Source organism: Crocodylus siamensis, chromosome 5 (genome assembly GCF_052110815.1).
Source record: "Crocodylus siamensis isolate JL-2025a chromosome 5, ASM5211081v1, whole genome shotgun sequence".
Taxonomy (NCBI): domain Eukaryota; kingdom Metazoa; phylum Chordata; order Crocodylia; family Crocodylidae; genus Crocodylus; species Crocodylus siamensis.
In genome coordinates, this window is record NC_143399.1 from 18,294,463 (window position 1) to 18,438,641 (window position 144,179).

The following is a 144,179-nucleotide window of genomic DNA, read 5'->3' on the forward strand; positions in this document are numbered from 1 at the left end:
AAAGGGTAATTTTAAAAATTATTATTACCATCACCATCTCTGGCGAAGAGGGATCCAATATTAAAAGTTTGCCTGGGGCCGCCAGGAGCCTAGGTATGATGCTGAGATCATCCCAAACAAGGCTTTGTCTAGCCAGGTCTTAAAAACCACCAAGGGCAGAGATTACACAAACTCTCGGGGTAAATCTGTCCCCGTGTTTTACTATCCTTCTAGTGAGAGAGTTTTTCCTAATATCTAACCTAAACTCCCCTTGCTACAATTTAAGACCATTACTCCTTGTTTTGCCACCTGCCACCACTGACAACAGTCTAGCTCAGGGGTGAGCAAAATATGGCCCGCAGGCTGGATTCAGCCCACCAACTCATTGGATCCCGCCCATGGGGGTTGCCAGTCAATTGACTGGATCCGGCCTATGGCTGCCTCCACGGCACTCGCCATGGGACTGAGTCCCGCCCAGGGCAGCCAGTGCCACACTCCTGCCTGTACCCACAGGCCTAGCCTCGGCCACCACTCGCAGCTTCTGGCAGGGCTGCTTCCAGCGCAGCTGCAGCCAGCTGTGTGCTGCTCAGTTCCCGCACGGCCAGCAGCTATTCCTCAATACGCTGAATGTGCGCCAACAGTGTGCCCTTGTTGCCAGGAAGGCTAACAGCATAGTGGGCTGCACTGGTAGAAGTGTTGCCAGTAGATCGAGGGAAGTGATTCTTCCCCTCTATTCAGCCCTGGTGATGCCACATCTGGAGTCCTGTGTTTAGTTTTGGGGCTCCCACTACAGAAAGGATATGGACAAATTGGAGAGAGTCCAGCGGAGGACGACAAAAATGGTGAGAAGGCTGGGGCACATGACTTCTGAGGAGAGGCTGAGAGAACTGGGCTTCTTTAGTTTGGAGAAGAGAAGTCTAAGGGATGTTTTAATAGCCATCCTCAACTACCTGAAGTGTGGTTTCAAAGAGGATGGAGCTGAACCAGTGGTGGGCAATTATTTTGGCCTGGGGACCACATAGGGAGTTTTGATGAGCTTATTTCTAATGAACCACCTAAATCTGCTCTCTGTCAATTTGTGGCCATTGTTCCTAGTTACTCCAGGGGGTGCCCTAGTAAATAGAGAATCTCCTATTCCCTGCTGCCCTCCCGTGATGAATTTGTAGGTGGCCACAAGATCGCCTCTCAGCCTCCTCTTGTGAAGGCTGAAGAGATCTAGGTCCCTCACTTTCTCCTCCTAGGGCTTTGCCTGCAGGCCTCTGACCACACGAGTGGCCTCCTCTGAACGCTCTCAAGATTCTCCACATCCCTCTTGAAGTGCGGTGCCCAAAACTAGATGCAGTACGCCGACTTTGGCCTGACCAGTGCCGCATAGAGGGGGAAGCATCACTTCCCTGGACCTGTTCGTCATGCATCTGCTAATGCATGATAAAGTGCGGTTAGCCTTGTTGATCACTTCATCACATTGACAACTCATGTTCATCTTGGAGTCAACTATGACTCCAAGACCCCTTTCCCACTGCTGTGCTGCTGAGAAGGTCATCTCCCAGCCTGGAAGTGTGTTGGTGGCTCTTTTTGCCCAGGCTGCAGCACTTTGCACTTGTCTTTGTTGAACTGCATCCCATTTCATTCTGCCTATTTTTCCAACCTGTCCAGATCTGCCTAGATCCATTCCCTACCCTCTGGTGTGTTAACTCTGCCCCATAATTTGATATTGTCTGCAAACCTGGACAGGATGCTGTCCACGCCCTCATCCAAGTCACTAATGAAAACATTGAATAGCACTGGTCGAAGGACTGAGCCTTGTGAGACTCCACTGCCCACATCTTTCCAGGTCAATACTGACCCATCCACCACCACTCTCTGGGTGTGACCCCTAAGCCAATTTGCCATCCACCTGACCATGTAATCATCTACATCACAGCCTGTCAGTTTACTTATGAGAACAGAATAAGATATTGTATCAAAACCCTTCTTAAAGTCTAGGTAGATGACATCTACCTCGACTACTGCATCTAAGCATTTTGTGACCTGGTCATAAAAAGAAACAAGGTTAGTCAGGCAGGATCTACCTGCAATGAATCCATGCTGATTTCCTTTCAGCATTATTTCCCCTGCTGGGCTCCCGTGGATGTGACCCTTAATGATTTTTTCCAGAGTTTTCCCAAAGATAGAGGTGAGACTAAGTGGCCTATCGTTTCCCAGTTTCTCCCTCCTCCCCTTCTTGAAAATAGGGACCAAATTGGCCCTTTTCCAGTCCTCTGGGACCTGACCGGAGCACCACGAGTGCTCGAACAGCCATGCCAGTGGCTCCACTATGACAATAGCCAATTCCTTCAGCACCCTTGGATGAAGTTCATCCAGCCCCTCCAGGTGTCCTTTCACTAAGTCTGTGTTAACAGTTGGTGGGCTGGTGTCCCTCCTGTGTCCATCTATGATCCAACTGGGAGATTTGTCTTAGTCTGTGTCATAGTTTCATAGTAGCTAGGGTCAGGAAGGACCTGAACAGATCATCTAGCCTGACCACCTGCCTAGGCAGGAATGAATGCTGGGTTCACAAGACCCCAGACAGGTGATCATCCAAACTCCTCTTGAATTTGCCCAAAGTAGGGGCGAGGACCACTTCCCCGGGAAGCTGGTTCCAGATTTTGGCCACCCTAACTGTAAAATATTGCCTTCTGATCTCTAACCTAAACCTATTCTCCATCAGCTTATTACCATTGTTCCTTGTCACCCCAGGTGGTGCTGGGGAGAAAAGGTCTCTACCTATTTGCTGTTGATCTCCCCTGATGAGTTTGTAGGCAGCCACCAGGTCCCCCCTCAGCCTCCTCTTGCTGAGGCTGAACAGGTTCAGGTCCCTCAGTCTCTCTTCGTAGGACCTGTCCTGCTTCCCTCTCACCAAGTGGGTGGCCCTCCTCTGAACCCTCTCCAGGCTGGCCACATCCCTTTTGAAGTGCGGCGCCCAGTACTGGACACAGTACTCCAACTGCGGCCTGACCAAAGTCGCATAGAGGGGGAGTATCACCTCCCTGGACCGGCTTGAGATGCATCTTTGGATGCCTGACAAGGTATGGCTGGCCCTACTGGCTGCAGTCTGACATTGGCGGCTCACGTTCATCTTGGAATCAATAACAACTCCAAGATCTCTTTCCGCCTCTGTGCTTTCAAGAGGGGAACTCCCCAGCCTGTAGGTATGCTGTGGATTCCTTCTCCCAAGGTGCAGCACCCTGCATTTGTCTACGTTGAACCCCATCCTAGTCTCGTCTGCCCACTTTTGTAGTCTGTCCAAGTCTATTTGCAGCCTCTCTCCCACTTCAAGTGTGTCCACCTCGCCCCACATCTTAGTGTCATCAGCAAACTTGGACAGTGTGCTTTTCACCCCCTCGTCCAAGTCCCTGATGAAGATGTTAAACAGTGTAGGCCCGAGGACCAAGTCCTGGGGTACCCCACTGCTCACATCTCGCCAGGTTGAGTACAACCCGTCCACCACTACTCTCTGGGTGTACCCCGTCAGCCAATTTTTTACCCATCCAACTGTACAGGCATCAATGCCACAGTTGCTTAATTTATTGTCTAGGGTCTATGTCTAAGGGCTACTTGTAGAAACCATCTTGTTACCTTTCACATTCTTTCCCAGCTGCAATTCCAACTGCGCTTTGGCCTTCCTGACTTCATCCCTGCATGCCCGAACAATACTCTTATATTCGTCTCTAGTCATTTGCCCAAGTTTCCATTTCTTGTAAGCTTCCTTTTTTGTGTTTTATCTTACTGAAGAGTTCGCCGCTAAGCCAAACTGGTCTTTTGCCTTATTTGCTAGTCTTCCTGATCATCAGGATGGTTCATTCTTGTGCCCTCAGGACCGTTTCTTTAAAATACAACCAGCTCTCCTGACCTCCTTTCCCCCTCAGACTGGCCTCCCAGGGGATCCTGCCTATCAGTTAGCTGAAGAAGCGAGAGTCTGCTTCTCTGAAGTCCAGGGTCTTTACTCTTCTGCTCTCCATCCTTCCTTTTCTCAGGATCCTGGACTCAATTTCGTGGTCACTGCTGCCCAAGCTGCCATCCACTACTGCATCCCCCACCAAGTCATCCCTTTTTGTGAGCAGCAGGTCAAGACAAGCACAGCCCCTACTTGGCCACTCCAGCACGTGTGCCAGGAAAACTTCCTGGATTCCCTGTGCATTGCTGTATTGCCCTTCCAGCAGATGTCACAGGGGTTGAAGTCCCCCATGAAAACCAGGACTTGTGATGGGAAAACTTCCACTAGCTGTTTGAAGAAAGCCTCATCTACCTCATCCTCCTGGTCTGGTGGTCTATCCCAGCACAAAAAAAAATAAAAATCACCCTTGTTGCTCTCCCCTCTAACCTTAACCCAGAGACTCTCAACAGGCCCATCTCCAGTTTCGTACTGGAGCTCTGAGCAATCATATGACTCTTTTACATAAAGTGCAGCTCCTCCTCCTCTTCTCCCCTGCCTGCCCTTCCTGGACAGTTTGTACCCATCCATGACAGTGCTCCAGTCACATGAGCTCTGTTATTCCAGTCACATCACAGTTCCTGCTTGTTCCCTGGGTTCCTGCATTCATGTACAGGCATCTGAGGTGACTAGTCAATTGCCCTACTTTTTCAGGAAGGATGAGGAGGCCTCCCTTGTTGCCCACTCCTGCTTGCGCTTCCTCCAGGTCACCCACTTGCCCACTTGCCTCAGAGCTGTGGTCTTCACCCCTTGGTGAACCTCCTCGCTAGGTTCGTGAGCCTGTCTGTGAAGATGCTCTTCCTTCTTTGTCAGGTGGATCCCATCTTTTCCCAGCAATCCTCCTTGGAACAACTTCCCAGTGTCAAAGAAGTCAAAGACCTGCTGGCAAAACCATCTGCACAGCCATACGTTGATCTGAAAGATGCGTCCGCTCCTGCCTGGGCCCTTCCCCTTGACCAGAAGGATCAAGGAGAGCACCACCTGAGCCCCTGTCCCCTTCACCCTTACACCCAGAGCCCTATAGTCACTTTTGATCTGCTCAGGGTCACCCCAGCCAGTATCATTGGTGCCCACATGGATGAGCAACATGAAATAGTAACCAGAGGGCCAGATGGCTCTTGGTGATCCTTCTGTAACATCAGACTTGGGCTCTGGGCAAACAGCAGACTTCCCAAGACAGCAGGTCAGGCCAGCAGAAAGGAGTCTGCAATCATCACCACCCATCGCTTCCTCTTAGCGGTTGTGGTTTCAATCCTCCTAACTTTGGGGATGCTTGGTCTGGCCTCCTCCATCAGCAGAACATGCTCCTCCTCCTCCTCCATTGCTAGGGCTCCATATCTGTTTTTCAGGCAAACTGCTGCACATGGAGATAAAGACTTCTGCTTGCTACCAGAGGTCACAAGCCTCCAGCTTCCACCTTTCTTGGAGTCCATCTCCTCTTCCTTCTCTAGAACTGCCACTGGCAGTCCTGGAGGTCTTCTCCAGTATCAATTCAATTAAGTCCTCTTGGTGGCCCATGCTTCAGAGCCCTGCCACCTGCTCCTGTACCCTCTTACCTGCTCCCTGAGGGACAGCACCAGGAGGCACTGCTCACATTGCAAGCACTTCCCCAGCTGGCTGTCACTGGAGATAAGCTGCAGTCTCCACGTCACCAACCCAGGCCTGGGTGGAAGCCTCGACAGTGAGCAGCCCTGCCACACCTCACAGGTGCAAGCACAGGAACAGCTAGCAGTGGCAGTGGCTTTGGCATTGCAACATCCTCCAGCCATTTCTCTGGGTCTCTTAACCTGCTGCCTCACTCTTCTTGCCCGTCTTTCCAAGAATACAAACTCCCCTGTATGCTGGCCTCTTTGCTGTTCCTTGTTCTGGAAAAGGTTCCCTGTTCCCTGCTAACCTGCTCCCTGTCCCCAAGCTTACAGTGAAAGGTGAAAAGAAGTTTCCAGGCAAAATCACTAGGAAACTCTTCCTCATATTAGAGTCTAGTTAAACAAGGTGCTTAAGTACTGGTCTAACTGCTCCGTTTTAGCTACTTACCGTAAACCTATGAGGGTTAGTTACTCTTAATTAAAGAAAAAAAAAACCCTTACTTTAAAGCCTCCCCTTCAAAGAGTGAAGGTGCAAACTGACTTTTGAACTGCTTGTGAGCTGACCTGTTCACTAGCTCCCTGGTCACTCAGGGAGTCTCACTTTACATCCTCCTGGGCCTAGACTGGCTCTGCCTCCTTAGGGCTTTTGTCAGACAGGCAGCAATCACTCAGCTAACAGCACTCCCAGCAACTCAGAGCACACACCCAAACACACAGCCCACCAAAGAAACACTTGACAAGCCAAACATACAAGCAGCTTTGGCTCACTTTTCTTCCTGGAGTGCCTGGTGCCTCTTCCTCTTTCCCGTTTTTTTCTTGCTCCTAGTGAACAGCTTGCAAACTGCCCTGTTCGCTGCCCCGATTGCACCAGTGGCGACGTGTAGGGGGTGCACGTACACCCCCCCGAGAGTGCTGGTGCATCCCCCGAGAGGCCATGCTATGCACTTTGGCAACAGGCAGGGGAGCAGGCAGGAGCACCAGTGCCCCCCGCGAGTGCTGGCCGGGGAGTGTCAGTGCCTGGGTGAAGTGCTGCGGTCGCTTCTGGGAACACTGCAACAGCTTCCCAGTTGGTGCAATCAGCTGTGGGGGGATGCCCCCCGGTCACTGACTGGTCGCTGGAGGGGGGGCATGTGCCCTTCCTGCCTAAGGTGGCTCCAGTCACCCATGCATTGCAGAATACTACATGCAAATATTTGCGGATAAATTCTTCCTTTGGACATGCGCTAGCACTAGGATTAGTTAAATCTGTGGGAGTTATGTAGATTAAGACATGAATAGCCCTTCTAACGTTTTAAAGGCTTAAATTAAAATGTCTTCCTAGAATTTCAAAGACTGGAATTTAGTGGGTTCAGATGTAATTTAAATATGGTCATTGCAATCATATGACCAAGTGTGACAAAAGAACATCGTATAAACATGGTGTAATTGTTCTGAAATGCTGTTTTTACTACTTTCAAGACCAAACTCAAGATCACCCATTCAAGACCACATCTTTTAGAGAGGTTTCATGCTCAAAACATTGGCAACACTCGAGCAGAATCTGGTATCAGTGGATATTTGTAGTAGGTGCAGGGGCTCAGCTTCTCTTGGGGGAAAAATTATCAAGCCCAAAGGCCTGTTTCAATTTCCCCCACAGTTCTCAGGTGGTTCTCAGTGTTTAGTCAAGCACTAAGGGGGTACGTCAGGATTTTTTTATTTTTGTTTTTTTATTTTCATTAAACTCACATAAAGTTGCCATTTTATGCAAGTCAGGAGGTATGTATAAAAAAAACAACATACTGATGTGCAAGAGAGAAACAACATCTCGTGATCATCCCTACTTCCTAGTTACACAAGCACGGTCAATGTAAAGTGGATGCCCTGTTGAAAATACAAAAACCCACTGATAACAATTACAAACTACAATACATCTCTAAAAACCATTTTGCTTCACAGTATTTACTTTTTGTGTTATTAGACTGGACAATGGAAGTACACTGGCTGGTTTTCTCTTTCTTTTTTAGAGCCCTTAGTCCATTTTGCTCACTGTAATAAATTCATGTGCTAAGACTACACCGCTGGTTAAACTGCAGACTGCAGTGCAACATTCAAAATCCTCACACACCAACTTTTTAATTGCAAGCTTGGTATCATCGTTCATAAATTCTGGGCACTTTATGAAACAAGCTTTTATCTTTTTTAGAAATGTAGGCTCTCACCCAAGGCCCACTGAAGTCAACAGAAAGACTCCAGTTCATCACAGTAGCCTTTGGGTCAAGCCCTGAACATAAACAATTCACTAATATACTCCTTAAAAACTAGAATGAAATGATCCATCTCCTACCTATAATAATGTATCAGCCTGTTCACCCACTCCTCAAATGCCTCTAGTCTTTACCACTGGATCAGAGAGTTAAATTGTTAGCTACCATTTCCCCCAAAATCCACAAAGATGGTTCAAAACCATTCATAAGTTTGGGGCCCAATGGTACTTAAAAAAGAAAAAGAAAAAAAGCAACATTTGTTGGCATGAGCAGTATTTGCTAATGATGGGTACTTAGCAAGATTTTGCCTTATTCTTTTCACTGATGCATTTTTTCCTTACTGAGTCGTAGACTTATCAAGAGTGCATGACTAAAAGGCCATTATGGAGAGGAAGAAGAATAATGATTAATGACACACATTCATTCAAGATAAAATTGTTAGGACTGCCAGCGGATAAACACCAGGGATGGAAGGGAGAAGAGCTATTTTAAGCTAAAAACAACAATGTTGGCATGAAAACAAATGGGTATAAATTGGCCCCCACGGATAGATTTAGGCTGGAAATTAAGGGACAGAAATTAGAAGCACAGATTGCATACCATAGTACTTGGTATAATGGCAGGCTGGATTTAGGGACTCTGTGGTCCCATCTCCCCCTTGGTCTTTATTGGCTAGTCCACCAAGGCAAAACAAACCAAACTCTTTTACCCTCCTCTCATAAGGTAGGCTTCTCCATTTACCCACACCAGCCTTCTGTTACCTGTTAGTCTGAATTTATCTTCCTTGGAAGTGGATGACCAAAACTGTACAAAACTTCCCAGTACATTAACACCACCCTCTCATGACCCAGAATATCCTGCCTGATGCATTCTAGGATCACATTGTCATTTCATGGATGCATCACACTGATGGCTCATGCTTAATCACAGGTGATTGTGTGGGAGCCACAGTGCATAAATTGAGTGGGACTCAATTTTCTCCCAGCTCCCGATTTGGAATATTTACAACTATTAGTCACTAAAAATTGCCTGAAATATGTAAAAAAAAAAAAAAAAAAAAAGAGTAACAACATACTTCTCCTGCTTTAAAACAGACAATCCCCACTCCTTAAAATTCCCTGAAAGAGCAGCTAGTGGAAATAACACAATTTTTACTGTGTCACATCTGAAGCCTGGGCAATTTAGAGTAAACAGTAGGAAAGACAAATCTTAACTCAAAAAAACCAGTAAAACAAGAGAACAAGACACCAGCAGAAGCTGCAAAAGCAGCATCACCAAGAGCATGCAAAGCTAGATTTGCAATTAAACAATGTAAGTTGGGTTGACAGTATAATCAGCTTGGCTGCATCCACCAACAGACCAGTATTTGGCATTACCTGATCTCTCTCTCTCCTCCACCTCTATTTAGCGTGACGAAGGGGACAGGCCACTGACCAAGGAATCAGGTGTGAAATATCTTACCTTAGAGTGGTGGTTTGGTCTGTATCAGGACCAAAGATAGGTAAACCTGAGCAAGTCACTTCCCCTCCATGCTTCAGGCTCTCCAGCAGTACAACAGGTATACAAGAGCTTCCTCACTTTTGTAAAGCACATTGACACTGATGGTTGAAGCGTTATACAGAGTGCAGAGCATTATTCCAATTCTTAGGGCTTATCTATATAATAAGACAAGCCAGCAGCAATTTCTGTTAATTGTCTGAAGCCTGTGGCTGACATTCCACTTGGGACATGATTAACCAATTAATCACATCTTGGAAGTGTAAGTCAGCTGCAGAGTCAGGTGATTAATGACACAATAAAATAGGAAACCAGCGACAAAGTTATTACACATGTTGTGTAATAATTTTGTGGCTGGCTGGCTTCCATCATGCCTTAAATTGAATGTGTGGCCAGTGGGGTCCCCACCAGCCAACAATCATCTTATCACCCACACATCCAGCTCTCCCCAGAGTGCTCCCAATCAGCTGATGATTGGCAGATTAGAAGCATTCTGGGGCTCAGTCACAGAGTACCTCTAATCTGCAATCATCAGCTGATTGTCAACTGGCTCCGGGGCTCAAACTGGCTCCACGGGCCCTTGGAACCAGTTAACCAACCAGCTGATTGCCAGGCACCTTGCTGGTGTAGGGGGAGCCCAGGATGATAATCCCAGGTCCCCCCTGCACTCATAAATATGGCATTATTTGGACCTGATCTCAAATTCCAAAATTGCACCTTTTACCATGGACATATGTCATGCATGGCAGGAGGCATGCTTGTTGGGATTGCGGATTAGATCCCAATTAGATCGCACCTTCAAACAAACCTTTGTCAGTGGCCTAAGGTACATAAAGGTCTAGTCTTCTAAGGCTGGGATCAGAAAAGGAGGACAGCTCAACTTAGGGTACCGAGAATGCTTCTGTCCTTACAGGCCCCTCACTGCCTTGAGGTATGAAGACAAGGCAAATTAACTATATCACAGAATTCTGTGAAAAAGAGTCTTGATGGCAAGAAAAGACAGCAAACAAACCAATTACATGCAGGAATAACTTTAATAATTAATATAACTGTAAAATGCCAGTAGCTGCATAACAGGACATATATGAAAAATTTCCTTTTATTATGAAACAAACATGTCTTTGGTAAAGAAATCTCTTTCTCCCCCAAAATGTACGTATCCAGCAGAATCATGTGTTTGTCCCCTAGCTATAAGAATCCCTAACCATGTCAGAGGTTCGTTCTGGTCAGTATATTTCTGTTTAAATATTATTTTTCCTTGAAGAGAACATATACATACTGTAGGCAAAATATGTGTTTGTTTCTGGCTAATGCATAATCTGAGAATATTTAAAAACCAACTATATGCTCACAGGGATAACAAAGATGAGTTTTGCTTCAGTACACACTCTGGCATTTTTGTTCTGTTTTGTAAACTTTTTTATTGTTGTCGCTCAAGGCCTAATGGTCAACATTTAATGCTGAGTTAAGTGTTTAAAAACAAAGAGACATGCACAAAACTTTCCTCTCAGGCCAACAGCTGGGATGTTCTGACTGAGTTTTCAGAGAAGAGCTGTAGCTGAGACACCTTCAAGACATTTGTTCTTAGATTTCTAGCAGATGCCTATGCAAATATTCATTAAAAAGAAAAGTCCATGCTCTGATGGCATCATGCAGTGATGTGAGTCCAGGGGAAGAGGGAGAAAAAAAATCAAGGCAAATCACATAAGAGAACACTTGCCTTTCAGTTTATCCTTCTTTTTCTGCTGCTTTGATCTCTTTCCGTCAACCTGAAGACTGACAGCTCTTCTCTTCTCCAGATTCAGGAGTTCTTGGAAGAGTTCCTGTACATTGTAGTTAGTTTTTGCTGAGGTCTCCATGAAGGAACACTTCCACTTGCTGGCCAAAGCTTCCCCTTCACTGGCATCCAGCTCCCTCTGGGTCTCATCGCTCTTGTTACCAACCAACATGATAGGGATCTTTTGAATATCCCCTTTGATCTGACAAATCTGATCGTATATTGGCTGAAGTTCTTCCATGGACTGTCTGCTGGTGACAGAGTACACCAAGATGAAGGCATGCCCCTTGGATATAGATAGCCTCTGCATGGCAGGGAACTGATGGCTCCCTGTGGTGTCTGTGATCTGGAGGGTGCAGATGTTTTTATCGCAGCTGATTACCTGTCGGTATGTGTCTTCGATTGTAGGAATATATGTTTCCCTGAATGTTCCCCTTACAAAACGGAGGACCAAGGAGCTTTTACCAACCCCTGCAGCCCCAAACACAACCACTCGGTAATCATTGCTCTGCTCTGGCATAGTGTATCTTTTTCAGGGAGCCAAGCAAGGATGAAGATGTGAATTACAAATGCCCGGGTTCCGTTAGTTTACATACCCCCACACAGAGATGGCCTGTAAGAGATGGAAAAAAGACAAAGCAAAAAAGACATCATTCACAGCAATTCATTAACTATACAACAGATAATTTCAACAGGCAATTAAATAAGACATTTCTTACTTTCTCTCTCTCCTGTATCAGACAGAACAAGGAGTCAGAGTCCCTTGGGCATGCCTCTCATATGCAGCAAGCATCATATTAAGAGTGAAAACTGTAATTCACCTGCAGCCACCAGCTCCAATATCCGGAGAAACGAGATTAAAATCACCCATCGGTGCAGAGATCAGGCAGCCTCACTCATTAAAGTTCTTCTGTCCCTGAGCAACAGACAGCCCCGCAGCCCTTGGCTCCCCTGCAGCTAGTGCAAAGGCTCTTTGGAGTCTGTACAGAGGCTCTGCTTAGCATTTGCTTTGGAATCGCCTCCTCCCAGCCACTGGGGAGCTCTGGCTGCCAGCACTTCCCACCTTTAGCTGGATACATATCCTGGGGTTATTCATTTTCTTTCGATATAGCTTATGTACCCACCCACAGTAGGTGTCAAGGAGCAACAGACAGCACCAACCAGCTTTCATTAACACTGTACTCTCCCTAATGTTGGATGCAAAACAATGTACCAGGCTGTAGCATTTCACTAGCTGGTATAATCAAGACTGCATACAGGCAGGAGAGTCAGGCTGCACTAGGGCTTCTACAACTGGGGCTGCTCCATCGCTCCCCTTTTAGGAGCCTGTCAATTTTTGTACCCAAGCTCCCGCCATGGCCAGCTGTGCCATCAGAACAGAAAAGAAGTCTGTCCCCTCAAAACCTGTCCTTCACCACAGACCAGCACAACAACCTCCAAGTCCAACACCTGGACTCCCTTGGATCTAGCTAGGTTTTGTCTCCTGCCTTTCAAATCCTATTGCATAAACGGAGATCAAAAGGAGAGGAGTCTGTGCACATGCACGCACACACATGCACACACATGCGCGCACACGCCTTGAGGCTCTACAAAACAACAGCTTCACCAGCACCTAGGACGATCCCTTGGCCCCAGGCCAACTTAGCCCCAACTCTGTAAGTCTCACTACCCAAGGACATCCAGCTTCCACATCTAGCAGTTTTCTCCTTGGGATTTATCCTGATGGGACTGTATTAACCTATAGACAAACTGAGCCTGTAGACCTATAGACATAGCCATTAAAAGGGAAAGTCCTACAGCTTTTACCCAGTTCCCAGTAGAGCTACAAGCCCTGCCTTTTTTATTTTATTTTTGAGAATGGGCTGGAAACTCAACCAGGAACTGAACGGGCTTTGATGCTTCAGAACAGGCTGCTGTGGAAATACTACCCATAGTTTTTAGGGAGGGGAGGCACAGAAGTACACACTGTAAGTTGGACAGATCTGTGTGACCCCTCCGATCAGAGGATCCTTTCCAACTCTCTGCTAGGCACGGCGTTAGGAGACGGGGACCAGTCGGTAGTATGGTTACGGCACCTGTCGGCGCGCCCTGGAGAACAGGGTGCTGGTCTGAGACTCAGGCTCTGCCACTGAATGGTTGAATAATTTCAGTCAAGTCTGTGCTGCTCTTTATTCCTCAGTTTTCCTATGTGTAAATTGGGTCTGATGATACCAACCTCCGTGACATACACCGAGATCCATTAGTAGAAGTGCTACATAGCAGCAGTCTTACAGATCTGCAAAACGGGCATTTCTACCTTTTTGGCCACCTTGTTGTACCAGGACAAGTAGGGATCCAGATTATTCTGGTGATGAAAAGGAGGTTGCACACCGTAAACAGTAAGATTAGGGAAACGGGCAGCTTTATGTTCTAGCATTAGCCAGAGAGAGAGGCCAAGTCAGAGGTGGGGCCAGTTTTCTTGGCCTAGGGCAGAGCAAGGGGAGGGGGAGGGGAAGGGGGTGCAGTGGTACATTTGCACCCCCCTTTGATTCCTGGTCCCCCCAAACCTTGCCCGGGACGGACAGCATCGCTTCTACTCGGGCAGCTGAGTGCCTCAGTTGATTCGTGGGTCATCACCATGTCCCCGACTCACGTCCATCGCCCTCCAGCCCACAGGTGGGAGCCCCCTCTCTCCCTGTGAACAGTCCCGACGCATCTCTATTCAAACGAGCCTTTATCCTGCAAGGCTGGCGTCCTGACTAGGACACGGACAGGAGGAGGAACAGCCCTGCAGACTGCCTGTACCTCGACCTGAGCTGGGTTGCGCCCACCCCGGGGCAGCAGTGCCTGGCGGGGTCCTGGGGGCGCTCCAGGCGGCTGAAGACGAGCCGGGCATCCAGCCCGAAGGAGCACGGCCCTCGGCTGAGGAGCGCCCGCTGCGGCCGCCCCACCGGCTGCTCTGCCCGGCTCCCGCCCGCCCCGAGCCCGGCGCGGCGCGGCGCTCTGCTCCGCTCTGCAGCGCCCCCCGCCGGCCCGGCGCCGCCGGCCCAGCCCGGCGCGGGGCGCGTTACCTGGTGCGGGCGGCGGCGGCGCGGCGCGGCGCGGGGTCGTGACAGCGCGGGCCGGGCCCCTCCCCCGTGACGCCCCCGCGCGGGGCCCGCCCCCGCCGCCCGTGTCCGTGGGCGCGTGTGGGGGCGCGCGCGTGTCTACGTGAGCGCGCACGGTGTGCGCGGAGTAGCGCTGGAGGGGCCTGGCTGCGGGGTGCCGCGCGGCGTGCGGTGACCGGCGCTGCGGCAGGCCCGGCCTGGCGGAGCCCGGGGGAGGAAAGCGCTTCAGCCTTGCGGCCCCTCCGGCCGGGGCAGCACCGCGCCTGAACCTCCACCGCAGCGCCCGAGGGATGACGCGGTCGGACGGTCACAAACTCCTGCGAGGCCGTTTCAGGCTGGACATAAGGAAGAATTTCTTTACTGTCCGAGCCCCCAGGGTCTGGAGCAGTCTGCCAGCGGAGGTGGTTCAAGCGCCTACACTGAACACCTTCAAGAGTAAATTGGATGCTTATCTTGCTGGGATCCTATGACCAGCTGACTTCCTGCCCTTTGGGCAGGGGGCTGGACTCGATGATCTCCCGAGGCCCCTTCCAGCCCTGCTGTCTATGAAATCATTTCGGAGGGTGACAAACACCACAGCGGCGAGTTCAGCAGGGCCCAGGCAGGGAGGGGAGCGAGCCCCTCCACTCCTGCTTGCCCGAATCCAAGACGACTTTGAATGTAAGGCGAACGCCCCCCCCAGTTGGAGTCTGCATAGGCAAAATGTACACATTTGTTACACATACGCTGCCTGCCACCTCCAGGGCAGGGATCCTGCCAGATCAGCTCATCAGAGAGCCGCTGGGCGCAGCTCACAAAGACACTCCGGTGGACCCAGAGGGACAGACCTCCAGCTCCAGCTCCCCCTGTGCAAAAACAAAGTTTATTTCCTACCTATGGGGACTTTTTATCATTTTGTATCATCTACACTTTTCCCAGAGCCTGACGGAGGGACTTTGATCCCAAAAGCTTGCAGAAAAGGACAGTTTTCTTGCCATTTTCCAATAAAAGGTACCATTTTGGAACCAAGGGTTCTAGTTTTTTGTCTGTACATTTGTTATAGTTTTCTAGGTATAAACCCTAATTATCAGAGGGGCTTAAATTGGTCTGCCCCACTCTACAGGAGGGAAGTGGTGGCAGAGGGGCAGGTAGCTGGTGGGGGCAGGCGGCCCCCTTTCTGTCTTCTAACAGCAGAACTCCATCTGTTTCTGATCGATCGTGCACGCGTGTTGTGACAGGCGGGGGCAGTGGTTCGCAACCTTTTTCAGCCACTTCTTCCTTGCCTGCCCCTGCAGCACCTCCCCATGGTCTGCCACTAAGAGCAAGGCTGTTGGGAGACTTGTGCTCTTGGGAAGGTCACCCATGGCTGTAAAGTTAAAGGTGAGGTGTCAGATGAAGAGCAGTCCTGACACAACACAAAGACCTCAGTGGTGAAGCAGATGGATGAAGAAGTCTTCTCGACGGCTGCAAAGGCAGATGAAGGCTGCAGTGGAAGAGTAACCCCAGTTGTCTTGGTCTTCTTGCCACTGGACACAGGTTTCTCCGCCAAGATCCATGTAGTTGTCAATGTGCAATGGCCCCTTTGTGTAAAACACGACGCACGCAGGCTTCTCCCACTGGTCCAACATCTACTACCTTGACCTGTGGGAGTGGTCATCCTTGACTGAGAGGGATCACAGACAATGATGACACTTAACCTCTTTCCCCCCTGCCAGATCCCTACAACCTCTGCCCTCTTTCCCCCTCCTCCCCTTACTGCCAGGGGCTGCTCCAGCTCTGTTCCTTCCCGGGCAGGAAGCACAACCCTGCGCAGCCGTACAGCAGTGTCCTGGGGCTGGAGCGGCAAGGCTGCTGATTGTCCAGGTAGGGAAGGGAGCTTCCACGTGCTCGGTGCTGCAGGTGGGAATGGGGCTGGAGCCGTACCTGACAGTAAGGGGCGGAGGAGGGGGCAGGGGCCAGGCACCAGCTGTGACTGGCTCCAACACAAACTCGGGGCCAGAGTCAGAGCTGCAGCAGCTGCTTGCTCCCCCTTCTGCCTTGTATATGTGAATCCAAAGTGGGTTGTTTTCTTTATGCTAAATGCAAGAGGAAGGAGAGAGGGGGGAAGCCTCATCTCGGAGCCAAGTAAACGCCCTGGAATGTAATGAGACAATTTATACCAATTTGGTATCTCCCCATCTCTTCAAAGAAAGGTCTGTTGCCCCTTTATATTCCCCTCTTCCCTTCCACCCAAGTTCCCACATGCAGCCAGTTCTTGAAAATAATACAGGCAGTTGCACTAATCTTGATTTCTTTTTTTAATCTTTTCCACTAACTACTTTACATTTGCAAGTAACAATAGAAGGAGATGTACCTACCAACCGCGTGCAGTCCCTTTTCCTTTTTTTATTTTGCTCTGACCTGTGGTTATTTATTTGTATGCAAGAAGCAGGCACGTTAATTGTATGACTTCATCTTAGCGCCATACTAGAGTCTCTGAGTATTGCACAGGCCAGGTGCATACCTGCTAAAGATTGGATCCAATGTTAGGCTCTGTTGTATCATACCTAGTAAATGGAGGTTATTTTCTAGGGCTCTTTCAGTTCACTATAATCTTTTTTCTTCATAGGTATAAAAGAAAGGAAGCTCCTAATTTTGTTTCTAGCTACATTTCTCATAGAGTTTGCATATGTAGAGTTATTAAAAGGACATATTGAAGCACTTCAGTAAACTTTAGAAAAATAAGATTTGTCTCTATCAGTGTTAATGTCAACATTTTATCTTATAACATTCAAAACTTCATCTGTTTCTGATCAATCATATGCACATGTTATGACAGTCTGGGGCAGCAGTTCTCAACCTTTTGAGGCCTAAGGCGCCCCTTGGAACATGTCAGCTCTTAGTTTTCACCTGGTTTTTGACTACAGAAAAATAATAGAGCAATTCTTCCGTTGCAAAGAACTCAGAAAGCCCACAGCAGGTCAGATTGTTTGTAACACTATGGATTCCTATTTGAAATCTCTGGGTTTATCTTGTGAATTATGTTGTACACTTAATAGTGCTAACATTGCTTGGTATCCTATGATACCCCTGAAAGGCTCTCAAGGCAGCCTGTGGCACCCTGGTTGAGAATCACTAGTCTGGGGACTAGGCCTATGTCCTGTTGTGAATTTCTCTTTGTTTTATGACGAACGTTTATAACTGTAGCTTTCAGCATGAATTAAAACTTCCATTTGTAGTAGAAAATGAGATGTCTAGGGAATTGAAAGAGCCATCATCACAGTCTCACAATACTGAATAACTCTCCCTTGGTGTAACAGTAAAGTATGCACTGAACCACACACTTGAGCAAATCCTTGCCAGCAGTCTCATACAGGATCACAGCATGGAAAACCCCAGCAGGAAGATGGGAAGAAAAAAAGGTGTCAAAAAGCTTTATAATCAACAAACTTGTAGAAAGGCAAATACATTTCACTCCCAACCACCTCCAGGAAAAGTGGAGCTGGAAGATACTGACTTCTCTTGAGCACTTGGATAAAAGGCTGAGTTGCAAAAGGAGGTGACACCTGGCTATGAGGGGATTGCATATAGGAATATGGTTCTCTTACACGATCCAAGAGGAAAGTGTATGTGTGTAAGAACTTACACAAGGCTTATACAGGCTTCCTTTGCATGCCTGTGTTCTTTTGGTCACATGTTTTCAGCATAACCAGGAGCATCCCAGAGGAGCAGACACAAAGGGAAGCATGGAGGACTCAGTAGGACTTAGGCAGTGACTTCAGGTCTAAGCAGCTGAACTGCAGGGTCCTGCCACCAAGGGAGGTATCAGCCACAGGTTCTGCAGCTAGGAAATGCTCCTGAGTGATCCAAAGCTGACTGCCAAAGAGCTTAGCAGTGTGTGGGGTCAGTACAGCGTGTTGGTGCTGGGGCTTGATGCCCATATTTCCAAAACAGTTTGCCAGTCACCCTGTGTTTTCTCTCTTCTGAGTGATGTTTCTAGGCCCTGACCTTAGCTGTACTGCTGGGGTCTGCTGACACCTTTTCTTGTATCTATCTTTGCTTCTACTCCAAAGTGGTGCCTGGCTATCTGAGTTGGTTATTGGTGCAGCTGCATTAGGAATAAAAGCTCTCCAAGTGGAATGTGTGAGAGTGGGGGGCATGTGGGCACTGAACCCCAATAGGTAGTATTGCCATTGAACCACCAGTGGAAAGTATATCTAGAGAAGATTATAGCTGGTTCTGCATATGGTATTTGCTTAATCTGCCCCAGGGAATCTCTTTAAATCAACCAAACAACATGTTTTGAAGGTCTCTGGGGAACGTTATCATTTAGCTCTGCAAGCAGTGGACCATGGCTTGGCCTTCCTTTTCTTGTCTTCTTCATGCCACATGAGTTGCCTTCACTCACTGCTCTCCAGGAGTGTCTTTTTTCCTCATTTTAACAAAATACATATGGCTACTTTTTCTGCAGCCCTCAGCAAGCTCTCCAGGAAAGAAGCTGTCTTAACATGATCTCGGTTATAGGGTGAGCCCTACCAATTGTGCTTAACCAAAAATATATGTTCCAATTGCCCTTTGGCATAACAGGTATCAAATAACCCAAAGAAAACTAGTTATGCTGTAGTCTTGCAAGGGAAATGTTATGGACTGAGCATTGAGAATATGTGACTACTAGATAGACTTCCAAGGGCGACAGCTTAAGCCTACCTCTGAATGAGTGAGAAGAAGGAAACATCTGTTGGATCACCTCCTACAGCTGTTCCTTGGTTCACTCCCACCCTGCCATGACCTATAGTGCATATTATTACATAAGATATAGGAGTCAGGAACTGAAAGATACCCATGATCAAAGTTCATTATGTGAACTGGCCAGCACAAGGGGAAGCACAACTGAAAAGGGGTATTTTTTGATAGCGATCACTGCAAAATGACCAAAAATCAGACTGGGAAACTGAGATAGTTGGCATGGAAGGAGGACACTCTGTGTGTGTGTGTGTGTGTGTGTGTGTGTGTACACGTACATGCCCCCCTTCCACACACACATACACACAGAGTTTGCATGTAATATTAACAGAATATATTAACAGTACATAATGCAGAGCTTGTTTTAATGTTGTGGAATAGGGAGATGAGTTTAATATTTTAAATTGTTTCAGTAGCTTTGGTCATTTGATTCTAGCAGTGATATTTGTTTAGCCATTCACAAGGACAAGGCAGGCTTAGATAAAAGTTATCTTTTGAGCAAAAAGAATGTGGTGGTAGCCTGTCATCTGTAGCATACCGTGTTTCAGCAGACACTGCTGGGCTCCATTTTACCAGCAGGGAATGGTAATTGAAGCACTGTGCTATGCAGGGTCAGACAAAAGGCAAACAGCATCCCTCTAAGACCAAGTCAGTCCCAATGTTTTTAATCACACTTGTTCTCTTGGCTCTTTCCCAGCAGTAATTCTCACCAGGTTGTTCACTCCTCTCCTCTGGCAGCCTATCCAACATTCACGTTACTGTTCAAAGGGCTAGCAGCCACCTGTTGGTTTTATAAACCTGTAATCAACAACACATGCAGTAGAGAAAGACAAGCCTGAACTCTCATCTTTGGAAGTTATCCTTGTAAATGTAATTATAGACAAAGATCAGAGAAGGGATAGCAGACAAACATGATGATACACATACGTGGCTGGTGCATCCTAGCCTATGAAGTGAATTATCTGGTGACCTTATAGTTCCCTGAGAGTTACTTTTGATGAATCATGAAGCAATGGGGGTGCATCCAGAGGAGCATGCACATGCCTTTCCCTGGGACAAATAAGAATGGTGCAGTTTTGCTGCTGCTACTTGTCTCCAGAGTATGTCCCTGCACATGAGCTCTGGTGTGCGGCAGATTGCCCAGGGTGCGGTAGAGGAGGCCAGGACCAGCACCTGGGCTGGCCCCAGCAGCCTTACCTGGGATCCTGGGGGCCTCCTGGGGCTCCAGCAGCAGCAATCCAGGCACGTGGAGCAGTGCATGCTCGTTTCAGGCAGTGCATGCTGCAACCACATATGCCACCCTGCATTTTTGGGATGGAGGTTTTTTTGACACCACAGGATTTCCCAGTGTCAAAAAACCTGCTGCACTGCAAATTAGCAGTGCGGTGAACACCTGCATGTGTGGCACGTGTGGTTTGCAATGCCACAAACCACATGTAGGGATGCACCCTAGGAGTTTGCCAGAAGACGCATACGAATACATATCCAGTATTCAAAATTACCATTGTCTATAAAAATGAAAGGGGGAGTTTTTGAGTTGCTCAGGAACTACTCAGGTACACAAAGTCTCACAGAAGTCAGCTTCACTCAGGATCTGAGTTCTAACCGCTGAGGATTTTGGAATAGGAGCCTCTGCACCATCCAGCAACCTGCTCCAACTAGCTCTTGCAAGAACTTCTTTAAAGTACAATTCTCTATGACTTCTTACCACATACGAGCAACCTACTAACTAGTGATGTTCAATTAGTCTCCCAGGAACCCTATGCAGTCCCATGGACCTGTAGCTCTCTACTGAGACATCATCACCATTGTTGTTAGACTGGTAAATCTGTTAGTTCCAGTTGTGTCATGTCCTGAGACTCAATGCTCTCTTATGCTGCCACTGCTATCCATAACCCCTGTTTCCTATTGTAAGTTCATACAGCGTCATTTTTATGAAGAGGTGAAAGCACCTAGGACCCTGGATCATATCCTTTTGGACAGATTTTGCTGTAACATTTTAGGAATCACCATCCTGGTACTTTTAAAAAGAATGCCTTCTCTAGTACTGAGAATATTCCTTCCACTTTCCCAGTTGTTCTCCCAGTCCCTGGGTGGCTTCTTCAGACAGGATCTTCCCTGTAAAGCCTACAGCTGCAGTGCGTGATGGGAAGTGCAACATAAGTTCCTTGTAGAGCAACATCCCAAGTCATAAGGCTGGCCTGTACTCTCCACTGAAGGGAAGGGTTCACTTGGAGACTTCAATGAGAGCAGAACAATCTCTTTTATGTTCTTGGCACACAAGGGTTCCTGGATCGGGCCAGTTGGTTGACCATTACACTGGGCTCCCAAGCAGCATCAGCTCCCATTTTATCCAGAAACTTCACTACATTTAATCTCTCCCCTGTTGTGGAGGAGATTTGGTCATCAATGCTGCCTAATTAATTCATACACATACACACACTTCCTTGCAGTTGTGAAGAATGGAGCTGATTCAGGCAGTGATTCAGAGCTGGGAGGAGCAGACGCAGCACTGCTAGCTGATCTGCCTCAGTAATTGAGCCAGTTATATGGTAGGAGGGTTGTTATTAGTGCTATGGAACATCTTTCATCTTCTGTGCAACAATGCCTGGGAACCCCCTCAACATCACACACACAGACATCCCGCCCCAGCCCCTCAGGTGCTGCTAACTGGAAAACAACAACAGTAAAGCACCAGTGAGCAAGACAGAATATGTCACTAATTAGCAGCTGGCCTAGTTGCTAGGCATCAGTCCCACATCACCATAGACATGGGAAGTGACGAGTCAAACAACTGATGTCACATCGCATCAGGCAGCCTTCAGTTCTAACAGCTGTCTTTCACTTCAGCCAATGCCAAATCTAGTCACCTGTCTACAAACATGGCAGGACCAGCTCAGGGTTGGGTTCCCCCTCATTGCCAGTTCCATTTTATTGTATTAGACAATACTAAATGCCTAGAAAATAGTGTTGCTGTTTGTAAAGTCCCTACAGCCATGCAATTGCTGGAGCACAATTTCCTGTAAGAGGATACATGAAAACAGGTGCCAAGTTCTGTCTCAGTTTATATGCAGTTTCATAATTCTACCTTCTAGAAAAGCTAGCTGTGGAAGGATGTTTGTATAAACAGATCCGCAGCTGATGGACCTGGTCTAGCCCTCTTCCGCCTCTTCTCATCAGGAGAGAACGATTTTTCCATCTCATTTTTTTTTGGTTTGAGAAAAGAAGTACCTGAAGACCCTGAAGGTTTTTTGCCAGAATCTCTTGAAAATGCCTGTTATCAGTATAGCAGATGGATGCAGGAAGAGACAAGTAGTAACGGAGAACTAGGTGAATCCCAATGCTGGGCTTTGCCCTTGACTAAACCAGGAGTACCGGCATGAGTAGCTGCAGTCACAGAGGTGATGACCCTTGAGAGTTCAATGTGAAACACAACCCTGGCAGGTATCATATGATTGGTTAACTGATGATTAAGAAATTTTGCAACAGCCCACAAGTATTTAAAGGAAGTGGTAAATGGTGCCATGTCGTATCCTTTACATACAATTAGAAGAAAGGAAATCTTCCCTCACACAAGCAGGAGCACACTTGCTCTCTAAAGGGTTCAAGGGACAACTGGTACTTACACTCATCTTACACACCATATATCCAAGAGGATGCAGTCTCTGTTGTAGGGGCATATGGCTATCACATATATATATGGATACCACTGTCTTCAGTTGTGTGCTCCATTGTGTCCTTTGGTGGGGGAGCAGGAGTATAACTATAAGGCCCAAGAGGAAGGAGCCAGAAGCCCAATCTTGTGCTCACACCAGAGAGAATCTGTAATAATGCCACTGAGATCCAGGCCAGCAGCTGGATGCTGCACACTTCTGTAAGATATGGCCTCCTTTTTGGTTACCTAGATATTGGGTGAAATTCCATAAGGAGCAGAGCACAGAACTTGCAGCACAGGATGGGAGGTTTGAGGTGACTCAGCCATCATTGCACCCTCCCAGGACGGAGCTGCCGCAAGTCTTGGAGCAGTTACTCTTTTAATTTAAATAGTGGTAGGCCCTAACCTTGCAGAAAGCATCAGGGCTGCCACCCCACCCCTGCCCATTCTTCTCCCAGGGCGTTTCGCTTGGCACTTACACAGGGACCTAAAAGGAGGAGCCTGAGACAACAGCCATATGTCTGGTATCTGTAGTACCTGTTCTGGGGGTGTCCTCCCCTAACTCGAGTCACGCAGAACTTTTTACCCAACATAGATCACCCAGGGGATGTTACTCAGTGGGTGCATCCACACATGTAATTAATGCAAAGCCGTAAACTCTAGTGCACATCACACCAGAGTTTACTGCTTCCAGGCCCTGCGTTTACATGTGCACCCAAGACAGCAGCATGTTGAGCGGGGTTGGAACAGCCCTGGCTGGCTGGCAGGGAGCCCAGGGGGTCAGCCTGCCAGTCCAGGGTTGCTCCAACCCGGTTCAACGTGCTGCAGAGGGGCTGACTGGGGCACAAGCAGACCCTGCACTGAAGCACCATTGTGCCCCAGCCAGCCTCATGAGTGTCTACACATGTGTTGCTGTGCAGTAAATAAAGCTGCCTCAGGATAGTACTCATATACCTACAGGGACATGTATTAGTTTACTGCCACCTTGGAGGGTTGCACAAGGAGACTTTACTGTGGAGCTAATTAGGCAGCTCTGCAGTAAATATCTCGGGTAGAGATGCCCAGTGAGCATTTATCCTAACTTGGGGCTCCTACTAAGTAAACTCTTGGCCCCTTCTAAGAACCATAGTCCCCTTGTTTATTAATTATATTGTGATAAACATGAAGCTTTAAAATCAGAAGCAAATGCTACAAAATTGGAAGCCAGTAAAGAATAGGGATGATGCTGATCTCAGATGTACAGTATGTCAGCTGAATACCTTGGTATTGAAAGACAGACACTTGGCATTATACATAGGGGGAATTAAGATTAGAATCCAGTCATAATGTACGAGGAACTTGGGCTGGGACTTGCAGACGAGGCTAAACCCGTACCTTTCTAACTCCCTTGGGCTGCTTAAAAAATCCCAGACCAAACGGATTAAACTGTTATGTTGAGTAGAGGGAGTAGGGAAAACCTATGTTGTAACAATAAGACAATCAGTAGTAAAACCGGATTATTGCTGCATGGTAAATGCAGAAGAATGGAAATTGGTTCTGGCAAACTGTACTTCTTTTATAATAATAAAACTTAAGTGCTATAATCACTCCAGACGAAGCAACTATTTGGAGATTTGATGTTGTTCAGGACATTTTCCTCCTGCTACTAATTAGTCATCTTTCAAAAGAAATTGTTCTCTACTCACTAGGTGCTAATATAAGGGTTTTATAGACGGGGTAACCACACAATGCGTAGGAGGTTAGCCTATGAACAAATAAGATGTCTCATGCATTGCAAATGTCAGGGGGATACTGCTTTGCTAATGAGGTTCCTGGCATAATTGTAGAGCGTAAGCAACATTAATAGCACTCCAGATGCATTGACTTCCTACTTATTCCATTCACATCTGGGACATCAGCTGAGAGTGTTTTGCATTTCACTGCCTTTTATTGCTATGAGCTGCAAAAGACGAGCTCACTGATGGGGTTGGGACAGCATCTGGCACTAAAAGGTATGCTTTAGTCAAACTGAATTTAGTTATTGGTCTAGAAGAAGAAGAATGGCTGAAATCCTAATGCCTGTGTTATGCCCAAGGTCTAACTAGATCAGGGGTGGGCAAAATGGTGGATCTGGCTGGTGGCCAGACTCCAATTCCAAGCAGCCTCTGTCTCTGTTGCTGTGACTGGTTTCCATGGAGACCCCAGGTGGGGCTGTGCCAACACAGGGCCAGGGTTTCCATGGAGCCTGCCCCAGCAGGGCTGACGGAGTGTGGCTGGGCAGGGAGCTGCCCTGGGGTCGGGGCTGGGATCTTGTGGTGGTGACAATGTGGTCTGGAGCCAGGACAGAGCCATGATCCTGCCCGGGGCACATGGTGGATTGTGGCTCTGCCCCGGCTCTGGACCACGCTGTCGCTGTGACAAGATCCCACCACTAAAGCGGCCCCCCGCCCAGCCCTGTGCCTGCTAGCACCGCTGGGGCCGGTCTCCATAGAAACCCTGGCTTCCCTACCACTGCCGGGGTCTCCATGGAAACTGTCCACAGTGACATGGGCAGGGGCTGCTGGGAAATGGAGTCTGCTGTGGGCCCAATCCAGCTTGCGAGCTGGACTTTGCCTGCCTCTGGATTAGGTCATTGGCTCTCAGGCTTGAGGCATGCCTCCATAACTTCTCTGAACTGAGTGACACCCCATCCAAAAACTAACTCAGCCATTACAGTGCTTACCTCCTTGCAGACAGGTTGGGCAATGGGATCAGGGGAGCAGCCAGGCGGGAAGGAGCCTCAGCCAGTCCTCACACCTTGGGGCACCCTTCAAAAGATCTTGGGACACCTCAGGGTGCAGTAGCACCCTGGCTGAGGCTCACTGGACTAAGTGATTGTGATGGTCTCTTCTGCCTTTACAGCCTGTAAAGCTTTTTGAGTTGCCTGTAAACAGCTCCTTCTAGATGTGTAACTGCATGAAAAGTGCTGGGGATGGAGGGGGTTTCAAACTCTGGTGTTTTATCACTAACCAGTCTTTCTTGCTCAACCCCAGGCCTTTAAAAGCAAAAACTCTCCCTCTCCAGCCCAATGAGTGCCTCTAACAGGGCCCACTTCTATCCCTATTGCAAAGAAAGAAGGGACAAGTGGGAAGGGTCCTTTAAGGATGACACCACAGATTAGGAGGCCTCAGCAGGAGAGACTAGGAAAATGCCAGCTCTTAGCTTTCACGCTGCTTGTTTCTTGGCTACAGACAAGTAAGAACCGTTCTTCTGCTGTAGAGATCTCAGAAAGCCCACAGGAGGGCAGAAGGGTTTTGACATTATAGAGCCCAACTTGAAATATCCAAGTTTATCTTGTGAATCATGTGTAGGTGTTGCAACACCCTTATAACCATCTCAGGGTGCTACGGGGAGTGTGTGCGCACAAGCACGTGTGTGACCTGCATAAAGGCTTACTTAAAAGACTTATCTTCCTCGACCAGCAGGTGGCAGCAAATATTTTCCCCAAACTAAAAATAAAGCTCCAAGCTACTCACCTTGGCAGCCTCTCTGTCTGACAGAGATGAGATGCACTTAATTTTGGTCAAGTCATTTTAAAACTACTTTGTTTTGAAAACGTGTGCACCTCACAGAGCCTAGATTTAGAAAGCACAGTCCATAGTACAGGGAGAACCAGGCCTCTATCCAGCTAAGAGCTAACAAACCTAATCCTGCAAAGACACTTGCATGCAGATGCTCAGGGAACTATTCACTGGCATAAAAGATGCATAAGTGATGCACATTGATACATAAGTGTTTGCAAGCTCAGGGCCTACAACAAACTATCAAAAGGGAGATGGTCCCTTATGTTGCCTGTCTAACCTACTGTAGCACCATCTCTTCACCGCGAGCCAGAGCCACAAAAGAAGAGTGCATTGGATGCCTTATGACCATAAGCAAGCCACTGTTTTCTCCAGGGAGCTTAAACTGAATATATTCTAAACTAAAAGGATTACAAAAAAATGAATAAAATCCAAAGGCTGCCTTGGACAATAATTATTAGTTTGGCAGATATGAGACAGACATAATTCACAAAACTTTTGCTTGATACATGTGCTATGTTTTCAGAATGGCAACATCATAATGTAACAGTATTACTTTTTTAAAAAAGAGATAGTTATTAAAAACAAAAAAATATATAGGTTCCCTGTGAGGTAACCTTGAAACGGAAATAATCCTAGTCTAGGCAATAGACCTCCGTGAGGCTGAATTTTAGCTTCTCTTCAAAATATCAATAGCTCAGGATTTAATAAGATTTTCTTTCAGTTAAGGCTTTGATAATAAACCTTCAAGTATCACCACCTGACCAGTTCCTGATGTAAAGATTAGACACAAGAATATTTAGCATCATTATTGAAATGAGTGCCAACAAGGAGGTGCTGCCTCATGCATGTTGCTTAAAGGAGGCAGCTGCTTTAAGATTTGACAACAACATTTGGTTGATTAATAGCAGAGGTTTGCTTTAATAACTACCAACAAGCTATAAAACTAAATGACAGAAAAAGACTCTTAATATTTGATACATGAGCTATTACAGTGCATGTCTTACTTTAGCTGCAAGAGGTTTTACCCAAGCAAGCAGGAAGTGGTTCTTGTCTTTACAGCTTTCACAGAGCGTGGGTCCTTCACTCGTGGGCTGGGTGCAGGATGGCTTCTTGATCTGCCCTGGCCTGCACACCTTGCTGGCAGTTCTGCCTTGCTTTTTATACTGCTTTAATTGTATAGCTCAAAGCATTTTTTTTTGATAGTTGATTGGCTGAACAAGGTACCTTTTGGGTATTTGGTTACAGAAAACTGCCTTTTGGCAGTGGTTGTTAATCAAAATTTGAACAAGTAGGAACAGAATTAACACATTACCATTTGCATCCTGTTTGTGGGTTTGCAAGCTTTTGATTTGTTTGGAATTAAATGGGATGGGGGTTTTGGGTACTACTGCCTTTTGGCAATTGTTTTGACATTGGATTTACAATAGCCTAATAAACAGTTGTATGTTTACAAAACCCGGGCAGACATTGGATGCCTGCTTTGAGAGATACGCCTTGATTAAGGGAAGATGTTACAAGGTTCTTTGGGTACATGCGATACCTTTTATTAGACCAAAGCAGGTCTGTTAAAATGTAATAAATGGAGATAGTGAAGATCAGAGGGCATTGGATACAATAGGTGTGAGTTTCAGGAGAAAACACTGATTTAGCATAATAAACATTTAGACATTTGTAAAACTTTAGATGGATATTGGATGTTTGCTTTGGGAAATATGTCTTAATCAAAGGAAGAATGTATTAACCAGGAAATATTTACAGTCATGTTTTCAGTGTACTTTGGCTCCTCGTCTCTTACAGGCTTTGCTTTGAAGTGGATATTTTAGTTCTTTTGTTTGCTTTAATGACACTTAGCTCCACTGAGATGTACATGTAGTTTGCAGTTTTCTCCCTAGGCAATTTGGGCTGAGTCTTGATATATATATGTAATGAGTGTCAGATCTCTGCCAATAGTTTTAACCATCGCTTTTATTTTTGAGGCCTGGGTACGGTAGAAGGTTGAGGACTGTTATCATGATTTATCTTATGGCGTGGGTCTGGTATTGGGTACCACATGCTCCACTTTCTCTATGCCTAATGGGTTACAACGGTTAGTGGAGTTTGATTTCTTTGTGGCAGACTTGTCACCACAACCAAGTCTTGCTCCAGCCACTGTCTTGCATTTTTGTGCAAAAGACACTGGTCTGGTGAAACGTTCACAGTCATCAGTCATACTGAAGAATGCATAGCTGTTTAACCAGCTTTTCTCCTCTGGCAGTAAGAGCGAAGGGGGGTACCTGAACTGGTGAGCTCTGCAGAGATTTTTGTGCAGCAGCTCCTCCATGGGTGGGCTGCCAGCTTTGATGCTCACGCTTCATTATGGACAAGTCCTACTCCAACCTGGCTGATACCCAAGGGTGCAGACAGAAGTGCGGTTCCCAGGTATAACTCAGAACCATTTTTACAAAGCGTTCTGAGTTATGTTACCCCAGACCAAACAGAAGTTCACCGTTGGTTTCAGGAGAGAGGGGAATCTAGTTGCCCCTGCAACCAGGTTTCCATAGTAATGACCAGGGCTCCCTGCTAGTGCTGCTGTTTTCAGAATGGGAGGGGAGAAAGGTAGCGGAGGGAGCTCTTTCTTGAGGCTCCCCAGCTGGTGCTGAAGGGTAGGGTGGGTGTACAGTATTGGAGCCCCCCTGAGGCGGGGGGCTCTAATATACCCACATCACCCTCCAATGGAGGTTGAAAACCCCCCCGACCAGGGGCAGACAATTATTTCAGGCTGAGGGCTGCTTACTGATTTTTGGCAAGCCATTGAGGGCTGCATGACAGACAGCCAGGGGCAGATATATATTAATTTTCTAAATTTTTGAGGGGCCCCATGGGGCAGATAGAAAGACCTGGTGGGCCACTTCTGGCCTGTGGACTGCATTTTGGCCACCCCTGCCCCAGACTGAACTCCCTCTGCTCCTTTGCCCCCCTCCCATTCTGAAAGCTGCGACAGGCTGGGAGCTCTGCAGACACAAGTGACAAAAGAAGCTACATTGTGAAACATCTTTATCTGATACCTCATGCAATGAGGAGTCTGATTTTCACCCAATTGGTCATTTTTGAAGCTGTCTGCAGCTGTGCACTTGTGTTTGGTCACAGCTATAAACTGTTTTCTGTGGCCAGGTTGGGTGAAAATTGTCGCTTCTGTCTGCACATTGGGGTCCAGCTATGTGCACTCTCAGTGCTCCTATTGGGATATGGGGGGATCCTACACTGCATTACCTTTTGCGGGTGTTCCCACAGGGTGAGGGTGTGACAATATGCAGAGTCCTAGCCTAAACAGAAAACTCACAGTAAGCAGAAAGCACTGTGAAGGGCCCTACTTAAAGCATAATTCTTCATGGAAAACACTGAGGAGCTGCATACCTTAGGTCAGGATTGTCTCAAAGGTGCTGGAAGAGCAGTTGTTCCTGAGTCTTCTTGCAAGCAAGTTACAAATATCTGTTGATCCCCATTACTCCTAAATGACTTACAAAACAGAAAAGTATGAGAGATTTTGATTTAAGAGTGACTTTTTTCCCCTCATGACACAAAGCTGAACAGCTTTGCAAAGAGTGCTTGTGATGAAAGCTAAGAAAAGAAAGGGTGGAAGTAATATTTCCCCTAATAGCCCAGGGATTAGGATATTCACCAAGGAAGTGGAAGACTGAATTGAAGTACGGTCTGTGCCTGAAAGAACTGGACCCACATTTCCTACCTGCCAGGAGAATGTCCTAAGAATCAGATGACAGGTTATTTGGAGTAGGATGTGCAAATCTCTCCTATTGAATCTGTTCCACTTTTTGTAAAATGCTAATTGACAGACCAAATGGAATCTGGATCCAAACCTACACGCAAACTGTAGCTAGATGAATTGTAGGTAAAAAATAGCCATGACCCTTTCTTTCAGGAGATGTATGCTCTTTTTCTGTATATACACTGACTCCTCCATTCCCTATACCACTCCTAAAATAATGTTGGGAAAATCTTGGGTCTTTCAAGGCTGTATGTGTAGAAATTGTTCCAGAAAGATGAAAGGGATTATATTTCCAGAGTCATTCTCAAGAATAAACATTCAAGAAGCAGCTAGTACTTGATTTCTATAATCCTTGATGAAAACACAGGGCATTTAACAAACTTTTTGTATATTCTTCCTCTTTCTTCCAGATTGAGGTTGGTTATATCCAAGACTTGGCTAAACCATCCATACAGAGTTTCCATACAGAGTTCTTCCAGCATGCTCCCCTGGCTGACAATGATAGTGATGAAGAAAGATCAGTTATATCTTTTTTTGGATCAATTATATGGTTGGGAGAAAAGTTAGACAACCTTTCAGGCACAAAATACTCTTCCTCAGGTGTCCTATCTGTACACACTAACATGGCCACCATCTAGAATTGAAACCAGGCTCAGCCAACAGTCAGGCTCAACCACTGTGCACAGACAGCAATGAGCGCACTAAAACGAAATACTTAGTTGTGTCACATGCCTCTATTCTTGTTGCAGTCTATTATCAGACAGTTTTCTCTATTACCTCATGTCTGAATTCCTCCCAAATACACTGAGAGGTCATTTAAGAGCCCAAGATCACTACAGCTCCATATTACATCAGCTTTTATGAAATCACACAGGAATGGGTAAGGGTAAATGTCTAAATGCATGCAAAAGGAGGCAGTTCAGCTAAATCAAAAGACTTCATTTAAACAGTGGCAAATTTGCCAGTCTTGCTAAGACTTTGCTTCCATGCTAACATGGTCCTACTCAGCTCCTACTCATAGTCAAAATGTCTCTGCAAGGTGGCAGGCAGACTGATTGCACTGCTGAGGGAGAGACAGTGCCAGCTAGCCTGCCCTTAGCACCCTTGGATGTGGTTACATTGCTACTGGCACAGGGGCTGCCTTCACAGAGCACTACAGCATCACTGTGAGATTCAGTAAGTATACAGCCTGGGCACGGCCTCAGCATGCCTCCATTGTTTGTAGTCATGCTAGAGTCATATTTTCTCACATCCATCATGCCCTGCAATATAATACATACTTTGTTTTGGAAAAGCGGGATAAAGAAATAAAAAGATTTTTTTAGAGCCCTGGCTGCACAGAGCAGGGACAGAGCTTGTCTTCAGCTAACTCCTTTTCCTACTTATCTAAAGCTGCTGCTGAAGACTTGTCTCCATGGATGGAGCTGTGATTTTGAAAAAAAAGTCTGCAAGGCTGTGAAATAGAAGGATAGAGCAGCTAGAAGTCCACAAAGTCACCTTAAGAAAAGTTAGCTTGATTTGTGGAACATCAAGACCATTACAAAGGAGATGACTGTTAACACCTGTGGAGTGAAGAACAATGAGCCTTTAAGTCAATTCACCCCAACAGCTGCTGCACTGTGGAGCAGGAATCAAAGCAGGTGCTTCAAAATCAGCTTCCCCACTTAATACATGTACCCTTATTTTGGGAGGCTGATTTTGGGGGAAGGTGCATTTTGTATGTGATAAAATATGGTATGGACCGACATCACTGTAATGGGTATTGGTAAACAAACCCTCATATGCACAAGGTTGCTGATCTGATAATCTCATCTGTAGCTGAAAGGTTGGATTGCTTTCAATGGCTTGAAACACTTTCAATACTATGAAACAGAAACAAGAGGCAGAGGGCAGAGCTGATACATTGCAGTTATAGGAAACACCTACCAGACAGAATGATATTTAAAAGAAGCATCAAATGATATTTAAAAGAAGCATCACCTAGGTCAGTACTCTGCCTTGAATTACAGCCCCTCTCCATGCTTCCAGTGTGCATTAAAATGGAAGCTCTTGACTGTTTGATGCCACCTGAGAGTGTACCATCAATGGCCCCTTCCCTAGTGCTGATGCTGTGTTGTTCCCCCAAGCACTTGACATGGTATTAATAGGAATAAAATATTAAAACTCCTGCAGGCTAAAAAGGGTAAGCTGGAATTGTCACTTCTGCTCCACTGTTGCAAAGGCTTGGCTGAGATGTGGAGAAGTAATCAACCAATGTGCCATCTTAGGAAGGACTCTGCACAAGGACTGCGATGCAGGGGAAGCAGAACTAATCACATTAGCTTATCTCAGCCTAGTAATAAAAATTAATGGCAGTTGAAAGCACTTCCAACATGACCAGGCAGCTTTAAAAAGCAATTCATATAAATGCTTTAGAAACATGTTCTCAAGGATCAGCAGTGAAATGAGCTACCTCAGAGAAAAACCTGTCACAGCTCAGAGCAGGAGAAGAAACCATAAAAAGTCCAGAGAGAAGAGCATTTGCTCCAGGATTGCTGTAATAACACCCAAATCCTGATGCCAAAAGTCCTGTTTTCCAGATTTCCTACACCTCACAGCTCAAGCTAATAGTTTGATTACTCCCTTCTCTTAATATTGGTCTTTGAATTCACCCTTGCCCTAAAATCTTCCTGCTGTACTAATGAGGGTCCTCCGAGGAAGCCACAGAACTGCTGATTCAGAGGATACTCAGATTCTCCACTAATATTAGAGCCATTTGGAACTGGCTTCCAGTGTTTCAAACCGAACAGGCTTTTCAGCAAGGTCAGCAAATACTTAGGAAAAGCAATTTTTGTAGTTATTAAAATGTCTTTCCCAGTCCTAACAAAAACGAATGAGTGATACACCATAGAAACAGATGGAAGGATACAGCCAGCTCTGTGCCAACATCTGTTGTCCAGATACAGTAGAAGGGATTTTTTATTTGTAGCCTTCTAGAAACAAGAGACTCGAGAGCAATTGCCAGAACAGTCCACAAAGTTGACTCAAATGGTGCATGTTCTTAAACATTTTTTGCAGCTTGGGAAAACCTGAACAATGTGAAGGGAGGGATGTCATAAGTGGAAAGAAGGAAAGCAGGACATGACTTAGAAACAGCAACATATTTACAAAGTTATGACACATAGTAGGCTGATAACCTGTGGGACACTGCCCAGGATCAGTTGACACAGACATGGTCAAGCTTACTTTGGTAGTTACTTGCATGATTGTGCTCTGCCATATATTGATTTCTGACATGCCACCAAACTGGTACTAAACCCCAAGGGTTTGGAGAAAACAAAACCCCAAGAGAATTATGTGTAAGGTATAGTTTTGAGTATTTCCCAGTAAGAAAAAGTGAGATTTTAGCTTATACGTTGCATTTGTTACACAGCTCCTTTCTTCATCAGTTTTGCTAGGAGCTGGATTGGAAGGTTGCACTAGAAACACCATTGTTTAATTTTTTCTGTATGAGTTTCAAAGTGTCTCCAGATTAAATAATAGAATATAGGGATGGAAAGGACCCCAGAAAATGATCTAAACCAACTCTCTGCTTAAGGCAGGATCACTTATCCAAGCCAGGGTTTCTCAACTGGTGGGATGTGTCCCACTGGTGGGACACAAAGCTCCTCCAGGTGGGACTTGGGTCATGGCAGTGAAATTGGAAGTGCCACAGTGAGACTTCAAACAGCCACTGGAGGACCCCCTGCTCTTCGACTGGCCTCTGGCGGCCTCTCCCCCCACACTCATCGGCCGGTGGGACCAGGATTCTTTGACCTGAAGTAGGTGGGATGTAAGGTGCAAAAGGTTGAGAACCGCTGATTTAAGCCTTCCCACCAAGTATTTGTCTGACCTGCTCTTAATCTTTCAGTGATGCAAATTCCACAATCTCTCTAGGTAACCTGTTCTAGTGTTTAATACCGCCACAGTAGAAATAATATCCTAATATCCAACCTCAATTTCCGTGGTTGCCATTTAAGGCTGTTACTTCTTGTCACATCCACTGTAGAGATGGAAAACAGTCCAATCACCATCTCATTAACAACCTTTTGTATTTGAAGGCTCATCAAATTCCCTCTTTAGCTTTCTCTTCTCCAAACTAAATAGTCCCAGTTTTTCCAGCCTTTCCTTGCCTATTATGTTTTTAGACTTTTAAATATTTCTGTTGCTCTCCTCTAACTTTTGCCAATTTGTCTCTACCTTTCTTATCGCGCAGTACTCAAAACTGGACACAGTACTTTAGCTGAATGAAGTAGGGTGGTCTGATCCTTTAAGTGGGGCAACCAGTCCTTGGGTAGGAGCCCAGCTGTAAATGATTAGCTAGCAGTTAAAAGTCCAGGCAGGTAGAAAACAAGGAACTTGATCTGGGGAAGGAACAGTTTACAGCCTAGCGGTGGACTGAAACCCAGAGGAGCTGCCTTCTAGGAAGATCCAGAGCTAAAAGGGCCCTCTCTTGCTACCTGGACAGAGGCTGAAGATTTGCCTTGCTCATTTTTCTGTTTGGGTTAAGAATTACTGTTCGTGTTATGGACTGTTGTTTGTTCTAACTGAGGAGCTCCTAAAGCGACAAAGCCTGCCTATGCAAGCAGACATATCTAGTACCCACTTACCACAGGGCAGAATTATTTCCCACGACTCGCAACACTCTTGCTAATACATCCTAATGGGCCATCTGCTTGGTGGTTGTTGTTGCAATAACAGCACATTATTGATTCTCATTTAACTTGCAGTCCGCTAGAGCCTCTAGGTCCTTTTCATTACTACTGTAGTCCAGTCAATAGTTCCTCAATTTGTATGTGTGTGCTTGATTGTACCATCCTAAATAAGATATTTTGCTTTTATCCATATCAAATTTCATGCTCTTAAGTTCATACCATTCCTTCAATTTATCAAAGCCATTTAAATTCTAATCCCAGCCTCCAAGGTGTTGTCTACCTCGCCTAGCTGGGTGTCATGTACAGTTTTACTAAATGTAGTATGTATACACTAAATTCCATCCTTCAGGTCATTATTGAAGCTATTGAACACTACACCCAGGATAGACCCCCTAGGAAACTCCACTTGATATCTCTCTCCCAACTAGACGCTGAGCCATTGAAGACTACACTTTGAGCACAGTGATCCATTTCAACCACCTATGCACTCCCCTTACAGTAGTTTCATCTAGACTGTATTTCTGTAGTTTACTTATGGGAACATCACAGGTGATAGTATCAGAAATCTTATCCACGTCAAGGTGCATAATACTCACTGCTCTCGCATCAGCTGTTCCTCATCACCTTGTTGTCTTCTAGGTGCCTGGTGATTCCTCAGTACCTTTATGATATGCTGCAGTATTTATTTTAGTTATCAAGGTTAGATTAAGAGGATATTGTGGGTGGGATGATTTCAGCGTGGCTGTTACAAGATGCATAGGTGTATGATTATGAATGATAGCAAAGCTTGCCTTCATAATGGCACTGTCACACCTACCATTTTATGCTCTCCAAAAAGATCATCTAGAAGGACAGGAGCATAGCACAGGAGATTGCTTGTCAAGTGTCTTCAAAAACCCAGCATCAAAGACCAATCAAATCCAATGGAAACTGCTCTAACAGGATGATTATGAACATCCCAAGAGTAAAGGAAACCCCGGAGAGTAAGAAACAGAATTAACAGAATCCCTTTGCATTTCAAATGAAACAATACAACCTACCTTGTGAAGGCGGACACAGGCATACCACAGGTCTAAACAGCACGTTCACATTTCTAGGCCAGTCACAAGCTCCTTAATTAACCCAGTAGCAGAATTTTCACTAAGTAGCCACCTGATGACATAGTTTTGTCCATCATGAAATATATTTTCCAAAACAACTTTAACCTTTATCTTTATAGCTTTATCTGTGCAAGTCTTACATACTACGTCCCTAGCAAAGCTCAGTTCAATCTGTACCCTCTCCCAGTGGAAACTGGCAACAATGAAACCAATTATTGCCAGCTAGAGTGGTGTTTTTGTAGCGGGATCCCCAACAGCTTGGTTAAAAAAAACCATTTCCCCAAAAAATAACCAGGAAAGCATTACAGCCATGAGTAGGGCTGGATGGGTAAATAAATTAAGTGCCCCTTATCATATGCATGATCTGTTGTTCTCAGAAGTACTAGTGATGTGGGGACTATCAGATTTTTCCTTTGTAAAACTCAGGTAATTCTAACATTTAATCAAAAAAAAAAAATTCTGTATTCCATATACCACAAAGTCAGTGGCTAAAATAGTTCAATGGACCAAAAGTAAGAATGAGAATATTTCATTTCTAAATTAACAAGTTACAATTTAGTACATAATGATAGTGACCAGAAGGTACCATATGGGGTTAGAGAACTGTACTCAGGCCAGCTGTGCCAGATGCTAATATGATCCTTGATGAAGTTTTCTGAAGCCCTATAAAGAATGCAGGGCGGCTCTACAATAATTAATGATTGTTTTCCAACATGTGATTAACATCATAAACATCTGAGCTATATCGCTGGAATCAGACAGTACCAAGAGCCTCACCCGCAGGTAATAAATACAGTCTCAAGACTAGTGGGAGCAGGTGGGTAAGGTGGAAGGGTAGAGCCACCCTCACTTTCCTAGATGGCTTGGCTGAATGTCTGGGCAGGAAGCAAAAGCAGCCTGCAGGAAGAAGTTTTCATGCCTGGGCCATGCAGCTGACCAGCCGAACTTCAGTGATAGAACCGCAGGGCTACAGCTGGGCTATGATAATTCTCTGGCTAGACACTTTATTCCAGAAAAAAACAACTTTACTATGGCATACGTTCCCTGTATAGCCAAACCTAAAGACACCTGTGAGCAATATGGTAATTAGGTTAGCCAGAGGGAGATGAGAAAATCAAGCAAGAAAGTTAAATTAATGATAAATGAAACTATGAAACTTATTCCTAGATATTTATGGATGTTTTGTGCATATTTTGGCACCCTGAGCTCAACCACAAATCCTTAACACCACCCACTTTAGTTCTTAAAAACACACTTCAGTTGTGCTGCCTACAGTGACTTTGGTGGACTTAGAGAGAAATCCCTGTAAATGTTTGCCTCCCTTCCAACATATTACCCATCTGTGCATAGCATACGAGCAACTGGGGAGACTTTAATGCCTGAAAAAACACTTAACATTTCATAAAAGGTGCTATAAACAAATGCAGGCGATTTTTTGGCCTACTCATTCATGAGTATTCTTGCCAGCAGATGGCAGAAATGATCTCTGGATACTGGCAATTCTGATGTACTTGTTCAAAAACGTTTGAGTCATCTCTGAATTAAAAAAAAAAAAAAAGAGGGAAGGCTTTTGGGGGCAGGGGCTGGTCTTACAGACACTCAATGAATTTGTTCACTCAGAATATTCAGAATATGCAGGGATCTTCCTTAGCCTGGCTTTAAGGAACATAGTCTCTTCTCGACTAGGAAAATAGAAGCTTTAATCAACACCGCCTCTCTCAAGGAGCAGAGGGGATCTGTGCACCCCTAACCACAAGTTCTCACTAACATGATTCCCCTCTAGCACAACTGCTTCAGAAAAAGGCCCCCCACCTCAACACAAAATGTCAAGCAGTTGAGTATTTATTTAACCCATTGCCACCATGTTTTCCATTTACTCCTGAAGCATAAGAGACACCTGTTCTTATCAGGCTACGAATACAATGATTTGTCCTTTTTCAGAGAATATTTCATAGATTTTTAGGGTCAGAAGGGACTTCAGTACATTGTAGAGTCTGACCCCCTGCCCTGGGCAGGAAAAAGCACTGGGGTCAGATGACCCCAGCTAGGCGTTTGTCCAATCTGCTCTTGAAGACCGCCAAGGTAGGAGTAGGCTCCCGTGGAAGCCGATTCCAGACTCTGGTAACCATTGCTGTAAATAAGTTCTTTCTAATGGCCAGTCTAACTCTGCTCTCTGTCATTTCTCATTTTTTGTCAGCATATATAGGGAACAGCATTTGTTAGGTGCAAGGTGGACACTGGCTTAATGCCATTCACATCACTAAAGCACCAGTATTGCACCAGAAGCAGGGTTTGATTAAAGGCTTCCAGAAGCATTGGGGCATTTTCACACTCCATCACAGATCACAGTGCAAAGAGGAGTGCAATTCAACACTCCGAGTACCCAGCAGTCTGAGACGAGCCAATGGCGGGTTGGATGCACAAGGAAAGAAAAGCTACTGATCACCGTCACTGGAGTTCTTCTAGTTGACTGCATGCATATTCCACTGTGGACGTACAGGCACTTCTGCCCCCAGGGCTTTAGGGTCTTGCTGGTGGTAAAATGCATTCTTTCTTGCTCCTTTTGCTCAGCTGGTCCCTCAGCTCCCATTTGTCAGCCGCTTCCTCAATTCCTGCCCCTGGGTCATCACTGACTTGCCTCCTGCCTTTAGTCTGTTGCTCCTGAGATGCTCAGCTGTTTCCGTAGCTCCTGGCTGCAGCTTTCAGCTTGCCTACTGACTCCAGCTTTCAGACCTGTGTGTTATAGGTAGCCCCTAGACTTAGCTGTCCTCCTTGTCAGCCTTTGGCTCACTTCTGATTCCAAAACTTCACCGTAAGCAGTAAGCCAGGCTGCTCATCTCCCAATCCTGTTACTGACATCAAAGAACTCCTGTTATGGGTAAGTTTCTTCTTCAGATAAGTTGTGTCTGTTCACATCCCTAAACCCAGAGGGGTCTCAATTTTACCTGGAGGTGGCCTTGGAACCGCAAACAGCAACTGCAGAATCACTTTACCAAAAAGGCCTAGGAGACTTCCATGGCAGAGTAGTGCCTGGCGAAGGCGAGTCTAGAGCTCCAGGTGACCACTTTGCAGGTGTCAGACATGCAGATGTTCCTTGGTCACTAGGAGTCAACTTGGGCTTTAGTTGGAATGAGCTGACGGCCAACAGTGGGTGGACCTTAGCACTCTTATAGATATTAGACTCTGATGCATGCAACTGGACAGTGCCAAAGTTGCTGAACAACTTCTGGCAGAAACCTGGGGCAGTTCTCAACGAGTTATTATTTCCGCAAAGACCAGTATTGGACAGTATTGGAGGGGTCAGATCAATACTTGGTTCCCACCAAGATGGTGGCCACAGTAAAGTCACAAAGGGGAGGATGCAAACAGGTTGCCATAAGTTGCAACAACAATTCCAACTTGATTATGAAAACTAGGTTCAGAGCATCTCGAGGAAAATCCAGCCTGAAAAGTCAGAGATGAAAGACCGGCCTTCCACAAGGACATGGTGAGCCAGCACAGCAGCGAGCTATACCTTACCTGAGCTGAAAGGTCTTCATGCTTCAGCTCTAGGATACAGTTCAGTGCAACTGGGATGGTGGCATCACAGAATATTCAACACCAGGCAAAAAGCTTAGATAAGCCTGTCTAAGCTATCTAAGCTAGATAAGCCTGTCTAGTCAAGTCTTTCCTGCTGGAGGTGACAATGTCTTTGACATGGGATGAGAAAATGCATGCTATTGCAGAGGATCTTCTAGTAGCTATGCTGAGAGGTGCAAATGTGAGCAAACTGGAGTGGAGTGTCCTCCTTCTGTACTGGATGAACTGGCCTAGGAACAGGGAGTGTTTTGGGAGTGCGTATTGACATCTAAAGAGATCTTGGAATGAGAACAATCTCAGTCAGGCTGGGTGCAACAAGATCAATGACACCAAGTCCTGCCTCATCTGGTAGGCAACAGAGATGAAGTCCCCCTCTGGAACAGAACTGGCTCCTTTTGTTGATGTCTGAGACAAAGAGGTCAGTCTCAGGGTTTTCTCAGTCCACACATGACCTGAAGAATTAGGTCCTAAATTCGTCACTTGTGTGCCATGGTCACAAGAACATTAGTGAAGACTCCTTGGCTGTTAAGAGGCCAAATGGGAAGAACTTCAGTGGTTAATTCTCCTGGCTCATCATGAAGCAGAGATTTATTTTGGGAAGTTTTGGAAGCAATAAGAAAAATCACATCTTGAAAATCTAGAGTTGCAAACAAGTAAAGATAGTGGTGAATCTTCCTATCTTGAACTTGAAAAAGTTCTACTTTTTCATCCACAAGCTGAAGTCCAAGATCGTAAATCCCCCAGAGGAAGGAAGAATGAGACTCTGGAAGTGAAATGCATCTTTCAACTGTCCCATCAATGATTTTTCCTGGTCACTAAGGAATGCTGTAGAACGCCCCAACTCCCCCGAGTTCTTGTGGGGAATATGCAGAGGAGCAGCAGAAGAATGACAAGATTGTCACTTCCCTGAATAGGGCTGTAAGGTCTTTTTAGGTGCAGCTCTGAGGACCCCAAGGGAGGAAAGGGTGGCTCAGCAGTCCTTGATAGTATGCCAGGCCTCAGTCTTGGAGCTGAAGTGCTTTGCTCCTTCAAAAGGAAGGTTCCTTCACTGTGTTCTGCACCTCCCTCGGCAACCTAGAGGCTGGAGCCAAGACTAGAATCACAAGACTGCAGGCACAGCCATGGGACGTGATCCACTGCACCCAAGGCAGCCTGAAATGGCATTTTAGCCACCAACTTACCTTCAAAAAGCAGCAGCATAAACATATCCCTTGTGGCATTTACCAACTACTTCTAGACTCCAGGTGATTTTATACATTATAGAATATGGAAGTTGCATTACACCAAGAGACACTGGTAATTAGCCAGGTTGAAACACTGCCTAGTTTAGGAATAAGACTTCTTCTTTATTCCTAGGAAGAAGGTGGCACACAGCCTTTTGGACTCTATTTTGATGTATTGCAGAGCATTTTGCTTATTCATTGTCCTCTCTAGCAAAAGAGGAGGGGGTAGGGTCAATCTCAGGGTTTGGCAACCTTCTGCCTCTTGCATCATGGTGGACAACTTTATTGGGAACAGACTGCTGCTATTGCTATCTACCAGTCTGTGAAGGCTAAACCACTTCCTCCCAAGGAATTTGCAGCGTCTGAGTAAACACCTCCCAAGGTCTTGGAAACCTCTGAAGTCATCCGCCTAGAATGCGGGAGGGAAGACGGCAGTTGCATCCAAAGAAAAAGGCTAAATAAAATGGGTTAGTATCAAACAAACTGCTCAATCTGGAACCCAGACATGGAGTATTCACTTAGCTTGCAGACTGTTTTGTGTTGGACACCAATGATGCTGAGGTAAAGAAATGGCAGCCTAATCTCTACAATCTGCTACTGGAGTCGTCTGGTAAGAAGCCTAATGTAACAAGGGCCACGCTAGGATGGCCAAGAGAGATTTTTGGAGCTATTGGGGGTCCGTGGAGCAGGGGGTCCGTGGAGAAGGTTCAGAAACTCTGGTAGGACTGTATTCTTCACCAAGCGAAGCATCAGAGACAGCTGCTAGCAATGCCAATGGACACTACAGCAGGTATAATTCTTGTAAGAGGGGCTGGTGTCTCCAGGCTTGATGGATCTGCAGTCTGTGCTAGAGGAGGCAGTCGAAGGAAGAGATTCCAATTCTGCTGACATCGAAGTTACTCAGAACCACGTAGCCCCATGCCACTGCTGGAAATGTCAATACAGGGCAATGGCCAGAGGAGGTTGGGCTCTTAACAGGACAATTTCTACGTAACCAGAAGGGTCTACTTGAGGCTACCAGGTCTTGGAACAGGCAGGACAAAGAGAAGATGGTTAAGCAGTTTCCTTAAGCGTGGGAACCTTGTTTTTGAAATCATGTTTGAGTTCATGCTCAAAGTCTTCTCAGGTACAGAAGGGAATCAAAGGCCTCTTTGATTGGGAAGTAGCGCCTTTGACACAGCCCCCTACGGACTCCTATACTCTGGAATTAGAGGCTGGCTTCATGGACTTGCCCAGCAGCTAATACAGAGCCTGATCCTGCAGCTCTCCCCTAGCCTGGGAAGTTAACAAAAGGTTTAGAACGGAGCACTTCTAGAAGTATGGAGCACCCCCCAAGGCATACCGGCATAAAACTTGCTCATCTATCACAGACAGCACCACTGCTAAATCAGAAGTCTTAAAACTCAGGTATCCGGAAGAAACTATGATAACTGGCCAAAAGAGACTTTAAGACTTAAATCTTATTTTTAAAATTACAGTAAGGTGAAAAAGTAGGCCTTGCCAAACTGAAGTGCCATGAAGCAGAGATTCAGAAAAACAGCCCTGGGAAAGACAGAGAATGAGAGGGAGGGAAAACAGCAAGGCCAGTGAGAGCAATAAGGGAAGTGGAAGGGAAAAGGTGGGGGAGGAGAGGAGATCCATCTAGAGCTGATGTGGTTGGAAGGAGCTGGGAAGCAGGAATTATGTGCTGTCCTTTGAAGCTCTGGTGGCTGATTTCCTTTTTATACCTCATCATAAAAAATTATATGCATGACTGAAGTCACAGCCGACTCTCTCAATACCACACATCTAAATTCCAAAATGCCCACTGCATAACATCTGCAAGCCCCCCCCCTCCCCCAAGTAAAATCAACGATGACCTCTGTTGGTACAAAGCAAGCTTGGGATATTTGGGGAAAATAAAGGTAAACTGAATGACGCACCCTAAAGCCTGAGCAGAGGCAAGTTTCATATTTAGTTTTGAGCGCTCAGACTTAATCTAAAGAGACTGCCTTTTTGAGACAGTTTCCTTGTTCTCAAAATAAGCGTTGTATCATGTGATACTATACCCAATAGTTCAAGCAGGGGTAAGTCTCCCATGAATGTTATTGTCTTCGTTCAAATTATTTCAAACTGGGCACATTTACATGAGATATTTACTGCGGAGCGGCCTAATTAGCTCTGCAGTAAAGTCTAGGCGTCTACACATGCTGCCTATTAGGCTGCAGGAAACTAACACAGTGCTGTAAGTTACTGCTTGTGAAATACAAGCACTGTTCTGCGGCAGCATTATTTACTGTGCAGCAGCAACATGTAGACATTGGCTGGGGTATGAGCGTGCTTCAGTGTGGGTCTGCCTGATGGCTAGTCCTGCACTGAAGTACCCTTGTGCCCCAGCCAGGCCCTCCGCAGTATGTTAAGCCAGGTTAGAGCACTCCTGGGCAGCAGGCTGACTCCCCGGGTCCCCTGCCAGCTGGAGCTGCTCTGACCCAGTTCAATGTGCGGTGATCACAGGTACACGTGTAAACACAGCACCCAGAGGAAATAACCTCCAGTGTGACATGCACTGGAGTTTATTGTTTTGCAGAACTGCATGTATAGCTGCACTCACAGACTACTTATCTTTCTCTTTACATGGTCACCCCACCTGTATGTACATGCTAACTTAACTAGCAGAATCAGTCTGAAGTAAAAAGGTAAGAGGGATTTCAATTAGCTACTCTATTTTCATAAGCTGGACCCACCAATCCAGCTTCAGTTTTCACTGATTTCATAAAAATTGGATCAGGCCTTATGTTAATGAGACAGACTTTAATGAGACAGAAGTTAACTACTTCTGAAGTGCTGAGTTTAAAGAGAGGAGACCAGCCAGTGGAACGGTGCTTTTCTGCATCTTAAAACATTTAAAAAATGCACCATGATGAAGTTGCTCATTAACCATCTCCCACCAAAATCAGAGTTGCAGAAGAGAGAATTTTGTTTCCCAAAAATCAACTTTGTACTTTCATAAACACCAAACACAAAAGTCAGATCATCAAGAGCAAAACTTCACAATATGATAGCCAGAAAAAGGTTACAATTTTTCCTTTTAGTCAATGAGCCAAGCCAAACAACAAAAATCACAACATTGTATATTTTATTTAAATTAACGAATCTACATTTTTCCAGGTTGCTTAAAGCATTTTGTAAAAAGTGAACACATCCTAAACGAAACCAAACACAAAAAGAAAACACATTTTAATAAGACCCATGGACTGGTTCTGGGACATATAAGTAGGGATAAGTAGTTATGCAAACAGAAAAAGATATCTACATCGTAACAGACTTGTGAGAGACGCACAAGATTTGGTTTTAAAGCTGCAATGCCCCTTTTTGTAAAGAACCTTTACAAAATACAAATGTTACACTAAGCTATAAAAGAATTCATGAAGGCATTTATTCAAAGTACATAAATATTACATACAAATCTGTTAAAAAGAATGTTCAAGTGGCAAAGTCAAACATTCAAAAATTACAAAAAGTTACATGTACAGTTGCCTGGGTAACCTTAATTTGGTGTCCTTTTGCATATGCATAATGATACTAATCAATTACATTGCTGAACACTACTTTTCTCTACAGGAACCTTACTTCTTAATATGTTATCATCCTCCTTTGAAAGTGTAGTCCTTCCTGGAGACAAACGAACCTAGCACTAGGTGAAAATTAATTTGTTTCTGGGTGTTCCTATACTGTTAGCCATAGAAGCCAACAAAAACAACACTGCAACTATAGATAAACTTCACCTCCATTTTACAGATGGGAGACTGAGGCACAGAAGTTATGGCTACAACTGTCAAAAGCCTTTGATAATTCTGGATGCCCAAACTGAGTTCTAAAGCCTGATTAAGATTATTTAGCATTTTTGTACTAGCCCTTGTGCCTAAAGCACAGCCATGTTTGACTTCAGTTGGAGCTGTTCAGTGCAGAACACGTTTGCAAATACGGTCCCAGCTGGAACCAGGGCCATCACGAATGACAGCGGTTCTATACACAAGGACATTCTTCATTACACATCCTCGATTCATCCACAGAGCATGTACTGTCCTATGCTTCACTGAGGCAAGGCTCCTGCAGGAAAACAATTACACTGATCACACAGTTGAAGACACTATTCTAATAAGACAGCATCTAAAGAGAGTGCTGCATTAAGGTTACACAGGCAACCTTCATCACCGCATTTCCTAGCTTCCGAGTGCTTGACTTGGTAACCTCAGTGTTCTCCTAACAGGATGCACATGCATGCGCACGCCTGCACTTTCCCAGAATTCAAAAATAATTGGGCGGGGGGGAGAGTTTTACATGACGAACTTTCTACAAAAGTTATCAGCAAATTTGGAACCTTTATACACGGGCTGTGGGAGGGCAGGGGGTGCTTTAATAAAAGTGGCTCCAACCGCTGCACTAATTAAAGCACCTAGAGCATCTCATGCATCAACATCCCTGCCCTTAAAAATCATGGCGGAGGTGCTTTAACTAAAGGTCATTCAATGAGCTTTAGTTAAAAGTGCCCCCACTGCCCTTTTTAAGCATGGGGACGCAAATACATGAGATGCTGGAGTCTGCTGGAGTGTGGTAATTACCACACTCCAGCAGACCTGATTAGTCGAGTCTGCTCTAACATATTATAAATTACAGTGTGTTGGAGCAGCCTCGCTGCTTGTGTATAGGCACCCTTTAATTTCAAAATGCAAATCTCTGCCATTTGAGGAAGTGACAGCAGTAGTAGATGGTCATCGAGGTGGCCCAAGCCTGAGGGGTGAGTGAGCATTATTAGCCAGAGGATCTGGTAGCTGCTTCCTGACAGCAGAGGAATGCAACACTCCAGGTTGAGGGTCATGTGCCCCAGCAGGCACAGACCTGTCCACGACCTGTCCACCCAACCCCGATTCTTATCCCCTGCTGCACCGACCCCATTTCATCTTTGCATCCCTCTGCTTCAGACACTTTTGCCCAGTCCCCTCCTCCCAGCCATCTTTTCCCCACTTACTGCTCCCATAAGTTCTGAAAAAACAGAGCTCTTGTATGGACACTAGTTGAAATGGGAACGCTAGATCCTCCAAAGAACACACCTCCGCCCCTGGAGCTGCACGGGCTAAAGAGGACCTTGCTGCGTTATTCCTCCCAGCTTCTACAGGTGGCTCTGAGGTCAGGTCTAGGAGCAGAGAGACTGTCACCCTTTCACTCCCTGCTGGCACCTAGACATCACAGAAGTGAATGAGCCACACTGGAATATAGCAGCAAGAAGCCAGTTGGGGAAACCAGAAAGGGTTAGGGTTAAAGGAGCCAGAAAAGGTTGGGAAAGTGCAGTGAAAAGGATGGGAGTGAGGGGGCAGTTACTGGCAAAGCTTCCTAGTAGCCAGTCCACATACAGAACAACAACCTACTCCCCCGTTGCCAAACGCTCTTAGCTCAAAGTCACACAAATCTAAAGCCCTGAATGTGGCTGATGATTCAATTCTGAGGGTCAACATGCCTACATAACAATGTAACTTAATGTATGTCATCGTTTTCAGTTTGAGATTATTCAAGTAAGACATTGCACAAAGAATAATACTCTGTGCATGGATTTGGCAGGGGCTGGGCTGAGGTGTAGAAGGGTGGGAGCAATATGTGACCACATCGTGATGCATACACACAGGGGGGCCAAATTAAGGCTGCACAGACCAGCTGAGCTCTGGTACCTCTTAACTTTTGAACGTCGACTTTGTAACCTTAGAGTTTTTCTAGCATAGCTGCGTGTGCAGTAGAGAATACATATCCCTCCCCTCAGTATAACTACACCATATTAAAAGAAAGTTTACAAATGTTCTATTGAGTGCCACTGCTCCATGAAAATATGCTATAAATACTGGGCATTTTTACAGTGAGTTATTTCAGACATGGTTCGTCAAGAGAGATGCCGCATCATTCTGGGTACTTGTACTTCACTTCGTCTGCAAGCTGAGGTGTTCTTGGAGTTATTCCTGGGCCTCCTTCCGAGCCAGTTTGTAAACTTCTGTTGGTCCATCAACATGGGTGATGGTGGTGGTGAGCTGCAGCTCTTCCCCACTGTTCACTCCCAGGTCACCTGAAAGACAAAGATGTGTTTTAGACCAATGTGCAGAAAAAAGGCTGGACGCTTAAACCACAAGTCAGCTCCCACTGCCCCCAAGCTTTGAATTTGGAAGCAATAAAGCTTTTCTGAAGTTAAGGACATTAGTGCTTTAAGCAGTTTAAAACAGGGTGGACAAAAATCGACTATTAAAAAATATGTGATTTATTTATTTTTGTTAAGATACTTCAAAAAAGCAACCTATATAAAGATACTTTTAAGATATATTAATGGTCAAAGGGATTAAAACTTCTAATGATATACTACTTGAGAAGATATTACTCGATGAAGTGTCTGAGAAAGAACTTGAAGAGTGTGCAGAGTCTAGAGAGGAAAATTGTAAACCTGAGTCCACAATGATCCAGTAATATGTGCTTGTGTGATACCAGAAGGGACTGTCTCTACGTTACAGAAACAACTGATACATTAGGAAATGCACACAGCAGAATACTTACAGGAAGTAGCAGTAAAAGCTATAACAAACAGAAAAAATTCAAATGTCTAGTATGCAGCTTTGTTGCGGACAATGCTACAAATACATCAAAGATGAGAAGAAAGTGAAGAAAGCCTTAAGCTACGGCTGCAGTGCTCATTTGATACAACTCCTAGCCAAAGACTTCAATACTCCAGAAATAAAAGATAATGTTGTTGAAATTGCAAAATGCTTTCGTAACAGCCATGTTGCAGCAGCTGCTCTGAAGAAAGCAAGAGATACCAAACTAACTCTCCCACAAGACGTGCGATGGACCTCTGAAGTGTGATAAGGAGCCTGACAGCCAGGCAGCATCCCATAGCACATTGCCTCCTGACTTGCCTTCCTCTACAATTCATCCTCTGAGATTCACTCCCAACTTGACTGTCTTGGGGTCACAGGCCCTGCTTGTCACCTGAGCTTAAGTGCTAGAGCAAAGGCACGCCATTCTTTTGGACCATGGCCCTGGACATTTGGCTTCTAGATCCTTGCCGGGCACAAATTCACCAAGTCCTACTCCATTGCAAACTCTGGGATGGATTGAGGGTCATCCAATGCAGACTAAGACCACTATGAGAAAGCACCAGCCAAAGCCCTAGACTACAAGCAATCCCAGTAAAGCCCTGAGGAGTACCTCCTTTTATTCAGGACTGCTGAGCAGATGTACAAGCCATTGGGACTGGACAGCTCAGATGACACCAATACCCAGGAAAGACAAGCTGACCATTCTGCTACTTCTCACCAATCTAACTTCTTGATCTTTCAGTATCTAGGGCCCAGCTGCCTAAAGGGAGCATCTCCTGGACAGGTTGCTTCAGCCTCAGTCTGATCCATCTTCCTTTATGCCAATCACTGGCCTGCTAGACCCTCCCAGTCTCTAAAGACTGTCTTTCCTATCACCTGCTATAGGATGCCCCTCCACAGGGAGATCATGCTGGCCATAAGAATGCAAAAACTGTTGGGAGTTCACAATGGACCAAATAAGACACATTTTACAAACTCCCTGATCTGTTTATTCTCTTTTCAGGGTCAACACCAGCAGCTACTGCTGCTGCTATTGAGGTTCAAGGTTACAACTTAAAACTGGAGCTCAGCAAGTATCCAGGCTGAGGAGAAACAGGAGCAAGGAGATGTTTGCAGACCTAGTTGCATTAGAAGGGAGAGCAGTGGCTGCAGAGGGCTAATGTGCTCAGATGGAGTATCACCAAGACTGCTGTGCTGACCTGGTCGGGAGAGGGATGTGCCAGCCCAAGCACAACAATGTTGAGAACACCAGGGAGGATACAGACATGGTGAGGCAGACTATGGAGATGCAAATGGAACAAATCAAAGGGCAAACACAACAGTCCCTCATATCACCCTCAACTGGCACACACAGTGTGTCCAAGTGCCCCTATATTTTCTTCCATGGGCTCAGGCTTATCCCTCCATGTCCAAGGACAGCCCTTCATGCTCTAAGACTTCCATACCCCCATTGAAGATATCTTCAGGATACACATAGTTTCTCCCACCTGTACTGTCAGCAGGCTCTGACTCTTCCTCTTCAATAAAAATCCTCAGCCCACCCCTGCCTTGGGCCAGCCCTACTACATCCTCATGCCAACCTTCTCTACTTGGGTAGAAGCCCTGGGACCTGTCCTTCCAGGAAGCCTTGGGGAAGTACAAGCTGGGACACCACCCCTCAACCTTTCAGGGTCTCTGCCACTACTCATTGAGAAAAAGCAGCATGATAAAGAACTCCAGTCCCTTTGATCCCTTGTCTGTGGGGGATGTGGTAAACCTGGGCTTCCCTTATCTTCAAGGTGCCTTCCCCCTTTTACAGTTGACAAATTGCTCCTACCATAATGTACCCTGGCCTCCAGAGATTATGCAGCAAGCTGCCCAAAATGATCATCCTGCAAGTACAACCCGCTGGTGTCCGGTGTACCATCCACCATGCCTTGAGATGCCCCAAAAGCACACTCTGCAGTTCTCCACACCTGCTTGACTGCAATAAAGATTTTCTGCCTGGCATCCAGCATAAATTTTATGAGCCACAGAAAAGGCTGGTACAATCAGGACCAGAAATCACAGGTAGTGAGGCATCTTCTATATCCCTATGCTAGTGGTGCTGCAGACAAACTTTCCCCATCTCATCAGGGGACCAGGGGCACCAGGCTGGAGTTCCTCAAGGACCAGACATTGCAGACCTTGCCTTACCCAGTTCAGTCCATATATGTGAAAGCAGTAATCACATGTATGGAGTGAACCCAGTGGTCTGTGATGCCTTGCAGTCCAATAGAGAAGTACTCCAGTCGCGACGTGTAGGAGATGCATTGTGCACCCCCGAGAGCGCTGGTGCAGCCCAACAGGCAGTTCTCTCCACTTAGGTGGCGGGCAGAGGAGGCAGGAGCGGTGTTCCCCTGCAAGCACTCGCTCGGGAATGGGGGCACCGGGTGAAGCACCACTGACACTTCTGGGAGCGCCACTAGCACTTCCCAGCCGGCGTGGTGGCCACAGGGGAACCCCTCTCCCCCAGTCGCTGACTAGCTGCTGGGGAGGGGAGGGACATCCCCTTCCCTGCTCCCCTCCCCACTCAGGTGGCACCAGTTGCCCATAAAGGAAGGACTCCCTGCTATTTACATAGTTCAAGCCATATGATACTTGACACAAGATAGCAACGTGCATGATATTGATGGTCCTGGGGCAGTTTGGAAACTCCATGTAGGTAAATCCAGTTACTTCTCGTAGGTTAGCGAGCCAGACAGTACTACCTTCTGGAGGATGTGGTTCACCCACCATGGGTACGTGAGCCATGGGTTTGCCCACTGAAGTGACTGGAAACAGACTGGGAGCTGTCAGGCGTTTCCAGCTTCGAGAGGGCAATTACCACCTACTTCTCCCTGTTCACAAGTATTCTCAGTATGGTGCTTTGCCTCTAGTGACCTAAGGAAGGGAGCACTGGTCCACCCTTCTGCTTCTACTGCTTCTCATCCCAGGTCCACTTCAACCAGTCACTGACTCTCCGACTCAGAAGCAAGTTGTAAGCAGTCTGCAAATAGCCCTAGAAAAGGCCATCCCACACTGTGTTCTTTAGTTCTTCTTCTGGGGCTAGTTTTCTCAGACTCATACAGGCCAGAAAACAGCTTGAGGAAGCATTTTTCCAGTGCCTGGGTCATTGGGGCTGCCCTGCCATGCTACGACACACCAGCTGGCAGAGCCATTCAAAGAGGATAGAACGGAGCTGGCAATTATTTTGGGCAGAGGGCCACTTACCGAGTTTTGGCCAGCTGTTGAGGGCTGCATGGGTAGCCCTGCCCCCTGACAGGTGCCCATTCCCTCCCCCCAGTCTTGCCATCTTGGGACCGGAAGTCCTGCCCCTAACCTCTGACTTTTGCCACCAGAAGCGGCATCCTTTGGGGAAGAGGGATTGCCATCTTAGAAGAGGAAAAAACCCAAATTCTATACTAAAAATCAAATACTCATAATAATATATTTTAATTTAATTTGTCTGGATGTGTATGTGTTTGTGCTGTATGTGTAGAAGAGATTTCATAATAGCTGAAAATGCAGTCTTACTCTTGTATGTTGTGTGCAGGGGTGTTGGGGGGTATGGGTACGTATTTGTGGGGTGTGTGATTATGTGTGGGGGTGGGCTTTGCTGCTTCTGGGTCCTGCTGTGGCTTCCCCTAGGGTTCTACTGCCCCTGGCTCCTGTCATATTTGGGAGCCAGGGGAAGATATATATTAATTTTCTAATTTTTTTAGGGGCCCCGCAGGCTGGACAGAATGGCCTGGTGGGCCGGATCCACCCAGTGGGCCATAATTTGCCCACCCTTGGGATAGAAAGAATAGCCAGGTAGACACAGGCTCTTTGCTGTGTGTTGAAGATTGGAGCCAGTACCCTCACCGTGCTGCTCAAAGACTAACGGCTAAAGAGATAATAGCTACCCATCCATGCTTTGCACCTGCACTAGGAATGTAACCGAGGTAAAACTGACCAGCCCTGCAACTGCAGGAAGCACAAACCAAGAGCCTGAAGGTCAAATGTCCAGAAGCTTTGCAATTTCTCCTGGAAATCTTCACAGGCAGCCAAAGGATCATGGTCACGAGCTGCTGGGCTCTGCTCACCAGTTCCATGGCAGCAGAGCAGCACGACACCAGCACCAGCTCCAGCAGCGTGACACTTCAGCTGGGAGCAGGGGTGTACGTCTATACACTACTGATGTGCTCAGAATTAAAAGAGTTTCAAATAAAGGTTGAATTTGAAGCAATTTACATACATGTTTGTCCATACCTTTAAAAGGATCTCCACAAAACCTAGCATTCAAATCCATTTAAAAACCAGAATCCCTTGCAATGGCCTCAGTTTACTGTTAGGCAAAGCTAAAGTCAGAGAACTACTTTGATACTGAAGGATAATTAAAGGTGAAATCAAAAGTAAAAATGAAACTGATAATTCAAGTCTCAAAACATTTATTTCCATTTCTCCTTGCTTCATTCCTCTACCCCTTTCAAGCAGAAGTGTCCCTCAAACACTAAACCACTAAAGTTGGTCAAAAAAGCTCTGATTTCTGAACACGTCCTCAAACTGAAAAAACGGTTTTCAAAAATCAGCAAATTGAAATAACTAGTTTTGACAAACTGTTTTATTCGATTTCTCTTTATCACCTTAACATATAATACAATTTAAGGAAATTCTGTAATAAGACATTTCAAACATAATAAAAATGGGAAAAAGGTCTCAAAAGGTTCGCTCTCTGAAAGTCAGAACTCTGATTTTCCCTCCACAAAATTAAAATGATGGCAAAAAAAAAAAAGCATGTACTTGTTACATGTTGTTTTCCACCAAATCTGTATGTTCTGCGGGGAAAACATGTGAGATCTCTGACCCAGGCTTATGCCCAATATTCTCCCCTGCCATTTTGCTTTTTTTTGTACATGCAACTATTTCAAAATAACCAGACAGTCCAGTTTTACCATTTGATTGATCTTCACCATAATTCTTGTGTGACGGAGCGTATAGGAACATAAGAGCAAAGACGTAAAGGTTCCACATCCCATAGATGCCTGTGAAGAAAGCACTGTTCGCTTGTATTGTGAGGTCCCCCCATTTCCAGTGGCCTTCTGTCACCTGTCCATAAGAAAGCAAAAATTCAGTAGGGACAAGTAAGGGGAATTCTCTTATGTGGAAGCTCCAAGGAGACAAACAAAAAGGCTTTGAACAGAAAATACAAACAGACACTAAGTACACACTGGATACACACAAGTATATAAGTGAAGCCCATGCTATGGGCCTCTCTCTTGCCCCCAGCTACAACATCATTTATTAGAAATCTCCCTTAGTCTAAATTTGCTTCATAAGAAATGACAGATGTTATCTTAAGAACAATAGATCACTACAGTCACTGATGTTTTTAGGAAGAAGATACTTATCAGGATACTACTTGGCAGACATCTAGTCATGTCTGAAACTTTACATGTTCATAAACCTTTATAGAAAGGATAAACAGCACAGACAATGTGAGAGCTAAGGAGTTGTCTATCTTATGATGGGGACCTATTCCTAATAACATCCACCCACAGATAGAGATGAGAGGTTCCAATGAGTTAAGAAACATTAAAAAATTATTATTTAATTTTCAAAAAGGTAATTCCAAAAATCAGTATTTTGAGCACATCAAGCTGTGCACCTTTTATTGCTGCCCTCCACTTCTAAAATGAAGTTAACAAAAATGCTTAAGGGTCACAACAACTTTTAAGCACAACTCCCCCCTCAAAAAGAGCGGGGGAGCCTTGCTTTCTAGGAAAGCCATGGTAGAGCAACAGTCTTTACGCAAGCAAAAATACCAAACTTGATAACAGTTGCTGGACAAAACTGTTTAATGCCCATACACACTGAAGTAAAACTAAGTATGGGCTGGATGGTGAAGCTAAGGTGGAATTAAGTCACTTGCTCTAGGTTTTTAGACCAGAATCATATGCTGCCATGTTCTCTTCCAGGACTTTTCATATAATGTAATCAGTGCAGTATGTTGGAGGATACTTTGCTACGTGCAACTCACTAGAACAGTTCACAAGCATCAAAATAACCAGACTCATTTGGAGTTTGCAAGAACACACCCATTGTAACCAAAGTCTTCAGTGCACACGTATATTTGGGCTTGCTACCTATGTAAAGGCAGATAGTGATCTTAACACAGGACCTGTCATTTTGAAAGCCTAAGAATCAGTCAGAGCAAGTGGAGTTATTCTCATATGGATACTCTGGGAAACCAAGAAGCCAAAGTGTTTTACTTGTGTGTCAGGCTAGGTAATGGGCATGGCACAATAACTATTTTTAAAGTGATGAATCTATATAATGTAAATTATACATGCGTTGGTTATATCCCAGCTTGGAGAGCAAAGGCATGCATGCACATTGCAGGAACCCAAACTAGGTTAAAATCATTATGGCTACAAAAGTCAAGCACACAACATTTTAAAAAAGCTTGTGTTAATGCTGCCTATACTTTATATTCCATATGCATTTTTAGTCTTTAGTTGCATGATCTTACATTATCTGGTGGGGTGGGGTGGGGAAAAGGGAACCCACTAACTAGAGTTACTAGGTAAGCTTATTTTCCTCCTTCTCCGCCCCACCCATTAGTTTTTAAAAAGTGCAGGCAAAAGCCGTACCTCTTTTCACACCATTTTTAGCTGAAGTTATCCAAAATTATTCATCCCAGGCAGGCATGAAAAAGTTAGCCTCCAAGTTGTAAACAATTAAAAACAGGTTCTCATAATGGGAAATGCAGGCCAGGGTAACCTTAAGAGGCTGCCAGCCCTGCCTAAAATGCAGGCCTGTTCTCTCAAAATTAGGATAACCACACTGCCAGGCAAGCTAGGAATCTGAAAGCGCACTCACCTGACTGACAATGAAGAAGATGACTGTCATTGCTGCACAAGCCAAAGTGATGAGCATCAGAAACTTAAACCTAAAAATCAGCCCCTATTTAAAGAGAAGTGCGCTTGGTCACAGGAACAAAACCCACACAATTACATTTTTGTAAATGGCCGAAATAAAGAAAAAAGCCCCAAATCAGAAAACCCACAACCAATCCCCACCCCACCCCTCTCCTATCTTGCACTGATACAACTAATATTTTTACTTTTCAAAGAACTTCAGCTGTGACCCCAGCAGACCCCAAATATATGGACATTGATATCTTTGGGCCATTATTTGTGTGCCCAGGGACCTCTGAGTTCCTAATACTGATGGCTAAGGGCACTTTTTGAACATCTTTCCTCTGTGAGAATAATAGTCCGTGCTGTCTTCACATTCACAGAATACATCAGTCTCTCCATGTGAGGAATGAGGGTTCGCGAGAGCTAAGCAGCAAGTTAATCTGCTTCCCTTAGTGTAAGTTCACAACAACCTTGGGATGAGTTCTCCAAAATACTTTGCTGGATAAAAGGTAGTGTGTGTAGGGACAGGCAGAAATGGGGGATATCCAGCTGTACCACAAAATGCTTGGATTTCTCCCATTGGCCTTGCTGATGTACTTACTACCAAGATAGCCATTTTCAAAGAAAACAGGAGAAAGCTCATCGCCATAGGTTTAAATTGCTCTCGTCACGACTGTGAAGACCAGATTTAAGTCTCAGTTAGATGGGGTCCTTTAACTGAGGGAAAACCCAAGATTAGCCCCTAAGGGACTTCAGGGCTGTCAGATGACAACACACGCTGTCAGGTGGAAAGCAGCTGCTGCCAGATGCACCTTCAGAGTTGATGGAAGGTCACTGTGTGTCAGGTCAGGAGTGTCAACCTCGCGCTCTGCCCCAGGCTGGGTCCAGACTGCAGGACTGACAGCAGAGGTAGCAACTATGGTGGGGCAGATGGCCATGAGCCAGGGGGTCACTGCTGAGGTGAAGGCAATGCAAGCAGCGGTAGCCCAAGTAGCAGCAAGACAAGTGGGGCTATGTTGGCCCCCTGCCACCAAGGGGCATAACCACTGGGGCCCCAGGATCCACAGTGGCAGGCTATGCCCACCACTAGCCATGCCGCTAACTTCCACAGCCCACCAGCAGCTTGGCATGCCTGATAGAGCAGCACCACGTGGCTCACAGGTCATGTTTAACCCACTTTAAGCCTCAACAGAAAGGTCTCTCTGCTCTCTCTGGAACAGATCACCTCGCAGAGGTCATATTTCTTGCCCAGAGCCAAGGCAAGAACCTGCTCCATTTTCCTCCTGGTGTGTACACCTATTGAATCTTTCTCACTATGGCAAAGACATCTTCAATCTGGGCAGAACATTTTTGCTCCATCTGCAAGAGCCATCTAGCATCCAAGCTGTGAGATGGAGACAGAGATCTGGGTGGAATGGATACCAATTCACAAAAGAGCAAAAAAAAAAAAAAAAAAGTTAGGATGGCTTTGACAGCATGAGACCGCTAGCAAAATAGAAAGTCTTTAAAAATGTAAGGGAAAAGAAAAGCAATACATTATTTTGCAGATACATTATTAGTAAAAATGAGAAATCAGCATACTGAACACAAATATAATACACAGCATTTATCCAAATAGTGGTGTCTAACCTCATAATGAAGCCTGCGAGCCTTGCTCATTGCTGGGAGGCTGGATTGTTTCCCACTGATGTTTCTGAATACTTGAAAGACCATGAAACACAAGAACAGAAAGTAGAGGCAAAGGCAGATTCCTGCAACTATAATAAATGCCATCTGAGTGGTAGAGTTAAAGGAAACTGTTACAGGACAGAGTGGGAGACTGAAGAACACAATATGTTTTTCAAGCACAATTATTCTAATTCAGGCTTCTAACATATTAAACAAATTTCAAGTTAAAGCTTCCACCTGAGTGACAATGTTTTCTTACCAGTCCCCAGTGCCAGGAATGATGCTCTGTTGTTCCCAAGCACTTGACATAATATTAATGAGGGATAAAATATTAAAACTCCTGCAGGCTAAAAAGGCTAAGCTGGAATTGTCACTTCTGCTCCAGTGCTACAAAGACATGGTGCTTGACTGAGATCCAGAGAAGTAATCACCAAACAAAATGCCATCTTAAGAAGGACTTTGCACAAGGACTGCGATGCAGGGGAAGCAGAACTAATCACATTAGCTTGTCTCAGCCTGGTAATAAAAATTAATGGCAGTTGAAAGCACTTCCAACATGACCAAGTGATTTCAAAAAGCAATTCATATAAATGCTGTAGGAACATATTCTCAAGAATCAGCAGTGAAATGACTTGCTCCAGAGAAAAACCTGCCAGGACAGGAAGGGTTTTCAGAGCAGGAGGGGAAACCATAAAGGGTACAGAGAACCGCATTTGCTCCAGGATTGCTGTGTAATAACACCCATATCTTGATGCCTGATGTGCGGTTTTCCAGATTCCTGGTACCTTGCAGCTCAGGCTAATCATTTAAATTTAGTGGTTCTCAACAGGGGATCTGCGAGAGCCTGTCAGGGGCTTTGTGCTGCTACAGAGTGGAATTGTCCCATGTGCCCTCGTTTTCAAAAGGCACGTGGAGCCAAACCAAGGAGCTGCAGCAGAAGCACTACATTATGAAGACAGGCACACCACTTCTGCTTTTGCTCTTCCTGGCCTGGCTTATGCCGAGAAGCAGGGAGCAGCTAAAAGCAGAAGCAGCACAGCTGCCTCGATAATGTAACACTGCTGCAGTTTCTTCTCAGTTAGACTCCAAATGAATCCTGGAAACAGATGCCAGTGCCACCAGGTAGAACCGACCTGCGTGCAGTGAGAGGTGCTCGGGACAGTACAATCTGTCCCACACCCTTCTTTCTGGGAGGCACCACATAGGGTCAGACCAGGAAGGACTGCAGCAAGAGCACACACTCCTGCTACAGACACTTCCCAAGCTGACCCTGCGGGAGGTGCACAGCACAGTTCCACCTGGCTACCGTGACAGTGGTATATGATTATAAGGATTTAATCAGTAATGAATTAATAATTAGCAATGCAATTCTGTTTACAGTATAATGTTCATAATATTCGCTTTTTTTTTTTCCCCAGTGGGGTGCTGAAAAATGTTGAAAAGGTGTGGAGGGGTGCCTCAAGTCTCAAAAGGTTGAGAATCACTAGTTTAATTACTTCCCCTCTCTTGAGACTAGTCTTTGAATTCATCTTTGCCCTGAGATCTTCCTGCTGTACTAATAAGCACCCTCCTAGAAAGCCACAGAACTGCTGATCCAAAGTATATTCAGATCTTCCACTAACATTAAAGTAATTTAGAACTGATTTACTGCTCTTCAGGTGTTTTCAGCAGTTCAGAGTACTTGGGAAAATCATTTTTTTTTTATTTTAGTTACTAAAATGTCTTTCCCAGTCTTAAGTGAGCAATACTCCTCAGAAATAAATGGAAGGATACAGCCAGCTCCGTGCCAACATCTGTTGTCCAGATACTGTAGAATGGGTTTTTCAGTTGTACCCCTCTAGAAACAAGAGAATTTAAAAGCAATCAAAGATACCATCCAAAAGCCAACACGTGCAATAAAATATGAAGTTGTACAGATTTTACTTTGTAGTTTGGAAACTTCTGAGGGATGTTCTGTGATTTGGGTGTGTGTATATGGAAGAGATCAGGAAAACTTTACAGTTTACCTTGCTTTAGTGGACACACAAAAGTTGTTCTAATACTTCAATATCAATGAAGTCTGTCTCTGTTAACTCTTAGCAAGGTCAACCAAAAAGTCTGAACAGCTGCCACATTGTGGGATGGACTGTGTCTAGTTTGTTCAAATAACTTTTAACTGCTATGTAATGCATGGTACCAAAAACTCCCTTTCACATCACGTTTGAGATCCATGGTAATTCAGAAAGCTACTTGCTGGAAATGGGGATGAATATTATATGTCCACCCCATCCATATAAGGCAGAAAGAGAAGGTGACATTTTAGTATAACGTAACATAAGCAAGCAATACTGCAACAAAAAGAAAGGGATGGCATTGCTTCTCAAGCCTAGTAGCTCACAATGGGTAAACCAGATTAAAGCTTCATCAAAAGAAAGAGAAGGACTATTTCCAGGGCCTTGTTATCCTAGGGTGATTTCCGAGGAAGACTTTTGAATGTATACTCTTTGAACTGTGAGCCAAGAGATTTTACTGTCCTGTCATAAAGTTACTATACTTTATTAACTTATACCTATGCTGCTAAGCAGGCAAACACACACTTTATCTTTTACCCTCAATTTCAGTCATTTTCTCATAAAGCCAAGTGTGAAGTAATGCATTATGAGTTGGAAGGGGGGAGTTAAATTGGGTTCATCTCAGAAACTGAATTTTGTGCTTAGAGAAAATTGGGTTAAAAGTGAAATACAGGCAACCCCCACTTAACGCTATTTCGATATAACACTCATTTTAAAATTGATATCTGATTCTACCTAGCACTCAGTCAGTTTCGTTATACCGCTCGTGGTCTCCATCTTGGGTCATTAAAAACACTGCAGTCACCACCTTGGGTCATTAAAAACTTTTGGTTTTGCTTAACCCTCGTTTCACTAAATATTCGTTTTTTCAGGAACCAATTAAGAGTGCTAAGCCGGGGTTGCCTCGCTTAGCACTCTTGTTAATGACTTAACTGGCCAGCAAAGCCACTCCCTTCTGACACACAGAAAAGAGAATGGGGGAGACAGAGTTTATATATGGGCATCAAAAAGGCACGTGATACTGAAATGTTAAATTATATTATAGTCCTTATGACCTCAAAGCTATTTAAAAGGAGACTCCAGGGTAGAGGTCACCCATGTCTAAGGCCTAAGACAGGCACGCATGTCTAGCTGTAAGTCTTGCTCTGAAATTAAAATTCTTCCTGGCAAAAAACAGCCTGGGAGCAGAGTATGTAGGTCTCCAGCCCAGGGGCCAAGACAGGGCTGCTCCCTGGACCACCCCTACCCTTATTGGAGCCCACTGATTGACAGCCTGCCTTCTCCCCTGCCTGGAAAGAGACTGGTTGTCAGCTACCAGCAGCTGATGAAAAGTCGCAGCTGCCACATACAACCCTGGAAGAGGGCCCTACACCCTCCAGCAAAATCAGCTAATTAGCAGTTTGGGGTGTGTGGGGGGTGACAGAAAGACTGGAGGTGGCATTTCATCTTAGCAGCAACCCTCCTGGAGGTTTGGGAGGGTTTGCACCACAGGAGAACATTTCCTACTCCTGCCAATGATAGGAGGAGCAATATTGGGTATCCTGAGCACTTAAAAGAAACGTACAACTGCTCAAGTTACACTGAGAAGAGGGAGATCTTTCAGGCAGGTATCAGATTTGACTTCCTTGTGGAAAACCCAGTTCTTTTCCCCAAAAAATCCCCTGAATGGCTGCATGTTCTCTTTTTGTGCAGGGAGTAAGGTTTTTCTTTTGACACACATGTAATGCCCGTTTATGGCCTATGTAATTTTTATTTTAAGCACAGCTTAGCACAGCACTGCAGACCACAATCTCATCAGCACAAAATAAAAAGAAAGCATCTTCATTACCTCTCACACATGTCAAAGATGAAAAGGCAGAAGGAACCAACAGCTATGGGTCCAACCTGTTTCCAGTACCCAGAGAGACGATTCCGCTCATTTTGATCCTACTCGAGCAGAAATGGAGAAAGGTTAATTTATGAAAGATGGATACTATCTGACTGCTGCATCACTAAGACTGCAGCAGAGAATACCAAAGCAAGAAGAGGTTCTTTACCAAAAGCTGTTTTGAAAGTCAACTTTCAATAATCCCTCTTGTGATTCAGTGCCCTTTGGTGTCAAGCTGAAGTACAGGAAACCCTCGCTATTCGCAGGTTTGGCGTTCACTGTTTCAAATATTCATGAATGCCGAACCCACATCTTAAAATGCACTTACAGGAGCTCCTCGGGAGCTCTGCACTTGCTGCCACCAGGCTCCCGCTGCCGCCAGCGCAGCCAAGCACCTCTCCCCCGAGCTGCCAGAGGTGCTGCGTTCATGAACGCAGTGCCGTATTCACGGATTTTGCCATTCGCAGGGATCTCGAGACTGTATCCCCTGCAAATGGCAAGGATCTCCTGTACTGCCATATCCACTGGGAGATGCTCAAGTGCACTTATACAAGGAAAACCTCACTGCCCTCATCTAGGTACAGAAGAGCCTTTCCTGCCTGAACTGCCTCAAGTCCTTCTCCTTAACCCATATTTCTAAGGTTAGTGAGAACTGAGGTGGAAGGGAAAGTAGCAGATAATGTAAAAGTTGCAACTCCTGAAGAGCAATCACTGGCAAATAATTTCTCCCCTTTTAGGCCCCAAGTTTATTCCCACTCACAGAAATTAAACAGTATCTTCCTTGGTGGAAAGTGAACAAGGAGTTCTATTTAAACATATGCTGTTGCACCTATTCCTTAATTGTGCATCGATGTGCAATACCACAGTCGTGCATTGTGCAATGCCATGTTACATTGGTACAGGCTGAGGACTGACTGGCTAAGCAGCAGCTCTGCAGAAAAGGACTTGGGGGTGTATTGACAGTGGACAATAAATGCAATATGAACCAAGTGTGCCCTTGTTGCTAAGAAGGCTAACAGCATACTAGGCTGCATTAGTAGGAGCTTTGGCAGCAGATCAAGGGAAGTGATTAGACCCCCTCTATTCAGCACCATTGAGGCCGCATCTGGAATACTGTGTCCATTTTTGGCCCCCTGCACACCAGAAAGGATGCGGACAAATTAGAGGGAGTCCAGCAGAGGGCAACAAAAATGGCTGGGGAACATGACTTCTGAGGAGAGGCTGAGATAACTGGACTTATTTAGTTTGGAGAATAGAAGACTGAGTAAGGGGGACTTTCAACTAGGGGTGATAAGGTTGAATGGTCACAAACTCCTCCATGACCATTTCAGGCTGGACATAAGGAAGAACTTCTTTACTGTCCGAGCCCCCAACACTGCCGCTGGAGGTGGTTCAAGCACCTACTTTGAATGCCTTCAAGAGAAATTTGGACGTTTATCTTGCTGGGATCCTATGACCCTGACTTCCTGCCCCTGGGGCAGGGGGCTGGACTTGAAGATCTTCCAAAGTCCCTTCCAGCCTTAACATCTATGAATCTATGAAAACTACCTGAAGGGTGGTCCCACAGAGGATGGAGCTAGAGCAGGGGTTCTCAATCCCTGGGCCGTGGCCAGTGCCAGGCCACACAGCGGGTTGGCTGCCAGACCGGAAGCGGCTGTGGACAGGCAAACCACAGCTTCCTATAGCCTGGCAGAGAGGCTGTGACTCCTTTTGCAGGGTTTGGCCCACGCCGCCTCCCAGGGGGTGAGGGCACCCTTACTTGTCTGCCAGCTGGAAATTCTGGCCACAGTCAGCTGTGACTGTGGTTTGTCGGGCCAGGCATAAAAACTTTGGGAACCCCTCAGCTAGAGTGTTCTCAGTGGTGGCAGATAACAGAACAAGGAGCAACGGTCTCAAGTTGGAGCACGAGAAGCTGAGGTTAGATATTAGGAAGAATTTTCTCATAAGGACAGTAGTAAAACACTGGAATGGGTTACGCAGAGAGATGGTGGAATCTCCATACTTGGAGGTTAAGACCTGGCTAGACAAAGCCTTGAGTGGGATGATCTAGTTAGGGATGGTCCTGCTTTAAGCAGGGGGTTGGACTAGATGACCTCATGAGGCCCCTTCTAACCCCAAATTTTCTGATTCAAAGACCAACCAATGCACAGTGAAAACCATGCACCTAACTCAGCTGCTGCTGTGCAATTATCCACCAAGAAACCTGCACTACGTATGGTAACTCACTCAGATCCCACAACATACGAATTATTTCTAGCCAAAAATGTAGCAATGTTTTATACATCTTCTAAACCAATGTGAAAGCCCATTTAGTACTCCTTGACATCCCCTCCTATGCACTACAAAGAACTAAAAGATTTCTGAAGGACAGGAAATTACTCTGCCACACCTACCATCATATGCTCTCCACAAAAGATGATCCAAAATGACAGAAGCATGGCATAGAAGATTCCTTGTCGTATATCTCCAAAGAGCAACATCCAAGTCCAGTCAAATCCAATGGAAAACCATTCTACTGGGATGTTTATGAACGTCATAGAGATCCCAAGAGCAAAGATAACCCTGCAGAGAGACAAACAAAGCAAGTCCATTTTAATTTCAAGAAAGGATAAAGACTAAGCCGGTGAAGCTCAGAAACTTGATGAAGAAAGTGAAGCTGATGGTGAGGACAGGTAGCATTTGGAATTCAGGGAGAGGGGAAGGAGTTTGCTGCCTTTAGCCCAGCACCATTTCCCTGTGCTGGGTTACACTAGTAAGTGGTAACTAAACGTATCCATTGTTGAAAGCAGCATTATGGCCAGTTGATTCAGGTTTTGCATAAGCAACTCTATCTGTACTGAACTCTGTGGATTAAAGATTTTCCTCTACTCACTTTTCCAGCAAGACAGGAGCACGTGTCATCATTTTGATCCGCCTCCAATACCAGATCATGATAATTAAAATGCTGGGCGTGAGGAAGGTTTTCATGGCAAACCAGACCTTTGTGAAACCTCCATTTTGATGGATACCCTAAAAAAGAAAAAACAAGTTCAAATGTAAAATGTCCAAGGTGTTTAAACCCTTTCCTTGCAATCAGGATCAGTTTGCATTATCCCACAGGGAAGTTATAATGCTGCAAATTATAGCTTTTAGCATTTAACAGCAAGTAATGCTGTAAAATACATTTCTGATCTGCTTAAAGTGGGGGAAGGGAGGCAGAAGTGTTAACAGCTATTTGTTTAGTATCCTGCTAACTGGTCTAGGCAATGCTGTAGCAAAGAGGGGGGGGAGAGGGGTGCGACTGGGACGACCGCCCTGGGCACCAAAGTGAAGGGGTGCCAACACACTGCCCAGCTGGGGCAGGATGCAGGAAGGAGCCACAAGCAGCTCATTTGGGGAGGGTGCGTGCACTCCTGGGCAAGCACGGGGGTCGTGTGCTCCCTGGAGCCGTGCACAGGGTGAGCATGGGTTGCCACTGAGAGCTTTCCCCTGGCTGCCAAACTTCGCTGCTATGACACTGACTCTAAGCAGACTTCTAAAAATTCCTGATAATGAATGCGAAAGTAGACAACACTTCTTTCACCAGTTCCTCATTATTATTAAACCAGACTCATCCAGCAGGGTGTTTTATGGACACATTCTAGATATACATAATTTATATCAGTATAAAATTGCCACTCATTTGACATCCAGATAAAGCTTTAATAAATTAATCTTGAAATAGGTCAGCTTAATATTAGATACAAAGTGGGAAAGGATAGGAACATAAAATGAAGCTAACTGCAGTAACAACCAAGAAAGCTAACGGGCACATTGATTAGTTCTCCAGAACTATCCAGTCTCCAGACAGCACAATAAGTCTGAGCAATTAGCTCTAGAACAGGGGTCATCAACCAGGGGTACGTATATCCCAGGGGTACTGAAAAAGGTCTTAGTGGATACGCAGACCTAATGTGGCCAATAAATACCATGTGCATGTGTGCAGCTGCAGTGTAGCACACAGGCGGCCAGGAGAGCAGCCAGGTCTGGCTGGTAAGTGTGTTGTGAGGGAAGAGGCACGGGGGCGGGGGGCAGCAGATCAAGGTCCCACTGGTGGGGGAGGGGGTGGAGCTGGGGCTTCCCGGCTGGGACGGGGACGGCTTCCACAGCTATGCGCACCCGGGAGGACATGGGGGGCATGTGCCCCTGGATCTGCACGCAGGGCGAGGGCAGGCTGGGGCCAGGGCTGCACCAGGCTCTTCCTGGTGGGGGCTAGGCTGTGCTATGCTTGGGGCAGGCGGCAGCAGTGCTGGGAGCAGGGCTACGAGAGGGCCTGAACCACCCCAGAATTCACAGCCCTCCCCACCATAGCCCTCTCCAGGGCCACCACTACCTGCTCCAAGCACAGCCCAGCCTGGCCAAGCCCCCACCAGGAAGAATCTGGTGCTGGCCCCAGCCTGCCCCGCGTCCAGATCCAGGGCCACACATCCCCTCCCCACCCCATTGCACTCTGCCACCCCAGGGTGTGGCGGTGGTGAGAACTGCCCCTCCTCTCCCTGCGCCCCCTGGATGAGCTGCTAGCAGCCTCAATTGAGGCCCCGCGGTGAGGGAGAGAGCGGGACTGGGGCAGGCACTGCACAGCCGGGGCACAGCACGGGACGGAGCCACGAGCAGCTCGTCCACAGGATGCGAGACGACTCCCGCAGCTGGGCCAGCCCGCCCTCACCCCATACACAGATCTAGGGCCACACTCCCCAGGGTGTATGCTCTGGGGCTTCCCATGCCCCCCAGATGAGCTGCTCGCAGCTCCGTCCCATGCTCTGCCCTGACTGGCAGTCCCAACCCCATTCCCTCCCTCACCACGGGGGCCTCGATCTGCCCCCCTGCCCCCTCCCTTAAAAACAAGAAAAAAAAGAATATACAGGGGTGCATGAGCTGGAACTTTGAGAAAGAAGAGGTACGCTTGTTAAAAAACACTGAAGTCCCCTGCTCTAAAGCATTAAAATGCTGGTAGTCCAGTACTCAACACTTTTCCATACATCATCAGGAATTTTACCCTATGGTCAGATAGGAAGGCAAATCCCCTTCAGTCTACCTCTGTAACAGGAGAGGGCCCTTTACCTGGGACGTCTTGAGCATATATTGACAACGTTTCACAGAAGCAGGACATTGGCCGTCATGATTCCCCTGCTTTACTTGTGACAGGTTAGGGCGTTAGGTCTGTGTTGTGTTAAGGTTGACAATAGTCTTATGTAGAGTTTAGATAAGAGTTTGTTTGTATGGGATGATTTGAATAGTTATGATCCTGACACTGACAGGGGGCAGGACTAAATGATCTCTGGAGGCCCCTTCCAGCCCTACTCCTCTATGCATCTACGATCATTTAATACTGCATCAAGGCACACACACAAGCGTTTATCACTAGTAGAAATATCCATTAAAGAAAGGTGACATGAGTTAATATTTTTCCCCTTTAAGTCTTATTCCTATTCCCCCTCATTCTTTTTCTTTTGTGCAGGGAGGCATATTCTCCAGTGGAATTAAACCTGAAACTAAAGGAAAACTTCAGGAAGCTAAAAAAAAGGGAGCGAGTTGAGCAGAATAGAATTGCTTGCTTCTAGAAAGAGTGGTCAACAGCTGAACATTAACAGCAGTGGGGAAAGTCTGTTAATCAAAAGGGGTGAGGAAGGATTATTACTAACAAGTAACCAAAGAAAAAGATCTATTGGAAAAAAAAGGGGGGGGGGCTGTTTCAGGCTAAATCAGGGGTGTTATACAAGTTTATGGACTTAGAAAATAAACCATCATGCATTTACTGGGAAATAGAAGGTTTGATGTGGTTTTGAATAGACATAAAGGAAATGGGGAAAAGACTGATACACTCACAAGCTACTCATACCAAAACAAAACAATTAGGCCAATGAGGCCAACAGCTGGATTCAAACACATACCTTCAAGCATACATCACTGTAAAGAGTATGGCAACCAGCAACAGTTTAAAGGAAGAGAAGAATACCAAAGCAGATCTAGAAAGGAGACATATGCAAACTTACCACCAAACGAATATCCTTTATTTCTCCAATTCCTAAATTAATTTTTTTCCTTTCATTCACAGGGAGGCGAATATTGATGAGGTAGAACTTGTGAGCCACGCTTCCAATCTCCATGAAAGGAAGCAAATCACAGTCGTAGTAACGGCCTTCAGATTCTGGCGTCTTAATGAAACAACACAATGAAAACATGGGGGTCAGCTTTGTTCATCTGCTGGGACTTTGTAGTCATTTTAAAAAACTTTAGTGAGTTAATTTGAGGGATCTAAACTTAGACAAATAAGGTATATATACTTCATCTTGACCTTTACTCAAAGGGCTAGAAAGTCAGCGTTGGCCACCTTAATATCTACTAGTCATTTTGTTAAGTCTACAAGGTGGTGTTGAACCATTTTAGCGAATTTTAAATTTTAGAGGTGATGAAAGCATGAGACTTGTTTCTTAGCAAATGGACATCATTTGCTTTTCCAGCAATTGAATCAGAGCTTTTAATACTGTCATAATTTTAATCAACTGCCAGCTAGAACTTTATGGTTACTGCCATGTTGCACATGGCAATTTAGATCTTTATGGTGCTGAAATAAAGATCTTCTTGGTCTGGCACTTGATGAGTTTTCAGAAAGATAAATCTGAAGCAGAGTTGAGCACCTCCAGCTCTCTCCAGTCTTCAAGGTGCCAAATCACTGCCCATTAATTAGTAACATAGACACCATTAAATAATTTAGGCTGCTTCATGGAGCAAGTCAGAATTACCCAATCAAATATATTTAGACATTCATTTTTAAAAGTTACTTCACTGTGCAAGTGTTTTACAGCCTAAGTCACATAAAATAAACTTCAGACATAAATGCAAGTCATTCGAAACAAAATCAGCCAGCCTTGCAAAATAAATACAGGCAGCAAACACAGCTTTTAAGACAAATTGCTTTGATCCCTAGACTTAAAATCTGTAATCGATATTGATGCCATTAAGCACTTAAGAGATTAAAAACAAACAAACCAAAAACAACCCAGTAAAACCTGCACAGCATCTAACAGCCAAATATCAGATGTTAAGAAGAGACAGTTAACAGATCTATGATCCATTTATCTTTATGCCAAATGACCAGCAACAAATCTATGAACAGATTCATTGCTGACTATTATCTAGCACTTGCTTGACTAAATTGGTTACCTTAACTTTACATTACTTCTTATAGATGCAAGAGAACAATTTAAAAACAGGAGCTAAATAGAGCCCAGAAATATCCACAGGTGCACACCACTCACCCGTAACCTCCTTCAGTTCTCTCCCTCTCCCCACAATACAAACATGCTTTAGTCTAGCCCATCTTAAAATCAAATCAGATCCATATTTGACCCCTCTCTAACTTCATCTACCCCACACAGGAATAGTAGACCGCATGAAGTCCTCTACGCCAGTTCCTTTTTAGGCTACTTTCAAACTGGCTTCTAACACTTCCCTCCTCCCTTTTAGTCTCAAAGCCTTCAATCTCTTCCTAGCTCAACTCAAAGCCATTTTCTCCACCTTTGTCCTTCCAACTCCTTCAATATAGTCAGCCAGATTCCTTTTCAAATGTTATCCCACCATGATTTTCATAACTCAGCCCTTTCTAGATTCTCTTCTCCTACAGCTTCATCAATGCTTAATTCCTAAAGGAACGTCTTCACCCTTGCTTTTCTTTGCAGGGTCTCTGAAGGCTTTTGTCTCCCTCTTCCTCCTCTACACCTAGTCTCTGGGCAAGTCTCATTTCACAAATACAAGCTACTCAAAGTGAAATTGGACATCTCAGATACCAAGAGCAGGCACAAGGACTGCAGTCAATTATCTTCCAAATATTAAGATTAGAAAATAGTAGTTATTTCCTTCTCTTCCTTTCTTTGCTACTATCTCTACTGAACTTCAGGTACCCCCTTCAACAACCTAGTCCAACTCACAATAAGTAGAGTATTGGTGCATCTCTCACTGCACACAAACTTTATTAACAGTTTTGTTTTTCTTTTTTGTCCACAACCTCTTTCACCCTTCCAGATGATTAAATCCATTTTTAAAGTAAATTTGCACCACCTTTTTATATTTAAAATTGTTGTCTCTGTTCTACTGATCCTAATTTCATCTCTTAGAGCAGGGGTTTTCAACCGGGGATACAGGTACTCCTGGGGTTATTTTGGAAGGCTCCAAGGGGTACGGGGCAGCGATATGGAGAAGCCACTGGCACTTCCGGTTTTGCAGCTGTATGGCACATGGGGGGATGATCATCCTGCTTGTCAACCAGCCACCAAGGGACACCCCCCTGCTTCAACCAGCTGCTGGGGGTACCTCAACCAAAGAAGGTTGAAAACCTCTGCCTTTGAAAGATCTATTTAAAGTCAAAACAAATGAAAAAGCCCCTCAGACACGTGCCTTTGTTTGGAGCTTTTAATGTCCCATTCATTGGCAGCATTCCCTTCTGCACCTCGTACTTATTTACTGCATACACACAACAGTCAACAGAAAGTCAGGGTGTTACTTTGTATTCAACTATAATACTAAAAGTTGACTTTGAAACAAGATAGCAAGGCACAGACTAAAAAGATACAATAGCTAGAAATGATCCGCCATAACTGATTCAGAATTATAAATCACCCTCAGAATTATGCATTCCTCCCGTTTAAAACCACATCAATCATTAACAGGAATATTGTAAGTAAGTGAGACTTAAGTGGAGCTATAAAGCACTTCAACTGTCATTAAAAAGAAAGTTCCTGTTGTTACAGTAAATGTCACTAAAATAAAGGCAGTAGCTCAAATTAGATGTTCCTTTTTATACCCATTTCTGCTCCCCACTCCTAAACTCAAATAGCTTGAATATGTTACTAAAATAAGTCGTTTACTTAAACTCCTGTAACCCCCTTTCAAGCATTTCTGAGTGCCATAGTCACTGATGAGTTGAGATGCATGTGACAGAGGCTGGGTTCTCTCCCATCCCTGACTATTTACAGAGGCATGAAAAAGATAAAGGCTACATTTTCAGAGCAGCAACATGCAGCTTTGGGTGCACAATATTCAATTATGCTGAGCTCCTGCAGCTGGGTTAGAAATTAGACAGACTTTGAGAAATCCAACTGCCGCTTTGAGGGTATGGCTGGATAGTTCAAACAAAAAACCTTGCGGGGATCACCAGGACTTACTTTTGGAGAATGAAAGGCGCATTTTAGTTTTCGTGTCTCTATTGCATGTGCCATTTCTTTCCATTCACTGGACATGTCATCACGATATGCCAAGGACACATCAAGCGTAATCTCTGCATTATCTTCTGCAAAAGTAAAGAAACAGTTGAACTTGTTATGAAAGGAAGGAGCATCAGACACTTGGAGCAGAATCTAAATATTTAAAGCCACTGGAAGAAGAGATGCTGATGTACCTATGGTGACAGAAATCCCTGCATTGTAACTCATATGTCAGAAATATCCTACTCGAGACATTTACCCGCTTTCCAACAGAGTTGTAGAAGTCAGAGATGCCAAATCTTCACTGGTGTACTTGGTTTCCTTTTGTATGATTGCTACCTCAATGTGGGCTGTAAGGCACATATATATGCCCAGCATCCTGTATTAAGGCTCCAGGTAGCCAAGGAAATCAAGATTTAGTAACAACTTAGAGCCACATTAGTCAGATATGGCCACAGGGGATCAAGAATAGGACCTGAGAGGAACTCTCCTCAACAAATTAGTAGAAGTTTTAAGTATAAAATAGCTAGAGTGAATGAATAGAAGCCTTGAAAAAGGCTACTCCCATAGTCCTAATTTTGACAAAGGAACCAGAATCTAGTCAACACTTGTTGACTTGGCAGACACCACCAAAACCACAAAATATATCACGCAGAGAAGGACTGGAATCATGCCACTGGTGGGAGCTTTGTGAGTTGGTACACAAGCTTACACCTGATGTCCCCCACCCCCCCACCAGGCTCTCCTGTTCCTAAGCATGTCATACAGCAGAATGAAGAACTGGCCAAACATTAGAAAACAGCTTTGACAAGTTTTTCACAAACGTCCATTGCTGAATATGAAAAAAAATGTTCATGAGATTTTTCTCAATTAAAACGAGAAAAATCAAAGTAATTCACAGGAAGAAAAATAATTTCTTCATCAGCTCTAATCAAACGCCTCTGACTTCAAAGACAAAATGGTCCCTTGGACTACTGCTAATTAGTACTAGACAAGATAACCTGCAAATTACTTATCATAAAACAGCACAGGCTATATGAGCCTTGATGGATGAAGTTGTTTTTTTTAATAAAGTCAGGAGGACATCTTTTGTGAAGTCTTGCATACATAATACTAATCCCATGCAGACTGACTGCAATCAGACTTTGAGAGGGTTTTTTTTTTGTGTGTCTTTTTTTTTTTTTTTTTTTTAAGAACTGCACGAGAGCAGTTAGTTATTCCAGTTTCAGCTAGTTTTAACTTTATGGACACACCTAACTATACGTATTGCATACTAGTAAGAAGGGAGCTTTCATACCCCGACTACTAATTTGACTATCCAAATGAAGAAAATAGATGTCCTTTGGCTGCTCATACTTGTGAAGATTAATGAATTTTAGAACTTTCTCCCTCCTACAGGTTTAGTAGTTAGAGGGGCAACATGGAGCAATGCCTTTATTCAGTTTTAGACCTGCCACCAGCTCACTACTGTAATACCAAGCATCACAGAACCAGGAGGGATGACAGACACCAGTATGACAACCTGGGGTTCCAGCATAGTCATATGTAGTTTCAATGTTCTCCAAAGACCACGTCCCTTGTAGGGCAGTCCGGATATACACCTCATCCGATTCTGAATACGTCTGCAACTAGTAAATGGTGACTATTTCACATTGCATTTTTCTGGAGATTGTCAGGGTATAGTCAGAGATGAAATTAGACAAATCAGATTTGCTGAGATGGCATTCCCTGGGCATGCAAACCATAGCGAGCTGTAAGAGCTTTGGGAGTCTGGCAAGCAACAACACATAAGCACCTCCATACATAGTCTAATAATGTGAGGCAAACCTGTATCGCTGAGGCCAGGCATGCAATTTTCCTCATTTACCAGGGATCAAAAAAAGGCTGAAAGGGACTTCAACAACACATTCACAAAGCCCAGGAAGAATGAATCAGGCTGATTAAGCACGACTTACTTTCAACAAATTTATGTTGGCTTTTCTTTAGGTGCTTAGAAACAGATTGCTTAAGATACTCTAGTATCTTTCCAAGTACTGATAGTAAATTAACCAGTTTGCAGTTTTCCAGGTTCTCCTTTGGCCAGCTTTTGGAAGGATGAGCTTTATATATATACTCCTTTTTTTTAAGTTTCTGCCTGTCCTTTTTTCCTGGGACCAGACCTCACGTCTGTACTATTCTTAAGAGATAACAGCCAACAGCTTTGCAAATACTTCAGCCAGTTCTTCGAGTACTCTAGAACAGTGTTTCTCAACCTGTAGGTCACAACCCAAAAGTGGGTTGCAAGAAAATATCAAACGGTTGCAAACAAACTTTAAAGACGGATTCTCCTTTAAAGCAGAAAAACGTGGGAAACCGTGGCTTTCCCTTGCAGACTGTTAGAGTTCCAGCCTGCGAGGGACTACTTGGTGCCTCCCTTGCTCCCATGTCCCACACACACTGGGAGGCTGCAGCCTGGGGGCAGTGGGTTGGGAGTGAGGGGCACTGGGTGGGGACTGGCCGTTCACATTTACAAATTTGTCCTGGTATAAAAGAAAGTTGAGAACCACTGCTCTAGAACGACTCTCATCAGACCCTGCTGGTCTGAAAACATTCAGCTTACACAAATAATTTCCAAATCTGTTCCTTCTCTTCTCTAGGCTGAGTATCTGCCTCTTCCTCACCTTTGCTGCTAACTATACTTTTCATGTGACAGTTGTCCTTTCTGTGAAGGCTGAAGCAAAAGTCATTTAACATTTCAGCCATCCCTGCATAGTCTACCTTCTTCCTCCCATATGGTTCAGTTGAAAACACAGCAAAAATATAGGTCCCTTTCTAGTTTCTGACACAGTGTTGTTTTGTTGTCTTTTATACCCCATTGCTACCCACATTTCAATTTGTGCCTTAGCCTTCTTGATTTTGTTTCCTTTCTCAGGGGAAATCAGGGTAACTAAAGCTCCCAAGGGCCTGCACTTTGGATGTTTCAGTAGTTGTTAAAAAGCGTGATTCTTTCCTGTTTGGTTATCTATAATAGACATCAAACATCCATCATAACATCACCTCTGATGTTTTCCCTAACACAAAAGGGTCTTATGTTCATCTCCCATACTATTCCGTATCTCAGAATAAGTGCATTTATCTTTAATATACATATCAAGATCTCATTTTTCCCTGCCGGTCCTTCCTGAACAGACTATACCCTCCACAGCAATATTCCAGTTGCATGAACTATTCCACCCAGTTATACTTTTTCTAGTTAGATCATTTTGTGCGTCTACTAGAACTTCCACAACATCCCGGATAACTGGCTGACTGCCCCACTAATTACTCTCATGATATTGTTAAGACACACCATATTGCCTATTCTTCCTAAGCCTTTGTGTAGGTCATCCTCCTCCTTACTGGTCCTGTGGAGCTTTTGTCTCCATTCCCTTTTCGGCTCAATTGAAAGATCTCCTCACAAGGCCGGTGAGTCTATGTGCAAAGACAAACCCTTTCCTTGCCCAGTTGGCCTTTGTTTGGGAAGATGACCCTCCCATGGCCAAAGCCAAAGCCAAAGCCCTGCATGCAGCACTATTTGCAGGACCATATTTTGATCTCTAGGATGCATCCATCTGTGCCAGGGCCTCTATCCTTGTCTGGAAAGCTAGATAAACAACTTGAATCTCTGTCCTTCATCTTGATGCCTGCAGCCCCGTAGTCATCATTCTTGATCTACTCAGGACTACACCTGGCAGCATCAGTAGTGCCCACAAGGGCTGGCAGCATAGGGTAGTAATCAAAGGACAAAATGAGTCTCAGAAGGCAGGGTAGAGATGCATCTTATAGACTAACTAAATGAGTGAAAATGCTTGTGATGGGTTTCTGGTCTGGTAAATGGCTACTATGTCTGGGTAGTTCTCAAGGCTGTTTGTTAGTTATGTAAGCCTGCTGTTGATCTGTTCCTGTTTGCTGTATACAACACTGATAATGCAGTTCCTCAATTTCTTGGAGAGAATAAAAACCAGCTTGTCATAATAGGCAATATGGTATAGAGAACAGAATCCCTTGGGTATGATATTAATTTGCTTGCATCTGATCAGAAAGAAGATATCTAAGCATATCTGAGTGAATTTCTAGTGTAGGTGGACTGCAGCCCATCTCATTCAGCTGAGTGTGGCGATATCCATGAATAGAGAGGGGTAGTTAGCCAGGTTAATTTTAAGTTAGACAGGAGGCAGGGCAGGGTGGTACTTTATAGACTGACTTAATATTCAATTATCCACCTTCTGCCCAACTTATGACTAACCTGGCTAACTATATCTCTGTTCACAGATGATGAGTCTCAGTAACATTTTCATAATTCCTTGGACTTGGGCTTCCAGCAGGCAGACCTCAGTCTTGCACAGAACAAAGGAACTGTGGATCATCACCACCACCACCAGAAGATGCCCAGTGGCAAGTGTGTCCATGCAACAAGGCTTATTTTGGCTCCAATGAACTCTATCATGCCCGTTTTTACCATCTGCCAGCACCAGTTCTGAACAACTGTAATAGGCCTATCTGTTTTTCGTTGCACTGACATCCAAGTACAGGTTACTACACAAACTATCTACTTTGACCTTTCCTAGAAACAGAAGTTGGCATAGCTGCAAACAAACTGATCAGAAATTTCACCATGTGACAAGTTACCTGTCTATCTAGTCTGCTGCAAAGATATAAAAAGGCCTATAATTTATATATTCAACACCCAATGACCACATCTTGTCAGAACCCTTTTGCATAGATAATATTCACCTACTACCCCAATAATATTACATAGTAGCAGCAAAGTGCCAAGGAATACAGCAACCAGCATACTCAGTTCTGAAATTCTGGGCATAATATACAGTAGAAAGCTTTGCTCTTTTGAAAATTTTGGCCTCTAAGTCGCAAAGAGATGCAGGTTTGAAGTCTACAAGCGAGTAATAACGCATTCTTGAAACTCTGCTCGGCTTACATATTTGTCATCGCTTTCAGAGTTATATTTTTGTTAGGAGCATGTGGTGGCATGCTCATCCAGAATGCTGGGAAGGGGTGTGGATGGTCTCTGTGGTTTGGACTTGCTATTTATATAGTGTTTGGAGGTGGTTCTCTTAAGCTTTAATGTGGATTCAACAAGGTTTCTCAGAGCTGTTTTTGTATCATGTGTGATCTGTGCTTCCCAGATTGACACCAAGTTCTTACACTCAACAGTCATCTTTACAATAATTAGTTTTCCATGAATATATGGACCCAGGTCCATTATTTAGAGAACCAAAACATAATGCATAAGTGAAAAATTGGGTCAAGCTTGGCTCAGAAGAAACACACGCACACATGCACGCACACATACACCCTCTTCCCCCCAGTCAACTGGAATGTTGGCAACTTGAATTGTAAATGAGAATCTTTTTTTTTTTTTTTAATAGTTTCATTTTCACAATACAAACACTATTCCTCTGTGACTAAGCATGAAAACCAAAAATGCAAAATATACACTAGTGCCTCTTTTAAGCCAAGAGAAAGATATTTTAAAGTTTTCAAATTTATTAATCTATTGTGGGAGTATCCCTTTAGAAAAGAAAAGCAATTTAATCATAGCTATCATTTCAATTGTAAGGACAGAAAGATTTTTTTTTCACCCCAGAGCATGAAGTAAGTGAAAAACAGCAATTGTTTCAAGGGAGAAAAAAAAAATAAAGGAAAAATGAGTCTCTGCCAAATATTTTGACTACGAAAGTTCGTAACAATTACACACATTCCATTAAGTCCTCTAAACCAGTAGTTTTCAAACTGTGGGGGGACCCCCCCACCCCGAGCAGGAAGGAACAATGTGGGGGCCGTAGCGGGGCATGGGCAAGAAGCTTGCAAGCAGCCAGCACTGCTGCGGTCTTGCAGCGTGATGCATGGGCGGGGAGCCCTGGGCGGGCTCCACCAGCAGGTTGCTACGCTCAACCTAGAGCCACAGCAAGACCAAGGCAGGAGGTGCTGGAGATGTGGCGGATGTGGCTCGCCCCACTGAGACAAGCCACGACAGCTGCTAGGATGAGGATTGAGTGCCCTGTGCCTGGCTGCACTGATCCTCTGGGGTGAAGGGGGCCTGCACAAAATTCTAACTCAAATGTGGGGGCTCAGCTCAAAAAGTTTGAAACCCTGCTAAACCACTAAAACCCTAGAGTTCTTCCACACTTAGGACACAATCTGTTTCACTGACATACCTAAGAGCATTTTAGCATGACACAGAACCACAAAAACATTGGTAGCCAGAGTGGAGTGGCTGTCTCCAAAATATGGTAAGGATTTTAAATCTAGATTTAAGCTTCAGATCTGGAGAACCAACTGGACAGGTTAGTTGCAAGCCAGGCTGAAGGCAGGGTAGACTTATAGACTCACTAAATCAACCAGCGATGCATACATTTTCAAAAGCCAGAACTCCCTTCCTTGAATGCTTCTTGTAATAAGCAGAACACAACAGGCACTTTCCAGACAGTAGTATGGCACAAATGTGCCCCAAGGAGCTGACAGTTAAGGCTAGTTGAACAGAAGTAGGGAATAACATACAATTAGAAGAGTCAAAGTTGTGCTTACCTACCTCTTTTCTGGCTGGTATAAAGACAGCTGCCTACAAGGAACCTAGCATGGCACAATCAAGGCTTCAAGAGGAACTTAAGTACACAGTAGGAATATTACAAGAGTATCAGCCTATATTCATAATGATAATGGACTTGATGATTGATGATGATCCTAAAGATGCACACAACATGTGTGGGTCTTGAGCAGGATTTAAAAGAGATCGTCTTAGGACCATGTTTTGTCCTTTCTACTCTTGGTTTTCAGGTGACCCTAACTCCAGATCTACATGGAGCAACCCCAGGCTCCCAAGCAGCTAGCTTCAGAATGGGAACATAGAGCATCTAAGATAGCACCATGTTGCCGGGTTTTCGGTTGTAGCCATGTTGGTCTAAGGACATAGGCAGGCAAGGTTCTTAGCAAGCTTTCAGGTGCAATCACCCTTCTTTAGGTGACTAAGCCTGAAAGGTTGCCAAGAACTTTTTCCCAACTACTCAGTTGGTGCAATAAAAGATATCACATCTACTCAAAGAACCTTTTCTGCCAAGATAGCACCAGGCATTTTTGGAAAAGAAAAGGATCACTCTGTCTAAAAATAATCAGAATCAAAAGTAGCAAGCAACATTGAAGGCACTGGAGAGGCAGCCAGATATCTTTTCCAGGAAATAAATTAAAACAAAACCTATTGTGCAGGGCAAAGTAGAGAGCAGCACGGAGAAAGGACAACACATTTTCTATGCTGAATACCCAGAACGAGCAGATTTTTTTTTTTCTTCCTTCAAAAAGACAGGGGAGGGAGAAAAGGTAGCACAGCACAGAAAAAGACTGTTGAAGAACCATAAATATATTCAGCTTGCTAAATACAAATGTTTAGGGAATTTCATGTAGGTTGCCTAAGTTTTTCCAGCTTTCAGAGTAGTCCAACTACAAAAAAAGCCAAAGTAGGTGGATGGGGCTATGCCCAAGCAAAATCTCTTTTACTGACAAAAGGGAAGATGATTTGTGATCATGTTGACACAGTAGGTCACAGTCCCTAGGTAAGATTCATTCCCTTGTAAAGGGTTTTCTTCTTGCCTCCTTACTGCATATTTCAGACTAAACAAACCTCCCATAGTCCCACCGCATGTTACAAAAAGGTGATTATGCAATTCAGAAGTAATCACAACAGGATTCTCTGCATGTAAACCAGGGGCGGGTGATTATTTCGCACAGAGGGCCGCTTACTGAGTTTTGCCAAGCCATCAAGGGCCGCATGACAGGCAGCCAGGGGCAGATAAATATTAATTTTCTAAATTTGTTAGGGGTCCTGTGGGCCAGACAGAATGGCCTGGCAGGCTGTATTCAGCCCCTGGGCCACATTTTGCCCATCCCTGATGCGAACACATGTTTTCTCCCAGGAGAGAGTCTTTTGTCCTGGGATCCTACAGAGCCACAAGCCCATCATCCCACTTTCGGTACCTGTGAAGTTACTGAACAAAGTCAGATAAAATGTGACCAAAAAAAGTGCCAACACCTTCCCTTCCCTTCCCCTCCCCCTCTCCCAAACTACCTGGGTGACGTTCAAATTAACTGCCAGTCATTTTGGGGACAAGCCTGTCAGAGGGATGGCAATACACCTCGGAAGGCCCACCCGTGTAAAGAGCTGTGCCCCCCTTGTCCCAAGTTTTGACTTGGATCAATCAAAAAATGCCTCAAGTGAGATGTGTTGACAGCCTCTATGGCTACTAAAAAAAAACTAGAGAGCCAGTCCCAAGTTTCTTATCTTTGCTAGGCACCTCTGTTTTCAATACCATTGGGAAGTACATAAATCTTACCATCTTCACTGAATTATACTGAAACTAAAAAATGGAGCAAGTAACCTTGTTTAAAATGAGCAGCAATTCAAGGTTGACCAGGTACCAAGAGAGATGCTCCTCCAGGGCAAGAGTGCAATCTGTAGCTTGCAAGCTGGATCTAGCTGGTGGCAGCAGAAGCCCTGGACATGGACTTAAATGGTAGCTGACTTAGAGGGCGAGTGACAGCTGCAGAAGAGGAGTGCAAGAAGTTTCCTACACAAGGGTACTGCTCCATTAACCCCCTTGCTACGCTGACATCCCCCCCTCCCAGTAAAAAGCCCAAGAACTTGTTTTAGGGCTTCCTGGATTCAGGCATAAGCCATGTATCTGGTCCCAACTACAAAAGGCTTTTAAAAAAGGGGCCATTTAGTTCCCTTCACATTCCAGACATTACGCATCAAGAATATTGATATTCAGAGACTACAGTAAGCATCTGAATGCTTTTACCCAATTCACTTTAAAAATGCTATTAAGCACAGATATCTTTACTCACATTACAATAGTCTAAAAATAGAAAAGTTATTCCACAAAATGACAGCTCTTTGCCAGCTGCATACTAATACAGCAATGTGGAAAGAAATGCATACAATCAGGAAAAAGTGATGCTGGTTTATGCGTTATTTGACAGCTAGCAAAGCTTAGAAGCGTAATCCAAATCTATCTAGAAGGGGAAAAAACAAAAAAAGAAAACCCATGCAAATCTGAGCAGAAGCATACAGTGCTCAATTGAGCCTGGGGGATATCATCATCCCCACTTCCTTTCCCCCTCCCTCCCATTAAATTTTTTGTTCCATGATGGCATTAAAAACAGAAGCCATGCACATTTATTAGGATTTTTAAAATTGCTAATAAAAAGCAAAACAAAATAAAAAATCCCTTTCAAGTCAAATAAACTATATCCTTAAGCCTCTTACAGATTGATACAGAATGTAGTAAGTGCATCAGTGGCACTGGTTTACTATTTAAGGGCACTACTGTCACTTCATACTTAGGAGGAACGTTTCCTTTATAGATGTCAAAGCAATATAAGAAATTTGGACAAATCTCATTCTCAATTTACAGGTGAGGAAACTCAGGCTGAAGACAAGTTCACAAAGCAAAAAGACTGATTTCAAGTCTCTTCTTCCTTTATCAGCAAGGGTAACAGAAATAAACATCAGCTGTACGTGGTTATATGGTGAAGCCTCCCAAGGAGGGTGGTTAATGTTCACTATTACCGACCTGGAAGATTGAAGTCTGGTGTCCTGGTGCTGGACAATGCAAAGCTTGGCAAACAACGGTTTCACATCCAAGGAGGCAGAACAGCAACAAAGAAGTTGCATGCCACTGTGCAGCATATTCTTCTCTTCTCTAAAGCATTTCGTTATTAGGAGGCAAAGTTTGCCAGTAATTATTTATGTTACGTAAGACTACAAAGAATTAAAATTAAACCTCAAGAATCTAAAAATTATAACAACACAATCCAACTCCAATCTACTAAACAAAGGAAAGAAAACTTCACACATCCCTGGAACCAGTCGAACTCGATCTCCTGAGTTCCCTTCTGACCCTAAAAAAAACCAAACTATGAAATCTATGAACTCAGCGCGTTACCTGCCGACAGAAAAAGCGATTCTTCCCCTTCTGTGGCAGCAAGACACTGGGATGCATGAAAGTTTAGAAGAGCAGAAGTATAGACAATGGTGACAGCTGAGCCAAATATACCGTGGGTAATTCAGAACAGCCAGTTTGAAACCAGGTGGTAGGTAGAGAGTGAGCAATGATGAGCTGAATAGCATTTATTATTCCTCCCAAAAAAACTTTCTATAGTGTTTAATTCAATGACAGGAATAAGATCTAATTGCACGGTAACAGAGTAACACTTCAGGTTTCAAAAGAAGTCTTTGTGCGGGCCCTAAACAAGGGATTTCTTATGGTCAGAAACCAGATTATCACCACTGCTCTCCCACTAATTCTACTCCACTTTCAAGGCTGCTGCCAGCCAGCTAAATGTCAGATCACTGCATACAAACATTCCCTCACAGAGCTGCATCCATTGCCCTGGTGACTAAGCTCTTTCAACAGCTGTGTTATTGCTGGAGACCGGCCAATGTTATTCACACAGAGCATTTGTTTCATACAGCTTGTGTGAACGAGAGACTTTTTTGCATGGAGATAAGGCTGGAGCTCCATTTGCAGATATTATACCTTCTTGATCACAGTTGTATCACGGGTCTCATTCTCAGACTAAGACATTTTTAACCATTTTGACAGGTCTGAGATTTCTCCTTTTGCCAGATATAGGCCAAACTGAAAAGGCATCTATTTTCAGTATTTAACTAAAACATTGGATTAAAAACAAACAAACAAACAAAAAAAACACCTGATAGTCTGGTTAGACCCAGAATGTCATCCTTAGAGACAAAGCCAGGTCTGAAATGGCTTTTCCAGTGGGACAGCAGACTGATGGGAGAGAAAGTAGTTTTAGTTTAACTGCCTGAATCCTAATTGCCAAGGTTTTCAAAGTGAACAAAATAAAAACCTTCCTTTCTTCTGAAGCGTAGAAATATTATTCAACATTTCTGATGGTGTAATTGAAGGCTAACCTGGCAATGCCTCCTGGAGTAAAATAAACTATCTTGCGGTCCACCTGAGGCGCTCCGTCAGGCTTGGCATTTAGAACGGGCCACAGGAAAATCCTTGCTCAGTTGATGACCAAGTGTTGAAGTTGCAGAAGTGACATACACGCCTGGGTTTTGGCTTTCCACGCACCTGGTGATGCATAGTAGTGCTCTGCTTATGTGCCAATTAAACTGTGGTAAGACTATGACTCTGCTTCATGGCTCAAGCAGTAAATTTTAGGAGTGAAACTGGTCAGTTGAAGAGTCTGCGTCAAACTTCACATGAGTCAGTGCAAACATTTCAATGTTGCCGGAGCTCCCCACCACCACCATAAAAATACCACATCCACAACCCATCTGGGAACTCTGTCACAGTCTGAACATAAATCACCACAGCTGAAAAAGCCACAGAGGGCGTTGTGATGAAAACATACTTTGTTTCACTGGCCTTTAGCTCTGTTCAAATGGCTTAGAGATCCTTATAAAAGAGGATCCGGATTTTGCAGCAAAAGAGCTGGACAAGTGATGCTCACTGCAAAAAGTCAAGAATTTGCAGGAACGCCATTCTTCTCATCTTTCAGTGTGCCAACAAGTTTCGGTACCCAATGAAAAAATGAATTTATAAGCACAAAGAATATATCAGAGAAATTAATAGCTCTTTGCTTAGAATGGGTCTCCAACCTTTTTGGGTAGGAGATCACCTTCTGAATTAAAAAGCAGCCCAAGACTTACCCTGCACCGCCCCCCTACAGGTCAGTCTGTGGGCAGGAAGAGGGGAAGGCAGATCAAGAAAAAAATCTTTGGGGGCTCAGCCCCCCCAGCAAGTAAGTCTGTGGGGGAAGGGGCCATGGGGGGCGGGAGAGAGGGCAGACTGAGGCCCCAACTGTGAGGAAAGGAGCAGGACACAGGCAGGAGCAGGGGCTGCAGGGAGTTGCCCTGGCTGGGTTGGGTAGTGGGACAAGCAGACCCCCCAGGCCTCCGCTTGTCCCCCACTCCCCTCAGCCCCTGCCCCTGCCTGTGCCCTGCTCCCTCCCTCACAGCTGGGGGCTCAGTCTGCCCTCCCCCATGGCAGTGAGCGAGGGAGGGGAGCAGGGGCAGGCCCTGCATGGGTGGGGTGGGAGCAGGATGGAGCCACGAATGGCTCATCCGTGGGGTGCAGGGAGGGGAGGAGGCACACAGCCTGGAAGGGCACGGTGTCAGGGCACATGCCCCTGGATCTGCACACAGGCTGGAGCACCTCCGGGCTCTTTGGCCATGTGGCTCTCGGCAGCAGTGGGACTATAGCAAATATTCGGGTGCCTGCAGCTGCGCTCCGAGTGCCGCCACCACCCGGCCCGAGAGCTACACTGGGCGGAAAGAAAGCTTAAGCTAGTGGCTCCTGCTCCAGCGTGCAGGGCTCCCGCTCATGTCCAAATGCCTCCCACCAACGCCAACTGCCCACAGGGCAGGCAGAGTGGGTGGAAGGACGCCGGGAGTTAGCGCTGAAGCTGGTGCCTCGTGTGCCAAGACAAGAGCTGCCTGACTGGAGCTTTCTCCCAGCCCACAGCGGTACAGCGGGAGAGGGCGGAGGAGCCTCCGTAGCTGGAGGCGAGGGGACCTGAGCAGCACCCGGACAGCTGCAGCCACACCGGGAGCAACCCTGCCAGTAAGCCGCATGTGCTGGTTGGGCCCGGGCTGGCAGGCGCGGGCCACAGTGTGGTGCAGACTGCCCCAGGTGGGGCTTGGCACCATGCAGAGTGCTGTGGGGGCAGTCACACAGCACCGCCGGGATGAGCTATGCTGCACACACCCTCTGCCCCCTCCCTTCTCCCTGGCCAGCTCCTGGGACCTAGCACCCAGGCAGCCTCCCCTCCCCCCCACACATGCCCCCACCCCACATAGGGCAGGGGCCACCCTGTGACCCCGTGACCCCAGCCTCGTCCACCTGTCTTGCTCCTGAACACCACTCCCCCATCCCACCCCATGGCCCCATCCCATCTAGGGAGTTTTGAGGAGTTGAGGGGGAGCGGGAGGTTCTTATGCAGCCCTCAGCAACTCTTCAAAACTCCCTACATGCCCCCTGGGCCCAAATAATTGTCCACCCCTGGCTTAGAAGCTAACTGTCAGTTTTGGCAAGAGTGGAAAAAGTTAACGCAACATTGATTTGTGGCTTTAAATGGTACCTTTGACTGCTTAATGGAGGTTAACATTAGAGAAACTTTTAGCCAGTGATATATTACAAGCAGTGCCATGGAATTTCTCTCCTGTCAGCTCTGTTTAAGCTTCACTCCCCAAAATCTCCCCCAACAGCAAAATATTTTGATCTCATATTTATTCCATATTGGAAGAGGACTACTGCACACCTTTTCTACTAGTTCTAGAGACTTTAAGGCCAACGTATGAACACTAAACCTTTTGGTTCTAGCTTTAATGTACTTGGTGAATAAATGAAACAAATTTCATTCTTCAAGCCATCACAATACTTCAAAAATGCAATTTTATCTTAGCACTCAGCTGCGAACTGTTACTTGGTGGCATTGCCAAATTGAATTTAAAATGTGAAGGAACAAAGCACTGCAAATAAGCAAATGAATTCGAGTATTTTTCCAATTCTACAAGTTTGCAAAAATATTAGTATTAAAAAACCCCCAATAATACAGTACTACAAACAACTCTTGCAAAACATCTGATAGAGATGTGCTATGTATTTTTACTATGACCGCATGTGGAGCTCATCTCTGTAGATACAGATATTTTTAACTGAGTGGCTTGTTTACAATTTAAGCGATATCAGGGTATGAAGGTAAAGAGTTGAAAGACACACCGCGGACAATGCTGAGCACTATTAGAGCATTTTGGAAAAGACAGCAAGTTACTTACGTATGACATTATGCATCTTAAAAGCAATATCCAGCTGCAAGATGAAGAGCATGAACTGGAACCAGGGACTCATCTCATTGGGGGGGAGGGGAATATGGACAGCAAACACAATATCATTGGCCTCTATTTGCCTGCTCACTGCCTCATCAAAGTCTTTGATCTTCTCACACTGGTTGGGTCCCCACGGCACTAGCCATTTGGTTTTGTGGTGGTTTTTTCGTACATCAATGCATTTGATCGACACGTATGGCACAGCTGAAGTGGGACTTGGAGCTGAAAAATTAAACAAAACCACGTTATCAGATGAATTCCATGTTACAGCAAGGAATTCCCCAAACTCAGACCCCCATCCCCATGTTCAAATGTCAGATTAACAAATTGCACAAAAGGTTTCTAGTCAAACAGATGTTTCTGCTTGATCTTGTAGTGAAACTTAAGAAAGCCGAATTTATTACATTAGCAGATGGACATATGGCTGACTTCAGTGGAATCAAGATAAGATTAGCTTCTAGACAGAAAAAACTAATACAGAGAAAATTATTAGCAGCAATTTTCTTTGCACATATATCTTTTCAGTGTGTCCAAATGGGCTATCTAAAATACATACTCAGATTTTAACTTTGCTAAACAAACTGATCACAAACTTCATAATAGATAGATCGGGTAATGACTTAGATGACTGAGGCAGAGCCAAGAATAGTCTTGCACTTTTGCTATAACAAAAGACTAGGGGTGCACTGATATATCAGTCGGCTATAAGATTGGCACTGATAAAAGAAGATATTACATTAATCAGCTATCAGCTTATTTTTTGGTTGTTGTAACTGATAATTATGGCTTCATGCCCAGAGCACCCTGGCAAGCATAGTCATTATTATAGCAGCAGACAACAGGTCCCAGTGGGCAGCAGGAGGGGGCACTGGGAAGCGGTCACAGGACAGCACACTCAGCAACAAAGGGACCGTTACCAGCTCCTGCTGCTGCTGCTACGGCCATGCTGCATGCACAAGAGGGAGCTGAGCACTGGGACGGCTGTGGAGATGTTGGGCTGTGCGCAGGCAGGTAAGGCACCACACATGGGATGCTCCGCTCTGCCTGGCACCAGACACCTTCGCAAAAGTAGCTTTTCCACAGTGGCTATGGCACCTTGGCTGCACAGGGTCTGCTGGCACAGAGGCAGCAGTGTGCTCTGGGGCTCCAAATGTGCTCAGTGCCACCATCTACAAGACAGTCTGCCTCGCCTGCCCAGGACAGCAACACAGGCTATGCGGGAGTGGACCTGCAGGTAGAAGCCGTGGGCAATGGGGTGACGGGCATGGGAATAAGGTAGTCAGTGCCTTCATCAAGGGCCAGAGCAGGCAGGAAGGGGGTGGGTGTGCGTGCGTGTGCAATAAATACGAAACAAACAAAAAAGTTTTATTTATGTTGGTAGTTTAAAATGCCTTGCACTATTATTAATATTGGTTATAGGACTGGCATTGGTCAATATGGTTGGTTAATCATCAGCTATTGGTATTGGCCAAGAAAACCTTTGTGGGTGCACACCTACAAAGGACTATTGTTGCTGCAGCTTGATTATGTTCTTTTTAAAAGCAGGCTGGAGTGCTATCTGTAGCTACCATATCACCTGGAAATTGTCTAAGAGGAGGGCCACCCGCATGATCTGGGGACTGCGGGGCAGACCCTACATTGAAAGACTGCGGGACCTAAACCTGTTCAGCCTTCACAAGAGAAGGCTGACGGGGGACCTGGTGACCATCTATAAACTCACTAGGGGGGACCAGAAGGGTTTAGGGGAGACACTGTTTCCCCTAGAGCCCCCTGGCATGACAAGGAGTAATGGACACAAATTATTGGAGAGTAGGTTTAGATTAGACATCCGCAAGAACTACTTCACTGTCAGGGCGGCTAGGAGCTGGAACCAACTTCCAAGGGAAGTGGGGTCTTTAAGAAGAGGCTTGATGCCTACCTGGCTAGACTCATTTGAGTCCAGTCTTTTCTACCGCCCAGGCCGGGGGTTGGACTTGAAGATCTACAAGGTCCCTTCCAACCCTACTTCTATGATTCTATGATAAAATAACATCTTCAAGCACTGAAAAAAACTCAGTGTTGCAGCATTCATTTTCTTTCCTCACTCTGTCCCAAAAACTGATCTGATTTACAGGGTTTAAAATGAGAAGCAAATACTCTACTACTATTATCAACCAAAGAGGAGAGTGTTACACAGTTGATTTAATATGCTACCCTTCCCAACAACAGCTCAGGACTGCTTACAATAAGAGACAAAATAACTTATTTTAATATTTATCTGCTTTTATGCATTCTGTCACAAAAACCTCACTATACACCCCAACTTCGCCTTGCTTGCCAAATGCCTGCCAAATAAGGCCTTACAGTGTTTCCAGATGATATTCAGCTATAGTAAAGAACCCATTGGAAATCTATATTCTTTTCACTCGTGGAACATGAGCTCAGGCATTTGTCTAAATAAATCTAAACAGCAGAATGATCAGGTATTTGAATTGCTTTAGGCTGTGATGAGAATACCTGCATGGATAAACTTCTACAGCTGACATGAAAGCTAGTATTGCCCACTAGCTTCTCACAGGAAAAAGGAAGATGCAGTAATGGACTATGCTTATCTACAGCAGTGATGGAGTTTAGGAATGGACCATGAAACTAAACAATTTGCATTTTAGTCTCATCTCATGTAAACTGGTTGTGCACAAATAAATCTTCCCTATAAAAATCAACAGCAACTCCAATGGAAAACAGCTGGAGCCATTTTTAGCTTTAAAATAAATACGCTAAAACAAACAAACAAAAAACAAAAAGGAAGGGGAAAAAATAGATAAGTCTAAACTTATCCTTCAGTACAAGATATAGGGATAGCAAGACCTGGTTATGTTTGAGGTTTAAAAGCTCTTCCTCTTTAAACCAAAAGTATACATTTCTAATATAGCTCAGCTATGGAAACAATCATTCTTGTGTTCAAAGAGCTGTACCATCTTGGTATCACCTGAAAAATAAATATTTTAATACTACATAAATGCATCACAGAACTTATAAAACCCTAGAGCCAGACGGACCTGGAATCATTTTCTGGGCACTGACAGACGTGAAAATAAAACAAAAACCAGACTTTACTGGAAGAGGCATCATGGTAGTTTGACCTGGCTCCTCAGCGTCTGTATACGTTGGGCACTTCAGCAGGGCTTTTTGGCATTTGTATCAAACAGCTATTAGATTGAATCAGCTATTAGAAACAAGCGCCAAAAAGCCCCGATCTATAAACATGTTGGGCGAGTTGGGTCAAACTAACATGATGCCTCTTTTTGTGGGTGTGCCAAGCTGAAAGTAAATGCTGGTTTTTTTTCTTTCACATCTGTAAGCAGCCTGGTTCTAAATCTAAAAATCATGGCAGAAAACCCAAGTCCTCTCACCCCTGGGAAGGCATTTAAAGGGGATAGGACATGGGGAAAGAGCACCATTTCCAACTCCACAGCTTAAAAGAAGTACAGCAACAAAAGCTGTTAATCATCATTTTGTATTATGAGTCAGTCAATGTAGCAATTTTGCATTTTCTCCTACCATTTCTACACCTACATGTTAGATGGCACAATAAAGCAAAGTCAACATGAGATGTCTTTTTAAAATGAAAATTTTAAAATAAACAAACAAAACATTATATACCCCCACTCCCACCACAAAGGAGAAGAAAAAGCCCAGATCTAAGAGGATTTGGGACAAGACATCAGAATTTCCCCCAAGAATGCAAACCGCAACAAAACTGACTCCAGACTCTGGAAACACTTAAGTTTTTGCCAGTAGAGCATTATAGGTAGATATTCTGCTTCTACACATATCCAACTGTCTCAATACTCTTAGGAATGAGCTGCTTGACAAGACCTGGATAAGACTCATTTCAGTAAAAATGAGCATTAGCTATAAATTGTGGGACCCAAAACATGTGTGTGTGTGCAGGTTTTTCCTTGCATACTAAAGAAAGCACATATGAAATGTGATTGTTTTGCATGTCTGGACCCAAGACCTAAGTTTTTGGTGCATTGTTAGCAAGATAGCGTTGATACAAGATATTCTGAGCAGAGCAACATGCCAAGATGTGCATGAGCAAGCAATAAAACCCACATACATCACATTACAGCAATTTCAATTAGAACAGGAAGGAGTTCAGAACAAAAATCCTGTTCAGATTTCTGAGACGCAGCCTAGTTAGCGAGACCCAAGGAGCAGATAAGAATCCTAGACACCACATTACATCTGCCTAAAGTTTAAATTCTCCCTTCAGTGCATTTGAGCTGCTTAGTGATACTAAGATATAGATTTTAAAAACAGAATTTTTCTAATTGACAAGATCAAGTTACTCCTCGGACTAGACATTTAGGTTATCCCCCAAGAGCAAGATAGAGATTTGGAATTTAAAAAATTTTGTCTGGCTGTGGAAACGGACTACTAAATATATACAATATCTACCCAAATTCAAAGCCACTTTGAATTTAAGACAGTCCCCCAATAATCAGATTCTAAACATGGAGAAATTATGTTATAGTTTTCTATGTCTAGAATCTAATTTTGGAGGGCCATCTTAAATCCACCCCCCCACCAGCCCCACTGCAGTGGAGAAAACAACATGCAGGGGGAAGAGGGGTGCCATAGGGAATCAAGTGGCCTGAGTCCTGCTGACTGTGCACCCCCCAATCCCCAATCACTTTATCAGATACTGGCTTTGAAATACCAATTAATTTTGCTTAAAAAGATGTAGGTTCCTAAAGTTAGGTACCTCAATCTATATTTAGGCATCCACTTAGGTGGGGTGCCGTTTGGAAGTGATGTGCATCTTACATTGTTAAGTCCCCAAGTACAAAGAACAGAGATTACAGGCTGGATAATTACATGACAAATATGAAGCTGTAACCATCTAGGTCAGGGGTGGGCAAAATACGGCCCTGAGAGGGTGTTTGTCCAGCCCACAGTGGGTCCCTCTCGTCTGCCCTGGACTAGGCACTATCCAGCCATGGCGCGTCCTGCTGCCCCCTGGGTGCACAGTGGGGCTGGGGTTGCTCCCTGGCCAGACTGCCCTTCTAGGCAACAACGGCTCCTTCCACCTGCTGCTACCACTGGCCCCAGCCCCACAGTACTGGTGGGCACCTGTGCACAAACCCCTGACCTAGCCTGCTCTGGACTTGCCTGCACTGAGCAGCAGTAGTGGCCAGGCAGAAACTGTTGTTCAGCACGGGGGAAAAGCAGCCCCTCCCCCTTGCCACTGCCAGAAGCTTCCTGCTGCAGCTGCATGGAGCCTGCGCCAGACTGCCCTGTGTCTCCGCCACTGTCACTGCTCTCTCCGGCCTACCCAGCGAGGCAGCGATGGCAGCACAGAGCAGCCACAGGGCAGCCCAGCACAGGCTGTGTGTGGCTGCAGCGGAAAGAACCCAAGAGCAGTTGGGGGGGGGGGGGGGGCAGCCACTTTTCCCACTGCTCCAATAAATAGTTTCTGCTCAACCACTGCCACTGCTGAACTTGGACTGGCGAGTCCAGAGCAGAAGGGTGGGCTGGGTCAGGGCTCCACACAGGTCCCCACTGGTACTGCAGGGCTGGGGCCAGTAGTGGTGACAGCCAGAAGGAGCTGACACAGCCTGTGCTGCTTTGATAGGCAGTCCAGCGGTGGCACCACCCCAACCCTGCTGCATGCCCAGGTGGCAGCAGGACGTGCCACATGCAGGCAGTGCAGAGCCGGCCAGGGTTGGGGCAGTGCATGTGGGTTCCTACTGATCCACTCCTGCCGGGGCATGTCCAGAGTGGGTGTGGGGCAGGACTGGGGCTGTGCACTGTTGGTGACGGTGGGGAAGTACCACAGGGCATGCGGGCTGTTGCTAGGTGGGAGCAGATGCTGACTAGTTCAGGGTCGTGCATGTGGGGGGCTCCCATGCACACCCTACCATACCCATAAACCCTCCCCCTGGAAACCCCACAAACACAGCACCCCCCACACCACCACCTCTGGAGAAGCCCTGCTCACTGCTACGCACACCCCCCCACCACATACACACACAGCCACCCCCTCCATGAACACCCCACACCCAGTCCCCCACATACTCCCAGCCACCCTCCCCCCTCCACACAACCCACAAACCCCTTACCCACCCACCCACACCCCTGTAATATACGAAAGACAGACTTCAGTTTGAACTATTATGCAATCACCTTTATATACACATACCACACACACACAAATCAGGACAAAAATATATTTTTTAAATAAAATTAAAATACATTATTGTCGTTGTTTGATTTTTTTAGTATACAACTTGTTTCTTTTCCAGTTCCAAGATGGCAAACCCCTTCCCAAAATAAGTACTTCTTGGGCCAAAGGGAAGGGGCGAGACTTCTGGGTGACCAGGGGGCAGGGTACTTGTCAAGGGGCGGGGCTAGCCTTGAGGCTCTCAACAGCTCACCAAAACTCTGTTAAGCAGCTCTCTAGCCGAAATCACTGCCCACCCCTGATTTATATCAGAGGCATCAAAGATGCAATCCACAGGCCAGGGCGAGGGGCAGGAGGGAGTCAAGTGGCCTGACCTCCGCCCCTTGCCACCTCTCTCCCACTGCAGAGAGAACAGCTCTGGCCCCAGCCTCTTTGCCAGCCCCAGCTACTGCCCTGGCTGCTGTGTGGCTGGGCAGGAGCCAGTGCCAGCACCTGCTCTGTGCTCCCTGTCCCCGGCCAAAGCAGGGTCCCAATCAGAGCCAAAGGAACAATGGGAAGGTAAGCAGCAGTGGTAGGGAAGAGGGTGTGGGGCAGAAGTGGTGGTGGCAGGGCAGAGTGTGTTGGACAATACCTGTGTCTCCAACCAAGCCAGGGGTCAAAGTCAGAACCGCAGCCACTGCCCCTCCCCAGCTTGTACTGGAAGCCAATACAAGCTTCCTCCCCTTCCACCCCCATGTCTGGCCAGAAACAGTTGTTAAAAGCAGTTGCCTATGGATAGACCACACCATTTTTTATCTGTTTGTAATAGTAATAACTTCCTGCCCCCCTCCCCCAGCACAGACGTTCTTGGCTCCAACTGTACTTTGCCCTGTGCTGTTTTATGCTTCTGTAGCACCATTACGAGTTCTAAAAAAGTGGCCTTCCTCTGTGGGGAAATATGGGCAGATCTTCAGTCCTGCCCTAGAAAAACCATGGTGTAGGTCTGCTGAGGGGAGTGCAGGGGGAAAGGGTAGAAAAATTACAGCATGATGCATTTTGGCTTTCCACCAAATCAAAGTGCTTGGGGTGGGTGTAGGGTTGGGGGGGGGGGGGAGGGGGATTGCATGAAAAGCAAATAAAAAAAAAAATTTACCAGAGCCCAAGCGAAAACTAGTCACCAAATTCCTGGTTTTCTTAGAGATCTATAAAAAAAAAAAAATCCAAACCTTTTTAAAAATTCCTCTTAAGGTCTACTATAGTGGGAGAGGTTTTATTTATTTCACCTGCCCTTTTACAAGTCACTCAATTTAAATGAACAGTGTAAAATGCCTTTAATCTCATAACAGGATACAGCAACTAGCACTGATAACTAACAAAAAGTCTTGCACAAATGGTTTAAATTCAAAGGTATACTGCTAAAAATAAAATAAAGTCAGGCATTCCAGCAAGCTCTCCTAGACCTTTGCAAGAATGAGCACGCTCTGGAGGTCTTTATGTTTGATTTAGAGCAGGCATTTGTGAATTAAGAGGCATCATGATTTCTATGGAGAAGACTTTAATGTTCCTTGCTTTGATGCAACTCATTATGGCTTTAAATATATGTTTTCATCGCTGGCTGATTATGATTTTAAATGCTTGGCACGCAACCTCAGATCTCTCCCCAGCCAAAGTCATAGCTTTGAAGAGCAAGAGACAATTACTATATATATTTCTTGTCAGGAACCGAGCACAAAACAAGCATCACCACTTGGCTTACATTACTTGTTTGGCTCTGTTCCCATTAAATTGGAGCAAGTGTTGAACCAAGAGGGAAAAAAATGCTTTTTGGAACTGCAGCCAAGTCAACTAACAGTATTACAAAGTGCTATGCAAAACAAAGCTAGCATCGGGGGATTTCAGTTTAATATTAGTGCCAAGCAGGCTACTTTTAACCATTTAATTCATCAGATGGTATTTGATACAGATTTTACATATTACAGGATGCATTTCAGCACAGAAGCAATTAAACAACATTTCTCTGAGTGTAATATAAACATAGAAGTCAGCAAGTGTAGGATTTGGGCTGTTGGACTGGGATCCATTGAAGCAGTTACTAACCATTTGAATCATTTACCAGAAGTGACAGAGTGCCAGGGCTTTTGATCAGGACAGGTCTCACAGGAGTCGGATCTTTTCAGAAACCCAGCATTCACTAAAGAATTTAAGCGAAAATCCCTTCCTAAGACTAACAGTATTTCAGCTCCACCAATGTTAGCCATGTTAAGATCCCCGACACAAAAGGCTTTCTGGTTCAGCAGATAAGTGGACCTTGTGTTGAACACACATGCTGCAACTTATCAAATCAACAGTGCGCTGAATATAGTTGTTGGAACTAAATAAAATCATCCAATACTAGAAACTCTGGGAGCACTAACACTGATTGAATGTCAGTTGTGTGTGTGATGAGAGCCTTTAATTCATCAAAAAAAAGAGTCTCCTAGGCAGAGCTAAATGCCAAAGCTCAAGTGCACATACAGTATTGGTAACCAGTAAATCACGGTCACCTCCAAGAGTTTCCTACCATAAAGCAGTGTTTCTCAACCAGAGTCCCACGCTGCCCAGCCCCTCCGCGAGGAGCTTAGTGCTCTCTGTCCCCCATCTGGCACAATGAGCCTGCTCAAGTGACGCTTACAGCTGCTCCTCTGGGGACTGCTTCTGCTGCTGCCCCACTACACCTGTCCCCCCCCAGGCAAGTCCTGCACTAGACACCTCTCATTCCCAACAGCTTGCTCTGGTGCAAGTGGGTGGATACGGGGCCACAGCCATGCTTTGCATCCCAGCTCATCCCCTATGCTCCTCCAGGGCTGACAGAGGGAGCCAGGGGGATGGATGTTCCCAGCATGCAAAGACCCACAGGAGCAGTCTTGGCGATAAAGGCCACCCTTTCCCTGCCACCCAGGTACAGACTGAGGTGCAGGGAGGGGCAGGCCATGGAAAGAGGAGGGCATGGCAGGATTAGATCCCAACCACAGCTAGAGCAGTGATTCTCAGCCTTTTAAGCCTTAAACCCCACCCTGAATTTATATTTGAGCTCAGTGGTTCTCAGCTGGGGTTCTGGAGGGGTGCCCTGAGGCTAAAACAGATTGGGAACCACTGCCATAAATTTTTATTTTTTTTGAAGAGCAAGCATGCAGAAGATTGGAGGGGGCAGGGGTGGGAAGGGAAAGTAGGAGCTTGATTATCTCATTGCTTTTGAAAAAAAGTTCTAATATTTATTACCTTCTTTCAAAGCTTCTTTTATATGCAAGTTTGTCTGGAAGGGGAAGGGATCCTGTTCTCTGTGTGCAAGGGGACAGTCCAAAGAATGACAGTGCTCAGCCAGAAAGCCCCAAGAATATCCCACTGTGCAGTCTAGCCACCTCCCTAGCAATCTGCCAAGATTCACTGATCCTTTTAATATTTTTAGGCAATTGTTTTGTGCTCACCAGATTAAACAAGATTGCTTCCACCTACTCAAGCCAATAAATACTGTCAGGAGGTTTTACTGAGCTTTCAGGTTAGGTCTCATTTGCTGCTGAGGTGCTATTCCTATCTTTTGTTGTTTGTCCTTCAAATTCAAAGTTGACTATAACATCACTGGTCGGTTGCGTTTCTGTGAACACGTGAAAGGCTGAACAGGCCAAAGTGTGATTTGAACCATCTATGGCACACTGAGCAAGAGATGCCGCTCTGGGTTGCCTGATCAACAGCAGGCGTGCTGCTGTTGCAAGTTTTACACTATTTATGCTCCTGCTCTGCTTCAGTTCTTCTCTACTTGTAGACCAGGAGTGGGCAAAATGTGGCCCACAGGCCGGATGCAGCCTGCCAGACCATTCTATCCAGCCTGTGGGGCCCCTAAAAAATTAGAAAATTAACATTTATCTGCCCTGGACTGCTTGTCTTGCGGCCCTCAAGGGCTTGCCAAAACTCAGTAAGCGGCCCTCTGCCCAAAATAATTGCCCACTCCTGTCATAGACAGTAGCTTGAGTATGGATGAGGCTTTGCCGGGTGGAATGGTCATGAGGGAGATCTTCCCAAGACTTCAGGTCAACGTTGAAATGTTTCAAGGATGACTTGAGGGAGTCCTTGAAGTGTTTCTTCTGGCCTTATTGAGACCACTTTCCCTCCTTTACTTCACTGTAAAGATCTTTGGCAGTTGCTCACCTGACATCCTGGTGGCATGGCCTGCCCACCTCATCTGTGATTCCATCAACAGAGTGCGGATGCTTGGAAAGCCTGCCAGAGCAAGAGCCTCTGTCTGAGACTTGGTCTTGACATCTTATCCTCATCATTTTCCTCAGACAGCTCATGTGAAAGTGGTTCAGCTTCAAAGCATGGCATCTGTACACTGCCCAGGTTTTACACATATATATATATCAGGATTAGCAACACAGCAGTTTGTAGACCTTCAATTTTGTTTGCTGACCGATACCTCTACACTCCCACACATTTGCACATAGTCTGCCGAATGCCACTCTTGCTTTAGCTGTTCTGGCACTGGTTTAATCATTAATGTGAACTGCAAGTGACACTGTACTCCCAAGAGAGATGAATCTGTCCACTGCCTAAAGAGTTGGACCATTCACTGCGATAGTAATGCTTTCCTGGTACATCACCGCTGTCATCTTAGTGTTGATTGTGAGACCAAAGTTGCCATAAGCTGAAGAGAAATAGTCCATAATCCACTGCGTATCAGACTCAGATATAGTATTCAGGGAACAGTCAAACAGAAGATCATGAACAGTCACTTCCTGTCACTTTGCCTTTGCCTGTAGCCTCCTCAAATGGAAGAGTTTACCATCAGTCCAGTAACTGATGTCAATCCCAGTGTCACAGTCACAAAAAACATCTGTAAGCATGGCAGAGAACATCATACTGAGGAGGGTTAGGGCAAACATACAACCCTACATGACTCCATTGATGACTGAGAATGGTTCAGATAATGATGCTAGCTACTCATTCTGGTACCACCTATGGGTAGGCAAAATACAGCCCATGGGCTGGATCCGGCCTGCCAGGCCATTCTATCCAACCCATGGGGGCCTTAAAAAATTTAGTAAATTAATATTTATTTGTTCCTGGCTGCCTGTCAAAGACAACAGGAGCCAGAGGCAGGAGGACCCAGGGGGAGCTGGCAGGACTGAGCAGTCCCACCCTACCCCACCCCAAGCCATTTCCCTCCCTTCCTGCCCCCACAGCTCTTGACTGCATCGCCAGACCGGGAAGTACAGGGCCACACCACTATTTTGGATGGGTGTGTGTCCGCGCATGTGTGTGTGTGTGTGTAGGCCGAGTCCCACATGCACACCCCACCGTACAAATGCACCCATGACACTTGTACTGCTATACATGCAGACCCTATACCCACACCCCCCTCACACATCCCAGCCACCCTCCACCCTTCCCCCACACAAGGGCAAGAGTAGGGACTTCTGGTGACAAAGGTCAGGGATTGGTGGGCAGGACCTCTAGTCACAAGATGGCAACTGGGGACAGGCCACTATCAAGTCCTCAACAGCCTGCCAAAACTCAGTAAGCGGCCCTCCACCTGAAATAATTGCCTGCCCCTGACTTACACAATATAAAAATATTTTATATCTCAGAATCAATGCAAGTCATATCCATGGAAATGAGCCAACACATATTAGGGCCAGATATTTTGATTAGAGGTGGGAAAATAATACATTTGCCAAAAAATGCAGTTTCATTCATCCTGAAATTATCTGTAAGACTGGCAAATAGTTTCAGCTTGGGAGTGGTATGGAAAATCATCAAGACACAGCATCACAAAGCCACTTGGATGGGAGTGAAACTGCTTCATCTCTTAGGCAAGTGTCCTAATTTCCAGGGCCAGGGGTGTTTGGAAATGGGCTTTCAGTTAGTCCCTTCTGCAGAAGTATTCCCCTTTGTACAAAAACCTTAAATATTCATTGAGATGGAATGTTCACAGAGTGCTTAAAAAAAGGTCACAACAACAGTTAGTTAAACCTGTTTTCAGCTATATAATTTTAAAATGACACAGGCCATTTTCCCATAAGTTATGGAAGTTGATTACATGCTGATAGTTCAAATCTGCATGTTCAAGTCACTCAATAATACTGTTAACAAAAGGTATGTGGGAGCACTTGACTTTCTCTGGCACAGTATCTCTTAAACCAGTATTTCTCAGCTTGTGGGTTGTGACCCGAAAGTGGGTCATAAGAATAATTTCAAAGAGTCGCAAGCTGCAGCAGGGCAGAGGGACAGCAGGAAGGCACCTACCCCTTCCAGCAGAGGAAGGAGGAGGAGCAGAGCTGCATGCCCAGGTTGGCAGCACCAGGACCAGTGCTCATGCTTGCAGGGTAGGATGTGGGATGGCCAGAAGATGCTGCCCAAAGGAGGGGGGGGGGCGTCATGACCAGACTGCCTCGCACGACACAGCAGCACCAGCCTAGGGCAGGGGTGAGGGAATGCTACAGGCCCCTACTCCTTCTCCTTCCTCCAGTGTGTGCTGGGGCTGGACTCACTTCGCTGCCACCCGCATGAGACAGAATCGCTGCAGCCAACGCACTCTGGTCCAAGTGGGGCTCCGACCCAAGTGGCAGGTGACTGCAGGTTGGGAGTGAGGGACATCAACAAGGCCCTGATGGGCAGGAGACTAGGGGTTGGGCCCTGGCAGAGCCATGAGGGTGAAGGTTGGGACAGGAGATTTTCATAGATATTAGGGCTGGAAGGGACCTCAGAAGATCAGAGAGTCCAGCCCCCCGCCCAAAGAGCAGGAAGTCAGCTGGGGTCATAGGGTCCCAGCAAGATAAGCATCCAACTTATTCTTGAAGGTGTTCAGTGTAGGTGCTTGAACCACCACCGACGGCAGGCTGTTCCAGACCTTGGGGGCTCGGACAGTAAAGAAATTCTTCCTTATGTTCAGCCTGAAACGGTTTCGCAGTAGTTTATAACCATTTGACCTCGTCATCCCTTGGGGCGCTCTGGTGAACACACATTCCCCCAGATACTGGTGGACACCCCTGATAAATTTATAGGTGGCCATCAGATCACCCCTGAGCCTGCGCTTTTCCAGGCTAAAGAGCCCCATGGCTCATAGCCTGTTTTTGTAAGGTCTGTTTTCCTGACCTCTGATCATGCGCGTGGCTCTTCGCTGAACTCTCTCAAGCTTCTCTGCATCCTTTTTGAATTGTGGAGCCCAAAACTGGACGCAGTACTCCAGCTGCGGCCTCACCAAGGCCAAGTACAAGGGGAGAATGATGTCCTGGGATTTGCTTGAGAAGCATCTATGGATGCAAGCCAGCGTTTAGGTTGCTTTAGTAGCCGCAGCATCGCATTGCAGGCTCACGTTCATCTTGTGGTCAATGATGACCCCCAAGTCTCTTTCTTTCATAGTGCATTTTTTGGTGTTAAACATCATCAGGTTCTCGTCCGCCCATTTGCTGAGCCTGTCCAGGTCAGCCTGGATCACCCGCCTGTCTTCTGCTGTGGATGCTTTGCCCCAAAGTTTGGTGTCATTGGCCAACTTGGCCAGTCCACTTCTGACTCCAATGTCCACATCATTAATGAGGATGTTGAACAATATGGGTCCAAGGACAGAGCCTTGGGGGACCCCACTGGTCACAGGACACCATGATGAGTGACTGCCATCAATTACAACCCTCTGGGTCTGACCACGGAGCCAATTTCCCAGCCAGTGGATCATGGTGGACCCAAGGCCACAATAGGCCATTATGGCCAAGAGGTGATCATGGGATACCAGATTAAAGGCTTTTTTGAAGTCAAGATATATGATATCAATCTCTTCTCCCTTGTCCAGGTGATAGGTCACCTGGTTGTAGAAGGAAATGAGATTGGTCAAGCAAGACCTACCAGCAACAAACCCATGCTGGCTATCCCTCAGGATGTTGGCGTCGGCTGGTCCATTAAGGATGGCCTCTTTAATAAACTTTTCTAAGCTCTTCCCCAAGATAGAAGTCAGGCTGATTGGCCTGTAGTTTTCAGGATCCACTTTCCTTCCTTTCTTGAAGATAGGTACCACATTGACCTTCTTCCAGTCTTCGTGCACTACACCAGAGTGCCAGGAGTTTTCAAAGACCCGTGCCAGGGGCTGGGCTATGATGCTCGCCAGCTCCTTGAGTACCCTGGGGTGCAGATTGTCAGGGCCAGCTGACTTGAAGGTATCCAGCCTCTCAAGATGTTCCTTCACAAGGTCAGCATTAATGGAGGGCAGGGGATCTCCCTCACCTGGACCGTCCTGTCCCGTGGTGGGAATGGGCATTCCATGGGATTGATGAAAGACCAATGCAAAGTACCTATTTAATAGGTTGGCTTTTTCCTGGGCGTCAGTTGTCAGTTGCCCCATCTGGTTCAGCAGGGTCCAATGCGTTTGCTTTTCCTCCGGCTCCCCACATATTTGAAAAAGGACTTTTTATTGTCCTTGATGCTTGAAGCTACTTGGAGTTCAGTTTCAGCCTTGGCTTTCCTGGTTTGCTCCCTGCAGGACCAGACCAGTGCAGAATAATCCTCCTTGAAGGTGAATCCCATCCTCCATCCTTTGTAGGCCTTTCTTTTTAGTTCATGGATCTGGAGATGGATCTTTGCAAATGAGTCCTGGTAGAAAAAAGGCTGAGAACCACCGTAGAGTAAATAGTAGGCCTGTGCAAAATATAAAGGATTTGCTTTGGATTCGGAGGGACAATTCAGTGATTCAAATCACTGTCTTGATTCGATTCATCCTAATCCAAACATATTCGGTGCTGAATCTTATTCTACCATACTCTGTACAGGCAGGCAGTGCCGACAGGAGCAGCTGGGGAAGCAGCCGGACAAGCCTCGGCTTGAGCCAGCAGCCCTGGGAGAAGCTGCGGCTTCCCTGGCTGCTCGCCAGGCTGCTCCCCCTACCGGGGCGAGGCAGGCAGTGCTGGCAGCCCTGAGGGCTGGGGAAGCAAACTGGGAGCTAGGGAAACAAACAGGGGCTTCCCCCCAGCTCCCAATCATTCCCCACAGCCTCTGTGGGGACTGCCAGCTGAAGCCGCGGGCTTGTCCGGCTGCTCCCTTGCTGGGGTGAGGCAGGCAGGGCTGGCAGTCCCAAGAGAGGCTGTGGGAGGCTGGGAGGAATGATCAGGGCGCTGGAGGATCAAACCAGGAGCTGGGGGAAAGCCCCTGTTTGTTCCCCCAGCCCATGATCATTTTCCCCAGCCCCTGCAGCTTCCGACTGCTCCCCTGGCTGCCCCCCGTGCCGGGGCAAGGCAGGCAGTGCTGGCAGCCCCAGGAGAAGCTGTGCAGTCTGTGGCCGGACCTCCAAATCAAGTTGGAGGCTACCCGGTTAATGGGTCTCCCAGTTCAATTTGGATTCACACAGCCCTAGTAAATAGGACCAGGATAACAGAAACAGGAGTTGTCCCAGGTAGGAAGGGCCACTGGACTCTTCCAATCCTACATTAGTATGGTGCTTGTTTCTGCTCTTCTCCTTTCCCTCTGTGCCATCCCCTTATGACTTTATTCTTCCCAAGATATGAACTTGCAAGTGCAAAGGGAAGATAGGGAGCAAAACCCAGGCTCTTGAACTTTTTCTCTGTTCTTGTTGCTGCATTTTATGGAAGGCCTACAAGGAGTGGAAGGTTTCCTCTCTCCAAATTACTCTAACCTTATTTTAACATAAAACAGCAAGAGACGAAACCTTTTATTTTTAAACACACAACATTTCTATTCAGGCTAGAAAAGAGACTTAAAACCTAGAAAAATGGCGATCTCTCAGGAATGAGAATCAATGGGTCCGTCTGCTCATTAATGTGCTGTAATTATGCAGTAGACGCTGATTACAGAGCATTATTAGCACAGATTAACCTTTTTTTAGTGATATTAATGTGAATTAGACTAAATCTACTGTGCATTAGTATGGGTTGTGCCCACTACACTGATGAACTGAGTCTTCGGCACAAAACAATGTGAAGGTACACCCAATCAACAGTAGCAATCCCATTTCCTTTTGACTTGTTCTGCTCAGATTTAACCACTGATCTAGAAATTTAGAAATGTTGAAAACCTCTGTTGGAAAATAAACTTGGCTTACAGCTGAAAAATATCAACTTCTGCTTCTAAGCTGAGGGGTTTGTACTGTTTTTGTAATAAACAATTTATAAAAAAAAAAAACCACAAAAACACCACCACGCCTTAATTTCATCCTTTCCTGAGGAATAAATTCCATAAAGTTTTCATTGCATTTCAAACTGAAAAGTAGAAATTTTGATGCTTCTTGTAAAAAGAAAATAAATTCATTTGAAAATTTAGATGTACATATTTGAAAATGTTTAAGAGCTTTCTATGTGTTGTGCGAATAAGGAGCTGGAAGTCACTGTTCTTGGGGTAGGGGACTTTTTGGCTTGTCTGATATATAGGAGCCCAACAACCTGCTGATTCAAGAGCTTGAGCTTCCATATTCCCCAGGCCCCGTGGCTCCATGACAACCTGCCAGGCAGGCAGGTTTCCAAACGAAGCCTCCTCGGTTTCCAACAGAAATTCATTGAAACCGACTCATTTCTGTGAAACCTATTCACAAACGGGTATTTTCTACCAAAAGGATTGTGTTGACAAGCTCCAGTGCCAACACAAGGCCTTAGGGTTCAAATTTTTAATTGCAGTTGAACAGGTGTGCTAACAACTACCAATTAATAATACGGAAAGAAAATCATTGGGAGGTGATGAACTTAAGTCTTCAGTTAGGCTGACAATGTCCAAATCTCCAGCAAAACTAGGGACCACCACCCTTAAATCAGTCGCCTCAAGTTTCTTTGGACACAGGCAAGTTTCTGCAAGGTAAAGTAGAGCATGAACTGCTAGCAAGCAAGCTACTGTGTAGTCACTGCTCAAGTGCACACTCTTACACTACAGTAAATGTACAAGAAAGTTATACGGGAGGTAGTACGGAGCAGCTGACATATGCACGTTCTTACGCAAAGGCAAATCCAAGACAGCTAACCAATCAGTGAAAGGTGGGTAACAAACTGTTGTATTTCGCTCAGGGTAAACGTCACATACCTTGAAGATCATACCCGTCCCTGCTATGCAGTAACTTATGCCAAAGAGATCTCCAGGTTCTTTGAATAAAATAAGCCCAAGTCCCATTTTCTCAAAAACATTTGTCAGCTACTTTTAAATAGTCATTTTCACACCTCTATATTTCACAAGCTGAATGTTTGTCCCTTCCTAGTCTGAAACATCAAGTGTAAGTAAGTCCATAAAATAAAACCCAAAACATGCCACACCACTACACTGCAGTGAGAAAAACTCAAGTCAGTAAGGGTGGCCAAAATTTGGAATGGGCTTCCAAGGGAGGTGGTGCTATCCCCTACCCTGGGGGTCTTTAAGAGAAGGCTGGATAGGCATCTGGCTGGGGTCATCTGACCCCAGCACTCTTTCCTGCCTAGGCAAGGGGTCGGACTCTATGATCTGTTGAGGTCCCTTCTGACCCTAGCATCTATGAATCTGCCTGACCTTTTCTCACAAGTGAAATCCTGATCAGAAACAAAATTTTGAACACACTTCTGGTGCTCAATTAATGTTTCAGCTAGATTTGTTTGTCCAAATAAATTATTCATATGTTTCAGACCAGATAAACAACTATAACCCACTGGCCAGCATGTGTTTTCCTTTTTGTTCTTGAGCCACAGAGATCATTAGTATATTATGGCTCTCAGCTGCAGACTCACATTTTTAATCTGGAAGTCCATGGTTTGATTTCTGGCACTGCCCAATATAATATCCACTTTGAATATTTCTATGGCAATATATCTGTGATTAAACTAGTAAGATAGACAAGTTTACTCAAACAATCTTTTCCATTATCAGTCACTAAGCTTTCCCCCTTTCGTTGCTTATACTTGTTGGAGGTCACACCCATTCTCTGAAGGCCCACGTGTTATATTCTAACTTTAGAACAAACAGGGCAGCGTGTTTCTCACTCATCCTATATTATTCCTATATTATACATTCAGCTTTTATATATACACCCCCCCCCAAGTTATTTAAGGCAAAAAGGTTTTTTTTAATTATTTGGTGCATATGACAGTACTAGGTCCCTCTATGGCCATACATAAAAAAGTTACTTTAAACTACAAAACATTTTAGAGATCCTTAAAAATTATCAAGGGTTCAGACTAAACCAAGAACTGCATCCACCCCGTTAAAGAACTGCATCTAGGGTATATGATCTGTACCTCATTTTTCTGCAACACCTATAGCATTTCAAATTAACTACTGACCCTCAGTCTCACACTATAAACAAGCCCTTTACAAAGATCTCAATTGCCCGGTGTCTACATTGATTAAAGCTTGAAGCTAGTGACCTCATGTGATGTTAACTTCTCCCATGCACGGAGAGCCTTCTGCTTTTCTACTCAATTACCCCCTTCTGTGCAGAGCCATCACTACCCGATGAGCATGTACAATGGACTTCTGCTTCATTACACTAAACAACAGCGGGATAGGAATAAACAAGCTAATTTATCATCAGGACAGAACTAGCTATCAGAACTAGAATGATGAAAGTTAAGTTATTCATTGCAACATCAAAGTTATGATCTCTCTCTCGTTCAGACAGTTTCCTACTGCCATAAGTATTCCCATTACGTCAACTACAGAGGCATTTTTGTCAATCAAGTCAGAATTTCACAAGACTAACTGAAAATTCCCTTTTAATCAACAGCAGAAATTTTTGGATCGAGATTCTACAATTCAGAAATGACGGTATACAAAAAGATCCCGTGTGTGACGGTTGGGCCTAAGCTAGGGTTACCGTATTTCTAGTCTCAGAAAAGGGGACATGCGGGGGGGGGGGAGAAGGTTATATGATTGTGGGGGGTGCAGTGATATGCCAGTGCTCTGCCCTGTGCCTCACTCCCAAGCCACAGCCCCCCCAGACCTGCTGCCCTTCACTCCAGACCCACACTACCTCACCCCCCCAGACCATGCTGGTGCCTCTCGCATCCAACCCGCAGCCTCCCTATCCCTGCTGGTACCCCTCACTCCTGACCCACAGCCCCCTGCCCCCCGGTGCTCCTCACTTCCAAGCCACAGCCCCCGGGTCCCCCAGCCCTGCCAGTGCCCCTCACTCCTGACCTGCAGCCTCCTGACTTGCAATCCCCAGCTGCAATCCCAGCTGCCCCACTCTTGCGAGCACACCCCAACGCACCCAGCCAGGCCACGCAGCTCCATGCTGCCACTGAAGGGCCCCCTCACCCCTTCCCCCGCTGGAGGGGCAGGCACCTCCCCCACTCTAATGCAGCCCTGGTGCCCAGACAGCTTGCCCCAGTGCTGGCAGGCACCCGCCCCCCTCACACACCCACCCACACATGCACACAGAGTCCTCAGCCCTGGCCCTCCAACACTCGGCCCCCCCCCACAGACTTATCTGCCTGCAGCTGCCAGGGCCACGCACAGATGCACATGATGCCCCTGCCTCCCATCCCCTTCCCCTGCTCCTCCCCAGCCCCAAACGCAAGCCAGGAAGTGCCAGGGAAAACTCTGATGCGAGCAGAGGCACAGCAAAATTGCAGATATTTGTTGATATTTTAAAAAACCGCCCGGATGGAGAAGGGAGGACCTAAAAAGAGGACATGTCCCAGAAAACCCGGATGTATGGTAATGCTGGCCTAAGCTATAAGGGAGATCAGGGTCCTGCTTTGCCATGTTTGTACAAAAACAAGGAGTTCTCTGCCCTGAACAGATTACAGTCTAAGTGAACATAAAAAAACAAATGAAAAAGGTGAAAAGGGAAAGAGACTGAGATTAACCATCCTGCCCACATTTACATATGTCAATAGGAGAACCAGAAATTGAACCCAGGAATCCTGGCTTACAATCTACTGCACCATGCACTGGCTAATGCCATCGCCAATTTAAACGCAGTTATCATAACATTTTGACACTTTCTATTCTATACTTAAAATTCTAACTCGTTTTCCAATTATAAAGTTTATACGGAGATTTCTGATAGAAATGGTTTAGTTGACCTATGGCCGGATCATTTTTCAGCAAGATTTATAAGTGACTAGTCATACATTGGCCCAGTGCCTACACAGCAATCTCCCTCAGATATAAATCACATCCATTAGTGTCCAGGTTTGGATCATCAAAACAAGCCCGTCACCTCAGAAAGAGACATGCTTGTGAAGTTTGGAACCTGTACTCCATATCCTATGCCGTACTCAAAGTATTTATTGGATATCAGGTGCATATATAACCAGAATATGCTGTCTTAACTGTTATGCTCTTTCAGTCTCCGACAGAGAAGCAACATCAGACATACACAAGTCATCACTACTGTCCCAGGAAGAAGGTTGCTTTCTTGATGCTCGAGACGTGAAAAACATGACTGCAGGTACAAGTTCCTCTGCACACTGGCTTGGAAGAGAGTCCGTGTAAATGGCAAGAGCGGGCAGACACACAACTATATTTTAACAACAACGATACTGAGGGACCAGAGACATTGAAGCAAGAGCTCAACCTGCACAACTGAGGCCTTTTTTTTATTTTTTATTTTTTTAGGTGTGGGGGAAAAAATGGGGGGGAAAGGGGGAGGAGGGTCTGAGTATCAGCCCTTCTGTGCAGCACAGCTTCAGAGCAGTCAGAGGATGGATGCTCTGTGCAGTTACTGCTTGCAAAACAACTTGCAGTAACTGTGCCAAGAAGCTTGTTTAAATGTGGGAAGGAGTGGAGGGAAGGGAAGGCAAGGACATGGCTGGGGGGGTTGCCAACCAGTGGCAATAAATTACAAGAGCCTTTTAGGATTTCTGAAACAGAAGGCAGAACTGACATTGTTTGGCAGGGAGTAAATTGCCAAGATCCTTGGAAGATGATCTTGTTTCACAATCCTGGAACTACTTCCCAAACCACCTCTCCTCCACCAGTCACAGATCCCAGAGCGAGCAATGTCCTTGACAAGCAGCACAGAGGGAACATGCGCACGCTTCTGTTCAGCAAGGGGAGCATAGACGAGCTTCCTGCATCCCACTTCTCTGTGCTGTTACCAGGCTCTGAAGTCTCATGTTCAAGTAAGTGAGGTGAAGAAGAGGCAAAAAATAAAAGCTTGTCGTGTATCTGAAGACACAGAGAGGAAAGGCTTTTTTCACCAAGTGAAACACGGATCCACAAATGCAAACATCCCACTTCCATTTGACCCTGTGTGTGCACATGTACACGGGGCAGAATCCATAGTTGGAGTTCTGCAGGTAAAAAAAAATATGCAGTCCCTGAGGAATTGTATTAACATAAAAGAATGGGTAGAACTGATTTACTAATTGCCGTACAGCAAGCTTGATCTTCGGCCAAGCCCTCATTTGTCAATTTTCAACTCGAAGCATTTCCTACTTCCAGCCAAGCTATTAAATCCCTGGAAACAGAGGTCTAAAATAGCAATGGTGACCCAACCTTACCCACTGCTATAAGCAGTGCTGCTTTTGACAGACATCGTCACAAGAGCTTCTCTTTAAGTGGCGACTTTCGGTTCTATAGGTACCGGGTTGCCTTGAAAGCACCAACATATAGATACTTCAAGACAACTTAAGCTGCATTTGAATACAAGGGCTTAGATTCCTCCAGACATGCCTGTGTTAGCAAGTGAGTGCTTCACACATGCCAGAGCTAGTGCTAAGGAAACACTGAACTGTGTGCATGCTCCTTTCTTTCTTCAGAGGCATTCTTGGAAGGAATGAATAAGAGTTATAATTTAACTTCAAAGGCAGGCAAATGCTATTTACCAGAAGAAAAACTTCCTGTTTAAAGCCTCCTCTCCCTATGAAAGGGAAAAGAGGCAGGATGGCCGCCACCTGCTAAGTGCTCAGATCAAGTTTAGAAATAAAGCTAATTGTGTCTGGTTTGAGTTAGTATCAACAACTCAAAGAAACAGAGAGAAAACAGTCGGAGTTGTTTTCATTTGATGTAAACTATGAAGCACAGCATTTCTGCGATCCAACCCTTTCAGGATACCTCTAGCTTGGAAGTGATGCAGTTATAAGAGAAGCAAAAAAAAATTTATATATAATTTTAACTCACAAGATTTACAGTTTTTACCACTTGTTTCTCCGAACCCCAAGCACAAAAGTTTGTGTCTGGGAACTGTTAATTTCTGGCACGTTTGCCTATTCGGCTACAGTTACAGCTCTTAAAAGAAGAACTGAGTAGACCTAAACTAAACAGACATGACCTTTCATGTCTTTTTTTCGTTGGCTCCCAGAATCTCTGCCAAGATCGCAGGCTAAAGGAATCTTTCAATACAGAAGAAAGTCTATCGGCATTCATGTCCACAATACAGCATGGACCTATTCAGCACAACTTGTCCATAGTTTTGGAGAGCACAGCAACAAAGAAAGTCAGGAATATAAAATGTTCTTTGTGACAGAATTCAAAGGCGTTCTGCTTTGGGAGCTGTGCCCAGCCACCTTCGCAAACCAGTGTTAGACCCTCCGACATAGCAGTGCAATCCTAAAAACATGGGGGGGGAGGAAATCAAAACAAAATAAATGTATATCCTAGAAAAAGTGCGAGAATCTGACACTTAGTGAACCAGAACTGTTGATAATGGCTCAGCCGTTTAGACAAATGACTCATTATGTCTCTCTCGTTAAGACCTGCAAGTCATTGTTTTGACTAGAAGACATGGACTTCTCAGGTTGTTCAGCCCTGAGCAAGTGGTAGCAAGTAGTGATGCCCAGTGTTTGCAAATGAGTCTCTCCCTTTCCATATGGCCTCCTAACATTTTTACACTAGAAAAAAACAGAGGTTTCCATCCTATACGAGCCACCTGAAAAACCAGAGGTTAGAACCTGTGCTTTCAGTCCTCCTCCCATTCTTTGGCCTCTTTCTTACAGAAAAAAACAAACTAATGTATGTTGAAACTCTAGGGGAGACAAGATGGTCTGTAGTTTTCACTCAAAAAACGATTACAGGGCAATCCGACTCTTCAGTGATTCTCCCCCTCTCGTTTTGACAGACTTAAACTGCAGTCCTAAAATGAACCTCTTATGGTAAGTAGTAGCCCAGCAGTACTTATCCTGTGCCCTTCTTTTCAGCCTGCTTCTGTAATCCTCCCAACACTTTTGTCTTCAGTCTTCCACAAGGATGGAGGGGAGGTGGGGGGAATATATAACACTGGGGGGGGGGTGTCACACTGGCATGTGTGAGATCTAGAGAGATATTAGATGCCAGGCCGGGGGGGTTAGTGGGTAGACTTCTCCACCCCAAACACTGAAACTGAGAAAACAACAATATATTGTTTGGCAAGAGTACCAGAATAAAAAGGGTTACACTGTCACACATCTGCATGGTTTCAGTGGCCAACATGTTATGGTGCACAAGCAGACACTAAGCCCAGGTCCATACAGTGCAGCTACGACCAACAGCATGGGTTGGGCTCGCTGGGGATACAACTAATGCTCTATCAATGCCTAATCACCTTGGTATTTAAGATCTCACATAAATAAAAATCTTGCAAAATAATAATTCACTCAAGCGCCAAAAAGCATGACTAATAGGCAGAAAAAAAAAGTCACTGTTTTGAGGGTTTGTTTGTGTTACTAGAGCTTAAGTGTTTTTATTACACACATTACATGCATGCCCCTCCCCCCCATGCTAGGGTTTTTAAGATAAACTGTCAATAGTTTTCCACTGAGGGAATTCACAACAGTCTATAGGTTTTCAATTTGCCCTTAATTCAAACACACAACAGTCCTAGGAGCTTAACTTCAATTTAAATAGCTCCTCAGACTTGCAGTGATTGTTTTGAACTACTAGGGATGGAAAATGTGCACACACTTCCTGAACAACAAGACCTCTAAATTACGGGACCAAGAAAAAGGGGAAAGGAAGGTGTCCTAGCTCTTCCAAGTTGGTGAAGGACTAAAACTCCTAATGAATCCAATACTGAAATATACTACTCAAGGCCTTGCACAAAAATATCAGGTCACATTCATAGTTCTGTCGTTACAAACGCTGGAGCAGAGATGCAAGAAGGAAGGGGTGTCTTATCCTGGCTTGTTGTGCCAGTTTGGCTCCAAGACAGAATACCCCAATATCTGAACAGGCTTGCTGGCAACAGCCTGTTCATAACACCATTCAGAAAGCTCAGCATGTTTGTCCAATATCCTTCGGGGTGCAAAATCAACCCCTATCTCAGTTGATTTTGCACCTCAAACCTCTAGGAGGTGTGGACTTTAGCATGCTGCACACCAACAAAATGCTACTACAAAACACAGCAGAAATCATCAGAAGACTGCACATAGCTGCAGGGTAGTTGGTACAAAGTTTTCACATAATTCCAGTTGTCTGGAATCCACATTTCATGCCAAAAGTATTTTAAAAAAAAAGCTTAATGAAATCCCCCTTCTGAAATTGCTTGCTTACTTTGGACAAAACTCCCCACTGACTTCAGTAGGAACTTTGCGCTACCAAGAAACAACTTCTGTAAGTACAGATCCCACTTGCAGTCTCCTGTACCAGTGGTTTTCAACCCCGGGGGTCCACAGACTTTGTGTAGCGAAAGATGACTATGATCAATCAAAAGTATGTGAATACCCAGACTTACAATTCAAAGGGGTCTGCACCTCCATTTGAAATTTCCAAAGGGATCCGCACCTCCATTCAACATTTTTTTAGAGGTCCACAAGTGAAAAAAGGTTGAAAACGACTGACTGCTCTACACAATTCTAAACCAAAGTCACGCAAGCATGGATAAAAACTTTGCTTTTAAAATAAAACAGAACAGCACACTGAATGATGTTTCAATCCTCATTAAAATTTGGATGTTGATACAATGTTGTCACCAAAAAGCAGAGCGAGCCAGTTCTGGCAGAAATCACAGCATTAGAAAATAAAGATGGGCTGCAACTGCCATATCAGATATGCATACACCACATTTGTGTATTTTGGATTTAAAAAGTAATCTGTAAGGTAGACTACTTAGTCATTGCTTTGAAATATGATCTAATTCACTGTAAAAAGGAAGGGCGAAACAGCTTCATAGTTCTCTTCTGGTTGTGTGTATCTCCAGACCCGGACAGACGAAAGCAAATTAGATCCTGGGTGTTACATTATGCTGGATTAAACCAAGCCAGGGCAACTACTTCAGTTATGTTTCTAGCTCCCATCTGAGCTGGCATTGCAGCCATTTCACGTAAAGAACAACTTTTTGACCATGTGCGATATTACATTGTTCCTGGCCCTGGCAGTAATCTGACTGCTTAGGGCAGTGGCTCAGGTTTATTTCTTGGGCCAAAGGAAGATCCTGCCACAGGCCCACTTCTTTCCAAATGCCATTCTATGAACCAGCTAGAAGGGCTCTGCGAATGAGTGATCTTCTGCAGACCATCATTTCAAAGTCAGTGCTCCTCCATTCCAGAAAATGCTTGGAGATGTGTTGCTGAATAAAGAAATAGTGACGGAGACCTAGGGTAACTCTGTAATACCAGCAGTGTCAGTGTGCCAGGGCCATAACCAGTTAACACACAAGAATGTGCATTTGTTTAGAATTTAGCACAACTGTATTTGCTTGTATACTTGTAACTGCCTTGACAGTCTATTCGAATATGTTTGAGTTTGGCAGCATAGCTACTCAGACAATGACTAATCAGAGGGAAAGGGAGAGGGAGAACCTTTAACTCTTTCAGAGATCCACTGAGGCACAACTTTATTTTAGCTTCCTTAACAGGAGTCAAAGGGGAGTTCAACAATAAAAGCCCTAGGGCTTGCCAATATAGGAGGCACACTGATTTCATCAATGGCTTTATGTTGTACCAACACGGTTTAAACCAGTGTGGCTTTGTTTAGATCAAGCCTTTTTTTTTTCCTTCCCCAAAGCTGAGAGGACAAGAAGTGGCAGTTTCGCAATGCCCTTGGAATCCATGCGCTGTTTCTGAATGTCAACCCTTCACTTTCCCTCTCATCTCAGCAGGATTTTCTCCAAAGAAACGAGTGTCATCATCAACCGGCAAGTGAAATAAAACATAAAAAAGCAAAGGCTGAACTCGAAGGATCTAAGTAATTGCAACTCTAAATCCCTATCCGTTAAGGGGTTGCCATACCCATCGTAAAACCAAAATAACACTGTTGCTTTTTAACAGGCATATTCCCCAAACAAATAACAAACTTTGATAACAAAATGTTGAAATGAGGAAGTTAGTGGATGCATACACTTTGAAGACCTAACACATTAGGAAGATATACTCTATCTTCAGTCATGAGTTTCCCCTTGTGATTTAGTTATGTGGTTCAGGAACTTGTTCCTGTGCTGCAGATTTTTTCTTCCAGGATGTAATGGCCATCTTAATAGTCTGTTCTCTCCCTAACATGTAACTACTGGAGGTCTAGGCCCAGCCTGCAGTCCTGAAAGACACTGCCTATGGGATTAAACATGCCTGCTTCGGCTTCATCTGGTAGATACGCTACCAGGTCACAGTTCTGAGGTGGAAGTTGCCCAACAAACGCAGCAAAGTGTTACTGCACACGGAAACGCAACAGGCCTGGTCTATTCGTGCACCACTGAAAACACCCTAAATTAGAAGACGTAAAGCTCAGCCGGGATAACAGCCATCTTGAACGCTACAATAAAAAGGGCGCAATTTTGAAGGGTGGGCCTTCTCCCGAAACCTGCGCTGCGACAATCGAGATGCCACGGTTTCTGTAGGATGATCCTGGTCGGAAGCATGCGTCCCATCACGGCACAGGGCAAACCTAGTGAGGACCCCCCTACCTCAAGAGGAGGTTGGATAGATAGGTCTGGCTGGGGAAGTACAATCCCAGCACTCTCCCTGCCTAGGCAGGCGGTCGGGCTTGATGATCTGTTCAGGTCCCTCCTGACCCTAGAAGCCACGAAGCGCGGGAGGAGGACAGGGGCCTTTCCTGGGGGCGTCAGCTAGTCACCTCGAAGCACTCCCAATCCCGCCCCGGGGCCACCTGGCCTGGGAGATGCTGCTGCGGGCTCCGCTCTCCCGGGAGCGACGCCGCCAGGGACCAGCTCAACGGGGAGCTCACACTTGCCAGGACGGGGCAACGCTGCTTACCGGCAGCCTCCTCCCCGCTCCCCGAACAAAAGACAAAGCGCCGGGACCGGACGGGAGGCCGGGCCGGGCCGGGCCGGGGGCGGCGGCACAAGGCAGGTCCGAAGCGGCCGCCCCGCCCGGCCGCGGGCAGCGCAGGGCCGGGGGGGGCCCAACTCCGCAAGCGCCGCGCCCGTCGCCATGCTTAGAGACCCCCCGCCCGCCCGCCTCCTTCCAGGAGACCGCAAACTAGGCCAACAAAGTTTCCCGGGCCGCCGGCCGGGCGGGCGCGGGCGCGGCGCACAAAGGGGCAGCGCGCTCCCCGCCCGCACAAACTTTGCACGTCGGTCCTTACCGATGAGCCCCCCCACCAGGAAAGCGACGACTTGGAAAGCCAGCAGCGCCCCCCCGACGATGCACAGCTTCTTGGTGCTCATGTTCTCGATGATTGCCCCAGCCATGTTTGCCCGGCGCGGCCCGCGGCCCCTGCCCGGCTCGGAGCGGCGGGAGGCGGGCGGCAGCCCCGCTCGGATCGCCCGGGCCGGCCCGCAGCTGGCTCCCCCTGCGCCGAGAGCCGTGATTGTGGCCGCTGCTCGGCTGCATGTGGCTGCTTTAAAGGAGCAGGGGAGCGGATCACATGATGCCCGCCGCCGCCGCCTCCTCCCCTCCGCCCAACCCGCGCCGCGCAGCGCCCGCCGCAGAGCCGGGCCAGGCTCGCCCGGCCGCCCGCGGGGGAGCCCGAGCAGCGCGCCCGGCCGCGGCCCCTCGTCCCGCACCGCTTGCGCCGGCTCCTGGAGAGTTCAGCCAAGTGCCTGGAGGGCTCGTGCCATGACAGAGCTGCCCTCAGCTTCCTCCCCAGCACTCCCCGACAAATACAGGCATCGCCGGCGGGTTAGGTATATATATAAAAAAAGGTTAAATATGTCGCTTGGAGAGTCAGCACCGAGGCACTGCTGTTTGGCCCTGAGAGCAAGCACTTAGTCTCCGATGTAGGGAGCACTTGGGGGGCGGACAGGGCGCGGCTCACCATTAAAATGCAGCTGAGGGCAGCAAAGATTATCCACCCCTCAAGAAAGACCCTTAGCAGGCACCAGTAGCCCTGACTCAGTAGAAAGATGTATTGGGAGATCCTGGGTGTTCATACCCAGGTCCCTCTGCCATGGCGTGACGCAAACCTAGTTGATGTGCCGAATAGAGGTTGTGGGACTGGGCCCGTCGTGGGGGACTATAAGCCTCCCCTAAGGGAGGCCACGGAAGATGCATCAACTAAATGAATGGAACAAGAACAAAAAAGATGACAGGGATGGGAGTGAGGTCCTAGGGTAACAAGAAGGGGTATGGGTAGACAAAATGGGGGCCCTAAACTGAAGAAGTGGGTTTTTTAAAAACCCCATGTTTTGTAGACCTGTGTCTTACCTGCCCCTCCAGGAGCAGGGCTAGCTGCCGGTGGGGAGAGCAGTCCCTGGGCTGCGGGGGGGGTGCTTCCCTCTGTGGCACCTGCCTGCAGGCACCTGGCTCAGGAGGTCCTGGGGGGCACTGCAGCCACAGAAGGAAGGACCAAGTCCCCACATACCTCATGTAGGCAGGCAGGCAGGCTCCAGAGGGCAGGAGGGGAAATCAGGCTTGCCACATTTTTTTTTTCCACCTTCAGTGGAGCTTGCCTTCCTGGTCTGCCGCCAGGATGCCTGCACAGGCTGCTTGCACAGTCCCTGAGCCACACGCAGCCCAGCGCTTCGCTCCGTGGCTGTAGGGCAGCAAACTAAAACTTCTCACAGGTGTTTTAGTTTGCTGTGCCCCAAAATCATTTAAGATGCATTACGCCACCAAATGTGCTACAGCAGCTGGAATTAATACGCAATACGCCACAGCCACATGCAAACACCAACACCATTAAAGTGGTGCAAAACCATTTAACCCACTTTAAAGTGTCATGCACACATGCCCAAGGGTATCAGAAGTGGACACTAAACAGCACACCAGCCAGCGCCCACTGCTTCCTGAACAAGTTGAGGGAGCCTGTGGATGCCAGCCAGTGAAACTGTCCGGAGACGTAAGCGGAGGAATGGAGACTTAGCAAGAGAGACGTATGGTCTGAGCCAGTAAATGGCAATTCTCTCGTTCAATTTCTTCTCAGTTGTGTCCCACACTGGCCCCCTTTCAGTGTTCACCTCCTTTGGACCCTATTAGGTGGTATCTTGCCCAAAGTCTGGCTGCTTCTCTTTCTTCAGGTCACCCTCTCCAGTTACTCTGTTATTTCCGTTGTCCTTCGATTTTCCTTCACAGTTTAGAGGTGCCCAGAACTGAAAGCAACCTTCTCAACAGTATCACAGCAAAGGGATTTTGTCACCTGGTCTGGGACAGTATGTTCATTCCCATGTTGCTGGCCAAACCTAGAATTAATTCTCTGTTTGCTGTCCCTCAGCCCTTATCAGTGGCTTTTGGCATTGGTGCTTTGTAGTCATTTACAACAAGGATCCACATTAAACCTGTTGGTTTAATATTCTTATGCTAAAACACTCTTAAACATCTAGCCATTTACAATTGAAATTAGACTGGGAGGGTTGAAAACACCTTTGAAATTAGGTAAGTAACACAAAGGGAAACTCAGACAAAAGGAAATGCAGAGGTGGTAGGAATTTGGATACGTGTTTACGATACAAAATGGTACTAAAAATCCTCCTCCCCCCGCTCCCACACTAGTTAAGCAGTCTTGGTAAGGACAAGGACTATATCACTCTGTTTTTGCATGATCTGGCACAACAGAGCATTGCAATATACACCCCAGTATCAGAAAGACGAGAAGGAACTCAGATGTACAATAAAACGGGATGGAGAGAATGTCTTGGTAGGAAAGATTAGCATAGTGAGCTATGTACAGCTTAGCCAGACAATGGCTAATTAAAACGAAGGAGCACATGTTAACATTTTATAAGCAGAAAGCATAAAAATCCAGGGCAGAATTACTCTGAGTGAGCCAAGAGGGTGAACATTTGCATGTAGCTGTATCTTCTTTGACATAGATTTAGAAAGTCTGCAGGATCACTTCAGCTGTCACATTCATTGTATCTGTTTCTATAGCTATGGATGAAATATTGCTTTCTAATGAACGATTCCTTCAGTAAGGAATGATTGACAAGTTCCATATAATAAATCTGGAACTCAGTGTCCCAAATTTCAGATCCATTACAGTCAAAATGGTATTGACAGAGTACAGTGCTTGGATGAGAAGGGCAAATGCAGGAAAATAGAGGGCTGATCCTGGAAGTCAGTAAATGGTGTTACCAATGTGCTTCGCAGTGCCTTCTGTGACGCAAGGTAACTGTTGGGCTCTGACAGTTTCCATCTGACTAGATGGTTACCAAGCTTTTATGCACACACTGTCAAACATTAACACTTGCTTCACATTACAGAAGCTGTTCCAATACTCAGCTGCTCCAGAAGCTCCTCACAAACCATTGGCTAATTTGCACAGTCAGCAGGGACAAATCTCTTAGCATCTGCACCAATACTGTGGTGCAGATTTTTTTTTTTTTTTACAATTTTGTAAAGCTGGCCTGGGGTTTGATAGTTTTTCTCTGTGTTTTGTTTTCATACAAATTTTGATAAGTAGGATTTTTCTAGTTTTTTCTGTATATATATGCTTTTCTGCTTTACAAAAAATGAAAGACTCTTTGCTCTCTGCTCATACTACCAGCTAAATTCCAACTATCAACTAACTTCCCTCACTGCTACCCAAATAGGAGGCTAGGGGTTAGGGATGACACTGGGCAGTTTCGTTTTTCTAGGATATACAAAGCTTCAGATGACACTTGTGTGGGAGGAGGAGGGAAAGGGAATAATCAGAATCCTGATCCTAAAAATGGGTCTGAAGGAGCCAGCTCATGTGCCCATTTGCTTACAAGTCCAGAGTCCATATAACAGCAGAAGTTTTCCCCCAAAAAATTCTTCATAGATATTTTTATATTAGAAACTTGGGTAGAAGTGATGATATAGAACATAACAATAGGTATTGAAACCAACCTTGTTTTGCAACATTTGAGTTATTGCCATTTTATATGATCTCAAATTTTGATCTCAGGAGTTATTTTTATTGATTGTTATTTTCTGTGCTTGAAATCCAGTAATAAGCCTTTGCACTATTCAGTCTTCCTTTGCTTAAGCTTCAACATCACGGCTGACTACAATAAACTCCAGCAACATGGGCCAACCCTTAATCTTCACTCCTACTCAAATAAAGTGATCAGTATAAACTGAACATCTTGTGGACTTTGATCCATTATGAGGGCTACCTGGGTAGACAGTCTTTGCCAGTGAGAAACCCACTGAGGTATCACCCAAGCAGGGAAGTCCACTTGAGCAGCTCTCAGAGCAACAGGATTTGTTCAGATTTGTTCCCATCAGGAATTATGTAATTAGTAACAATTCTTAGCTCTTTCATGCTACTTTCTACCTTAAATCATTCACAAGCTTTCTGATTCGGTCCTACACAGCTTACAAAAATACGGCCTGCGGGCTGGATCCAGTCCGCTAGGCCATTCTACCTCACCTGCGAGGCTCCTAAATTTTTTTTAAAAATTAATACTTATCTGCCCCTGGCTGCCTGTCAAAGATGACCCGGGGGAAGCCGGCAGCAGGACCCAGCCAAAGCAGTAGCAAGGCCCACCAGCCCCAACCACTTCTGGCCTGGGAGCCTGGGGCTGTTTCCTCCACTGGAGAGGGAAATTCAGGTAAGAATGAGCAGAGTGCGGGGAGGATCACCAGCACAGCAAGAGCCAACTGGGCCCAGTTGGCAACATGTGGTTCCCAGCTGGCAACTGCGTGGTGCTCCTGCTGTGTCACGCGGTCCCAGAGCTGCGGGTGGGGAGCGGTGGGCGGGGGGGGAGCAGTGGGGGAAAGGCAGCAGGGGCAGGCATGGGGGGAGGGGAGTAAGTAGTAGCAGGTAGGAGGGTCCCAGGGATCAGGGCTGGCAGCAGCAGGAGCCAGCTGGGAACCACAGAGCTGGGCTGGCTCCTGCTGCATTTTGCTGTTCTGGCATTGCAGCCAGGAACAGCGCGCTGCCGGGTGGTGCCCAGCCCTGCTGCACTGTGCTACTTGGTTCCCAGCTGCAACGCTGGGATCACAGAATGCAGCAAGAGCTAGCTCAGTCCCCGTGGTTCCTAGCTTGCTCCTGCTGCCACCTCTACCATGGCATGCCTGCAGCTCCCACACTCATGCCGGGTTTTCCCTGCTGCGGGACCCCACTGCTTTGCCCTCCCCCTGCTGCGCAGGTCCCCAGACTCTGCCCAGAGTGGAGGGAGCCCTGTCCCTTGCTTCCCTGTGGAGTCCAGCGGGGGCTTCTCTATGCGAGGGTGGGAGCTGTAGGCATGCAGTGGAGAGCCGAGCCCCCATGATAAAGGTGGCTGGGCAGGCTGCACTCCTCGGCCCCAAATGCAGTGCTGCCTGGAGCTGAGTCCCACCAGACACCAGTGCCTGCATCAGGGACAAGCTCCCCGATCCCCCCCCGGCCCCCTCCTCCACCTGCTGCTGGCAACAGGGGCTGTGTGTCATGTGGGGGGTCCCTATACACCACAAACCTCACATACCCACACCCTGCCCCCAAAGCCCCCACAGACATATATACACACCCAACATACTCTGTGCCCCCCCACACCCCACCATACACACCCCCACACAGTATAAGAATGAGACTTTATTTTTGAGTTATTATGCAATCCCTTTTATATACAGTGCACAAACAAATCATGACAAATATTTTCTGTAATAAAATTAAAATATTTTATATATTATTAATATGTATTAAAATTAAAAGAGTATTTCTGGGGGGGGCAAGGGGAGGAACTTCTGGTGGCAAAGGTATGGGGTTAGGTAGTGGGACTTCTGATCCCAATATGGCAACTAGGGGACAGGGCAACTGTCCAGGGGTGTGGCTACCTATGTGGCCCCTGACAGCTCGCCAAAACCTGTTAAGCGGCCCTCTGCCCAAAATAATTGCCCATCCCTGCTCTACCACCTCCCAGCTCACATTTTTTTTGACATTTGTGCATGGTGTGTTTAGAAAGCCACCATCCTGGTTTGAGACTCCTACGTTGCAGAGAAATCAGAGATCACACAAGGCAGTGGAGAAAAAGGCCCAGCTTCCTTAAGCAGCAACTCAGCATTTACTATTACTGCTTTTCAACTAGTCACTGTACTTCTTTGCAATTATACACTCAGAAACTCACCTCTTTGCTGCTAAATGTTTTTTTCCATTGACCATTTAGGCTGTTCTGAAAGTCTCATCTATTACAGTTCCAATCTTGCAATTGGGTGTAGGAGTCAGCCTACAGGGCTCCTTCAGGATTAGAATCTATGACACAAGCATTCAAAATAAGGATGCAGTTAAGTGCCTCATGGGTGCTTGGCATCTGGGAAACTTTTGATAATCCCACTAGGCATCTAAAACCTTTGAAAAGCTGTCTTTATATATTCCCACACAGATCAAACCTCATCCTTTCTTTCAAGAATTGAATGTTTTTCCCTTATTCATTTGCCATCTCATTTCATTTGACTTCTCAGAGTGGAAGATCAACATGAATTTAAAGAGAAGCGATATGGTAAAGCGACTGTTAGAAAACAATCTGGATTTAAATGCAATCTTGACAAACACAATCTACTTCAACTACAAGACATGGGCTTAGTGCAGGAATTAGAGAAGTCAGAGAAGTAGGGCAGGAAGGGACCTCCAGAGGTCTGAGACAGAATCCAACCTGCTGCCTGAGGCAGGGTTACCTCTATCCAAACCATCCTATACACCCATAATTTAAACTCTACATAAGACTACCCTGAACCCTGACACAACATAGACTTAACACCCTAATCAGCCACAGGTAAAAGCAGAAGAACCACAACAGCCAATGTCTTGCTTCTATAAAATGTTGTCAGTACATGCTCAAGGGGTCCCAGGTAGAGGACCATGTTCCCTGCAATAGTAGAAGGCAAAACCCCCCACAGTCCATATCAGTCTGACCATGGGGTAAGATTCCTTTCTGACCCTAAATATGACAATCAGTTTGACCCTGAGCAGAGACAAGACCCTCTAGCTAGGAACCATCATCTTTGCTCCTAGCAGGAGAATTGGCAAATCCCAGTTGAAGTCCCCAGCCTGAGCTGTAGCCAACACCCAATGCTGCTGGAGAGGCTTAAAAACACCCTGATACATACAGCAGAAAAAGGGGGGAGCAACCAGCAATACACAGAAGCATAGGAAATACCCATGGTAGAATATAGGCATAGCTATGCCTTGCTCATTCCCAACCAGTGGCTGTCCAATCTCCTCTTGAACACATCTAGTGATGGAGAGTCCCCAGTTTCACTAAGCAGGGTATTCCATTGCTTCACTATTCTCATGGTGTAGAAGTTTTGCCCTACTTTATTTAAGAGGTCAAACTATGCAATATACTTAAAAATCTATGACATTCTAGCAGTCTGCAAGTCTCCAAACTCACTCAGGCTCTTTTTGGTGCATGTGGACCCAATACTGATCTTTCTTAAGCTTGGCAGAAGGCAGGGCAGGGTAACATCTCTACTCTGTCTGACTTCAGACTATCACTGCTAACTATCTTGATTTACAATAATATAACTCCACTCATCCCTGATGTACACATGGAGGAGACGAGAATTGGGTCTTGTGTGTATACAAGGCATAACTTGCAAGTAGAAAAAGAAGTGAATAAATAAAGCTCTTACTGTAACAAAATGTTGTAAACTGTTTGAGACCGTCCCTGTGTCTAGAATTTGGCTGGGAATGTAGGGGTGGAGGTTGAAAACAACCTACAGGAAGTATGGATCCAGCTCCCAAAAATCCCAGAAATTAGCCACAAAACTACAGGGGATACTAAGAAAACAAAAAGGCTATTTTGGCAGTAAATATGTGGGTTTTTTGCTGTAATAAACATATTTCAAGGATAAAACTGTTTTAAAACAGTCACCATTACTCAGAAATGGTGCTGGACATTTTTCAGATTAATGTAACATGTTTTTGTTGCTTTAGAAAACATTGATAGCATGGGAAATTATCTCATGGGACAGGAAAAGGGTGGTTCTTGGTATTCCTAGTGTACAGAAGGTAGAAAAAATAGCTTCACATGCCCGTATTTCAAGATGAGTTTGTAAAAATGCCCAACTGTAAAATTTACTGCAGAATCTATCTAGAATATAAATCTTACATTAAAAAAAGAAGAAGAGCAATGGGTTAGCAAAGATCTACACCTTATACTGCCTGTTACAATTAAGTATTAGAAAGGAAAGAACTATGTGCCATGTAATATTTTACCTTAAAATAACCCAAGTCCAAGTATTAGTCATCTTGAACTCATCCAGGACCCACTCTAGTCAATGGCTACAAATTCTCACTGACTTAAGTTAAACTAGAAATTGATTTACACTTAAGCAACAAAAATAATAGAAACGTGTTCTTAAATACAGGCTGGTATTCTTTTTATTTTATGGGAAGACTATCTTAATAAAGAATTACTAAACTGAACTGAAAAGAAAGACAAATATCAATGCCCCCAGAACCAAGCAACATGGAGCATTTACCAAGAAAATCTATTTTAATATACCCTCTCCAGATTTACCTTGGGTCCCTGTGATCAGAGACCCAAGGAAAGCTTCCCTAGTTTTATCCAATAGCAAGTTGTTACCCCTTCTGCCAGGTGCAGGAGCCAGCCTTCCCCCTTCCTCCCTTGTATCATCTCTCTGGGAGCTTTCAACTTCCTCCAGGGCCAGCCAATCTTCCCCATCAGCTGGCCTAACACTCCTAGACAGGCAGGCTATTATCCTCTAACCTTCTGCAACTGTGCTCCAGTCCTTGTACCATGCACCTTGTTACGTATCCCAACTACACAGCTGGTCCAATAAACCATATCCTAAGAAATCCTTGCCCCTTCCAGAATTTCTGTGAAATCCTATGGCACTTTCTGACTTCAAGAGAGGTGGAGAAGGCCTCCTAGAAAACATCAACCAGAAGGATGTATCCACAGAGTACTCACAAATGAGGAAGTGCACCGGACTTCACAGGCGGGGTGGGTAAAATATTTGTAAATGCATAGCAAATTAAGTATATATTTCCATGCTGAAAGTCTCCGATAGCCTGATGTATGGGTATCATAAAGTACATTGACTTTGTATTATGGGCCTGATATCAGTTATATTGGCATAGATATATCAGCTCAGAGTGTGAAAACACCCCCACTCCCCTACCTACCACAACCGTACCAGCAAAACTCTTGATGCGGATAATGAAGGTAGGCTGACAGAATAGTGATTTTATCAGCTTTGCTTATATTGGGAGAAATGTAACAATGACAGAAAAAAAATCCCGTCAGTATACAATGCACGTCTCCTATGGGGCTCTGCCAGCATAAGCTAAAGCGCTTTTATTATAGACATGTCCTCAACTGAGGTGGCAATACCAACTCTCCTGACTTCTTCCTCCAGCTTACCTGTGTTACCTCACTCCTGTCTACAATAAATCTCAGACACTTATCCTTGACCCAAGTCCAAGCTTACAAAAACATGAGGATTATTCATTCCACTGTTCTACCTGGGTCTGATACCACCATTGGAGATCATAATGAATGCATTTAAATCTATGCTTCCTTGATAATTTTCCCAATGGCTTAAGGGGAACAGTCACTGGTCATTTGTGAGTGGACCCCACTGTTAGTCCCATGCATTTCCAAGCCAGCTGGGTAAAAACAGTTTACTTGCTAGTTCCAGCTCTGGACTCTTAGGGCACATGCCTATGTGCAAATCTCTTGCACACTAACTTTCTTTGGGATGAAGGGCACTACCCAGCCACCCTAGACTTTAGAACCCAAGAGTGAGGCCTCTCACATCCCCCGGCCACTTACAGGTGCACCCCCATATGTTCATCTGGGCTGTTGGCACCCTGAACTACTAGTTTAACTACAAGGAAAACAACATCTCAGGAAAAGAAGGAACATTTGCTTAAGCAAAGGAACTTCTTAACCCATGTGACTTTAATCTTAAAACACTCAAGAAGTGCGCTTCTCTGAAAACCACAAAAATCTTAGAAGCACCCTCCTAAGTCTGAGAAGACCTAACCCCCAACCTTCAACCCCCCTTATGCTTGTCTTGCCTCAGCTGTGCCTAAAAATATTATTTCATGGGAATGGGCCAGTATTCCAGAGGCATTCAAAATGGATAGTCTCAGATAGCCACCTTGATGGCTTCCCTGTTACAGTGCTATAGCTGTGATGGCCCAGGAGAGGGTGTGTGGGGCAAGTATTGTTGTGGGTGATGTCTTTTATTAGACAAATTGCATAGTTAGGATAAAGTTAGACTAGCTTTCAGATGCAAGGCATTCTTTACAGGTCTGAGCTTCAACAAGATGTCAAACATCTTTCCCAGATCCAGCAGGTATCCAGATTGTATTACAACAGGTCACCCTGAGGGAAGTTTAGGCATGTGTTCAATACCTAATGGAAAATATGCATCATTTGATACAGACATATCTCCCCGTGTGGCTCTCAGAATCCTGGGATACCTCACATTAATTTTATTAGGTATTACTTAACTTTTATTTTATTTTCTGCCTCTGCCACCAGCACAGTATCAAAAGGTCTAAGCCCTCAAAGCCACTACTGTCCAGACACCCCAGATTCCAGAGATGTTCAACTGTCTTGGGGCTTAGGCTGGACCTATGGCAGTAGGATGTCCAAACAAAAACCTTCAGGGCAGACTACAATATCCATTATAAGCAACCCACCTTTTTGGATGCTCTTCTTTTCAACCCTCTCAGGGGATGAGAAGACCAATGTGCAGTTCAGCTCTACTTAACTTCTTTTACACAGCTAAGCAATTCCTCAAACCACACCAGCCATATAGATCCCTCCACGCACACCTCTCACCTATTTGTTACTTCTTTCCACCAACAAACACAGAACCCCACACCCCGATCAAAAAGCCAGATGATTTTGGCAAGTGGGAGGATGTTAACACTTGGAAAGCTTTGCTGGGAAAGAAAAACTGGAAAAGCATTCCTAGGGGTGGGTGCAGTTCAAATCAGTAAAATATATTCCAGCTTCACCCACAGTCAATTTAAATAATGGCACCTAAATTAGGACTTTTGCCAGTATAACTGTCAGTCACAAATCACACCTCATCACATTCTCACCAACATTGTTTGGCAGCATATTTATGTAGTTTAGACCCCTCCTCAAATGTTGAAACTGAGATAGTTTTTAACATAAACTGTTGCTGGCTCAAAACACAATCTTAAGCAAAATGGACCCTAAACTGCATAATTTTAAGAGAAATTCCCACATATGGAGAGAAATAAAGAAAACTTTTCTTTGGGAAGTTGATTTTTTTTTAAATTTCAGCTCTTTAAAACTGCACAGAAATCTAGAATATATGTTTTCAGAAAATGGGCTGGTGGGCAAAGGGCATGTAAAGATTATAGCTGAATGATGAATACCTTTATCATATACATATCATTACTCTCTATGACGTGTACGTGTGTGATCGTGTATATAGTACACCTACACATATATGGTGTCTACATAAACTTATTATACATGTACACTCCTAATTATCACTTATGTGGAGCTGATATCTATGAGATAAATTGCATACATACATATATAAATTCCCATGTGTATACATGTAGAAATTCCTGTTGCATTTTGAGACTGTATTTTCCAAACCAAGCCTTATTAATGGGTGCACAGTTTTAATATTAAAATTATTAACATCAGACTGTGTTGGGACAAAAAGAATAACATCTTGTGATGATAAAGGTTATTTTAAGTTACACCATTTTATCAATGTTAAGAATATGACAATGTTAAGAATATCTATTTCAGTGCTTTTAGAAAACTTCTTATCAATTAATTTACTTTTACTATACCTTTGTACCCACAATTTAAGTCCATTTCAAGAGTATCACTGAAGACCGCGTTAGGAGAAACAGCTAAAATGAAATCAAACCGGTTTTTCCAAGCCATAAAGAGATGAGTAGAAATGCACTCAGGTTGAGCACCTGAGATTGTGCTTCAGAGCAATTATATCAAAGAAACAGTTTAATCCAATTTCATAAAAGGCTGATGACGTTAGTTAAGTGAGAGGATAGAGGCAGCTTGCCAACAAAGATTGATGTAATCATGAAGTTTCAACATTAATAGTATTGTGACATCTCAGATTCAAGTTAACTCAGTCTTGCAGCCTCCCAGGATGCTTTGCACCTCTCCTGCAAACCCCCACTTGCAGGGTGGGCAGGCTAGACCTGGCACAAGCTGTCTACTCCAGCTGAGCATGGAGGTATGCTCTCGTGTTCCCTAGCTTCTGGCTTGAGCCACTGCATGCATGTGGCTGCATTTCCAGAATCAAAAGTGAATGTCTGCTCACTTGCTTATCAGTTCAATCTATGCAGCTTAAACTACCCTGCAAAGATTGAATCAATTCAGCCTCAGCTTGACAAAAAGAAGAGCAAATATATACTACATTTGCATTTCATGCTCTTCTGGTACTTTAAGGTAGCTTAACTATGCAGCTTGGCCATTCAGGAGATATGTCCATCTGATGAGTAATTTTACACAAAGTAATGAAAAGAAATCTACCTCTTAGCCCACTATACTAAGATTTAACTGAAAACAAGAAATCTCTGCTCTTCTCTTACGATGGAATAATCTGTCACACACAGGCTATGTATAAATGTTCAGGGAGGTTAGGAGGAGCTAGGATTACATTAAAAATGACCACCTGATCTAACCTAGTTTGCTCAGGTGTGGACTTTACCCTTAGGTCCCTAGTTTGGTTAATCTAAGTGAAAACTGTATAGAAGTTCAGGGAGGTTTAACTGGTCTAAAAATGGCAAACCTGATCTAAGTTAACTGTACCTCAGAGGTAGTCTAACTTAGATTGGATCCACCTAAGCCAATTTAACTGAACTTCTGAACAGTTCCCAGCTGCTGGCCCCAGCCCCAGGGCCACTTTTCTTACCTACCCCTTGAGCATTGGGCTATTTTTTAGTCCCCCACCTCCAGAAGGACTACCCCCTGTGGACCAATCAGCCCCCTCCCCCGCCCACCAAACTGCCTGATCCTGCAAGCTGCTCTCAGTGCCAATTTTACCAGCATTCACTGATGCCAGGAGCTGACAAAGTCGGGGTTGGGGGAAGGGTGAGCAAGATGTGGGGGTTGATTTGTTGTGCTGGGGATGTTTGTCAGGGGATGTGGGATTGAGGAGCTAAAAATAGCCCCGGGCTCAGGAGGGAGGGAGCTCCCCCATCTCTCCAACCCCTCCCATGGAGCTGCCAGTGCCCCCAATTCACCCACCTCTCCCCCACCCCAACTTGCTTCTATTAGGCTCCCTGAGTCAGTGAATGCCAGTAAAACTGGCCCTAGGAACAGTTTGAGGGATTAGGAACAGTTCAACAGCATCTGGCGGGGGGGGGGGGGGGGAATCCAGGGAGGGTCTGGGATGGTTTGGTGGAATCGGAGAGTCCCCGCCTCTCTGCATGACTCGCCCTAGCCCCAGGTCCCCATTCACCCCTGCTCCTGCCCCACTCCCTCCCTCACTGCAGGAGCCTTGATCTCTCTCCTGCCTCTTCCCTCTCCGCCCTCCCCCATGGGCGACTGGTGCCTCCTGAGTCAGGATGGCATGTGCCCCCCCAACAGCCAGACAGTGATCGGGGTGGGGGGGGGGTCGCCCCACGTCCAGTCTCGCCAACCAGGGTGGGGGGCCCAGAAGCACCAGCAGCACTCCTGGAAGTGCCAGTGGTGCTTCTCCTGGCGCCCCCATTCCCCAGCCAGTGCTTGCAGGGGGACACTGGTGCTTCCGCCTGCCTCCCCATCCTTTGGGTAACCAGGGAGCACTGGCTGTCAGTGAGTGTACCAATGCTTTCAGGGGTGCACCCCCATGCATCACCACTGCTTTCCCCCCATCCCTTCCCCTCCAATTACCAGCTGGGTGCTGTCTGTATCTCTGCTCCTCACTGTGTGTCCTCCCAGCCCTGCTGCTGCCTCTCACTCCTGACCCACACTACCCCACATTCTGCCAGGGTACATGGGGACCCTCCCCACCCAGGCTCCAAACCCCACTGTTACCATATTTGCCCATTACTTTGGGGTATGCTCATTTATTGGGGTACATTTCTGGGGTCTCTGCAATTCTATCAATGTGCCACCTGTGTTACTATATGGAGCTGTATCTCTCTCTTCTGCAAGTCCTCACCCCCAGTGGAGCTATCTTGCAGGACTTGGTTTCAATGGGACTGGGTTCCTCCAACCACTGAATCAGTCAAACACATATATGCACATACACACAGATTAACAGGGCACGCCTGAGCCAAGCCAGGTTATTCAGCATTGACAGGCTAACATCCTCAAATGCCTTGAACTCAGTTCATCAGGGCAACAATAACATGCAGTCAGATGCAAGCACACGGGTTAACAGAGCACATTCGGGTCCAACCAGCACTTTCAGCTGATACCCTCATGCACCTCAAAACTCAATTTGTTGTCACAGTCATCCTAGTAGTAACTCCCTTGATGAGCAGATCCCACCATAGTTTTGGGCATAGCAGGAATCCTTGGCTTAGGTAAAAGAAGCATTGCTACAGAGCAAATGGGGAGGTCAAGGGGAAGGAAGAGTAAATGAGGTTCAGAGAGAGAGAGAGAGAGAGAGAGAGAGTATAGCAACCAGCTTGAACATAGAAGTTATTTATTGCCAGGTACGTGAACTTATGATGATACCAGTAGTAATAGCCATACAAGAGAGACAAATTAAACAGTTACAGTATTACATAGTTTCAGTTAGGTATTTGGGGAAGTCTAGCTCAAGTTTGATCAGCAAAAGTCAGGTTTAAAAAGCTGTGCCTGGAGTAAGAAAGCAAAAGTCAGGTTCCTGGAGTCAGAGAGAGAGAGAGAGAAGAAAAAAACCCCCAAAAACTCCAGGGTCTCACCACTCAGTGAAGCTTGAACCAGTCGAGGTTCTCAGGTGTTGTTGGAGTTTGAAAACAGAGACCTCAGCACGATCAGTGGAGGGATTCCAAGCAGAAAATGAGTGGAACTGGTACAGCTTTTGGATCCAAGCACCAGGACAGAAACTTGAGCTTGGGTTTTTGTAGAGCGCTAGCAATGGCTCAAGGGGGAACACTAAGTTTGTTTACGGGTAAGCGATGGCTCACATACTAGATAACAAGAACTGATCAGTCCTGGCTATGGGTGGCATTACTCTGAGGGAGCTCACAATACAGACAGGCAGATTCAGTATTTTGGGTACCAGTAAAGGAGTCATTACTAGAGGTGGTCTGATGTGGGTTGATTAGCATTTGGAGCAGGGATCCCCCATCATGCAGTGCTCCCCTGCTTCTCTGGTCTTGGAGTTCAGTGCAGTCCTTGCCTTGGAATCTCAGTTCTCCATCCTGAATGCTGATGAAGGGGCTTTCCTGTCCCATCTCTCATGTAAATGAGTTGCCATCTGGTTCCCTCACCGATGTAAGATGTAAATGAAACCAGGGGAGTTGCTTTACTACTATCACCCTTGTCTGGAGGGCTTTAGGTGCGTGTCCCACTGCATCTTCATTGTCTTTTGCAAGTCCTTCCTCTAATCAGTTCTTGTTCAGGCAGAGGTGGATGCAGGGTGAGTCCTTTGCGAGTCAGACAGGCTGCGTAGTGTACCAGAGCTGAGAGGTAATACCACACACCCACCCACAGCCCTCTGCACCTTCACAAATACCCCCTGCCACACACACACTTCAGAAGCAGAATCTCATGGTGTACATGCCAATCTCTTGAGTTTTTAACAGTTCATCTCATAATTTTTGGCACAGTGGGGTTGGCAATACTGCTTCAAATGTACGCAGGATCTTATTCAAGGGACTCAAAGCACTGTAAAGTTGAGTTTTACTATCCACATTTCAGTCAGAGGATAAAATAATTAAGTGAAGCACAAAACAGATAAATGACAGACTTTAGAAGAGAATTCAGGTCTCAGGGTAGAGTCTAGTTACAAGACTGGGTTGCTGATGAAGTGAAAGCCTGTGCTCTCTTTCTATATATATCTCTGTATATTTAGTCAGCCTATAAAGATGCATATCTACCCTGCTTTCTGACCGACTTCAAACAAATGTGGCTAACTGCCTATCTCTTTTTTAAAAACATATTTTTCTCAAATGTTCATTTTTTTAAGTCAAAGGTCATTTTCCTACCGTTCTAATAAACCTTAATTTTGTTAGATAAGAGCAGTCACTTTTATGTGACTATCTTCAGCTCTAACAGGGATTTTTATACATTTATATCATCACTCTATCATCAGTACCTTATATAAGCCATGAGAACAGTTGTACCTACATAAATTTATCCAAAGCAGGGATTTTTCTATTGTAATCTAATGGTTAGACATTTATCAAAGCTCTAGACAGCCTGTTCCAGCTCTGATGTCACACAAAAGCATATAACTACCCTGTTTCAGCACCCAAATGTTATGAACATATTTAATTTCAGTTTTTTGACCTTAGACTGACAATAAGGAAACAAATAGGATATGGACAATTGCCTGGTAAGAATGGAGGGCACTGTCTATGTGACCAAACAGTAACAATTTTTGGTCACTACAAGAAGGGTCATCCCGGGGGTGGGGGGGCAAATAGGGGCGACTGCCCCGGGCCCCGCACTGCTGCTGGCTTCACATCTGGCTGCTTGCCACCCCCCCGCTGCCGAATCTGCCACCAGCTTGCTTGTCTCCAGGGGCGGGGCCCTGCACCTGCCGATTTGCCCCAGGCTCTGCACCTTGTGCAGATTGTCTCCAACTGCAAGCAGGGCTGGATTAGAACTAAGTGCCCATTAGGAATCATCTCCATGAAGGTAGATCCTCACACTTAAGCGGTTGCACTGAAATCAATGGTATTCCACAAGTGTATTGTCTTCTTTAGATCCAATTTCAAGACCAGGGGCTTACAAATGGGACTATATGTAGACCGTTGCCATGTAGACTTAACCATCTAGTTCTTCCAACTTTAGTAATTTATAATTCATCATCACCACAGTATTGGCAGAATATCAGTCCATAAAAAATGAAGTTATATGTTATTGAATTTCTGATTCAGTTCCTAGTGATGTCAATGAGAACATAATCTCTGTGTCAGTCAAATGTATTTGTTAAAATTAATATCTTGTTTGCTAGAAAGAGGCCTTATGATGTATTGGAGGAAATGACTGAGCAAAAAAAATTAATCCATAAAAAAGGGGGAGACGGACCGTTAATATTATTATGTTACTTCATATATTTTGGCATTTACAATTAGTTTATTGTAATAATTGAAATTGAAATAATTAACCTAAGATTTACCAAATGCTACATGATTTGCTGCTGCAAGCCCCTGCAATTATTTTTCTTTGCTTATAACACATCTTCAAAGATGGGGGCAGAAAGAGCAATTTGGTTATTTAGTCCATATTGCCAATGAACTAAACACCAAAGGAAATTGTCCCAGGAATATATGTAATTTGTAGTACTTGTGGAGTTTGGCCAGGAGTTCAAAGGCTAAAAGAATGAATGCCAAGGATAACAAAAAGTGGGGAAAAGGATATATTATAATACACTGCTGCCTTAAAAATATATATACCCTCAAGCCATGTGCTTCTGTAATGACTATTGCTGAAGTGGCTGTACATTGCAAAACACTGCTTGGAATAAACCAGAAATGGCACTGTCGGCCCATGGTCATTATTGACTCCAAGATGAACATGGGCCGACAATGCGAGGTCACGGTTGGCAGGGCTAACTGGACCTTGTCGTGCATCCACAGGTGCATCTCAAGTAGGGCCAAGGAGGTGATCCTTCCCCTCTACATGACACTGGTCAGGCCACAGCTGGAGTACTGCGTCCAGTTCTGGGCGCCGCACTTCAGGAGGGATGTTGACAGCATGGAGAGGGTCCAGAGGAGGGCCACCTGCATGATCCGGGGACAACAGGGCAGACCCTACAATGAGAAACTGAGGGACCTGAACCTGTTCAGTCTTCACAAGAGAAGGCTGAGGGGGGACCTGGTGACCATCTATAAACTCACTAGGGGGGACCAGAAGGGTTTGGGAGAGACCTTGTTTCCCCGAGCGCCCCCTGGCATAACAAGGAATAACAACCACAAGTTGTTGGAGGGTAGGTTTAGATTAGACATCTGTAAGAACTACTTCACAGTCAGTGCGGCTAGGAGCTGGAACCAACTTCCTAGGGAAGTGGTGATGGCTCCTACCCTGGGGGTCTTTAAGAGAAGGCTAGATGCCTACCTGGCTGGAGTCATCTGAGCCCAGTTTTTTCTCTTGCCCAGGCAGGGGGTTGGACTTGAAGATCTATGAGGTCCCTTCCGACCCTACTTCTATGATTCTATGATAATATTGCCCATTGTTGTCAGGAATAACCAATTTTCAAAATATTTAGAACTTGCTTCATATATCTCATTTAAAGCAAGTTTCCTTTTAAAGAAGTACCTGCAATCTCTCTCCCAGGATGTGTTGTGAAGTTTTATCACTACTCCCTGAAATATCCATGTGTAAGGTGGCAAAAGAAATGCTGGTTATTTAGATGCCTTCCTAATTAATATTCTAGTAATATACCCATGCTGTGTAATCAGAGTGATTAGATAAAGGAACTGATATTCATAAATCTCGGTGGAAACAGACTGAAACACACTCATTGTGTAATCATGGCCAACACACCTGGCATCTCTTTAGAAGGTAGATAAATTGAGAAACAGAGGAACAATCCTTCCTGGATTCACAGAAGATTTGGCAGATGTCATTAGAAGCAATTTAAGACCCAAAGCTGGAAAATACTATGCAAATATGGTAGCAATAAAAACTGCAGTGAAAATTGGATCACATGTTAATATGCTAGCTGAGTTTAGCGTTCAAATGCATTAGATACATTAACATTTTTAGCTCAAGAGTCATCAACACTATTCTAAGCTACTTTTCCGAGCTAAAATACTACTGAGCTTCAGTTACTGTCAGAGAACTGAGAAGTAAACAGGGTCATAAGCCTCAGACTCTTCAGAATGAACCAAAATAAATGGCAATTGCTGATATGCAAACATGTAGTACAGTGACAGTCATCTGTCACTTTTATGCATGACTGCATTTTTCACAGTCTTTTATAATGTTCATATTTTGGGGCTCTTAGTTCTGTTAAGTCAAGACCCCACTCAAATGTGAATGATATGCTTATGATGGATGATTCCATTTAACAGAGGACTTTGCATTCAGTATTGTGAATAAGTACTAGAAGAGACTATTGCTGAAGTGGCTGTACATTGCAAAACACTGCTTGGAATAAACCAAAAATAGGCATTCAGCTGGACTGCTCAATGAGCAAGCTTCCAACAGTGAGTTTTATCACCCTGATACTATGCTCTCTTGGGCATATCTTCATAAGAAGTTTATTGTGCAGTTGACCAATTAACTGTGCAGTAAACATCCCCACATCTACATGTGCACCTTAATATGGTACACGAAACTAATTCACTTTGCAGCAAGGGTAGTTTTGTAAAATACAAGTACTACCCTGCTGCGAAGCTTTTTCATGGGCTGCAGCAGCACAGGTAGAAGCTGGGCCGGCCGGCTGGGGCACAGGGTGCTTCAGCACAGAGCTAGCTGGCAGGCAGCCCCCATGCTGAGGCACCCTGTGCCCCAGCCAGCTGCTTCACAGCACATGGAGATGTGGGAGCTGCTCCCCTGTTTCCACATGCTGCAAAGTGGCTGACTGGGATGCAGTGTGCCTCAGTGCAGGGGCTGCCTGCCAGCTAGCCCCATGTTGAGGCATCCTGTGCCCTAGCTGGCCCCTCCGTAGCACACAGAGCCCAGTCAAAGCAACTTTGGCTGGCAGGCTGACCCGTTGGGTCCCCTGCCAGCCCAGACTGCTCTGACTGGGCTACATGAGCTATGTATGAATAAACTCCAGAGCAAGAAGCTTTGGAGTGTATTCATCCATATTAATTGCATGTGGAGATGTGTATTATGTCAAGGGTTTTCAACCTTTTTATACTGTGAACCAGCAAACTCTAACTTACATATTTAAATTTAATTTTGTGGGGCGGGGGCAGGGTTGTGAGGATGAGATCAGGTTGGGGCACTGGTGGACCCTGCAGGGGAGGGGGCCGCACAGAATGGAGCTGCCTGGGATGAAGGGGCTCTGCTGCCTTTCCTAGAAGCAAGCAGCAGAGCTGCCTCCCTGTCCTCCAAGCCAGGCATTTCCCCACTCCCAGGCACGGGTCGAGCTGGGGGGTCCTGCCTGGCACAGCGTGGGCCCCGGTACCTGGCACGGCCATGGCAGTGGGAGTGGGACAGGGCACAGAGCCAGCTGCCTCCCTCCTGAGGCTGCCCTGCCACTCAGCTTTAACCCTGCACATGACTGCCAGCAGCAGAAGCCATGGCCCGGCAGCCAACCTGCTGTGGCCTGTTACCAGGCTGTGGCCCGCTGTTTGGGAACCCTGCATTATGTAGCTATTTGTACCAGCACAAAGTAGGTGTAAAGTATACGCATTCTGATTTGCCACTATTTTTGGTTTACAAAATTGCTTTTAGGTGGTCTCTCTCTCTCTACTAAACCATTCCCTCCCATAATAAATGAATATCTAGAATACTGTATTTTCTTTCATGTAACACATCCCAGATATAACATACCCTTTATTTTTTGGAAGGGCCCAAGAAGGAAAAAAATTACCTTGACGTTTGGGAGGTCTGCGGTCTCCAGGGCTGGGATAGCGTGCTGCAGCCACATGGGGTTCAATCCAGCATGCTAACTCCAGGATTGCACAACAAGCCCAACCCTATGTACTAGGTCCAAGACCATGCACCAGTTCCAAGGTTATGCACTGCCTCTGTGGCCATGTGCCAGATTGGACATGGTACACCAAGTGTGGCTATGTACCAACCATGTAAGATGTCCCAGTCTAACACGCAGTTGGGAAGAGGGGATCGCCATGGATCCAGAAATTTGGCAGCAGAGGGTAGGGGGAAGAAAGGAACCATGCAAGTATTAATTGCTGTGTTTATACCCAATATTTCATCAGGGATAAGGTCTCCCATCGGTATCCCTTTTCCATGCATATAATGCACACCCTAATTATCCCCATCGGGTTTGGGGCAAAAGATGTAGGTTATATGTGAGAAAATATGGTATTTGTTCAGGATCATCTCTTCTTGGGACCATATCCAATCATCTGTAGGACATGAAAGTAGACAGGTGCAAAGGGACAGACAGACTTTATTCTTTTAGGATAAGACCTTTAATCTACTGTGAAAGATTTGCAGAGATCTTAAATAACAGTTTGCAAATAGCCAAGTTATAGGTTGTAGACATGGTAAGTGATTGATATACTACACTGATGCAGATTATGGACCTCTGCTAAAACTGGTATACATTCAATAATCAGCAAGCTTAATTAATAATCAATAAGCTTGCATTTATGCCATAAACAGTAGCTTGGTAAAGTAGAATAAGAATTTGCTTATCATATTATCAATGCCACTAATATTAAGCCAGGCCAAGTGTAAACAACTGGACTTTTTGTTTTGTCTATATTTGGCAGGGGGAGCTTGGCTTGAAAAGCGCTTAAAAGCAGTTAGAAGTAACAGCTGATGTTTTGCCTTTTGATAAGAATTGAACTACAGGTAGTCAGTTAGAGTCCTACTGAAATAAGAATGCGTCTTTGTGTAACAGGGGGCCCTGCTCAGGGTTGTCTACTGGTAGCCCCGCCCACCTATTATGGGCCAACTACCCGTCTTCTCACCTGCCACACCTTGTTGTTAATTAATTGTTGTTAATTAAGTGGGAGGCTGCCCATTGTATGCCCCAATGCCAGGGGGCGCTGTCTGTGGCTCCATTCCTCCCCTACACCACAGCCCAAGCCTCGCAGATGACATTTGTAAATTCTTCTTTATGTCGGGGTCTCGGCCACTGTGGGCCTATCCCTTTTCTCTCTAGTGGGTTTTTTTTTGACTGACGGGCCTAGTTAGTCAGGGCTTGACTCCCAGGCTCTAGCTCTCAAAAAAACCCCAACAAAACTCAGTCAGGCTTCTGCGCCCTCTGTGGTGCTAGGGTCTTCTCAACTCCGAATACTGTACTCTCTCTGGCACTAGGGTCAGCTCACCCCCAAATATTGTGCCCACTCTGGTGCTGGGGTCCCCATACTGCAACTGGCCCCCAGTGAGGCCTCCTCCTTCCCCAAACAGCCTCACCCAAACCACCAGTCTTAACATTCAACATAAAACATAGGCTTCAAAGGCCATATAATGGGAAAAATGATAATATAGAAACAAGAGAGGCAATATGCCTGCTTACTTTAGATGATCATGAGGATGGCTCACAGCATGGTGTAGTCTTCCGACAGAGACTATGGCCGCAGCACCATGGTCATTGGAAGTCCACCTTCCTGCTGCCCCTCTCGCCTTCTCCACTTGCCATTTGTAGGATCCTGGTCTTCCTCTTTCTGTCACCTGACCGGCTGGCAGGGCTTGAGCCTTAACCCCTACTTGACTGACCAGCCGTAACGGGAAGGTTCTGAATTTAAAGGGACTACCAGTGGTTCTTAAGCATTTTAGACTCAAGGCACCCCTCCTTAGATTCAAGGCATCACAGTGAAGGCCCGTGAAGAAACTGAACATCTAACCTGACCCTTAACACCAGAGTACTCACACATCATGAAAACACTACCAGCAGGAACAGACTGCCAGCACAGCACACGGAAGAAACTGAGGACAAAGAAACTGCAAAGTGAACTGCAATTCCCCTATTTCATTGAGGCCCACCATTTTATGGATGGGCTGATCTTGGACTGAACTTTCATCTTCTTTCACAACAGAGAGCTCTCACAGCTACTGCCAAAATCCAAAATCCACAGTGGTATGGTTTGAAAACTCATGACAGCAAAATAACTGAGTAGCCACACTCTCTTGGCTGTCTGCTATCTAGTACTGACCTGGTTCAACTCTGTTTAACTAAGATTGTCCCATATCATAGCCAAGGCATTATAGCTGCTGGCTAACCTTTATTTTTCCACAGTGATGTTCAGTGGATAGTCAGTGTTTGTAAAGTGCTACACTTTAAACACATCCCAGAGCACAGCATGGATTATATAATGCTCCCTTATCCAAGGACGGCTTTGTGACTCAGAGATGCACTTCTGAGTCACAGCCTCCTGGCTCTTGGGGGCGTAGTAATTTCCTCCTGGACCGTAACTGCCATAAATTATTATCTCCCTGTAAGCAGGGACAGTGAAACAAAGTGGTTCAAAGGGTGCAACAGGCCCAACCACCATTGTGCTCCTTGGCTAGTGAAGAATTCAAAGATTTGAGGCTTCTGTTGTGGAGGAGGAGGGTGAGTTTGGGAATAGATAATGTGGAATACATATTCTCAAGGAACTCAAATTGCTTCTTTTTTGAGTACTTACTGCTATGAATTCCTCTCTTGGTGGCTCACAAGCAGTGACCTGAGTCTGGAATAGACACTCTCAATAAGGAAGCAAACAGGACTAAAGAGAACGGTATACATAAGGCTAGCATTGCAGTGACTGAGAACCCAGTACTCATTGTTGAGCTAATAAATGCAATGACCTGCCTTTGGTGCTGGAGTCAACTGATTTCAATGCTTGAGGCAGGACCAGGGCTTGGGTACCACACTCCTGGGCTTCTGAATTCCTGCTGTACCTGGACCAGGCTATGCAGGTGGAAAATGAGGGGAGGTAGACTTCTTTCTATTGGGGGTTACTGTTAGGGATTTATCCTTGCTTTGCAGTAGGGATAGTGCTCTTTAATACCTGATGGTTTAGGGTTAACAATCCTACCTGATTCTGAAGCAGGTGCGATTTTTGAAAACAGCCCTTGCCCTCCTCCCCTACCTGCTGCTTCCTGTCCTGAGAAGGGGAAGCTTCAAATTTGGTCCTGGCTGCTCCAGCCAGGCTGTGCAGAGGCTGGGCTTAGCTGGGAACAGGGGCAGTGGAGATGGGCAGCGGGGCAGGGGGACAGTCCCGCCCCCATGCTTGCTGTTGGGGGACTGGACAGGGTGCTGTTGGTGCTCTCACTAATCCTAGCTGAGCTCAGCCCTCACACAGCCTGGCTGAGCAGCTTTGAAGCTTCCCCTGGATAGCAGGAAAAGCAGACAGGGAAGCGGGGGGAGGGGATGGGAGGGACGTTATCCAGTCCAAAAATGGGGTAAAGCCACACCGCTGCACCCCTTCTGAATCCGTCGTGGCTGCATTCTTCATTTTTTGGAATTGCACTTTACAAAAACAACAATACTTAAATCCAAAAGATGTAGGGTGTGTTATTTCTAAGTCCCAGTTCCCGTTAACTCCTTATCAGAAAATAAAAATAAAAACCAGGTAGTAGAAACTTCTGAAAAATGTACAAAGACTAACCAAATCTGGTTAGTTTCAAGTGGGCAACTATCCGAACCATTTAAAATGGATGAATATGCACACAAATTATTTCTATCTAAGCAATAAGGGACCTTGTGAAGACATGGACACTCAGAAGAAAAACCCTGCACTCACCTTGAGTGACAAAGAACTGAGTGGCGGTTGGGTCCACTCAAGTATTTATATCCTCCAGACAGGAGCAGGAGACTGGTTAGGGCAGTGGTAACAAGCTGTCTGGCCTGCGGGGCAGACAAGTGGCACAGGGTTCGTCCACAGGTGTGAGCCAGCGTTCCAGCCTGATCCTGCTCTCCATATCTGACCGCACACTGGCCCAACCCTACGTGCTGGATCCAACCCTACACACTGGCCCAACCACATACCATGGATCTGGAAACTTGGAAGCAGGAGAGCCTCGATTAGCACGGCCACTGCTCTCCTGCTGCCAAATTTATGGACCCAATACAAATGACATTTCCATGGGCCAGCTCTGGACTGCAGGCTAGAGGTTAGGGTGTGTCTATACTGCTTCATGGTGCTCAAGAGCACTGCTGAGAAGCACACCCTACCCACCTGCTCCCGTTCAACCTATGCCAGATCTGAAAATGAGGCAGACAAGATGTATTAAGGGTGCTCACCTCTGCCACTCTCAAGTTTTCTATCTATATAACTTACTTGAGCGTGGTGTTCACTGCCTTGTTTCTGGATTAGGGGCTGAGTGAGAGTCAGGACATGGGGCTGTGCTTCATGGTGGTGTTCTTGGGACTATAGCAAAAGCAGTATAAGGAGATCCTTAGCTTGAAAACACAATCCCAATGGACCCTGCAGGCCAAAAGACTGATCTGGAGTGCATCGGCTCTATACACCATACAAGGCATATGTATAAGCACTGTAAAAAGAATTAATTAGAATAATGTATTCATAGTATATAGTGCCAAGAAGCTCTGGGCAAGATCTGTGCCATATTCTAGTTAGTTCGTTATACACATACCAAAAATAGCCAACCCTGCCCTAAACTGCTTGCAATTGAAAAATGTGTTTGATTTTCCTCTGGTTCATAAAAACGTGTCACACAATCTAGAACTATAAATAGTGTCATGTGATTTTTGGTGACCATACATGTAACACACAAGAGGAATGACAAATATGCTGAAATAAGCTGGTATATTATGCTTGTCAAAATCTTAATTAAGTCAATACATTCTGAAAGTGCTAAGCTTGTTTATGGATGGCTTGCAACACTTCTAAAAAGGGCTCGGAAGAAAACTTTGTTATGAAGAGTTCACCCAGTGCTGGTTTCAGCTTAAACAAGGTACTGAATTGGGCCTCAAAGGCAGCTGTGTCTTTTGGTGCTTTCCATTTAGAAGATCATCATCAGCAAAGTATTTAGCATTTTAAGAATCATAAATGGGATGGCCATATCCCTGCTACAAAATCTGGTCCTTTATTTTAGACTTGTTGGTATGTTAACTGTCTCTGTTAGATAAAATGTTAAATGCCTAATTAGATAAAAAGGTTTCAGTATAGAAGAAGGGAATCTAAAAAGCTTAATACTTCTTTACTGTGGAAACTAACTTGATTCTGGTCTTCATAAACAATGAGGATTAAACCGATGGGCACAAATAGACTGGGGGGGACTACTGCCACTTCTGGCCCACTGAGCGGCCCTTGCAAAGCCAGCAGGCCAAGGCACATAAGGGATTCCACCCCAGACCCAGCCCTGGAACAAAATGTAGGCAGGGTAAGGGCCCCCAAGGGGACACTTGTGTGTCTATACACAAACGCCAGGAGCCTGGGGAATAAACAGAAGGCACTTGTTCTCCTGCTAAATGCAAATAACTATGATGTCATTGGGATACCAGAGACCTGGTGGGACTCCACCCATGGCTGGACCACAGGAATAGACAGCTATACCCTGTACAGGAGGGATGGAGTGGACAAAAGGGGCGGGGGTGTAGTTCTCAATGTTAGGGAAAACTACACATCTCTGCAAGCCAACATTGGCATCCATGGTGGATGACTTGAGACCCTCTGGGTTAAAATCCGCAGGGAACACAGCACAGGGGATACTATGGTGGGGGTCTACTACAGACCTCCTACCCAGAGTCAACAACTAAACCAAGAGTTCACCAGGGAATTGGCTGAGACTGCATGCTCCCAGTGTATGGTTGTCATGGGAGACTTTAACTACCCAGACATCTCATGGGAGGAGTGCTTGGCCAAATCCGACCGGTCACAAAGTTTTCGTGTGTGGATGACCTCTGTCTGATGCAGGAAGTCTACGGGCCGACAAGATGTAAAGCGCTGCTCGACCTTGTACTGGCAACCGGGGATAAGCTAATCAGTGACCTAAGGATCGAAGGGAAGCTGGGTGACAGTGACCTCGAGCTGATCACCTTCACCATCTGCTGTAAAGCTGGCAAGTCAGTCAGTAATACAGAAGTCCTTGACTTCAGGAAAGCTGACTTTGACAAACTAAGGAGGCTTGTCAGAGCGGCCCTTAAAGGCCACAACCCAATGGAGAGGGGAGTTCAGGATGCATGGATGCTCCTCAAGGGTGCAATCCTGGATGTGCAAGCAAAGTCCATCCCATTTCGAAGGAAAGGCAGTAAAAGGGCACAGCAGCCCCCTTGGCTCTCCAGGGAACTGGCGGACTTCCTGCATCTTAAAAGGAAGACCTACAAAGGATGGAGGGCTGGAACCTCCACCAAGGAGGAATACTCTGCTTTAGTCTGGACTTGCAGAGAGCAAATCAGGAAAGCCAAGGCTGCGATGGAACTCCAGCTAGCTACAAGGAAAATAAAAAGTCCTTTTTTAGATATGCGGGGAGCTGAAGGAAAAGCAAGGGCAACATTGGACCCCTGCTAAATCAGATGGGGCAACTGACAGCCGACGCCCAGGAAAAAGCAAACTTGCTAAATGGGTACTTTGCGTCAGTTTTTCACCAGTCCCATGGGACAGCCCTGCCCACTGTGGGTCAGGGAGGTCCGGGCAAGGGAGATTCCTTGCCCTCCATCAAAGCTGACCTTGTGAAGGAACACCTCGACAGGCTGGATACCTGCTAGTCAGCCGGCCCTGATGGGTTACACCCAAGGGTACTCAGGGAGCTGGTGAGCATCATAGCTCAGCCCCTGGCACAGATCTATGAGAGCTTTTGGTGCTCTGGTGAAGTGCCCGATGATTGGAAGAGGGCCAATGTGGTGCCTATCTTCAAGAAAGGGAGGAAAGTAGATCTGGCAAACTACAGGCCCATCAGCCTGACCTCTATCCTGGGGAAGGTCTTGGAAAAGATTATCAAAGAGGCCATCCTTAACAGACTAGCTGAAGGCAATATCCTGAGGGATAGCCAGCACGGGTTTGTTGCAGGTAGGTCTTGCTTGACCAATCTAATTTCCTTTTATGACTAGGTGACTTATCACCTGGACAAGGGGGAAGAGATCAATGTTGTATATCTTGACTTTAAAAAAGCCTTCAATCTGGTATCCCATGATCACCTCTTGGCTAAACTGGCTAACAATGGCCTTGACCTCACCATGATCTACTGGCTGGGGAATTGGCTCTGTGGTAGGACCCAGAGGGTGGTGGTTGATGGGAGCCAATCGTCTTGGTGCACTGTGACCAGTGGGGTCCCACAAGGCTCTGTCCTAGGGCCTATATTATTTAACATCTTCATCAATGATGTGGACACTGGTGTCAGAGGTGGACTGGCCAAGTTTGCTGACAACACCAAACTCTGGGGTAAAGCATCCACACCTGAGGACAGGAGGGTGATCCAGGCTGACCTGGACAGGCTCATGAAATGGGCAGATGAGAACCTGATGGCGTTCAACACCGAAGAATGCAAGGTTCTCCACCTTGGGAGGAAAAACCTGCAGCATGGTTATAGGCTCGGTAGTGCTACGTTGGTTAGCACTACAGATGAAAGGGACTTGGGAGTCTTGGTTGACCACAAGATGAACATGAGCCTTCAGCATGATGCTGCAGCTAGTAAAGTGAGCAAAACACTGGCTTACATCCATAGATGCTTCTCAAGCAAAACCTGGGACATCATTCTCCCATTGTACTTGGCTTTGGTGAGGCCACAGCTGGAGTACTACATCCAGTTTTTGGGCTCTGCAATTCAAAAAGGATGTGGAGAAGCTTGAGAGGGTGCAGAGGAGAGCCACGCACATGATCAGAGGTCAGGAAAACAGACCTTATGATGACAGGCTGAGAGCCACGGGGCTCTTTAGCCTGGAAAAGCGCAGGTTCAGGGGTGATCCGGTGGCCACCTATAAATTTATCACGGGTGCTCATCAGGATCTGGGGGAACGTCTGTTCACCAGAATGCCCCAAGGGATGACAAGATTGAATGGTCACAAACTCCACTGTGACTGTTTCAAGCTGGACATAAGAAAGATCTTCTTCACTGTCTGGAATAGACTGCCGCCAGAGGCGGTTCAAGCACCCACTTTGAATGCCTTCAAGACACATTTGGATGCTTATCTTGCTGGGATCCTATGACCCCTGCTGACTTCCTGCCCCTGGGACAGGGGGCTGGACTCGATAATCCTCTGGGGTACCTTCCAGCCCAAATGTCTATGACTAGGCTTGGGTGCCAAACTCACCCTGACTGCAGAGGCTCTTGCAGGACTGTCACCAACCACAGCAGGGCCACATTCAGGTAGCAGCATGGGGCTGGGTGGTAGTGCAGAGCAGCATTAAGGCAGCAGCGTGGGGCTGGGGGGAGGTGGTGGTGTGGGGCAGCAGCCTGGAGCTGTGGTCAGGCATCAGCACAGACCTGGTAGGGTGCAGAGCTATGGTCAGGCAGCATTGGGCCACATCTGGCAGCAGCATAGGTCCGGTGGCCTGCAGCAGCAGGGGGCTGCACTGTGGTGGCAGCATGGAGCTGGGAAGCTACTGTCAATGGTAAAGTCCATCAGGATTCAGGGACCCCAAATTCTATGGTAGGCCATAATAGCCCAGTGGACTACCGGTGGGTTAGATGAAATTGTTTGTGGTCAGGATCTTTATTTTTGATACCCCTGGACTAGGCAAAAGCTGGTTCTTGTACTTAAGTTGTCTTACAGGACAGAAACACTCTGCTCTAATAGGTATTTTCCATTTCTGATTTCTAGGAAACTGGTAACCGCGTTGAAAATTAGAACTGGAAACTGCGGTACTTTTGACTTGGTGAATTAGGTAATTCCAGAACTTGCCTGATAATTTGCATACTGAACATGTTTGAACTTGGATTCTCTGTGCGCCCAAGCCAGCAGAGGGGAACGACACTAGAGTTACCAAATGAGGCCAATTCATTCTCTGGAATGTAGCAGCGCAAGTAACGATGATTGATACTGACAGGGCTGCTTTCATGTAGCAAGATCCCCTGCCACCAGCTGTGCCGCAGAAAGAACGAACTCTCTGGAATTCACAACATTCCCCCTCTGATTAATCCCTAGCTTTCCTGCTGTGTGTGAATGAATAGTGCTAGGTATTCCTAGCTCTGATGTGGGAGATTTGCTGATTTCTTTGAACCCCCTGGGGGAAAGTGATATAGAGAGCAAATAACCAGCATGCAGTACTAAAGTGATGTAATGAACAAGGATATGCTGCATCTCCAACATTAATTGTTCTGAATCGGGTGCGGAGAAAGAGACGAACTGCTTCCATCTACTCCGGTTTTAGAGCCAAGTTTAAAATCATGCTTAAAGTTGGCCCGGCAGCGTTTTAAATGATTTAATCAACTTTTACAGAGTTCTAAGATCCTAGAAATACTATAGACACAACATGGTTGCCACCTGACACTAGAGGAATAAAAACAGATAAGCAGAAACAGATGCAGTAAGGAACCGAACAGGAACAGGGCATCACCACTGCCCTCTACTGGGATGTCAGAACCAATTCTAGCTCCAGACTTTGTTTGAGATTCTCGGCAGGAGGAGCCTGTGCTTTGTAGTGAAAAGATCAAAATTGTGCCTGGGGTTGTGGCTCTGACACTCTGCTGTAGAGAAACCGGTCAGATTCCTTGCTGTCAATATTACCACTTTAATTATTAAGCAGAAATGGTAATACAATAATTATGGACAACTTAGCAAGGCTGAGTCAAAGGAAGTAACTGGGTCTCTCTGAGTGGTTAAAATTTGTAAATGTTCAAGTGCAGTTTTTCTTACATGGTATTTTAAATACAAAAATGAATAAGGATGAGAGGAATTGCCAATTTTGAAAACTGAACAAAACTAAGTTCTAATTTTCTTAGAAAGAAAACGTGGTGACTGAACAAAGACCATATTTAGGGGCTGTGTGAACTTGCACAAAACCCATATGCACACAATTAAGGAAGAAACCAACTGAAAAATAAAGGCAATTGCCTTTTTATCCTTTTCTCTCTCACACACATTACATTTCATTTTACATTCTCTGCAACTATAACATTTTATGTATTCAGACTTGCTTTTACAGCAATCCTAATAGAAAATAAGATGGACCATATTCCTGCAGTGCTCCAAAATAAGATTGAAATAAAGCTTGAAATAAAGATAAATGGAGCTTTCAAACCTTGCCACCCTCTCCAATTTATTTTTCCAGACTTCATTCCTTTACAAAAATAAAACCGTTTTGGAGTCCAGCAGTGGGTCCCTGAAGATGTTCCAGCTTGCATCTTCAGGATCAAGAAAGTAGAAAAGATGAGGATCTTGTTCTTAATCTGTGATTTGCGGAGTAAACACATCAAAGCCAGGAATCTTGGTCAGTTAGAGAGTAATGAACGCTTCACAATATTTTCTGCATACTTTCATTCTGTTTTTGTAATACATTTGTTTGGTCATGCTCCTACCCCTTGTGACCATTATCTGAGACTACAAAACAACTTAGTTTTACTAGCATATACGTGGGTACAAAGTACATTCACTTGGGGAAAATCACAATCTTTTTTCTTTTTTATAACGTAAGCAGATGAGAGAGACTAAATTCACTAGATTAAACAATTCTTTGTAGATAATTCACTCAGTTATTGGCAGCTTGCTGCTTTGTCTTGATCTTTTTCTGGCAAGGGTTCAGACTCTGAACCCTGCTTCATGATAAGCAGTTACTCTTGAGTTACTCATTGACTTTGGTAGGAATGGTTGTATATGTAACTGTTTAGCAATTTGACTAAGTAGTTCCTAGTTGATCTCAGTTTACTACTTAGTTTTTAAACAGCATTGATGTAACATTAGATTCAAGTCATATCGACCTTTTTCACTAATTCTGTGCCTTAAAGAATATTATAGAACAGCAATTTAAGTCTTCCTAGAGATCTGATGCATCATAGTGCAGTCATAGTTCTGGTAAAAAAACAAAACAACAAAAAAACCCCTACCGTGATATCCCATGTCTACGCAAGACCCAATGGCAGCATTGTGAACAATAAAACTGTAAAATATGCTGCTCTTGCTGTATCCCACTGAGACCTTAAGGGTCACAGTCTGAGACCTAAAATTAAAAAAAAATAAATACTTTTAAAGCAACAAATATTATAACCAGAAAAGTTCTACCTGGCTTTTTGAATAACTTCTTTCTGTTACACATTGGACATGTCTACAAGTGCATAATGTGACACAATAAACTCCGGGGCTTATTGTGCCGGAGTTTATTGCTCCTGGGCACTGTGTTTACACATGCACCCAGGACCACAGCACGTTGAGCTGGCTCAGAGCAACCCCGGCTGGCAGTAGGTCTGCGGGGGTGGGGAGGGATGGAAATCAGCCTGCCAACCCAGGGTTGCTCTGACCCAGCTCAGTGTACCACAGAGGCACCAGGGTGCTTCATTGTGGAACTAGCTGGTAGGAAGCCCACATACTGAAGTACCCTTGCGTCCCAGCCAGCCAGGTCAGCGTCTACATGTGCTCTGCTGCAGTGTCTCCATAGCAGGATAATACTTATATTTACAACTACTACCCTGCTGCAGAGTGTATTAGTTTACTCCAGCCTAATAGCCCTGCAAGTATAGACACCAAGATGTTTACTGCAGAGCTAATTTGTCTACTCCACAGTAAATGTCTCATGTAGGTGCATCCATTGAGTACTGTGCTTTTAATTCCTCATATTTCTGTGAAGTTTCTCCTTCAAAGATTTCAAAGTTCTTTACTTACAATTAATGCTGATGGCATGCGTAAGGTGGCATCCCGGTTTTATAAAGGGGGAAAATGAAAACAGTGCAATTAAGTGATTTGACCAAAGCAACAGGTAAAATCTGTGTCAAAGCCAGTAACAGAGTATGGGAGGTCCTCCTACCCGTTCTATGTCTAGACCATTACACCATGCATGTTCCTGCAGAGTACAGGGACAAAGCTTAATGCACAAATAATTCCTTTCAGTCTACAATATCACTTGTTCAGTTGACCAGACTACGTCTTTTAGAGTGCAAAATAGCTTCTAGTGCAAATATTGAACTTTTACTACTGTTTTGTGATAACACCTGAAAGTCCCTTCACAGCAGTTGATGAAGTAAGCCCTTATGAAAGCAGATGCTATATCTCTCTGATTTAGTTAGCTTATGAAAGTGCAAATCTTCCCTACCTAACACCTGAAAGTCTCACTTAAGGATGAGGCCCCCTTGTGTTGGGTGCTCTTGACATCTCAACTGATTAAATCACAGTTATAAAGTGTAAACACTGAAAAAAACCCACTCAGATAAATTGGGTGAAATTTTCAAGCATCCTTTATGCAAGAGAAATGTCTGAGAGCTGCAAAGGAACTGTAGGTGACCCTTGTTAAAAGAAATTTGAAGCTGACATATTTCTCATATGTCTTGTGTAGAGTCTTCAGGAGAGAGCTTTATTCTCTCCTGTGTTATATGGAACAGTCTTTGTGATTCTTACATCCTTTCACATTCCTGTCCAATTGAATAGCTCCCCTGCAGTGCTGGTGCTTGCAATCATTGAATACATGTTTCTCACACTGCAACTCTATTGTCAAGGATATCAGAAGATGATGCAAGTAATACACACATCTTTACATCAAAGGTAACCCACAGCAGGTTGTTACTGGTTTGGAACATCATCCCCAAATCTTTAAAAATGTATTCCATTATTTTTACAGTCTGAAAGATCATTATACTTTTATCCTTTCTAGTATATTAGTTTCTCAGCCTATTTCTTAACCAGCTGCACAGGCCACACATATAATTTACATAGCACTAACAGTAGGCTAAATATCCTACAGACAGGGGAAACTGGAAGAGATTTTTTAACCAGCTGGGTACCAACATATAACTCAGCACAGGTATATACCCAATTCAAGTGTGAAACCCTTTCTTCAAAGCTAAACAGACATTTAAATTAGTTGCAAGGGCTTTAAAAATGATCATCTTGCTAAAAAGATGCTGGAAACGATGAATTTTTTATCACGTTTCCATTTTAGATGTAAAAATTCACATCCGGTGTTCTTTTCAGTTTAAAAAAAAATACAAGCTATTTTGACATGCGGGCTCTTCATAGCTCAAAGATTGTGATTTTCTAGTCCTAATGGAGTGTGTGGATAGAAATGTAGAATCATTAAGGTGATTTTTCAGGGTAATGTGGTCTTTCATCTTAGACACAGACTGTCCTTCCTTTACCCCAGCCCAGTAACAATATTGCTAAGGCAAAATGAAACGTGGTCAGTTAGTCAGTCCTGGGCAGAGCAAGTAACAGGGACTAGAAACCTTAGCTCTATAATGCTGACTCAGAAAAAAGGTCATGGTAGCAATCCCTATTGCAGTGTTTCCCAACCAGTGTGCTGAGGCACGTCCAAGTGTGCTGTGGCATTTTGGATGGAGCCACGCCGCCTGCCTGCCGCCGCTACGGACACACAGGCAGACGGGGTGGAGGTGGGGGGGGTGGCTCCAGCCAGTGATCTGCACCCATGCGCTGTGTTCAGCGGCACCCCACCCGCGCCCGACTGCTCGGTGCCCCCCTCCCCGGTTCATGCTGGTCCGCTTACCATTCCCTGCCCCTTCCCCAGCTCCTCATTCGGCCAGTGCGTCATGGGATGGAAGAGGCCCGC

At 45.5% G+C, this 144,179-nt stretch overlaps 2 protein-coding genes across 7 annotated transcripts; both read right to left on the reverse strand.

The window, feature by feature from the left end:
• Positions 1-10,293: 10,293 nt before the first annotated feature.
• On the reverse strand, positions 10,294-16,780 carry DIRAS3 (DIRAS family GTPase 3). Of its 6 annotated transcripts, none has more exons than XM_090049282.1 (2): positions 14,106-16,780; positions 10,294-11,668 (listed from the first exon to the last, which is right to left on the reverse strand). In XM_090049282.1, exon 2 carries the CDS (start codon positions 11,573-11,575, stop codon positions 10,979-10,981), a length of 597 nt encoding a protein of 198 aa, XP_089905408.1. In that variant the 5' UTR covers positions 11,576-11,668; positions 14,106-16,780; the 3' UTR covers positions 10,294-10,978. The 6 variants fall into 6 exon arrangements, with proteins under 6 accessions (XP_089905408.1, XP_089905412.1, XP_089905410.1 ...); XM_090049286.1 differs by lacking the exon at positions 14,106-16,780 and adding an exon at positions 13,846-14,090; XM_090049284.1 differs by lacking the exon at positions 14,106-16,780 and adding an exon at positions 13,840-14,090.
• A 26,695-nt stretch (positions 16,781-43,475) lies between these two features.
• On the reverse strand, positions 43,476-110,416 carry WLS (Wnt ligand secretion mediator). Its single transcript, XM_090047970.1, has 12 exons — positions 110,115-110,416; positions 82,532-82,804; positions 68,653-68,777; positions 65,485-65,646; positions 62,346-62,482; positions 61,867-62,035; positions 59,435-59,532; positions 57,329-57,392; positions 55,517-55,660; positions 53,847-53,930; positions 51,920-52,073; positions 43,476-46,465 (listed from the first exon to the last, which is right to left on the reverse strand). The coding sequence occupies exons 1-12, from the start codon at positions 110,218-110,220 to the stop codon at positions 46,356-46,358; spliced, it is 1,626 nt and encodes a 541-aa protein (XP_089904096.1). The 5' UTR covers positions 110,221-110,416; the 3' UTR covers positions 43,476-46,355.
• Positions 110,417-144,179: the final 33,763 nt, after the last annotated feature.

Coding starts and splice junctions, on each gene's coding strand:
- DIRAS3 (XM_090049282.1), bottom strand. CDS start 11,575: ATGCCAGAGCAGAGCAATGATTACCGAGTGGTTGTGTTTGGGGCTGCA.
- WLS (XM_090047970.1), bottom strand. CDS start 110,220: ATGGCTGGGGCAATCATCGAGAACATGAGCACCAAGAAGCTGTGCATC. Junction 65,647..68,652: donor GCGCCTTTCATTCTCCAAAA/GTAAGTCCTGGT, acceptor TGTTTCATTAAG/ACGCCAGAATCTGAAGGCCG. Junction 62,036..62,345: donor GCTCCTGTCTTGCTGGAAAA/GTGAGTAGAGGA, acceptor GTCTCTCTGCAG/GGTTATCTTTGCTCTTGGGA.